Genomic DNA, 140,023 nt, shown 5'->3' with positions numbered 1-140,023 from the left:
GGTGGAGGCCAGCAGCAATATTGCATTAAAGCCCCATCTAGAGGCCTTTTATTGAGGAGAGTTTGGGAGGTGAGGACCAGCTCTGGCATCGTGCTGGATGTCCTCATCCTCCCACCCAAGCTCTTCCAGGTTCAGAAAGGACAATAAAGGACTGCTGGTGGGGGAGAGGACAAGCAAGGTTAAATATGTATCACTGGGAGGCTTTGCCTGAGCATTTCTCTGCTGGAAAACACACTCTGAGAGTCACTCTCCATGTGTGTCCCCAAGAAGCTGGTGTGCCCAGCACGTGGAAGGAAACTCCACTTACGCCAGGCGGCCCCGAGGCAGAGGTCTGGGGCACACGGCCAGGGCTGGGTCATGGAAAGGTAGCAGGACCCTCACCATTAATCATTTCCTCTGCCCCAAGCAAGGTCCCATAGCTGGGGCTATGCTCTGGGGCATGTGTGACTCTTTCCAAAGCAAGACACCAAAAATAGTCACCACTTCTGCTTTCAGCCAGGGAAAAGGGGAAGCCCAAGCAGGCATTGACTGCTCCAGGGCTTTGCTGCCCGAGGAGTCACGCCTGGAGACCTCCGCTTGTCATGCCTATGGACCACGCACTGGTCCTGGATGCAGCATCCTCCTGGGGCAACTTTGTGACTTTCCAAGTCCTTTGGTACTCCCCAGAACAACACAGAAGCTGAGTGGTGGTGGCTTGGGCTGGTGTCCCCACAGCCACCGACAGCAGAGGGCAGTGGCACATAGGCTCAGCGTTAGGCGGTGCAGGGCGGTGTGGTAACACAGCTGAGTGCTTGGCTTTTGAAGGGGATGTCTGTCAGCAGGCTGTTTTATACCCAGGATGGAGAGGACACACCACAGCCAAGCAGTGAAGCAGACAAGTGGCCAAGGAGTTTGGTGTTACAAATTACTATTTCCAAGGGACATAACCACACCATAGAATCATAGAACACATTAGGTTGAAAGGGACCCTTGAAGGTTACCTTGTCCAACCCCCCTGCAGTGAGAGGAGACTTCTTGATGCAAATCAGGCTGCTCAGGGCCCCATCAAGTTTGACCTTGAATGTCTCCAGGGATGGGGCCTCCACCACCTCTCTGGACAACCTGTTCCACTATTTCACCACCCTTGTTGTAAAGAACTTCTTCCTAATGTTCCCACCAGGGAATGATGCCACTGCCAGCAGCATACCATCTTCTGCAGGATCAAGGGAAGATGACAAGGTGCAACTCTAATGCTGGGCAAGGAGTCCCAGAGACGTTGTCACTGAACCTGCCTCTGCTTTGGCATCAGCACAAAGCTTGCATCCTCCTCCTCACACCAACCAGATCATTATGTTTCCACAGAATAACAGAATTATTTTAGTTGGAAGAGACTTTTAAGGTCACCAAGCCCAACCCTTAGCCCAGCACTTCCAGAACACCACTAAACCATGGCCCTCAGCACCACACCTACAGGGCTCTTAAACAGCTCCAGGGATGAGGACTCCACCACTTGCACGTAATGTGCTCCTGCCTGCAAAGCAGTTGTGGGAGTGACCTGTGAGGAGCCCAGCAAAGGGTCTGGTGCCCTGCAAAGGGTCCTGGCATCCTGCACCCACTGCCAAGGTGAACTCTGCCTCCCAGCCCCGTGGGTGACACGGACTCGTGACAGCCAACACGCAGGGCTGACGGGACACCCTCAGACAGCACAGGCTGATGTGGCCACCCTGTCAGGTTCTTCCCAAGTGCATGGGGGATCTGGAAAGTGACTTCAAGTTTTCCTTCTCTCTGACTCAGGTCTCAGAGCTCAGCCTGCCTGCATTGCTCCAGAGGCTTCCCCGCCCAAGAGGAGCCCTCACCACATCTTCATTAGGGCTTTTTGCAGGGAGCCCAGCAGCTCTTTTGCTCCAGATTTCCCTAGATTCCCTGTGGTTGGGTTTTTTTCCTGGTGCTCTTCTCTGCAGCTCAGAGCCAGGCTCCATCTGCCCTCCAAGCAGCTCCTATTAGAGAGGCAAGGACTTAGACTGGCTCACTAAGGTCTCACTGCACAAACCAAACCTCTCCAGGGCAGCAGCTCTAGTTCAGCGGGGTGGTTGAGTCATGGGAGTGAGAGAGGCAAGGGAAATACCTGTGAAATCATCTCCTTCATTCCCCTTTGCCAGTCCTGCATGGATTCCCCAGCAGATACTTGGCACTCTATCCCAGATTTGAGGAACTCAAGCAAAGCAGCAAGAGGTGGGGACCTCACCGGGCTGGGGCTGGGCCGGGTATCCGAGGCTGTGCCTGGGATAGTGGAGAAGCCTTCAGCTGCTTTTCCTCCTGACAGATCGCCTCCGAGACGAGCCACTCACATTTCCCTTCCTCAGTTTCCTTAATTAGCAGAGGGCCTGGCACTTATCTGCCCTCCGGATGCAGGCTGAAATAACAGACAAGGGCCGGGAACGCCGCCTGCCCACGGGGCAGCGCCGATTCCACCCGCTCAGGGATCGTGCCGTGCCTGTCCCCACTCCTGCCACCGCCTTTCATTTCCAGTTGCTCTTTTTTCCACCATCACATGGACTTCCAGGGTGTTTCCTCCCTTCCAGTGATCACATGTGGGCTGGAAGCCAGGTTCTTGCTTCTTTTTCCATCATTCTTGAACGCAGCTAGAGTCACCCCAGGGACAGCTCTGAGCTTCAGGCAGTGTGCTACAGAACCACGCAGTCACAGACTGGTAGAAGTTCTTCACTGTGAGGGTGGTAGAACATTGGAACAGGTTGCCCAGGAAGGTGATGGAAACCCCAGCCCTGGAGACACTCAAGGTCAGGCAGCCCTGTTACATCTGCTCTTGGTCTTTGGGTTGATGTGCAACTGCAGTGGCAACACAGCATCTGCAAGAACTTGCAAGGATCCCAGGTTAAGGCAATCCAATCAAAAGAAGCTCCCCAGGCTCCCTCCAGCATCACAAATATCTCCTATTTATGAGGAAGCTTTCTGGACTCCCAGGCTGGGCTGCAAAGTCTCCATGGTAGTAAAGAATGAGTCAGAGTTCTGCATCCATCCATGAGGTGAAGCTGTGACCAAATTCAGCCCAGGGCCAGGCAGAGCTGCTGATGCACAGGTCCTGGCACCAGGGAGAAGAGTGGCAGGTGACTCAGTGGGACCCTCTCAAATGGCTTTGATGGGCCTGAACCACATGAAAGCACCATCAGTGGTCCCTCCAACCCTCAATGCTTGCTGATATGGGTGTGTAGGTGTGAAGCACAATGTTTCCAAACTGTGATTGCTCTCCAGCATTAAAGAATTGAAATTGGGGACTGTCATGGAAAGCCCAGGAAATGCTTCTCTTCAGATTTCAAATCATTTCTCTCTGACAGCAGAGAACATTTTTTTTCCCAGTGATGTTCCCCAAAACCTGGCAAAATTCTCTTCAAATTGCCTGAAACCAGAGATTTTCCTTTTTGCATCCTGCTTTCCATGCTGAGTTGTGGCCTGACTTTGCAAAGGTTTATCTTCTTAAGCGCATGAGTACTATCAAAAGAGCCCCTCTGAGTAAACCCAGGAAAAGCCAGCTGGCCTTCACATGGAAATCACCTTTCCCCTGCTGATTGCATGGATGATCAGGGGCTTGATAGGCTGTATCAGAATTATTGCTGGTCCACGCCAAGAAGGACACTGAGTTTCTGGAAAGTGTCCAGAGAAGGGCAATGAAGCTTGTGAAAGGTCTGGAGAACAGATCTTGCAAGCAGCAGCTGAGGGAACTGGGGTTGTTTAGTCTGGAGGAAAGGAGGCTGAGGGGAGACCTTATTGCTCTTTACAACTCCCTGAAAGGAGGTTGGAGTGAGGTGGGGCTTGGTCTGTTCTTCCTAGCATGAAGTGATAGAAATGAGAAGAAATGGCCCTCAGATTGCACCAGGGGAGGTTTAGATTGGGTATTAGGAACAATTTTTCCTGCAAGAGTGGTCAGGCATTGGAAAAGGCTGCCCAGAGAGGTGGTGGAGTCACCACCCTGGAGGTGTTCAAGAAATGTGTAGACATGGCACTCTGGGACATGGTTTAATGACCACAGTGGTGCTGGGTTGATGGTTAGCCTCGGTGCTTTCAGAGGTCTCTTCCAAGCAAAACAATTCTGTGCTTCTATGATTCTCCATGATTCTGTAATGCAATTAGCTGCAGTGTAAAAATGAGATCCTCACTGTCATTATGACAACCAGGCATGCCAGGAATGAATGTGTTTTTGTCAGAGCTGCAGGAGGTATTTTTGAGGTCTGAGGGAACAGTGCCAAGGGAGCAGGGACTCTGCTCACATTCTGCCTGAGCCCCTGCTGTCAAACACTGTGATTGCCCATCCATTGTCTGATGGCTTTTGGTGGCAGTTTGCTTCCTTAGGAAAATCAGGTAAAAGAAACCTGAAGTCATGCAGGGTAGATGGAGAGGCTCCTGTGAGGGCTCAGCAGCTCCTTTGAGCTTATTAACAGCATGGTGGCAGCCCTGAAGCATTGCCCTGGGCATGCTGCTCATTGGGTTGCTGTGGAGATACTGGAGATGATTAGAACATCTTGTGAAGAAAGGCTGAGGCACTTGGGGCTTTCTAGCCTGGAGAAGAAAAAACTCTGGGGGATCTTGCCAATGCTTATAAATACTTAAAAGTTGGATGTCAGGAGAATGGGACCAGTCTAGTTTTCAGTGGTGCCCAGAGACAGGTCAAAAGGTAGTGGGCACAAACCTGAACACAGGAAGCTCCATCTAAACATGAGGAAGAACTTCTTTAGCTTGAGGATGGTAGAGCACTGGACCAGGCTGCCCAGAGAGGTGGTGGAGTCTTCATCTCTGGAGTCATTCAAAACCCACCTGGGTGCCATCCTGTGCAACATGTTCTAGGTGAACCTGCTCTGGCAGGCAGGTGGAAGTAGATGATCTCAAGAGGTCCCTTCCAACCCCTATCATTCTGTGATGCTGTGATGTGTGTCCAGGGAGCAACCAGGAAACTGAGGCTGTGCATGTGTGGGGGTAGGCATTTGGGAGGCTGAAGGTGATGCAAGGGTTACTGTGAGGGTAGACACCAGGATGTTGTCTGCAGATCTATAGGAGACCTCATTAGCTCTGCTCCTTTAGGACCTCTTGTTTACCTCATCCTTAAGGTGACAGGTGCCCTGGAGTAACCTATTCCTCTATCTTTAAGGTCACCCACCTTGCCTCTGTATCTTCGGGACTGATGGCAACGACCAGGGATATGCCCAAGTCAAGGGTCTTCGACCTTGAACATATATTAAACTAATTAACTGAAGGACATAACGTGGTCCCTGAGAGGGGAAAGCAGAGATATCATAATTGAGGGGGGGGGAAGGGGGGAGGGGGCTGAAGGGGAGAAGAAAAAAAAGAAAGCAAAAAGGAGGGTGAGAAGCAGACTCTGCCTCTCTTACCCAGGTTTCTGCGTCCCTGGCTGTGATCACTGCCGTCCCCTTGGAGAGAGCTCTACAGAAACCTCTCCAGATCCCCCACAAATTCACTTGTGGTTGATGCTGTGTAACAATTTCTCACCACCCCAGCTGCCTGGCAACGTTGCCATCCACCATGGGGTTTTGTGAAGTTCCTTTCGTTGGCTGTCCTTCCGATAAGGTGGTGGATGGGACTGGGAGGTTCGTCCTGGATCCAGCTCCCTGGGAGTTCCATGATGTTAAGATCAGTTTCTAGCATGGCAAAGACCAAGAACTTGCAATAATAGTGGCTGAAGAGCAGGCCTGGGTAGTGTCTTTTATAGATATATATATATGTTTATACATAGAGTTGTATACTTTTATATATACTTATAAATTCCTCTATCTATATATTTATATATTTTATATATATATATGTATTTATTTATTTTTTTAACATGAATGGTGACTTTTTTTTTTGGAAGTGGAGATTTGGGGAGGGAGAGAAGGCTTTCAGAAATTCCTGTTGAAATTCTGTGAGCTGGAGGGGAAAAAAAAACAGGTGGGAGAAAACTAGTGGAGAAAAAAAGTGAACGTTCTCAAGGCAGGTCCAAAACAGCAACAGATTTCCTTGGGTATTTCAAAACATGACCTTTTTGTTTGATAGTCACAGTCTCTCTTGAAAAACAACAACAACTACAACAAAATATATCCCTATGTGCAAAGGAAAAGCAGTAAAGGGAGGAGTGGAAATGCCCTCAGAAGGAAACAAAACCAGCAGCTGAGCTCAAAGGGTCTGTTCCAAGCTGAGCCCACAGGACATTTGCTGTTCTCCCATTGCATCTATTGCTAAAAAGCCTGGGGAACAAAGAAAAGAGAAACCAAACCAACAAAGCAAAACCAAACCAAACCAAAGCAAAGCATCTTTGAGGTCTCTTCCAACCTTGGTGATTCTGTGCAAAGCAAAACAAAACAAAACCAAAACAAAAATAAAGCAAACCAAAACCAAACCAAAACCAAACCAAGCCAACAAACCAAACCAACAACAAACCAAAACCAAAGCAAAGCAAAACCAAACCAAACACAAACCAAAAACAAAGCAAAGCAAAGCCAAACCAAAGCAAATCCAAACCAAACCAACAAACCCAACCCAATCAACCCAAACCCAACCCAAAACAAAACAAAGCAAAGCTAAACAGAACAAACAAAAACCCCAACCAAAACCAAACTAAACCAAACCAAACCAAACCAAACCTCTTTGGTCTTTCCAATCTACCTGAACTTACTTCTGTCTCCACATTCCAGCCCCCATTTTATGTTGAGTTCATCCCCCCCTTGGGCTGTCCCTCAGGAGATCCACCTCTCTCTTTTCTCCCCTCCCCACCCCACGCTGGAGCCGTGTGGGTTGGCAGAGAAGAACTGACAAGGTTGTCCAAAACCTCTCACTGCCAGTGCTTGGATGGCAAGCTCCTCCTCGGGGAGCTGTCCTCCTGTGCTCCTCCATCCCAGGAGCAGCCACACTTACTTCAACCAGAGAAAGCAAACCGCTGCTCCCTGGGCCCGCTACGCCCTGCTGGAAACACCGCAGCGGGAAGCTGACGTTTGGTTGCATTTTAAGCAGCCCTGGGCAGTTTCTGGGAAGCTGTCGACAGTTGCAGTGGCTCAGAAGCCAATGGGATATTTCTCAGAGGTTTTTCACCAAGGGGGTCATTTCCCTGAGCCCAGCAGCACCACCATCTTCTCAGGCAGTCGGGGTAAGCCATCTCGTTGCAGCCAGGAGATCTGGCAAAGCTGCAGCTGCGAAACAGCCAGAAAGGAACTGAGGGAAGATTTAGTTTTGTAGTCCCAGCATCAAGGCCACCCATCGAACCCAGTGCTGAGCATTTCCCAGCCCTGCTGAAAACTCTCTCTTTGCTTTGATTTTGAGGTGAAGGGAACATTTTGGCCCTGTTATTTCACTTCATTTTTTCATTTTGGCCATGTTCTTTCTTTTTATTATTACTATTCTGGTCATATTATTGCATTTTTATTGATTTTGGTCAGGTTACTTCATTATTTTTTTTTCTTTTGGCCATGTTATTTCATTTTTTTGTTTGTTTGTTTTGGTCTTGTTATTTCAAAGCTTTTTTCTTTTGGTCATGTTATTTCACTTTTGAGGGGTTATTTTGTGATAATAATAACAATAATAAAGTGGTTTATTTCACAGTGAATGGAATGGAATGGAATGGAATGGAATGGAATGGAATGGAATGGAATGGAATGGAATAGAATAGGGTTGAGTTGGGTTGGGTTGAGTTGAGTTGAATTGAATTGAATTGAATTGAATTGAATTGAATTGAATTGAATTGAATTGAATTGAATTGAATTGAAATAACCAGGTTGGAAAAGCCCTTTGAGATCATCCAGTCCAACCTATCACCCAACACCATCTCTTCAACTAAACCATGGCACCAACTACCCCATCCAGTCTCTTCCTAAACACCTCCAGTGATGGTGACTCCACCACCTCCCTGGGCAGCACATTCCAGTGGCCAATCTCTCTTGCTGGGAAGAATTTCTTCCTAACATCAAGCCTAAACCTCCCCTGGCACAGCTTGAGACTGTGTCCTTCATTCCATTCCATTCCATTCCATTCCATTCCATTCCATTCCATTCCATTCCATTCCATTCCCACTGGGTCCTACTCCAGCCCAACAAATCTGTTATGACTATCCCTGGAGGGGTTCAAAAATGGATTGGATGAGGGTCTTTTCCAACCTGAATGTTTCTGTGCAAAAGAAAGGGTGAAGAATGAGGGGCAGCTATTGAGTCTCCCAGGGTTGGATACAGAAGATGGATTCAGGGGAGCTTGGTTTCCAAGGTCAACACAACATGAGTGAAAATATGAGGAGCAGCAGCCTCCGGCACGCGGCCGCTTGCGTGAGAGCCCAAAGGGAGTTCATTGCATCGCAATAGCTGCGCAGGGCTGGCAGCAGCAGCAGCAGCAAGGGGGACAAGTTGGGGTGCTTTCTGTATGGGACCCATTGTTTAGCAAACCCAAAGGCCTTCCTCTTTGGTTAACGGGTCAGCAAACTCTGTTGCTTTAACGGTTAATCATCTACCTCACATTGTTCAACGAGCAAACCCGCGCAGATAGTGCTGCTTGCCGGCGGTGCATGTGACAGGCTGGCTTCCCAGCTGGGAACAGGCAAAGGGCTTGATGCTGGGAGAAGGAAGGAGAGGAGAAATGCCAGGCTGGGAGGCTCTGACTTCAAACTGGTGGCAATAGCTGGAGCGATGACATGCAGAAATGCGTAGATGTGGGCATGCACACAGCGATGTGGGCACACAGGTGCAGCAGTGGGTGTCAACAGACACACACACAGACAATCATGGAATCATGGAATCATAGCATAGTGGAATCATGGAATCATAGCATAGTGCAATCATGGAATCATAGCATAATGGAATCATGGAATCATATCATAATGGAATCATGGAATCACAGAATAGTAAGGGTTGAAAGGGAACCTCCAGTGATCATCAAATGAGGAGAGGCTGAGGGAGCTGGGGTTGCTTAGCCTGGAGAAGAGGAGGCTCAGGGGAGACCTTCTTGCTCTCTACAACTCCCTGAAGGGAGGTTGTAGCCAGGTGGGGGCTGGTCTCTTCTCCCAGGCCACCAGCACCAGAACAAGAGGACACAGTCTCAAGCTGCCTCAGGGAAAGTTTAGGCTGGAGGTGAGGAGAAAGTTCTTCCCAGAAAGAGTAATTTGCCATTGGGATGTGCTGCCCAGGGAGGTGGTTCATGGAAGTGGTCAAAAAAAGGCTTGGATGTGGCACTTGGAGACATGGTTTAGTTGTCAGGAGGTGTTAGGTATTAGGTGATAGGTTGGACTTGATGATCTCTGAGGTCTTTGCCAACCTTTATGATTCTATGAATCCAATCCCCCTGCCCAAGCATGATCACCCAGAGCAGAACACACAAAACCACATCCAGATGGGGCTTGCAAGTCTCTAGAGACAGAGATTTATGAGCTGATAGGAGGAAACTCCTATCACCAATATGCTGGAGACATGTCCTTTATAATTACCTTTGATACATTGCCATTGCTCTAAGCAGGACACAGCAACTTGGCTGCTCTGGGTAAATGGTTGGGCTTAGAGGTCTCTTCCAAATAAAATGCTGCTATGATTCCATGGCTTATTGCCATAGTCTAGCTGATTGGTTAGGGTTAGGTGATCGATTGGACTTGATGACCTTGGAGGTCTCTCCCAGCCTGGCTGATTCTGTGATTCTGAGACTTGCCTCCCTGCTTTCCTACCAGGCAACTCAGCACCAGGAAAAGCACTAGATTAAAAGAGACAGATCTCAGACAATAAGGGCTAACAGACCAGACACAGGACTCCCCACAGAAATCCTGAAGTGCTTGTGACTCAATAGGGTCAACACACTTCAAGTCCACTTAGGAACAGTGACCTTGACTTCCTGTCACCATCTAGGGTGGTAAGAGGTAACAGGAGAATGGTCTACAAACACTTGGAGTGTTTGTTCCTCCCCAACGGATGCTTGTCCCTTGGGAAGTACTTCCAGCCTTCCAGGGCACAGATGGGTAACCTTTGAAGTTAAAGGTCCCACTTCCATCTGGAGAGGCACACCAACACCACAGCCTCACCAGATTTCGTTGTTGTTAAGAAGTGAACACTCTGCCAGCCAGATGATGGATAGAGGTCGTGGCCACCAGGTTAGACAAGGAGGTCAGTAGTTAGCTCCTGTCTCCAGGGGCAAAATGTGCTCAGCTCACAAGCCAGGGGAAATGGCACAGTCAACATTTTCTCTGCAAGGAAGCAGGCTGAGATGAACAGAGGTGGCCTGAGCTGCCATGGATCGTTTTGCCCTGGTGTCAGGAATGAGCTCCCCTGGTACAGGAGGTTTCTGTGCTCCTGGAGGAGCTTGTGGACAGTGCCCATAGCCCAGCCTTGGCTGAAATAGCTGACCCTGCTGTGGCAGAGAGGAATGAAGAAATGGACCTTCATCTGCCCTGGGGCAGAGACTTCCCACCCTGTAGTCCTGAATTTGACCTGTTTCGGTGTCCTACCCTCATCCCAGTGCAGAAATCCACATGCCCTTCCTAGCCAAAGTCTTGCATCCACCCTTGAAGGACAGCAGCCATGATAAAAGTTCTCAAAGAGGAACCTGTGAAGGGCAAAGGGAAGAACAGACTTGTTTGGTGTAGGGGTTGCTTGGGAGGCGATGGAGTCAGCATATCTACTCACACTGCTGGGACAGGGAGGGAACAAATCTAGAGGGAAGGCAACAAGGGGCTCTGAATGCAGTGACACAGGCTGGAGTTAAACATTAGTGTGACCTGTCTGCAGGCCTGGCTGGCTGCAGCATCGACCAGGCTCAAGTGTGAAGGGGTCACTCAGAAAACACCAGCCTGAGCTTCCAGCCCCAGGAACCTGAGGACACACAACAGAATGTGCTTGAGCTAAAACTCCCCTGCTCACCAAGGCAAATCATTTAGGTCAACAAGGAGCATTTTACTCAAGGGAAAAAAGGCAACTCCTACAAGACAGAAAAGCAAAACAACACACACAATATCTCCCCAACACACACAAAAACCCCAACCAACTAATCACCTGTGTACAGTAAGCATGGTTCACACCTGCCTGTTTGTCCCCCCTCTTTTAGCTTTGCTCCTCTCCATCCAGTACAAACACACCCCCAGCCTTTGGGATCTTTTCTGCCTGGAGGACACCAGTGATGAGTGGGTTGCTTTGTCTTTCAAGCCTTGGCTACCAGGCTCGGGGTTTTTAACTGGGAATCCAGTGTAAAATCCTGGAAACAACCTGCCTTTGGAGATCCTTAAGGGCCCATCCTTTCCTGAGTGATGTCTTGGGGTAGAGTAGAGAAATGCCCAGTACCTTTTTCCAGTATAGAATGGAACAGAATGGAATGGAATGGAATGGAATGGAATGGAATGGAATGGAATGGAATGGAATGGAATGGAATGGAATGGAATGGAATGGAATGGAATGGAATGGAATAAAATAGAATAGAATAGAATAGAATAGAATAGAATAGAATAGAATAGAATAGAGCAGAGCAGAGCAGAGCAGAGCAGGTTGGAAAACACTTTTGAGATCATTCAGTCCAACCTATCCCCCAACACCATCTAATCAACTAAACCATGGCCCCAAGCACCCCATCCAGTCTCTTCTTGAACACCTCCAGGGATGGTGACTCCACCACTTCCCTGGGCAGCAGTTACAGCTTTCTGAGAGCCACACCTCTCTTGTCCAAGGCCCTTAACTCCTGAACTGAAGTTCACCTTCACATCCTAATTTATTCTCTACTGATGAGGTCTGCGAGGTACATAAGAAACCTGCAGCTGAGCCAGGCAGAGATCATTTCTGACAGCAGTCCTGCCTGCAGATCACTGCTGCTTCTTGTAGCCAGTCTCTGGTTTCCCCATCTTAGTCTTTCAAAGCTTGTCCCTTATGGACCAAGTGGTTTGTGATACTACAGGACATGGTTTAGCAATAAGAAAGATGAAGCCAGACTTTTTAGCCTGGCCTGTTGTGACAGGACAAGGGCTGGTGGGTTAGAATAAGAGAGTGAGGTTTAGACTAGAGAAAAAGAAGGAGGTTGAGGAGGAGGGTTGGGAGACACTGTTCCAGGTTACCTAGAGAGGTAGTAGATGCCTCATCCTTGGAACCATTCCAGGTCAGGTTGTCTGGGACTCTGAGCAACCTGATCTAGGTGCAGATGTCCCTGCTGACTGCAGGGGCAGGTAGAGTAGATGACCTTTAAGGTCCCTTCCAATCCAAACCATTCTATGATCCTAAGTGTCTCTTTCCAACAGATCCAAGGTTGTTTGCCACACTAATTGTCAGCTAAATTAAAACCTTTGGAGTTTCATTTCCCACTCCTGTGGGATGTGATTGCTCCTCTCAATGTGGTTGCTGTAAAAAACTAGCCTGGGTAAAGCTATTGACATTGGGTTTCGGTGGTTCCCCTTCTGAATGTTCCTGTAGCAAATGGTTTTATGTTATCACGTCCTCAGTTCTCCACATGAGCTCTGGGGCTGTCAGGTCTATGGCCAAAGGCAGAACTGGCAGCAGCCCAAGGCAGCTCACTTGTACCTCACTAGGAGACTGCTGGTGACAGAGCTCAGGGCCAAGAAAATGATGCAGAGGGTGGAGAGCCACCTCCAGACCCAGCTGCCAGCTATTCACCAGCTTGGCTGTTGTCTTCTCACTCACCACTGCCTTTAAAGCTCTGCTGACCATGAGAGGCCTTGGGATTAACCTCCACCTTCAAAGAGCCTTGGAAGTGAGATATAGCTGCACATCAAAGCACCTAAACTGTGGCATCCACATCTAGAATAGAACAGAATAATCTGACAGCACAATTCAGTTGCTTAAAGCAGAGATACCTACTACCACCTAAAATGCTCTGTGGGATGTCCCACCAGTCCCCAGCTGCCATCCCACCTGAATTCAGTCCTCCAAAATGTCCTAGATCCTGAAGGCCAGGTTCATGTGGATGTTTTTGATGCCCCAGGGTGCCTCAAATAGACACCTATGCTGATGCAGCTGACTCAAGCTTTGGGGTCTGCATTTCAGGGGGTATCTAAGCTTCCTTTATAGTCAGTGGAGATCTGATCAATGGGGATCAGGAAAGCCTTTTCCCAGGAGGCTTCTGGGGCCTAGAGGTCCATAAGTGGTAGGTTAACTTGCACATCATCACCTTGTGCCCTCAGCTTTGACCTAGAATGAGAAGCCAAATTTGACCTTGGAGGGAACCACAAAGCAGACTGAGTGCAGCTCTGCATTTGCAGCCTGGTGGTGAGGTTATGGGAACCATCATCACCACTTTCCACTTTACCTCCATGTTACTTTGGCTATCCTTCACCTTCTGGATTTTTTGAATCATTGGTGGGTTCCCAAGGACAAGAAAGTAGGAAGACATTCTGCTGCATGCAGATGTAGATGCTGGATGCTCAGGTCTGCTCCTTTCTGTTGCTCCAACTCACACCACAGCATCATGTGCATGAATCGCAGGTTGGGTGGCTTGCTTGGGATGCTCATTTGTCCAAGATGTTGGTTGTTGCATGGACTGTGTATGCCTGGGGGAAAGGATCAGAGCCTGGCCAGAGTGTGGGGATCTTTGCTGGGCTCTCTTCTGTCCCAGCACAATTCTGGAGAAAGTACAATTTCCTGGAGAAAATAAAGCCTGGAGGCAGCCTGGGGCAGCCACCACATTTGGAGGGGGAACACTGTGCACATGTCTGGATGTGCTTTGTGCTGTGCTGCTCACCCTTAGATGCAGAAAGCATCTTCCAACCTGTTTTCTCTGGTGGCACAGATACTGCCACAGGGTCCTCCGAGCTCAGATCTCAGGGCATGGGGCCAACATGGGCAGCACTGGGGCCAGCATGGCCATCAGGAGTTTCACATGGGTTCCACACAAGTTCAGAATGCAGTGTGGCATTAAACCTGCTGGTGAGCTTCAGAGTTCAGCCCAGGTTCCTCCTGTAGCAGATTCCACATCACCCATCTCCCCTCCTCTGCCTTGTTTTACTTCTTGCTAAACCTCAATACAGAGCAAGAGGAAATGAATCTGTTCTTTCTCCTCACCTTGCACAGCTGGATGGCACTGGACCAGTGGGACAAAACTTGTCCCATGCACCAGGGCAGCCCAGGGGATGGAGGGGGAATGCACACAAGGGCATTTTGGGAGCCGTGAGCATGTTTGTGTGTGGGCATACAAACCACCCCTGGCCTGTAAATCATTGTCAGCATTCACACATATTAGGCCATAGTTCAGGGACTAACCAGTGAAGCATCCACTCTCAAACCTGCCACCATCCCCTTGATTTACCAGCACTTGCAGCACAACACTCCCAAGACGGTTCCTCATGAGTTCAGGAGGGTGTCAGCCTTTGGGGAGCACAGGACACCTTCAGGTGCTTCTGTAGGTTAGAGGAGGTGCAGCTTTGTCACATGCAGAGGTCTCACACATGGAAAATGCTGGTTTCACCAGCAGAGAAGTGCTAGAGCCCACCTGCTGTCAAGAGGGAGCCTACCTGACCATGATCTTGTTCTTGTGAGGTGTGTGGGTAAAGCATGGGCGAAGGGCAGCACACCATGGGCCATCAGCTGCATGCCATGGGTCTCCTGCAGGTTATCTGCCAAGAGAATTGTGTGCTTCTCGAGCACAGTGTTGATTGTTAATGTGGTCTGGACCCAGACAAACAGAAGTGTGGATGGAAAACACAAAGCTTGTTATGGTCAGCTTGCAGAAGCCTCTCTTAATCCCCTTCTTAACCTTTTTATCAATCTTCTTTTCCCTCCATTCCCACATTTTGCTGTCAGGACAGGGCTGTGACAGGGGTTCCATGCAGCCTGATGGTGGCAGGAAGCAGTTGAGGTGGATGTCTTGGTTGAGGTGGATATCTTGGCAAGTGTCTGTGGTCTCACATTCAGAGAAAGGTGCAGCAGGTGGTTTTCCTGCACACAGGAGTCTGTGTCCTTCATTCTCTCCACCATAGAATCATAGAATCAACCAGCTTGGAAAAGACCTCAGAGAGCATCAAGTCCAAGCTATTACCTAATACCTAACACCTCCTGACAACTAAACCATGGCTCCAAGTGCCACATCCAAGCCTTTTTTGAACACCTCCAGGGATGGTGACTCCACCACCTCCCTGGGCAGCACATTCCAATCTCTCTTTCTATGAAGAACTTTTTCCTCACCTCCAGCCTAAACTTCCCCTGGCACAGTTTGAGACTCTGTCCTCTTGTTCTGGTGCTGGCTGCCTCGGAGAAGAGACCAACCCCCACCTGGCTACAATCTCCCTTCAGGGAGTTGGAGAGAGCAAGAAGGTCTCCCCTGAGCCTCTTCTTCTGCAGGCTAAGCAATCCCAGCTCCCTCAGCCTCTCCTCACAGGGCTGTGCTCCAGACCCCTCCCCAGCTTTGTTGCCATTCTCTGGACACAATCAAGAGTCTCAATGTCCTTCTTAAATGGAGGGGCCCAGAACTGGACCCAGGACTCAAGGTGTGTCCTAACCAGCGCAGGTTAAAGCCCCAAGAGCTGTGTGCAGCCTCCAGCTGCATGTTTCTGCTGGTCTGTGCTGTGGGGCAGAGAAAAATAATTCTCCTTTATTCTAACCACTCACTTTAAATCCTCAAAACTATGCATAAGTTAGCCAAGGTTTGTTGGTGCTTTTGGTACAGGCTGGACCTAGTCCATCCTTCCTTCAGGTCCTGTCTTGAAGCAAAGCCATTCTGAGTGTTGTAAATGCAATTGCAAGTTGCAGCAAAGCCTGGGGCTGGCAGATCCAAGCTGTAAAGCACTGAAGTAGCTCTACAGCAGCAGATTCTTTTATAATAAAGGAAGGTTTGGCTGCTGAAGGTGGCCTTGGTGCTGGAAGCTGGTGTCATAAAGTCATAGAATTGTTTCAGTTGGAAAAGATCATCAAGGCTAACCACTGACCTAGCAGCACCAGGCCCTTTAAACCATCTCTCAGTGTGCCATGTCCAGATGTTTCTTGAACACCTCCAGGATGGTGATTCCACCACCTCCCTGGGCAGCCTCTTCCAATACCTGACCACTCTTTCAGGAAAGAAATTGTTCCTAATGTCCAACCTGAATCCCTGTGGCACAGCTTGAGGCCATTTCTTCTTCTTCTATCTTCTGACACTAGGGAGAAGAGACCAATCCCCCAGCTCACTCCAACCTCCTTTCAGTGAGCTGTGGAGAGCAAGGAGGTCTCCCCTCAGCCTCCTCTTCTGCAGACTAAACAGCCCTAGATCCCTCATCTGCTCCTCATAAGACCTGCTCCCCAGGCCCTTCACCAGCTTTGCTGCTCTCCTCTGTTCATCCTCCAGCAACTCCAAGTTCTTATAGTCTTGGCCAGAAGCAAGAGTGGGAAGAGCCTGGGAAGAGGCTTTTGGGTAAATCAGTTTGCCTTGAGAGAAGATGAAACACAGGAGGACTGATGGAAGGGGAGAACTAGGATAATGCAATATTCATGATGCTGCAAAGCTGGGAGCAGGTTGCTCCTTTTTTTGGCAGTCAGGAAGACTCTTATCTGCAGAAGCTGGGATGGATTCTTTGGAGCTTCACCTTTCCTTGCAGTGATAGGCCACAGGCACAGGGTGGGTGTGTATAAAAAGTGCTGCACATCCTGGGCCACCTTGTCCTGCTGAAAGCTTCCTCTCTGAGGGACACCAGTGACATGAACCTGCTGTGACTTCTGAGGAAGCAGCAGAGCATTGTTTCAGCTGGAAAAGGCCTCTGAGACCCTTGAGCCCAGCCCTGGGCCATTAAGCCATGTGCTGAAATTCCATGTCCACGTGTGGGGTTTTTGGGTGGTGCTGTGAAGGGGACACAAGGATGGAAACAGAAATGACTGACCTCATAAAAATATAGGGCTAGCCCCTAGCTGTGCTGCTGGATCGTGGTTGGGTGACTCAGAGATGCCCTAGGCTAAAACTGAAGCTTGCTGAACTATCCTTTAATCTGGGGATTCTCCTATTTGTTGGAGGAATTGGGTTTCTTTTTACCCCTTAGGACATGGGTGATAATTTAAATGTCCAGACAATTAAATCCACACAAAATGGTAGCTTGCAGGCCAAAACAAGTCAGAGCTCTACTTTCTTTAGCTTAGCTGTTTGTTCATGTCTGAGGGTAATTAATCAGCAGGGAAAGTCTTCTGTGGGTGCCTTTAATTCTGCCTTTTTGCACAGAATCACAAAATTGGTTTGGTTGGAAAAGACTTTTAACATCACAGGGTCACAGGATGCCAGGGGTTGAAAAGGACCCAAAGAGATCATCGAGCCCAACCCCCCTGCCAGAGCAGGACCATACAATCTAGCTCAGCTCACACAGGAACACATCCAGATGGGCCTTGAAAGTCTCCAGAGAAGGAGACTCCACAACCTCTCTGGGCAGCCTGTCACCCTCACATTAAAGAGGTTGCCCTTTGTGTTGAGCTGGAACCTCCTGTGCTGCAGCTTGCATCCATTGCTCCTTGTCCTATCCCAGGGAGCAAGTGAGCAGAGCCTGTCCCCTCCCTCCTGACCCCCAGCCCTCAGATATTGATACCTCTAAGTCTAAGATTATTGAGTCCAACCATTCTCCAACTCTACTGAGTCTGGTGCTAAACCATGCCCCTCAGCATCTCATCTCTGTGGCTTTAAGCACCTCCAGGGATGGGGATCCAAGCAGCTCCCTGGGGAGCCTGTCCCAGTAGTTGGTCTTAATGTTGAGGTCTTAATGCAAAAGGTTATGACAATGACTTTTGAAACTGGAATAAAAGAGGAGCTCCTATCTTCCTCTCCAACTAGGGCTCCTCCATCCACCTGCTTGTCCAGGTGAGGGAGAACTGGAGGGGTTCTCTCATTCTGATGGATCCACTGCTGGTCCCAGATTTCAGACTGTGAAACCTGTGATTCATTGGTGAGCATCTGACCTCTTCAGAGTGCCATGAGTCACTCAATTATTAATAGCTGGCTTTCCTCCAGGCACAGAGAAGTCCCCTGTCACCGCAGATGGAAAGCTCAGGAGCAGAGAGGGTGCACTGCTCTTGGCCCTGCTGAGTGTGGAATCACAGAATGATGGGATTTGGAAGACACCTCTGGGGATCATCCAGTCCCACCCCCCTGCTAAAGCAGGGTCACCCACAGCAGCTTGCCCAGGATCACAGTGTCCAGGTGGGTTTGGCATCTCTCCACATGAGGAGACTCCCAAACCTTTCTGGGCAGTCTGCTCCAGTTTGCCCCCTGGAAGGTACTGGGAAAAGATCAGTGCTGTTCTCTGCAGAGGCTTTGGCTGCCTGGGAAAGCCTCCCCCCATGAATCAGTGCTGTCCTCAGGCAGTTTCTCCAGTCTTAGCTGGGAGAACTAGCAGAGTTCTCATAGTGAAGCAACAGAAGATTTACTCCCGCCTGTCAGCTGGCCTTTTGTAAAGGGAAGGAGAATCCAGGCACCGACAGCATTTCCCAACCACAGATGCAGGAAGCCTTCATCCCCTGGGCACGGGAACCCCCTTCCTGCGGACACCAGGAGACCCTGCTTTGGTGGACCTGAAGGTAGTAGGTGTGGAAAGGGCCCCATCTATTGGCCACAAAACTCTGTCCACGGTGAAATCACAGCAAATGACTCCTCTGCCGCTGCATCACAGCTCCCGGTTTCCTGCTCCTCACCACGATCTCTGTAGGCTTCTTCTGATGTCTATCTTCAAGTGGCTGCCACTTAGCTGCCATTGACTTCAAATGGTCCTTGCCAGGCTTCTTACAGGTGCTTTTTCTCCATTAATAAATTAACAAATAAATAAATAGGCAAAGTTTCCTGGTGAGGGAATGAAATATGTAGGAAAGAAAAACCAGAGATGGCTTCTTCATCTATTTCCCTCTGCACGGTCTGTGCTGGTTGTGTAGCAGGAATCATTGAGTGATTTTGGTCAGACACCTTTAAGATCATCAGGTTCACCCTTTCAGGAAGTTGTAGAGAGCCAAAAGGTCTCCCCAGAGCCTCCTTTTACCCAGACTGAACAAATCCAGGTCCCTCATTGCCTCCCCACAGACCCTTCAACAAACTTCACTGCCCTTCTCTGGACCTGCTGCATCACCTCAGTGTCCTCTTTGCAATGAGGGGCCCAAAACTGAACCCAGCATTCTAGGTATAGCCTCACCAGTGCTGAGAAGAGGGAGATGATCACTTTACTCCCTGGCCACACCATTGCTGATCTGGGAGATGCAAATCCCAGGGACTTGGACTCTGCTCCACTGTGAAGAAATCAGCCCTCGTGTTCCTTCTGAGCTGAAAACCTGCAGGATCCTTGGGAAGGAGTCTCTTGGAGAAGGACTTTAACAGACTTGATGATCTTGGAGGTCTCTTCCAACCTGGTTGTTTCTGGGATTCGGAGAAGGTGAGGCGCATCAGCAGCCGGCACGGAGAGGGATGCACCTGTTCCCACACGCTGCTCCATGGAGAACCAGTGCCATCTTCTGGCAAAACAGACCTTTCCCAACCCAGCGCCAGCAAGTCAGGCAGCAGAGCCTGCAGATCTCTGGCCGGCCTGTACCCCTTCGGACAGGGAGATCTCCAGCGCCCCTTTGCAGAGACAGTTCTCCGGTGCCCCTTTGCACAGGGAGATCTCCAGTGCCCCTTTGGACAGAGGGATTTCTAGTGCCCCTTTGCACAGGGAGATCTCCAGCGCCCCTTTGCAGAGACAGTTCTCCTGTGCCCCTTTGCACAGGGAGATCTCTGGTGCCCCTTTGGACAGAGAGATTTCTAGTGCCCCTTTGCACAGGGAGATCTCCAGTGCCCCTTTGCACAGAGAGATCTCCAGTGCCGCTTTGGACAGGGAGATCCCCCATGCCCCTTTGGACAGGGAGTTCTCTGGCACCACTTTGGACTGGGAGATCTCCAGTGCCCCTTTGGACAGGGAAATCTCCAGTGCCCCTTTGCACAGAGAGATCTCCAGTGCCCCTTTGGATGGGGAGACCTCCAGTGCCACTTTGCACAGAGAGATCTCCAGTGCCACTTTGGACTGTACTTCTATTCTATTCTATTCTATTCTATTCTATTCTATTCTATTCTATTCTATTCTATTCTATTCTATTCTATTCTATCCTGTCCTATCCTATCCTATCCTATCCTATCCTATCCTATCCTATCCTATCCTATCCTATCCTATCCTATCCTATCCTATCCTGTCCTATCTAGCTGCACTCCCCCCGGTCAGGGTCACCTTCCACTAGACCAGGTTGCTCAAAGCTCATCAAGAGACGGCAGACTAATGGACAGTGAAGTGCCGTTTCCAGGTGCACCCCCAAATTAACTTCGCGAGTACCCACAAGTATTCTGCGGATCTTTCTCAGCAGCCAGCCGGTCATTTCCTTTCTCAAGCTCCCTTGCGATTGCCGCTCAGGCAGCCAGGAGAGCTTCCCGGAGCGGTGAGCTGCCGCATGGTCACTAGATGGCAGTGACCGTTTACGTTTGGCAGCCCTCGGCAGAGGAGGGGTGAAAAATCGGTGTCAGATTCTCAGCCAAGACCTTTTGGTGGGTTGCAGGGACGGATGCTGGTTGGCAGACCACCAAGCTATGTAGTGAAACAGAGAGGCCCAGTGGTTATGAGCAGTTTTGTATCGATGTGTCACAGCAAGTCAGAGCTAGAGGCTCTGCTCTTCTTCCCATCTCTGGTCATGGATACAGAATACAGAATTAACCAGGTTGGAAATGACCTTCAAGATCATCAAGCCCAACCTATCCCCCAACACCATCTGATCAACTCAGCCATGGCACTAAGTGCTTCATCCAGGCTCTTTTTAAACACCTCCAGGGATGGTGACTCCACCACCTCCCTGGCAGCACATCCCAGTGGCCAATCAGCAAGAGCTACAGACTGTTGTCCACTTCGTGCTATAGTGTTGGATGGCCTTCACTTTGCATCAGCTCAGGACACAGAGACCCTGCCAGTTTCAATCTGTAGCTCCAAGGGCTCTGACAGCAGAAAGAATCACAGAATGGCAGGGGGCAGGGGTTGGAAGGGACCTCTGGAGTTACCTAGTCCAATTCCCCTGACAAAGCAGGGGCACCCACAGCAGCTTGCCCAGGAGCACAATGTCCAGGTGGGTTTGGAATCTTCCCAGAGAAGGAGACTCCATAACCTCTCTGGGCAGCCTGGGCCAGGGTTCCAGCACCCTCACACCAAAGAAGTTTCTCTCCATGTTCAGATGAAACCTCCTGGGTTCCAGTTTATGCCCCCTGCCCCTTGTCCTATCCCTGGGCACCCCTGAAAAGACACTGCTCCCTTCTTCTTGAGGCCCCCCCTAAAACAGAGCGGTCTGAGCTCGTTTATCCTCTCTGTGGCACAAGAGACACAGGGCTTGACCACACCTCCTGAACATCTTATTTCCTGTGGGTTCACACATCCCTCACACAGGTCTGATCTCTTGGCTGGCTTCTTGCCAGTGCAGGAATTGCATGCAGAGCCATGGAGCTGGACTTGATGATCCTGGATCCCACTGCAGGCTCCAGGGCTTAACACTCGCCCTAGCAGGTAAAGGCATTTCCCACACACTGGACCAGTTGACCCCTGGTATGACACCAGCAGGGCAATGGTATATGGGTAACCCAGTGCCCTGTGAAGACCTAAACACTTTCTCTGAGCCAGCAGTGCTCAGGTGGCCAAGAAGGCCAACAGCATCCTGGCCTTTATCAGGAGTAGTGTGGCCAGCAGGAGGAAGGAAGCGATTGTGCCCAGTGCTGGACACTGGTGAGGCCACACCTCAAAAACTGGGTTGAGTTTTGGGGCCTTCACTCCAGGGAGGACATTGAGGTTCTGGAGCATGTCCAGAGAAGAGCAATGCAGCTGGTGAAGCATCTAGAGAACAGGTCTGGTGAGGAGCAGCAGATTTTCCTCCCTTCTTTATTCCACGAAACCAACAGGAATTCTGGCTAGGACCAAAGCCAAGTGGGGCTCTTAGGAGGCAAAGCTCCTCAAGCCCTGTGATTTCCTTGCCATTCCCCTGAAAAAAAAATAAAAATGAAGAAGTCAAAAAAAAAAAAGACAAATGAAAGGGGAGGAGTGGGGTGGAACAAACAACCAACCAACCAACAAGCCAATAATAACAATAATCACTAAAAAACCTACACCACAAAAAAAAATCAAACACTCAAGCAGAGCCCAGCTCTGCTCTCGTGCAGAATCCAGCCAACTCCAACCCACATGAAGGGAGCTGCTCTACATTCATATTGAAAAGTGGGTGCTTGCCAGCCTTGAACTTCTGAAGGTGCCTCAAACTCCTTCTTCTAAAGTCCTGAGCGCTGGCCTGGGGAAAGGATTGTGTTGAGGACTATGTTGACACACAGTGCCTGTCACCGGGAGGCTGCTCTGCCTCAGGTTCTGGCTCCTGCAAGGCATCTGAAGTTTGGTTTCCTTGGGAAATTTGGGTTAGCTGATTATATTTTGATTGTCTCTCACTCTCTCTCCTCTTGTTTCCTCCTTCCAACTTCTGTACTCCTTGGCCCTGCCCAGCCCAGTTTGGCAGGAAGATAAAAGTTGCAGAGAGATGAAGTTGGTTGAAAATAAGCCCAGGTAAGGAAGAAAGATCCTGTTAGTGCATTTCCCTCCTTATCCCCTGGCTGAAAAGGGCTGCAAAGGGAGCTCAACCTTCACTGAGCACCAGAGAGCCTGCACAGGAAGGAGGAAGGTACAGGGGACACCAAGCATCATTAACACCAGTTCCTAATGAGCTTCTTGCTGTTGAAGTCACTTTGTTTCATGACCAGGGCTTGGAAACAACCTTTGAAAGCAGTGTGAAGAATGGGAGGACCTGAGCTTAATTCTGATTCTGCAATAATGAAGATCACAGAATTGTCAGGGTTGGGAGGAACCCCAAGCACCATCTAGTTCCAAATCCCCTGCCAATCCCCTTCCAACCCCTACTAGAGTAGGTTGCCCAGAGCCACATCCAGCCTGGCCTTAAAACCTTCCAGGGATGGGATCTCCACCGCCTCCCTGGGCAGCTTGCTCATGGTGCAGAACTCCCTCCCAATGTCCAATCCAAACCTATCCTCCTCTAACCCAGATCCATTCCCCCTAGTCCTGTCACTACCTGACACCCCAAATTCCTTCACCAGCCCCCTTGTAGGTCCCCCTCAGATACTGGAAGGCCACAATAAGAAGCTGAGAGCAGACCAGAGTGACACAGCCCTTACATCACCATACTCCAAATCCCCTGGTAGAAATCCCTCCCTTAAGGTGTCCTTTGGGTCCACACAGCACCCAACACCCATCCACCAGCCGTCTGGGAGCACAGCCCTTCCTCAAAGCACCCCACGGACCTAGGAGACCCATGCAACCACCTTCACCTCTGCTTAGAGCAGAGCAAAATGGGAGCAAAGGACCTGACTGGTGGCATTTTGCCTTTTTGTTTTTGACACATAGACTTGGATGCTGGGTTGGGAAGAAAAACCCCATCTGCAGGTGGCACTCCTGCACATGGAGTCCGAGCACCAGCAGCAAGTCCCAGGCAGGTGGCCACCCGGCAAGTACATTAAGACATCATAACTTGGAGTAATTTGTAAACAGACTGAAAGAACATCCACCCTCCCTAGAAGGGGGAGAAGTGTCTCTTTAAACCCTGGGGATATGACCTCTTGTCCTCTCTGTTTATAAGAAGGAGAGGAAAGGGAAAGAAGAAAAAAAAAAAAAAAGAAAAGGGGGGGGGGGAGGAAAGAAAGAAAAGGAAAGAAAAGAGGAAGGAGAAAGGGAGAGAAAGTCAAACTTGTTGCCTTGTTCAAACTTCCCCCCCTACCATCATCTTTTGTGATGAAAATGGTGAGGGACACTCTCCAGTGCCTGGTTTTTTTCTCTTTGTCATTCAGGCTTTGCAAGGGAGAGCTCCTTTCTGTTTATTTATCGACTTGAATCCCTTGTCAACACCTCACTTGACTGAGGTTTTAGCACCTTGGAGGGAGGGGAGGGGGGAGATCCTTTGTAGCTTTTTTGGTTTGATTTGGTGTTAACTCTCTCAAGCCAAACCTGCCTGCTCTTTCTTTCCTCCCCCCCACCTTCTGTGTTCAGGCAGCTCTTTTCTTTGCTTCCCAGGACTTCTGCAGCAGTGCTTTGTCTCTCAGCGTGAGAATGTCCTAGAGCAAAACACCAGGCAACCCCCATCCAGCCCTGTCCAGCCCTTGACACTGAGAGTGGGTTTTGGAGTGCATGAGAGACGCCACTGCTTAATGCATTATTTCACACCACAGGGCAAAGCTCTGGCCCAGCTCATTGGCCCCCTCTAAGTTCCCCTCCTGCCTACTGCAGAGGGCTGGTACCCAAAGCAATGCATCAGGACAACTACGAGCGTGGTGGAACACTGGAACAAGTTGCCCAGGGATGTGGTGGAGGTTTCATCCCTGGAGACCTTCAAAGTCATGCTTGATGGGGCTCTGAGCAACCTGATCTAGTTGGGGATGTCCCTGTTTACTGCAGGGGTATTGAACTAGATGGCTTTCAGGAGTCCCTTCCAACCTGATGCATTCTATGTCCCATCAAACAACCAAATAAGTTAGGAAGAAGTTCTTTCCAGCCAGAGAGATTGGCCATTGGAATGTGCTGCCCAGGGAGGTGGTGGAGTCCCCATCCCTGGAGGTGTTTAGGAAGAGAATGGATGAGGCACTTGGTGCCATGGTTGAGTTGATTAGATGGTGCTGGGTGACAGGTTGGACTGGATGATCTCAAAGGTCTTTTCCAACCTGGTCTATTCTATTCTATTCTATTCTATTCTATTCTATTCTATTCTATTCTATTCTATTCTATTCTATTCTATTCTGTTCTGTTCTGTTCTGTTCTGTTCTGTTCTATGTTAGAAAGTCTTCATGTTCTTAAAATACATTCAAGAAGGGTTTGGAGTCTTTGACCGGGGCACTATTGCAATACCAGGCAGTAATGGGAGTGCCAGTCTGGCAGATCATGGAATCCCATCACAATGGGGGTGGGGGTCCAAACCTCCTGCTAAAGCAGAGTCACCCACAGCAGGCTGCCCAGGATCATCATGTGCAGCTGGGTTTGGAATCTCTCCAGAGAAGGAAACTCCACAGCCTCCTTGGGCAGCCTTGCCCAGTCCTCCTAAGCTTTCAAATTTCACCTCGTGTTCCCTGCTTACTGCTTTTAATGTCTCTTAATTAGCTTGTTCTGTGTCTGAAGAGAAGACACTCCAGTCTGGGTAGTTTTTCAGTCCAGTGCTTGTCAGCAGCACTGAATAATCCTCGTTTAAAATGCACATTGATTTGCAAGCACAAGGCTGAACCCCAACAGGCAGCTCCAGCGATGCTATCGCCTGGGTTTCAAAGGGAGGTGTTGGGAGTGAACTCACAAAGGCAGACAATTCTGCTTTCCATTTTAATCTTTGCCTTTTGTTTGCACCTGCAGCAGGAGCGTGGCCAGCCCTTTGAAAAGGGATTTATTTCGTTGTTTATTGTTTATTTTTGAACTGTTTATTAGAACGGGATTAGAATATTCCAACATCAATGCATCGATGGTTTAATAAGTAATTGCTTCTCTTGTTGCTCTGGCTCACAAACACTTGGTTTGTCTTTTTTCTTTTCCCTGTGGCCAGCAGGAGCAGGGAGGTCATTCTGCCCTGTACTCAGCACTGGTTAGGCCACAGCTTGAGTCCTGTGTCCAGCTCTGGGCCCCTTCATTTTAGAAGGATATTGAGACAGTTAAACGTGTCCAGAGAAGAGTGATGAGGCTGGGGAGGGGTCTGGAGCACAGCCCTGGGAGGAGAGGCTGAGGGGAGCTGGGGTTGCTTAGCCTGCAGAAGAGGAGGCTCAGGGGAGACCTTCTTGCTCTCTACAACTCCCTGAAGGGAGGCTGTAGCCAGGTGGGGGTTGGTCTCTTCTCCCAGGCAAGCAGCACCAGAACAAGAGAACACAGTCTCAAGCTGTGCCAGGGGAGGTTTAGGCTGGAAGTGAGGAGAAAGTTCTTCCCAGCAAGAGTAATTGGCCACTGGAATGTGCTGCCCAGGGAGGTGGTGGAGTCACCATCCCTGGAGGTGTTCAAGAGGGGACTGGATGTGGCACTTGAAGCCATGGCTGAGTTAGTCCTGAGGTGTTGGGTGATAGGTTGGACCTGATAATATCTGAGGTCTTTTCTAACCTTATTGATTCTATGATTCTATATATCCCCCCTCCCCTAAACATCACTTCTATAAAGAAAGATTGGACAGAGCAGAGTAAATGCTCCAGCACCCTGGATAATAGTGAGGTTTTGGTTGGTCTCTTCTCCCTAGTACCAGGTGATAGAATGAGAGGAAATGGCCTGAAATTGTGCCATGGGAGGGTTTGGTTGCACATTAGGAATGATTTCTTCCCTGGGACAGGCTGCCCAGGGCAGTGGTGGAGTACCTCTGGAGGTATTTAAAAGCCTTGTAGCTGTTGTGCAGAGGAAATGGTTTAGTGGCAGTGCTGAGTTAATGTTTGGACTTGATGTTCTTGAAGGCCATTTCCATACAAAATGAGTCTATGATTGCAATGGATGGGGGGAGGAGGAGGCAGAAAAGAAGGACCCCCACAGGACATTTCACTCCACCCATGAAGGAACTTTACTCCCAAGGACATGAGCTCCCTTTGAATGTGAATTAAATCATCATCCCCTTTTTAGGTGCTGAGACTTGGCAAGATGGATATCTCCAGAAAAGGATGCAGGATTGGCTCCTAGGGCCTAAAATAGCAGACCCTGAAATGTTTCTGTCCAAGAAAGCAGTTCACTGCTGTGACTCTCTTGGAAAGTTGTCATTGTCCATGGTTATGAACATCAAAGTCTGCATTATCCTGTGAATGGTTAGGGTTGGACCCCTTGGAGACTCTCATCTTCTACTGCTGATTAATAGTTTTTTAGTCTGAATCTGGCCCAGAGACTTCCCACATCAGCAAATACACTCCACACATGTAGGGCTCAGGTTCTCTTCACATTTATTGGATTAAAGAACAGGAGAAGGCTTACACTAAGCAGATTCTTCAGTTCCTGGTTTTGAGTTACGTCCTCCATGGACCTGAAGCTCTCCTTGTACCAGAAAATCAGGACTGCTCTTTAGGTACTCAGAGAGTTAAGCTTGCTTCCAAGTGCTCAGTTACTCAAAACAAGCTGGCTTTCTCCAAATCTCCTCCTGTGAGGAAGATCTCAACTTCATCTTCAGTGTTCCTCTGTCAGAGGATGGTCTTCACAAAGTGAATTTGCAACAACTGCTGGTGGAGACCACCTGGAAAAGGCTTTTTCCCCTCCATCCTCAAATAGACCTACTGAAAAGAACACTGATTCCTCTTGCCACAAACCCAAGGTGCTGTGAGAAGCTCTGGAGAAGAGGGCTGAAGGTGGCCAGCTCAGTGGGTTTGGGGAGCAGGCACAGTGAGAGGAACTGTTTCTCTGGGCACAGACATGACCTTGACTTCTTGTCTGTTGCTGTCTGCTAAAACTGGACAGGCATGTTCAGTTCCTTTCTGTTGGCCTCTGCTGGGACATTTGGGTGAAGCCCACATTAATTCTGCTTGCCTCTCAGATGCTTTGCCTGCCTTTGTACCTCCTCTTCACCAGGGAGAAAGGACAGGGGCAGGGCTGCTGCTGTCCTCACCCACCCTGTGCTGCTGAAAGTGTGAATGACAAGGAGATAGCTTCATGGTAGCACCATCTTAGAGCACTGATCTCTCCTGAGCATGCAGAGAGGAGGTAAGAGAATAGGTAGCACCCATAGTTCATCCTCCCACTGCTCCAAAGCAAGACCTTGCTATTCTTCTGCCTAGCAGGCCTCTCTGATGCCTCTATGCCCCCAGCAGTGACCTACAGACAACCCCCTTCCTCATCTTGGGCCATGCCAGGTCTTCTGTGGTGAGAAAAGGAAAAGAGAGGCCTGAAGCTGCAGATCCCTGGGCACCGGCTGGGTTTTGGTCTCCAGGTTTGTTCTCCTGCTGCACCACTAGGTGGGCCAAAGCTACACCGGTCAGAGTCCTACTTCTCCTGCAGAAGATCGCAAGGCAGGTGCCTGGCCGAGCCCTGCTGGCCAGGGGACAGCCAGCTGAGGGACAGGAGATGGAAGGAAGCAACAGGGAGAGGAGTCAGAGAGCCCCGTGTTTCACCTTGACTATTTCAAGCCCTAGAATGAGAAGTGACCATCTCAGGGCTGCCGTCCCAGCTAGGACGCATCACAAAATCACATCACAGAGCGGCAAAGGCATGAGCAGAGCTGCCACCACCAGATCCAGGCTTGGCCTTACCAGCTACTGCCTTTCTAAAGCAGCTCATGGATGGCCAGGACATGCTCTTCAGAGCCTGCTGTGGAGCAAGCAGTCAGCACCAGTGCCTGCAGGTAGTAACTGATAGCACACGAAATAGGAGAGAAGAACCCTCTCCAAAATCACACTTTTTAATTCACCCGAGGTGAGGTGGCAGGAGATCCTATAGATAGAAATTCAAAGGGAAGGATCATCAAATGCATGTTGCTCCCTTGCAGCTGAGGACATGTCCTTTCAGCCTAAAGAGCTGAGAAACCCACCTGGAATGTGCTCCTGATGTGCTCAATGCTATCAGTGTCTCTTTAGAGCCCTAGGAGGCAATGGCCTGTAGGCATCTCACCTAACTTAAAGTATGTGAAGATTAGGCACCAAGTCTAAACTAGATCACATCAAAGAGAAAAGCAACTCCAGAAGCAATTCACCCCACCTACCATAGACTAGTATCTACAGGGGGCTGAGCTGCTCAGGTCTGCACAGCACCATTGACCACAGAAGCAGCCAACATTATCTAAGCAGGAATGGTGAAACTCATCCTGTTGGGAGATTTGGCATACTTCTGAAAGCCCTCCCTGCCTCCAGCAGTGGCCCAGCCTTCACTTCTGGGCAGCAGTGACCTTTCTCCAGCCAAACCAGCCAGCCACAGAGATCTGTTTGGAAGAGATGACACAAATTCAGCAGCCAAATCCATCTTTTTACTGGTTCTGCCCCTGAATCACACCACGAGCTAGCCATGCCATTACCCATCTCCAGCCTTCTCCTCCACAGCTGCTGAGGTTGTTATTCACCTACCTTGTTGCTATTTGTACTGCTTGTGTCTGCTGGTCAAGATGAATGGATGGCATGGGTAGCAAGGATCTCAACCTTCAGGGACCTTAAAAGGCACAGAGGCAGAGTGAAAGAGGGAAGCAAAATGACATGCCACAAGTCAACAGCTCCACGGCACAGCCAGCCCTCCAGCAACCCAACAGGCAGGCATTTAAGATCTCCAGAAGCTCTATGATGCTTTCTAAGCATCAGTGGAAGGAGTAGGCTTAGTGCTCACAGTATGTTTTGAAGTGTCCAGATCTCTGTAGCAACTCCTAGATGCTACTGGGGTTCCTCACCAGCAATGGCTTTAGGAGGGGTGGGTTACCAAGCTGCCTGGTGGGGATTTGTTGGTGCTTACATTTACATGGCAGGGGCTACTTGGCACAGAAGGAAAAATAAGCCCTGGAGACCACTGTGAGAGAGGGATGTGCAGGGCAGACAGTGAGTAAACTGCAGGTGGGGAAGGAGAACCATCATCCAGCAAGAGCTGTTTCTGGCTGCAATTTGCAGAAGCAGATAATGAATCAGATTTTGCTACAGGGAGTGAAAATATTAAAGAGGGAAGGGGCGGCAGAATGCACTTCTGTCCTCCACCAAAACCAACAAAACCTCCTGCCCCAGAAGGAGCCTTCCCTGGATCTGTGCTTGATCTCACTGCGGGTGATCTTCCCATGCTGCACCACAATGAGTCTTCTCCATGTAGGGCAGAGGAGGAAAGGAGAGCAAGAGAGGTGACACAGAATGTCTGAGCAGTGCAACGGGCTGCATTGTGCCAGTCTGCCCCTCCAAACCTCCTCCCATTGACCCTGATCTCTTTCCATAGACTTCTCAGGGGTGGAAGCACCCTGGACATGCCTTTCTTTGAATGTGAGTGAGCACAGCTGTTCCTTCTTGTGACCGTGAAGCAGTCATGTTTCTAAATCCAGCTCTATTTACACACTCAAGTGGGCCCTGAAGATGCCAGCTGGGCCATCCACATGAGTAAGCAAGACAGGTCCAGACTGCAATGCCTTCATAAGGCATCCTAACCCCGTCACCATGAGGCCTGCTTCATCTCCTCCCATCCCCTTCTCCCCATGCCAGCTTGCTGGTGGAAGTTACCCACCCTTTTCCACACCAGGCTTACGGGGGCTGAGGAACTGGCCCCACAGCGCTCTCAAGGCTTTATTCTACTTCTGGACAGCCAGGGGGATGGACCTTCGTTTCCCAGGGAAGTAATGAACCCAAACTGGTGTTCAGTTTGCTGGTGCAAGGATGTGGAAAAGTATGTACAAGGCAGGTTGGAACTCCAGGGAAGTTTAGGCTGGAGGTGAGGAGAAAGTTCTTCCCAGAGAGAGTTGTTGGCCATTGGAATGTGCTGCCCAGGGAGGTGGTGGAGCCACCATCCCTGGAGGTGTTCAAGAAGGGATTGGATGTGGTACTTGGTGCCATGGTTTAGTTAGTCATGAGGTGTTGGGTGACAGGTTGGACTTGATGATCTTTGAGGTCTTTTCCAACCTTATTGATTCTATGATTCACCAAGCTTGAGGTTTGGTGCCTACCACTGAGGATTCACAATGCTGCAAGCTGGACTTCCCCCAGGGCTTCTCCTTAGACACTGATAAACAATGCCAAGAGCAAAGAAGCCAAATCCATGCTGCTGTCACACCACTGAGGACCAGATCCTTCCCACTACAAAGCACATGTGCCTGTGAAGAAGGCAGAATTTGTGCTTTTCATGACGAGGACTTAAACAATGCTCACAAGCATTGTCTCCGTATGTCTTAGTGGGGGCTGGAGAGCATCAGCTATGATGTTGTGATGCTCCTGCTCTAGCAGGGCAGTTGATCTTCAGAGATCCCTTCCAGCTCCCACCATTCTGGGGTTCTGTATGCCTGAACACACCTCTGGGTATCCGGGAGAAGGATGGAAACCAACAGATCAGCATGGAAGAACTTGGCCAGGGTTTGACACCAAGCCCTAAAACCAGCTGCTGGCTGGAAACACTGCAGATTTGGGCAGCAAATGCCAGCAGTGCCACGTCCATAAAGCCCATGGAAGACTTTTTTGCTGCTTTAATGGACTGCAAAATCTGGTCCTTGAAGGGCTTGGCTTCAAAGGTAAGGTTGATAGCAGATAACTAATCTCCTGTAGTGTTCCCAGTGATGGGAACGGCTGCTGTACCCCTTTTTATCATAAAATTATGAAGGTTGGAAAAAACCTCTAAGATCAAGACCAATCTTCTGCTCAATACCTTTGTGACCACCAGGCCATGTCCCAGAATGCCATAACTGCCCAGTTTTTGAACACCCCCGGGGATGGTCACTCCACCACTTCCCCGGCCAGGAAGTGTCATTGAAAGCAGTTGGTGGCAGAGTAAGCAGCAAGGCTGCCTGCTGCAGCAATCCAGCCTCCCCTGCTTGTGTGTGTGTGAGTGTGTGTGGTGTGTGTGTCTATGACAAAGTGGATTATCTCCATCCTCCCCAAAGAGCAGCTGCAAGAGCAAAGAGGAAAAAGGGAGAGTGGCTGAATTTGTACCTCCAGGTAAAGTTGCCTGGTGCTTCCTGGTGGGAGGGGCAGAAGCTCTGGGAGAATGTTTAAATCTCTCCCCAGGGACAAAAAAGGAAGGGAGATTAGCTCGACCCCTGGAAGGGATGTGTGTCCTTGTCCCTTCCTCCCCCTCCATCCCTGTTTTGCTGAGACCCTCACGCCCAGTGTCTGCAGGTCCCTCTGTGTGTGTGTATGTGTGTGTGTGTGTGTGTGTGTTCCAGTCTGCAGTGTGAGCAATTTCACTTGAAAAGACAGAGAAATCCCCTCCTTTGAAAGTCTCAGTGTTTGGTTCTTCTCCCAGTAATGCTATAATTGGATGGGATTTTCTCTAATACAGAGGGAAAGTCCTTAAGATGATTTTCCACACACCACCAGCCTCCCCCTTTTCCTCATCCTGCCTTATGCAATAAAACTCCCTTTCTGCAACCCCTTTGGCTCCTCCAGGGTGGGGGAAAGCTGCTGAAGAAGATGGGGGGGGGGGAGGATGGAGTGTGGGGGGGGATTTAATACCTCAACATCAATTTGCTGGGAGAGCCAGAGAGATCATCCCATTCCTCCCCTGGAAGCAAGCAAAGAAGCTGCTCAGCTCAACTCCGGCTCGGCTACACAGGGTGATTAGATCTGGGAGCACTTGCCAGAGCTCACATTTGCAATCACTTGTCATCCAACCCCTAAAGAAAATAATCAGGGCCCGACCCCTGCCAAATTCCCAGTGATTTAAATATCCCCGAATGAACTGCACTGCCAGTGTAATTTCACTAGAATGAACATATCTCTCCATCTCCCTAAACACAAACATATCTCTGTGTATTTATATATATATATATGCATCTAAAGCTCCCCCAGTGTGTAAATAGAAATATTCCCTACTCAGGGAAAAATGCATATGCAGGGCTTAATGAGGGAGAAAAAGGCATTTTGGTTTGAGCTCATGTGAGGCTGCAAAGCCTTCCTCCAGCAAAGCCATTAAAAAAATTGTGCCTCTCTCTTTGTTCCCTCTGAGCCACAGAAATTGTCTGATTTCACTGATAAAATAAGGGGGGGGAAGGCAAATAAACAAATCAAATCTCATCCACTCCTTTCTCTCTCCTAAAAAAATAATTATATATATATATATATGTGTGTATAAAATAAAAGGCAACAAAAAAACACAACAAAACAACAGCAACCAAACACAACAGCAACTGAACACAACAACCGCCAAACACAACATCAAAACACAACAACTAAACACAACAAGAACTAAACACAACTAAGCACAAGAACAAAACACAACAACACAACACAAACACAACAACAACCAAACACAACAACAACCAAACACAACAACCACCAAACACAACATCAAAACACAACAACCAAACACAACAAGAACTAAACACAACTAAGCACAACAACAAAACACAACAACACAACACAAACACAACAACAACCAAACACAACAACCACCAAACACATCAAAACACAACAACCAAACACAACAAGAACTAAACACAACTAAGCACAACAACAAAACACAACAACACAACACAAACACAACAACAACCAAACACAACAACAACCAAACACAACATCAAAACACAACAACCAAACACAACAAGAACTAAACACAACTAAGCACAAGAAAACACAACAACAAAACACAAACACAACAACAACCAAACACAAGAACTAAACACAACAACAACCAAACACAACCACAACCAAACACAACCACAACCAAACACAGCCACAACCAAACACAACCACAACCAAACACAACCACAACTACACACAACAACAACAAAACACAACCAGCAACAGGCAGCAGACACAACTCCTCCCCCCCAAATAAACTCTAAATGAAGCAGGTAAAAAAGGACTCCTCGTTGGTGCTCCGGGGAGAAAATCTCTCCCGGTGCCTCTATCCCCTCGTTTTCGCCTCTCCAGCCCCCATTCAAATGACCCAGGGGACAGGCAGAGCCCTGTCAGCTGGGGTGACACTTGCTCGCAGAGCCAGCAAAGCCTTAAACGATCTGTTCCAGGGGAACAACAAACCTCACCACGGACCCAAGCCTCCAGGAGCCACCTCTTGATCGCAGCCCTCCCCACCCCACCTCTCCCCTCTCATCGTGATGATTTGATTTCATTTTTTTTCCCCCTGATTTCCAACCCGGGGTGGGGTGGGGTGGGGGGGAAGGGGGGGAAGAAAAGGAACCTGCAGAGTTTTGGGAACGGCGAGATCCATCCCTGCTCACCCCCCCCCTCCCCACCAGCCTCCACTGAGAGGAGAGGAACCGGTGCACTAGAGGAAGAAATAGGAGCAAGCAAACAAAAAATAATCAATTACTGGTGCCCCGTGGGGTGGATCTGGTGGATGAAGTCGTTTCAGCAGCGTCCTCCTAAAGCCTGCAGCTGGGACTGTCTCCAAGTGGTGATGATCTGGATGAGCCTCATTGAGATTTGCATGGAAGAAGTTGATTTCTTAGCAAGATGTCTTCAGTGGAGCTCTTGGCTGGTTGGACTGGTGGGGAAGGGGTGTGTGGGTTTGGGGGGTGAGGGGTGTGGGGGCTGGGGGGGTTGTGCGTGGCTGGGGGTAAAGCTGCTGCTTTTTTTTTTTTTCTTTATTTTAATTTTTATTGTTTTTAAGGGGAAAAAAAAAAGGAGGACACCCACCTCCCTCCCCCCCACCCCCAAAAAAAAAGAAGCTATTGAAAGTTTCTAGAAAGTCAGGTCAAATGTTTCCTGAGTGTGGACAGGGATTTGAGAAGGGGACAGAATGGAAAGAAGGAGTAAAGAGAGAAAATCATGATTGAAGAAAAAAAAATCTTCACTTTTCCCTCTTTTTTTCTCCTTTCCTCCCCCTCCTTCTTTTATTTTTCTTCTTTTCATTTCCCTTTTTTTTCCTCCTTCCTTTCTCCTTTTCCCCTCCTTTTTTCCCCCTCCCTTCTCCCCCTCCTTTTCCTTTCTGTTTTTATCTCCATTTTAATTTCTCTTTTTTTATTATTTCTCTCCTCTCTTTTTCTCCCTTTCTTCCTCTCTTTTCTTTTTTTAATCTTTTCCTCTTTTTTCCTCCTTTTCCTATTTTTTCCTCCACTTCCCCTCCTTTTTCTTTCTGTTTCTATCTCCTTTTTAATTTTTCTTTTTCTCCTTTTCTTCCACTCCTTCTCTTTCCCCCATATTTTTCCTCTTTTTATCTTTTTATTTTTCCTCTTTTTTCTCTTTTTTTTATTTTTCCTTTTTTTCTCCATATTTTTCCTCTTTTTATCTTTTTTAGTTTTTCTTCTTTACCTTTTTTTCCATGGTTTTCCTTTTTCTCTCTTTTCCCCATATTTTTCCTCTTTTCCCCCCCATATTTTTCCTCTTTTTCCCCACATTTTGCCTCTTTCTCTTTTTTATTTTTCCTTTCTTTTTCTTCCCATATTTTTCCTCTTTGCCACTTTTTTCATTTTTCCTTTTTCTCTTTTTTCCATATCTTGTCTTTTTTCCATATTTTTTCTTTATCCATATTTTTTATCTTTTTTCCGTACTTTTTCTCTCTTTTTTCCATATTTCTCCTCTTTTTTTCCATATTTCTCCTCTTTTTTTCCATATTTCTCCTCTTTTTTCCATATTTCTCCTCTTTTTTTCCATATTTCTCCTCTTTTTTCCATACTCTTCCTCTTTTTTCCATACTCCTCTTCTTTTTTCCACACTTTTCCTCTTTTTTCCCCCCTGTATTTCTCCTCTTTTCCCCTTTTTTCCTTTGTCCCACTTTTTCTCCTTTTCCCCCCTCCTCCTTTTCCTACTTTTCCCTCCTTTTCCTTTCCCTCTCCTCCTTTTTCCTTTTTATTTTCCCTTTCCCCTCTTCTTCTCCTTCTATTTTTTTTTGTTTTTTTTTCCTCCCCTCGCATTTTAGCAGCTTCAACCCAGGGAGTGAAATCCGGGCAGGTTGTTATAGCTACCCAAATCCACAGGGGTCCCCCCTGTCTATTTAAACCCCCTAAATCTTCCTTCCCCCTTCTCTTTTTTTTGTTTTTCCCTTCCCTTTCTTTCTTCCACCCCCCCCCCCCCCCCCTACATTTTATCCCTTTGGCTTGTGGGCCAACGTGCCCCCTAATGAGTATTAAAACACTATCTCCTCGCAATTAGCTCATTCCTGACTTCGCGCTCCTGATTGACAGAACAAGCCAAAGCATCAGAATTCTCCCTTTGGCAATAAGTGCTGATTGGGTCCTTTTTAAGAGAGAGCTACTTCAAACTTACTTCTTTTTTTTTTTTTTTTTTTACCCTACTTATTCACTCGCTCTCTGTTTTTTTTTTTCCCTCCTTCTTCTTCTTCTTCTTCTTCTTCTTTTTTTTTTTTTTTTTAATATTTGCCTTCAGTGTCTTGGCTGAGAGAAGAGGTTTTTTTTTTTTTTTTTAACTTCTCTCTGATTTTTTTGTTGTGTGCTTTTTTTTTTTTTTTTTTTTTTTTCCTTGAGAGTAGTAGAGGAAGCAAGAGAGGATTTTACCTGGTCCGGGCTTGAGTTTTACTTCAGTTCATTTTTATTATTATTATTATTATTTTTTATATATATATTTTTTTTTTTGGTTCTTCTTTTCGGATTTAATTTTATTATTATTATTATTATTATTGCTTTTTTTGTTTGTTGTTTGTTTGTTTGTTTTTAACCTTCAAACTGCTGCTGCTGCTGCTGCTATTCTTCTTCTGATTATTAAACTAATCACCCTGCCGCAGAAGAAAGGAAGGTTTTTTGGCAACTCTGGTGAGAGGAAAAAAAAAAGAAAAGAAGAAAGGAAAAAAAAAAAAAAAAAGAAGAAAGACAACTTTTCATCAATGGCCTCTTTTGGATATTTCCTGTTTCTTTGTGGGTTGAGTCAGGCTCTGTCAAGTTACCCAATCTGGTGGTAAGTTTTTTATTCTTCTTCTTCTCCTCTCTCTCTCTCTTTTTTTTTTTTTTCCCCCCCTCTCTTCTCTCATTTTCATTTAATTTTTTTTTCCCCTCCTCTATTTTCCCCCGCAACCCCTGTGCTTAAGATGACTTGAAATTCTCCTTTCGTTGCCACTCAGCGAAAGAGGTGGGATTGTTCCAGCGCCAGCAAGTTCTTTAGAACCTGCATTTCACCTCTTGTATTTATGCATTCACTCTGTTTATTTTGACTGGGTTATACCTGATCTCTCCCTTCTCCTACTGGAAAAGGGAGAGAGCGAGCGAGAGCGATCGGAAAGTTATTTTCTTCTCCCTTTTTTTTTCTCCCCCCCCCCTCTTCTTCTTTTTATTTTTTTTTAAAGTGCTTTGATCCTCTCCTGTGAAGAACAAAAGGCGCTGCCTGAATTAAAGAGATAATGATACAAGTTGACATGAGCATTTCAAGGTGATTTCGAGCTAGTCAGGTGGAAGGAAGCGGGGAGGGAAAAAGGATGAAAACTTTTCTTACCCCCCTATCCCACCCCACCCTCCCCTTCGCTTTAAGGAATATTTCAGGGAAAAGCCAAAACCAAAATAACCCCAAACCCACCCCACCGAAAACCCAAACAAGGGTGGCGGTGGTGGGAACTGAGGAAAGAGAGAGAAAGGAGGTGAGAGGAGGATGAACAACCTGGCTTAGTTCTGGGAAGGCAAAACTGTGAACAAGGATGGGGCTGGGGGAGACGGACCCGGCGCTTTGCCCGCGGAAGATCCGCGGGAACCTGAGTACCCCGCTTCCCCTGGGATAAGGCGCTTCTGGGGGCCTGGGTAGTGTTTTGGAGGTGGTTTATTTTTCCGCGCTTTGCACCCTACGCCTTTAAGAGGTGTTTTCTTTTTTTCCCTCTCCTGTCTCTCCCCCACAAAAAGCAAATGGTGCAGGGCAAGACATGTAACTGCAAGAGCTGCTCTAATTACCCCGCGGAGGTAATTGGGCTCCGGGAAACGCAGGAAGGCTCCTGGCTCCGCAGGCAACTGGCGTAAGAAGCGCGGAGAGGAGCCGAGCAGCCTTGAGCGGTGCAGGCAGGAGGCAAACGGGTGGGAGCTCCGCGCTTTGCCTCCGGTTGCGCGGGTGCGGAGCTACCCGTGTAGAGAGCTGTGTGAGTGCGGAGCTACTCGAGCAGTGAATTATATGGATAAGGAGCTGCGCGGATGCGGAGCTACTGGAGTAGGGAGTTGTGTGGATGCGGAGCTACCCGAGCAGGGCGTTACGGGGGTGCGTAGCTACCTGGGTAAGCAGTTATACGGATGAGGAGCTGCGCGGGCGCGGAGCTGCCCAGGTAGGGAGTTGTGTGGGTGCGGAGCTGCGCGGATGCGGAGCTACCAGGGTAGGGAGTTGTGTGGGTGCGGAGCTGCGCGGATAAGCGCAGCCCAAGCGCCGAGTTCCGCACTCGCGGCGGTGTGCAAATAACTCAGAAGCTACCCAACCCCTTCCCCCCCCTCCGAAAAAAAGACTTAATGATAATTAATCATGTGAAGTGTGTTTAATGTTCTGCCTCCCCCCCGCACCCGGGTGAGGAGGGGGCCGTAGCGGGGTTCAGGTGCGATCCGTGGGCAAAAGCAATCGGGGCTCCCGCGGGTGCGGTAGCGGCCGCGCTGAGCGGAGGGTTGTTGAAGGCGGCAGCCTCGCCAGCTATGTCAGGTATGCCTGAAAAGAGAGGGAATTCGGTGGGATGGGAGAAAGCCCATAAAATGCAAATGTGTTCTTGGGAAGAGAGAGGCGGCGAGAGCACCTGGACGGCAGTCATTAAAAAACGATCTTTTATTCCCAGCCGCCATCTAACTTATAATTAGAAAACTCCGGCTGCATTCCCGATTGGAGAAGGAAACGCATTCCTCCAATACCAACATAAATATTTCCTTGTCACCCACCCAGGGGAGCGGAGAGCGGAGCCGCGCCGCTGTCCGTCCCCATCCCCGGCCCTTCCCCTATCCCATTTCCCTGCTCCTGGAGCTGCGGGACAAGCAGCTCCCGGGGGTGGGAAAAGGCAGGCAGAGGTGAGAGGAGGAGAGGCAGAAGGGTTCATCCCAAGCTAGAGCATCAGGTGTGTGTAGAGGGGCTGCAACAGCGACTGTCGGGGGAATTTGGAGGCGGCTTCCCTCCCTTTCCATCCTTTCAGGTGCTAACCTGCCAGGTTTTAGAGCTTTTTTTTTTCCCTAGCGTTGAGCAAACCTCCCCTTAGGTCATGGAAATGCAAAGGACGTTCGGATTGGGGTGGGGGTGTCGGAGGAGAGGCTGGATACTGTTACACTGGCTGCCTAAACTGCCCACCCACCCCTTTCCCTCTTTATTTATCCTCCACGGAGGCAGTTGGGGGATAAGCCCTGAAGAAGGGTGGTTTGGGGGCCCCCTGGATGCATCCATGCCCATCCCACCCAATCCAGCTCATTCAGCAACTCCATCACACTTCTTTAGTTTTAGTTGGTTGGTTGGTTGGTTGGCTGTGGGCTTCTCCTTCTGTGTGTGTTTGGATTTGGGGTTGTTTTGGGTGGGTTTTTTTGTTTGGTTGGTTGGTTTGAGTTTGTTGGGGTTGATTTTGTTACTTTTCTTGCTTGAAAGGACTCCTAGAGAGGGCCAGGATTTAGTTTTTTAAGTCTTACAGGCAACTCCTTCCACTATCTGCAGCCCTTCCCATCACCAACATCTCCCCCCATTCATCTCCCCTGTGTCAGCTCAGAGAAACCTGATTGCTCACAGCAGAAAATCTGTCATTCACCATCCCCAAACTGTGCCACCCCCCTCTCCCCATCCCCTCAAATTAATAGTTGCTAATTAAAGCTTAAACTCACCCCAAAGCACACAGAGCTATGGATCCTGCCACTGCTCCCAGCTCCAAGAGGATTTGAGCGAAAGCAGGGAGTGGGAAGCAGCACTTGCCTGGAGGTTTGGGTTAATTATTCTCCCAAAGGAAAGAAATTCAGGGAAACATTGAGTGTGGATTTGTCCAGAGCAGCAACTGGGCATTGGCAGAGGGAGCAAGTGGCCATGTGGCTGTTACTGTAATTTTTACCTCTAAATAGAGTTCCTTGTGTGGCCAAGATGTTTAAATTGCTGTTGCTGCCATGGCATAGAGGCATCTGCTTAAATTCAGGCCATGCAGTGCTGGGGGGGGGCTCTGCATGGTGCTGGGGGAGCTCTGCATGGTGCTGGGGGGGCTCTGCACAGCCCTGGAGAAGTGGCACCCTCAGAAAAAGTTCATCAAAGCAAAAGGGAAAAGATCTCAAGACTGAGGGACCTGGGGGTGTTCAGTCTGGAAAAGAGAAGGCTGAGAGGAGATCTTACTAATGTTTATACATATCTGAAGGGTGGGTGTCAAGGAGAAGGGGCCAGACTCTTTCATTGGTGTCCTGTGATAGGATGAAGGTCAGAGGGTGCAAACTAGAGCACAGGAGGTTCCACCTGAGCATGAGGGAAAACTTCTTTACTGTGAGGGTGCTGAAGCCCTGGAGCAGGCTGCCCAGAGAGGTTGTGGAGTCTCCTCCTCTAGAGACTTTCAAGACCCATCTGGACATGTTTCTGTGTGACCTGCCCTAAGTGCCCTTGCTTTGGCAGGGGGGTTGGACTGGGTGATGTTCAGAGATCCCTTCCAACCCCAACCATTCTGTGATCCCCCTGAGCAGTGATGCTCTTCTGCTGTGCAGTGATCAGGAGAGAAAAGCTATGGGAGCTTCTTAAACCCAGAACCTTCTGCTGTGCAGTGATCAGGAGAGAAAAACTATGGGAGCTTCTTAAACCCAGAAAATCCCTGAACCTTGCACTTGGAGAGGGATGAAGCAGGCTTTAAAAGTAGTGATTCAAAAATAAATGGAAGAAGAAGAGTGCACCTAATCCCACTGGGACTGATGTGGCAAGTTTTTAGGGATGTGCTGGTGTGGTTTATTGTGGCATGGAACCTCCTGCAAAGCAGCATTGGGCTCTTCAACCTCCCTCAAGAAGCTCCTGACAGCAGCAAGGGGCTCTTCTATGCCCAGGGGCCAGATTCAGAGCAAAAATGTGTGAGGGTTTTGTTTGCTTGCTGTTGGCTTCTTTTAGAAACATTAATGCTGCTCTTTTCTTTTTGGAGACTGGAGTGAAGGAAGTCTTGGGAAGTTCAGAAGCAGAGCTGATGGGTGGAGGAGAATCTGATGTCACCTGTCCTCCTGGAGGGGTTGGTTGGGATCACAGCAGCTGCATCAAACCAAATTCAACCTTCTTTGTTAAGTGGAGCCTGACTTGCTGCGAGGACAGCCAGAGCACAGAAATGATTCAGAAGGGACAAAGCTTTGGTTCAGGAGACCAAAGGAAAAAATCACCAAAATTAACACAGCTTCAGTGTTGGGGTTCTTAACCTTCTGTAGCCCAGGAAGCTGCTCTTAGGAGAGGTGATCCCAGGAGAGGAACTTTGGCTGAATTAAAAGTTTAGGCAGATCTCTTCACCGTGGGAGAAACCTGCCAGCTGGCATCTTGGATGTGCCTGCAGGGAGGCTGGAGGAGGATCTCTCATGGAAGTTGGCAGGTGCCAGCTCAGGCCTCTTGTGGTGGCATTGCTTTGGGCCTCTGGACAGTGACCTCTGTCCCTTCCTCTGTCTCACTGATCATGGTGGAGCTTCTGTCTCCTCTGCTGCTCTCTGTAGCACCTGCACCTCACATCCTAAGTGGGGAAAGTGGAGATGCCAGGAAGTGGACAGGAAGGATATATGTCAGGAACATTTCTGTGCCTGTGAGCTGTGTCTGCTCTTGGCTTCTTACTGTTTAATCCACAAGAGTGGTCACAACAGCTCTGTTGCTTTACTCGTCCACGCAGGATGAAGTTGGTCAAAGCCCATGAAGTCCTGCAATAGCCCATGAGGGTTGGTGAAAGGGATCTGACAGATCTATCCATCTCCACTTCTTGTAATTCAGGAACTGTAAGTGCATGGGAGCAGGCTTGGAGGGAGCCCTGCCAGCAGAAAGACAAGGAACCTGGTGGCATTACTCCAGCAACACACAGGTGCAACACCTGAGTGTGTCCCTGTCGGAGCCTGATGGCATCACCTCAGTAAAAGCAACACAAGGATGAAGTCCTGGCTTAGGTCTCCTCTAGGATCTGTCCCTCTCCAGCTGGGTGGGAGAGTCCCTGATTTACAGTGGGGTGAGTGAAAGCTAGGCCACGCTCTGGGATCCATGAGAAAGCTGATTCTCATTTTAGTGGAAATCTTGGAGAACCCAGCTGAGTCTTGGCAGACTCCTCACTTGAGGAAGCACAGCTCGGGTTTGGCAGAGAGCAAGTGTGTTAAGTGAGAGATGATCAAGCCTTGTTAGCCAGGAGGGAGGCAGAGCTCTGGAAGGTCACCCAAGGGACAGCGTGAGCAGTGTGCTGCTGGCACCAGGGCTCCCAAAACAATCTCTGGAGCTTGGAAATAAGACTTGCCTCTATCCACTTCTCCTCTCCATTAGCCAGAGGTGAGGGTTTTGGTATTTCCAAGGTGATGACATTTCTCCTCCTTGCTTCTGCTGCTGCAGCAGGTTAAAGAGCTGTCACGCTCCTCTGCAGAGGTGGCTGCATGTCAGCTCTGCATGGTGCAATCTAGGCACATGCAGCCTTCTCCCACTCTTGCCCCAAGGCTTGGGGATTGTCTTTATGTACATACACCTAAGTTACAACTGTATCTCACATGGTTTTGTTTTGCTAGGCAGTGGATAAGCATGGAGTCATGGTTCAGGCTTTTCTCAGATGCCAACTGATCCACCAGCTGTCTTTTTCTGGTCACAGTATGAGTGCTCTGCACCCAATCCACTGAGGATAGAAAGCATCTAACTGGGTCAAGGGGATCTTGCTGTGTAGATCAAGAAACAGCCCTTGCCTGGCCCCTGGGTAGGGTAGGGTGTGCAAAGGCTAAGGGAACTATTTCTCCATCTCTTATTTTCTCATGGTGGGACTGAAGAAACAAACGCAAATGGTATTTATGCTGCTCCCTGTGTCATCCAGGTGTGGAGGAGCTGTGCTGGTGAGATTAAACAACTGGACCCAGGTCACACACAAAAAAAGACCCCACCAGGTCACACAAAAATCCTTTCTCAGGGCAGGAGCTAAACATTTTGCAAGGTCATAGGAAGAAGCCCCTGATTCAAACATGGGGAGGGCTGGGAGTCTTGCTTGCAGAGAGCACAGTGTGTGCAAGAGAGTCCCCATCCACTCAGATTCTCAGATTTTAGATTCATCTCATTAAATGGTGGTGTCCTGCTGCCAACTCATTGTTTCTTCTCCTTTCAATTGTACAAGGAGTTGTGTTATTGAACCTGCAAATCACAAACCTGGTATTCAAAGCACTGAGTGAAGGCATTGCTTCAACCAAGCAAACCTTACCTCACCGAGGAAAAGTGAATATTTTTGCTCCCCAGCCCTTTTCAGGTAGCCCCAGAGGCAAAAGATGTCCTCTGCAGGCATCTGAACACCTCTAAGACTTCTCACCTGAAAACCTTTGAGCACCTACTAACATGGCTTAAGCTTTGCTATGTGCCTAGGAAGGGAGAGGATGTTCTGTGGCCCTGTCTTACAGGTGGGTCAACAGAGGCAGAAGAATTTAAAAGCCCTGCCCTGGACCCTGCAATGAGCCTGCAGCACTGAAGCTCTCTGGGTTGTCTGGTTCACCAAGGCAAGGCAGGTCTTATCTTCTCTCTGAAGACCTTTCTGCACAGGCTTAATGTCTTTGGGGGTAACCACAGGCAGGGTAACAAAGTGCCTGCTTCAGGGACAGGGGACATTAATGAAATAGGTGGCTCCTGTCCTCCACTCCGAGCTCCAGTGCCACCTGGATGAGCCATTTAGTTGTGCCCATGGCATTTCTTCCTCCAGACTCAGCTCTGCAGCTAGTCACACTACAGAGAGGTTGGAACAGGAGGATGGCCAGAACCCTGCTGCTTTCTGTTGGCCAGAAAAGGCTTTTTGAGTCTTCCTTCTGAAAACACACCAGGAGTTTTGGCTTCTGCTGAGAGTGTGTGATCTCTCTCTTAGGAAACCACAGTCAGGGGGTGCTGAAACAAGGGCAAGAGGAAATGGCCTCAAGTTGTGCCAGGAGAGGTTTAGGTTTAGGTTAGACATTAGGAAAAGCCTCTAGACTGAAAGGGTTCTCAGAGACTGGAACACGCTGCCCAAGGGGGGTGTTGAATCACCATCCCTGGGTGCATTTAAAAGCCGCTTAGATATGGTGCTCAAGGATAGGGTGTAGTAGTGGCCCTAGTAGAGTTAGACTATAACGATCTTAGAGGTCTTTTCCAACCATGGTGACGCTGTGAGGAGGAGGAAACGTGGCTGAGCCACTGGTTTCTCCATCCCAGATCTATAGGATTCCTTTCCTGCTTGCATCCTGCCTCCTGGGATGAGCCGGCTTGACTCCAGCCCTGCAGCCATGCCACAGCTTTTCCAGACAGGGGCTGCCAGTCCCTGCACCTCTTCCTGTGCCATTAGTGCTAAGCACGGGTGAAAAGCATCAGGACAAGGCGGCTGTTCTGTGCCAGACCTCATGAGGAGCAGATGTTTTCGCTCCGTGTGCATGGGAGAGAGCAAGAAAAGCCCAAGGGGCTGATGGACCCGCTTCCTCCTGGCTCAGCATCTGTGCTGCGCTCACGGTTCAAATAGCCCCGGCTGCATTTCAAAAGGCTTTATTGGGCATAATGACAGCACTTAATGAGCATTGCACCACTGTGTCACTGGGGGAGTCCTCCAGGCTCTGAGTCATGGATGCTGTGCTCCATTTGGATAGCTGAGCTGTATGCAGTGCCCTGAACAGGCTCATCCCCAGGGCCTTCTGCGAGCAGGGATGGACCTGTCCTACCCAACACAAACCCCATGAGGAGAGGCTGAGGGAGCTGGGGTTGCTTAGCCTGGAGAAGAGAAGGCTCAGGGGAGACCTTATTGCTCTCTACAACTACCTGAAGGGAGGTTGTAGCCAGGTGGGGGTTGGTCTCTTCTCCCAGGCACCCAGCACCAGAACAAGAGGACACAGTCTCAAGTTGTGCCAGGGGAGGTTCAGGCTGGATATTAGGATGAAGTTCTTCACAGAGAGAGAGATTGGCCATTGGGATGTGCTGCCCAGAGAGGTGGTGGAGTAGCTATCCCTGGAGGTCTTCAAGAAAAGTCTGGATGAGGCACTTGGTGCCATGGGCTGGCTGATTGGACAGGGCTGGGTGATAGGTTGGACTGGATGATCTTGGAGGTCTCTTCCAACCTGGTTGATTCTATGATTCTATACTCCTACCAAAATCCATGTTGAAATCTCCTCCCTGGAGTAGGACTAGACTCCTGATCCTGCTCTGGATCTTAAAGGAAACCAGGCAGGGTCAAAGAATGCAGCTGGGAAGAGGGGAGGTGGAGCATACAAGAAATCTGGAGAACATTGCTGCAATGTGGAAGGTCTTTCCAGCTTCAAAATTGGCACCTGGTCTGTGCTACTTTTTCTTCTGGTGATGTGGAGCCTGTTTCTTTCTACCCAGTCAGGTAGTGGCAGGTGCCAGGGTGATGGTCCCAGTTAAAACCATTGAAATGCAACTTAAAGGAAGTGGAAATGGTAAGGGGAGAAGTAGTGCAAGTAATGTCTTGTTCACCTGCTCAGCTAAGGCTGGATTGGGCACAGCCCCGAGGCTGCAGCAAGAGTTGTTCCCATCCTGTCCCACCAAAGCTGTCTCTGCTTTGGTGACATCACTGAGAGCCAGCTGAAGGCCAAGGGTCTGCAAAAGTCAAGAGAGGTCAGTGAGGCTTAATGCTGGAAGGAGATAAACACTCAAGGAAGTCTGCAAGAGCAGGAGCCCTTTCATGATGGATCCATCAATGCTCTTGCAGAAAAGCCACTCTGTTGATGCCAACTGCTTCCATCTAGCCTGGGCCATTTATAATGCACTCCCCCCCCCCCACACACACACACCTCCTGCCCCTTTAAAAGTGACATGGTTTGATTTAAGGCCTGTTATCATCTTAGCACAACATGTAAAAATTCATCAGTTCCCTCCAAATTCTACCAGTGCTTGCCAAAAACAAGGCAAGGGAGGAAGGACCAATACATTAACTCCCTTGTTCTGAACTCCTAACATAGGGCACTGCTTTCAAAAGCAGCCTGTAAAGCAGGGGAGAGCCTTCTGCATCACAAAGATGCTGTTTGTCCCTTTTCCTTGTTTGTCACCTGCATATTCACAGTCCCCTTCCCACTTGGATGTTGCTGATACCCAGAGAGTGTTTTGCATTTGTAGAGCCTGGGCCATCAAAGGAGTTCAAGGTGCCTTTGGTCTCCTCCTCAGCAGTTTCTGTTCTGGTGTAAATGACAGCCAGTTATGCTTTATTTTGGTGTGCTGATAATTCTTAGCAGGGATGTGGTTACTCTTTCCCCTCACAGGTATTCCCCCACACTATTGGTGTGAAATACTTTCCTCTCGTTGCATCCTTGCACATTCTCCAGCTTCACCAACAAGGTCACATCACAGCATGGGGGCTGCTGCCTTTCTCACTAGGTATCCCAGGTGTTTGGGATGGTCACTTCTTGTCTTTTAGTGTGTGTGTGTGGGCTCTGTAGGTTAAAATGTGTTGAAGGCTTTGCAGGCTGAAAATGTGTTTGGGCTCTCTGTAGGCAAAGAATGAGCTGGAGGCTCTGGAGGCTCAGGGTTGGAGCCCAGAGACCTCAGAAGACATTGCTGTTACTCAGCAGAATTCAGATTGTGGGATGGAGCAGTGATTAAAGACAGAGCCCATCTCTGCTCCAGCCAAGGCTGTGAAGTGAAGCTGATCAGCACTGAGCAGAAGGAACTCCTGTGCCTTCTGCATCCAAAAGGGTCCACCTTGCCTAATAGAGATATTCCCTAAGGGGTAGGAAGGCAGGAGTGAAACTCCTTGAACAGTTGCCAAGCTTACCATTCAGTTTGTCCCTCTGCCCCCAGAAAAGCAACAATAGAGCCTGTTGCTAGACAGTGTTGTGTGGAATGACAGAGAGCAACTCTAAATCCTTTGCAGGCTGAAAGACACACTGAAGGCAGCTTTCCCACTGTTATTTTCATGATCCTCCAGTGGCTGAGAAGAAGTGCAACAGTCTAAAGCATTGCTGGGCAGGTAGGAGCCCATGCAAAGCCCAGTGAAGGCTGACAGAATTTACTGGGAGAGCCATAGGTCCTTTAGAGTCATAAAACTCCTGCTAACACTGGGGTTTGGGAGGGCCAGGCTTGAATCCTCTCTTCTGCAGGGAAAATCATCTTGCAGCTTTAGCAGTCTCCAGTCAAGTTTCCTTCTGAGTTATTGGTGAGAAGTAAGATGCAAGTTGTGTGACACACATCAGACATTTACTTGCAGATTTGATGAATCAGATCCCAGTTGCAGCACTTTTCTCACCATTGCCTGCAAGAAGATCCTGGCTGACTGGGTCAGACAAAGATATCTTCTTCAGACAGCTGCCTTCTCCCCTCCACACCTACCTTTGTGTTGGAAGAGATCTTTCAAGCTCCTCTAGTCCAACCCCCCTGCAGTCAGCAGGGACATCTGCAAATGAGCCCCAAACATGCTGACCTGGAATGGTTCCAGAGATGGGGCATCTTCCTCTCTGGATCCATCACCTTCACTATAATTTTCTTCCGTCTCTCTAGTCCAACTCTCCCTCTTTTTAGTTTAAAGCCATCATCTCCTGTCCTGTCCCAACAGGCCCTTCCAAAAAGTCTGTCCCTGTCTTTATGATCAGCTTCTTTAAGTCCTTAAGGCCACCAGAAGCTCTCCCTGGAGCCTTCTTTTCTCCAGGCTCAACAACCCAAACTCTCTCAGCCTTTCTTCACTGCAGAGATATTGCAGCCCTCTGACCACTTTTGTGGCTGCCTCTGGACCCACTCCAGCAGGTCCATGCCTTTACTCTGCTGAGGAGCCCAGAGCTGGGTGAACTGTGATGAAATGCAAAGCTACTCAGAGACTGAATTCCTGCTTTATGCCTTAGACTTCCTGACTGCATTGCTACAACCTGATCAATTGACTGATTTTCCTGAGCTGCCCCTTTTCAGTGGCTTGCAGTGACTGCTCCATGCAGTGACTGCTCCATGAATACCCTTGGCTCATTCTGAATGTGAGAGAAAGTGAATTAGCTCTGTGGCTTTTACTGGAGTGCTCATTTCTCCTCACAAGCTGCAGAGAGACCAGGAGTTAAGCAGCACAGCCTTAGCTGTCTAACTAGTGGGCACCTGAAGTTAGTTGAGATGCACCCCACTCATGCTATAAGAGCTTTAACAGCTTCTACTTTCATTCAACCCAGAAATCATCTCATCCAGCCTCCTTCAGGCTGCATTAAATATATTTAAATCAGAATTGGGAGGAAGGCATGGATGTAAGAGATAGTCAGCACTGAGTCATTGCTAACAAGACCCATCAGCTGGGCAAGGAAGGAGCTCCTGGATCACCACCTTTTTTTAACAAGACAGGTCATGGATCTTAGTGGATTGATTGCAACACCTAAAAGTCAGGTCAGAAGTCTAAGAGCACAGTGGGAACTAGTTTCTGCCTGAAAGAGTATAAGGTCCAGACAGATGGGGCAAACAACTGAGTTGAAAGAGAGCAGATAAGAAACATTAGCAGAAGATTGGGAATCAGCCAGGGAAATGCTAATTCACTGGCCCTCTGAAATCCTTGGTGCAACTTGCCCACAGGCATATGGGAAGTCTGTGATAGAAACCAGCACTGAGTCTCTCTGTCCTGCTGACTCAATGTGTAGTCTCAGTCTCCTGGTGAGCCAAAGTTCAAGCTCAGGCGTAAGCCCAGGCAGTGTGTGGTCAGTCCAGCTTTCTGACAGCTCCACTTTGAATCACAGGGAAGTTATGTTCACCAGAAAAGCCTCCAAATTACAATGCAGAAATTAATTCAAGAGCTGTTTGGTCCACCATGTATTGACAGCCACAGATAAGAGTTGTGGTGCCTCCCACCAATGGTGATGCTGGTGCTGGCTCCTGCTGGCTCTGACATAGGGACTTCAAGAGAATACATTGAGAAGCTCTCTTCTGCACAGAATCATAGAAGTGTCAGGGTTGGAAGGGACCTCAAGGCTCAGCCAGTTCCAACCTCCCTGCCATGGACAGAGACATCTCACACTACAGCAGGTTGCTCACAGCCACCTCCAGCCTGGCTGCAAACACCTCCAGGGATGAGGCTTCCACCACCTCCCTGGGCAACCTGTGCCAGTCTCTCACCACCCTCATGGGGAACAACTTCTTCCTAACATCCAGTCTCAATCTCCCCATTTCTAGTCTTGCTCCATTCCCCTTGGTCCTATCACTCCCCGACACCCTCAAAAGTCCCTCCCCAGCTTAAGAAAGGGACCCCTTAATCCAAATCATCCTGTGACATGGGACCACTCTTCTTATCATTTCTCTGCCCTTCACAAGCCTAAACAATTAATCTGGGGAGCTGAAGAGGTGGGAAGCAGAAAGCTGGCAAGCAAGGCCACTTCTTACAGCCTCTGCCAGAGGATGTGCCATGTTAACGGATGGTAGGGGTGGCACCGAGCAGCTCCTGAGCTACAGGAAGAAAAGCTGTGCTGGAGTTACCTTTGACTCACTGTTTCAAAAAAAACCAACCCCAAACCCCAACACTGAGGTGAGGCCAACAGCCAGGGCAGCTGGACACACATGAGTCAGTATGACAGAAAGCACGAGGGAAGAGTTCAGGTTTGTTGGTTCTGTTCTCGAGACGTCCGTGATGCTTACGCACCGCCGCTGTGCCCAGCGGGATTCGTCATCCTCCATCTCAGAGCTGCACATCTCATCCCAGGCAGTCTTCTAAGCTCCCTTTCTAGTCAATGAATGAAGGCTGACACTTCCTCTCTGTGATTCATCAGGCCTATCTTTGATGTCAATCTTTGGACGCAATGACTCTCTTTAGCAGCTGAGCTCTCTACGTCGGTGCTCGAGAGAGCCGCAATGACTTAGCTGAACTCCTGACTTCTGCATGAGCAAGGTTAGGTCCAATGCTCTAAGCCCATCATGCCTACATCCATGTGTTCATCCTGCCCACAGCTGTGGGTCAAGCCCCATTGCTGGAGGTGTTTGCAGCCAGGCTGGATGTGGCTGTGAGCAACCTGCTGTAGTGTGAGGTGTCCCTGGCCGTGGCAGGGGGTTGGAACTGGTTGATCACAGAATCACCAAGGTTGGAAGAGACCTCGAAGATCATCGAGTCCACCCTGTCACCACAGACCTCATGACTACTAAACCATGGCACCAAGTGCCACGTCCAATCCCCTCTTGAACCCCTCCAGGGATGGGGACTCCACCACCTCCCTGGGCAGCACATTCCAATGGCCAACAACTCTCCCTGGGAAGAACTTTCTCCTCACCTCCAGCCTAAACTTCCCCTCGAGGTCCCTTCCAACCCTGATAATTCTATGATTCTATGACTCAGGAACAAGGACTTCTGTGGCAGTTTTAGGCTATGCCTTTAAATGTTTCACAGATCTTGAGCAGAAGAGCAGTGAAATGCAAATAAATCACTGTAAAAAGGCTGTACAAAGGAAAATAAAGTTAATTCTAAACAATCCATTGGAAGGGACTAAAATTAGTTGTCCCAAAACACTTTCTCTCTCCTCTCTCTCTTCTTCACTCTGGGAGTGATACTAACTTGCTTCTGCTTGACCTTGGCTGCATTGTTTTGGCTCAGTCTAACTTCTCTGCTCCTTTCTCTTGTCCCTTCTTTTGTACAGAGGGGTAAGGAGGAGGCAGAGAGGGAGAAGCTAGTAGCCCAGTCTGTGGCCAGGGGAGGTTCTTGTGCTGTTTATCAATTGTAAATCCCTGTAAATATTGTAAATCCTAGGTATTTGGTACACATTCATTGCATTTCAGTGCAGATTGTAGTGTTGCTTGTAAATACAGCTTTCATTTGCTTCCAACTGAGCTGGGTCTGGCAAATTTAATGAAGAGGTAGGGTGGAGGGAAGAAATTTCAACCCAGCACAACTCTGTATCTCTGCAGAAGCCTTTCCCTGTGATGCTGGCCTGTGACACCAACCTGCTTCAAGGAAAGTGCTGTTGCAAAAGCATCACTCATCCAAAACACAGTCACCCGGGCAGCTGGCCACAAAAAACAGCCAAGTGGAGGTACCCTGACAGACATCAACCCTCCAGGGCCAATCCTGACTCTGAAATCACTGCAGCAAGTCACCAGCTCGCATTGTCTTCTCCTGAGCTTGAGGTTTTCGTGGTTCTGCTGACCTTGCTGATAAGATCTGTCCAGGTTTATTCATACACTTGTGCTGTCTAGTCCTCAAATTCCCAGACTGTTTCTCTTACCATGAATGAGGAAGAGTTTGGCTTATCTTAAATTTCCTTGATCTTCAAGATGTCAGGAAAGATGCCTGGGAGTTTCTTTGATGCCAGAAGCACGTGGTGGCATCAGTATAATGGAAGGGTGCACAGGTTTTGCTATTGAAACTCGCTGGGTGTTAAGTTAGGCATGAACTTAGCCTTAGGTGCTACCATGCTAAGTTAGACTTTATTACTAACATTAAGAGAGAACAGATGGAGACCCCTTGGGTGTTTTGTGAGAAGGAGGAGAAGGCACTTGGTGCCATGGTTTAGTAGTGGTGAGGTCTTGGGTGGCAGGTCGGACTGGATGATCTTTGAGGTCTTTTCCAGCCTTATTGATTCTCTGACTGTGTGATAGATGCAGAAATGCACCCAGCTGCCTGGTGGAGTGCTCTTTGCAGCTCCCAGTGACACTCCCCAGAAAAATCCCAGGATCCCAGCATGGTGGGGGGTTAGAAAGGACCTCTGGACATCACCTAGTCCAGCTCCCCTGCTAAAGCAGGATCAACCACAGCAGCTTGCCCAGGATCACAATGCCCAGGTGGCTTTGGATTCTCTTCAGAGGAGACTCCACAACCTCTCTGGGCGGTCTGGCCCTGGGCTCCAGCACCTTGACAGCAAAGAGTTTTTTCCTTATGTCTAGGTGGAATCTCCTGTGTTCCAGTTTGTGCCTGTTGCTCCTTGTCCTGTCACTGGGCAAGAGTCTGGCACTACCCTCTTGGCCACTACCCTTTAGCTCTTGCTGAGCATTGAGAAAATCTCCTCTCAGGCTGCTCTTTTCCACTCCAAACAGCCCCAGGTCTCTCAGCCTTTTCTCCTCACAGAGATGCTCCAGGCCCCTCATCATCTTCATAGCCTCTGCTGGGCTTTCTCCAGCAGTTCTTTGATTCTCTTGAGCTGGAGAGCTCAGAACTAGACCTAACACTTCAACTGTGGCCTCACTAGGACACAGTAGATGGGGAGGAGAACCTCCCTCAGCCTCTTTGTCACACTCTTGATGCACCGCAGGAGACCATTGGCCTCCTTGGCCACAAGAGCACAGTGCTGGCTCATGGTGAACTTCTTGTGCCCTGGCACTCCCAGGTCCTCTTCCACAGAGCTGCTTTCCTCACCTCTACCAGTGCAGGATGTTATTCTGTCCCAGGTGCAAGACTCTACACTTGCCCTTGGTGGACTTCAAGAGCTTACCTTTCTCTCAGCTCTCCAGCCTGTCCAGGTCAGTTAAGTCCAGTTAATGACTACTTTGAGCACTCCTTGGACAAGAGAAGTACCTATTATGCAAGAAGTTCATTATATACGTATGGCTCTGTATATGTATGAATATGGACAGACAAGTACATGCACAGATCCCTCTCCTCAGCTTTAACTCCTACTCCAAACACAGGCTGAACTCAAGGACAATCTTCCCTGGGCTTTAGTAACCTTTAGAGCAACCTCTTTGCCTCCTGTCTCGGACTCAGAGCTCCTTTAGGTCTTGATCCTCCAAGCTGCTTCGTACTTTGGTTCTGGGCCAGGAAAGTGCTGCTTAGCCTCATGTTCATCCTAAACATCTGGGCAGTTCTCTACATTTTCTGTGTGCAGGCACCAAGCTGGTGGGATCTCACCATGGTTGAGACCAAGCCTGAGAGCAGGGAAGGTCTTTCCTGTGTGGGGCTGATGCACACAGTGCATGCATTATTTTACATGCTATCAGGGACATCCAGCAATAATGTATGTAAATTGCAGGCATATCTCTCAGTCCCATCTCCTATCCCATCGCAGGAGGGAGAGGGAACCCAGTTAAGGCTTGTATATATCTGACAAGATGCAGCAAAACTTGGCTGGGGGCTGGATGGGGTTTGGAGGCATGCAAAGGCAGAACTGCAGAAGTTTTGTGTGTCTCATGCTGGGCTCCAGAGTTTGCAACACCCATTCATACACTACCTCTAGCACCCAGGTCTCAAATGCTGAGGGTGTTAAACCGAGAGCTTCTGCCCTGAGCTCCAGAGGTTCCTGGCTGAATCCCCAGTGCTGGCCAAGACTCAATCAATGTGAACAATTGATTTGGTAGCTCTGTGGAACTGCATCATCTGTTGGCAAGGCTGTGCTGCTGAGATTGGAGAAACTGGGGGGGTGGGGGTGTTAAAACTCTGCTTCAAACCAAGCAGAGGCAACTTTCTGAAGCTCATTTTCTCATCCCATGGGTAAGTGCCCTAACCACTGAGCTGCTGACTCTTGAGTATAAAGGGGACATTGCGTCCTCTCGCTTGACTTTGGGAATGGCACCTCAGGGCATGGGCACATGAACAAATTACCAGGAGGTAGGTTAGGGTGTGAACTAATAAGATGCCAGTTTTTCTGTGGTAACTGCCCGTGTGAATGCCTGTACCCTGCAATAAATGCAGATGGTTCATATACACCAGGGGGTAAGAACGCTCACATGGGTGTTCACACCCTGGTTTGACTCCCAGTCACTTGGGCCTGTGCCCCTAACCTCAATATCCTTGAGAATCCATTCTGAAATAAGAAAAAAGGCTAACTCAAAAGCCCCTTCCAAACCTGCTCTTCCTACAGTTCCAGGTATTTCAGTGCTGCTTCTTTCTTCTTGTTGTTTGCTAGAAGCTTCCCCCCTGTACCTGGCACTGGTGAGGCCACATCTTGAGTAGAAGAGAATACAATTAACCAGGTTGGGAAAGACCTTTGAGATCATCAAGTCCAACCTATCACCCAGTACTATCTACTGCATTCAGGGCTCACAGTGATAGGACAAGAGGCAATGAATTGAAGACTGGGTATAGGAAGGAATTCTTTCCAGTGAGGGTGGTGAGACCCTGGAACAGGCTGCCCAGAGGGGTTGTGGATGCCTCCTCCCTGGATGTGTTCCAGGTCAGGCTGGATGAAGACCTGAGCAACCTGGGCTGGTGGGAGGTGTCTCTGCCCATGGCAGGGAGGTTGGAACTGGTTGATCTTTAAGATGACTCTTCCAGCCCAAACCATTCTGTGATTCTATGAACTTTGCCTAGGAACAGGCTGAGCCTTATTGTGCATGAGCCCAAGTGACTGAACCTTACACAAGGACTTCAAGATGTTCCAGGAACTAGACTTTAAGATGTTCCAGTCCAAAAAAACCTCAGCACTTGCTTGTGTGGTGGGACCTGGTCTCATGATGATCCCAGAGGCTGCTTGGCTCAAGCTATCTTGAAGCACCTCCTTTTAAGTTAGATTGGGAAGATTCAGTTCATCCTTGAGGAAGTGTTCCACACCAACTGAGGGCACCTTTGCTTTGAAAACAGGACTGTCTCATAAAGTTTCCAAGCACACAAGGAGCTGTATCTGTACCCTCTTGGGTGAGACCACACTGCCCTAACAGACCTCTGGATGGAATTCACTCCATTTTGGCCACACAGTGCTTAACTCTCTGAGCTAATCATCTTACCTCCCTCTAGAAAGATGGGCATCTTCTGAAGGAGATTCATCCTTCCTGAGATGGGTATCTTTTCAGTGGATGTGATGAGTCACTGTCTGGAGCTGCCTCTCTTTCTCCATCCACTCTAGAAACAACCTAAACACCTACCTTTTAGACAGCTAAAACTGGGAGGTAGGGCTGAGCGCCTGAACACCCAACCAGTGTCACTGACGTGATGCCAGCTGGTGTCTGGAAGGTTTTCACCCCTGTTTTAAGGGTGGCTGATGAGAAGCATGAAGTGTGTGTCAGGTCCTTGACCTCCTTGGGTGATTTTGCCTGGAGATAAGAGGCAAAAGACCTAAATCCTCGCTGGTGCAAACAGCACAACTCTTCCAGATGAAGCACAGAAACAAGCTGAAGCAGGCATTAATTTGAAGAGTCCTTTCAGGAGACAGAAAAAGCTTCTCATGAAGTTATGAAAGCTGAATGGGGAGGCAGGTCTACTCCAAAGGCCAAAAAGTCCTCAGAAAGAGCACTTTCCATCCCATGGAAAGTGAGTTTGATACTTCACCCTGAGCTGGAAGCAGAACCTGTCAGTCTTTAACTTGAAGGTGGACAACAGGTTGCTAATTAGGGCAAGAACTTAAGGTTCAAGAGGATTTTCTCAGTAGACTTCTTCAAGGCAATATCTGCAGAGGCATTAGAAAGACTTAGGATTGTTACAGTTAATGACAAAAAGTTATTTGGGGGGGATTGTATTTCTGGGCTATGGAAGCCCAGCATAAAAATTCATGCAAGGAAATCTTGTTCCACCAATGTCCTCTGCAGGGCACTTGCATTTTCTTCTGGAGCAGCTGGTGCTGGCCACTCTAGGGCAGGGTTACAGGCCTCAGGTTTGCTGGTTGCCTTTTTCTATAGGGCTGGAGCATTGCTACCATCTCGGTGTGCAAAGTGCTAACCCACTCATGGCTGCAATGGGGACACCAAGACCTCTGCAGAGAGCACAGAAGCAGTTTTTCATCTCTGCCCTTCAGAGGGCAGTGGATGGTTTGTGACTGGCCAGCAGCACAGCTCCTTTGGCAGTGTTTTGGAGAAGCATTAAGCTGAGTTGCCAGCAATGTGTCCTAACCATGCTGAAAGGTGGTTTGAGAACCTTTCCCTCTGAACTTGCTGTTGAGTTTTGGGGGGTGTGCATACAGCTCAAGAGAAGTGTAGGATCTATCTTAGCAAGCTTCTGGCATCTAGAACCTCAGCACCTAGTTAATGGCTTTCAGGTAGGCTCCTTTTTTAGGGACTAACTTCCCAAGAAGGCAATTCAGCCCACCTACCACAGTGTCACAGAGTGGTGGGGGTTGGAAGAGACCTCTGCAGAACATTTAGTCCAACCTCCCTGCTAAAGCAGGGTCACCTAGACACCTGTATTAGTACAGAGCAACTTGCTCTTCTGAGGCTCTGATCCCTCTGTAATGAGGACAAAGAGGACCTTGGTGGTATCACTACCTACTTTCCTAGCTTTTAGAATACAGAATTAACCAGGTTGGAAAAGACCTCAGAGATCATCGAGTCCAACCTATCACCCAACACCATCTAATCAACTAAACCATGGCACCAAGTGCCTCATTCAGGCCCTTTTTAAACACTTCCAGGGATGGTGACTCCACCACCTCCCTGGGCAGCACATTCCAATGGCCAGTCTCTCTTTTGGGGAAGAATTTCTTGCTCCACTTCAGCCTAAACCTCCCCTGGCACAGCTTGAGACTGTGTCCTCCTGTTCTGGTGCTGGGTGCCTGGCAGAACAGACCACCCCCCACCTGGCCACAACCTCCCTTCAGGGAGTTGTAGAGAGCAAGAAGGTCTCCCCTGAGCCTCCTCTTCTGCAGGCTAAGCAACCCCAGCTCCCTCAGCCTCTCCTCACAGGGCTGTGCTCCAAACCCCTCCCCAGCTTTGCTGCCCTTCTCTGGACATGTTTGAGCAACATTTAGGTGGCTACAGGAAGGTGAGATGAACTCTGTTCCAGGTGACCACATTCGATTTCTGCCCTGAGCACGTGAGAGATTTCAGTCCTGGCGAACTGAGTCGTCTCTGCAAATCTATTGAGGTCCTGCAGCCTTGAGAACCTGTTTCAGGCTGGAATGGTGTGAACTGGCACAGCTCTATAGCCTAGAGGATGGGGACTGCAGCTGACAAATATCACACCAGGAGTATTACAGTGCAGAGATGAAACATGAGGTCATTGTGGCTGAGGAACCTACGGAAGCTGCTTGCACAGTGTTATGGCTTGAGAAGTTTACTAGTACCTACACGTCTCCCCAGAGCTTAATTGTGCTAATGCTAGAGCAACCCTGACTCCAGGGAAGTTTTTAACCAAGCTATGAGTCTCTGGAAGGTTCTCTCCTGCTTTGCTTCAGCCCTCTCCAGTGAGAAAGTCTCTGTCTCCGATCTGATTTCATAAGCATAAACCTCAGCATTTCATTAGGGTTTTGTGGCTGTGTGGTCAGATGAGGCAACCTGGAAACGGGGAGCTTTCCTCAGAGCATCCTCAGATGCCACTGCAGCTGCTGAGGCTTTGTGGGGTATGGCTCTGGTCAGCACCCACCTGCAAAATCCCACAGCTTTTCTCTTCTTTTCAATGCTGATTATCCTGTTCCTGCCCCCATCCTCATGCCAAAAGCGACAACAGATTTCTCAGGTAGTACAAAGCTTCAGCCTTGCTAAATTTAACCCAAGTGAAGCACATTCCTCTCTAACTGAAATGTTCAGCTGCTCTCCTGGAGCTCCATGATAGCTGAACACCTTGCCCTTCACTTCCCTGCTCTCTGCATGACTTTCACCTGGCTTGTAAGAAACTCATTTGTCTGTCCAGCACAACCCACTTCCACTGTTTAGGACCTCTCAGAGGGAAACTCAGCTCTTCAGCATAACACTGGGCCATGTTCCCAGGATTTCCTTGAGAGCTTGGCCCCAGAGCTGGCTGGGGACCTCTGCAGTCCTGGATGAACAAGATTTACACTCTGTGTGGTGGGTTCAGTAAAGCCAGAATTAGCCCTGTTGGACATTTTGGTATGCAGACATTTACTCATCTAGGCCTCTGTGAACTGAGTGGCACCCTGAGAAACTTCAGTGTTAGGTGATTGATGGTTTGATCCATTTCAAAGTGGGTCTGGGATGTAAAGATCTGCTGGTTTGCTTCTTAAGAGGACAATGAGGATTCCACCACATTTGCCCCCACTCATGCAAACAGCTTGTACTGCACTGGGATGTATTTTGGCAGAGCTCTCAGTTGAGAGCCAGAAGTGGTGAGGAGGGAGGGACAATCCCTCTTTCAGTGAACTTGAGCTCTCTTTTAATGAACTTGAGGATTCACCACCTTCACACATCTAAGTGCCAGGTTCTACACACTGGCCACAGCAACCCCATGCAGTGCTACAGGCTGGGGTGAGAGTGGCTGAGAGCAGCCAGGTGGAAAGGGATCTGGGGGGGTGCTGGTTGATAGTAGGCTGAACATGAGCCAGCAGTGTGCCCAGGTGGCCAAGAAGGCAAACGGCATCCTGGCCTGTATCAGGAAGAGTGTGGCCAGCAGGAGCAGGGAAGTCATTGTGCCCTGTGCTCAGCACTGCTGAGGCCACACCTTGAGTCCTGTGTCCAGTTCTGGGCTCCTCAGTTTAGGAAAGATGTTGAGATGCTGGAAGGTGTCCAGAGATGGGCAACAAAGCTGGGGAGGGGTCTGGAGCACAGCCCTGGGAGGAGAGGCTGAGGGAGCTGGGGTTGCTTAGCCTGGAGAAGAGAAGGCTCAGAAGAGATCTTCTTGCTGTCTATCTGAAGGGAGGCTGTAGCCAAGTGAGGGTTGGTCTCTTCTGCCAGGCAACCAGCACCAGAACGAGAGGACACAGTCTCAAGCTGTGCCAGGGGAGGTTTAGGCTGGATGTGAGGAAGAAGTTCTTCATAGAAAGAGAGATTGGCCATTGGGATGTGCTGCCCAGGGAGGTGGTGGAGTCCCCATCACTGGAGGTGCTTAGGAAGAGCCTGGATGATGCCCTTGGTGCCATGGTTTAGTTGATGAGATGGTGTTGGGTGATAGGTTGGACTGGATGAAACAGATTTGTTGCTGTTTGCCACAAGCAGCTCTTCATGCTTTAAGATGGATAAAAGATCCAGGCACTTAGGGCTTTTCCTCCCCCCTCTCATTACCACTGGCAGATACTCCACAGAATGGAAGCTTTTGGAGGAATGGGGATTGATACCCACCACGTTGTAGCACCTCCCAGCAGAGAGGGGGGGATTGGTGTGACCTCTCCCTCTCCTTAAAACAGCATTCAGTCAATTTTGTACTGCCTGAGGCTCGAGGAGAAATTAGGAGCCAGGTCTGAGGGGGCTGCCAGTGCGTGGAAGCTATAGCAAATCAAACTCCTGATCAAGTTTCTGCGGTGGCAACAAGTTACCACACATCAGCTGACCCTTGGTAGCTGTCTGGGTGCTCACTGCTAGCCTGCAGCAAGGCAGCTAATTAGACTTTGCTTACCCACAATAAAAAAGGGGTTAATTTAAATCCCATTCGCTCACCTTGGCTCTAGGCTAGGAATCCACAGGGGCAGCATTGCTGTGGGTCAAGCAGCACACCGGTAACCTGAGCTCCGCTGGCTTGACCATGGGGTTGAGCCTGAAGTGGAGGTTTGGAGTTGCTGAGCAATGATGTCTGTGTGCTGATTCCTTCAGGATGTGCTTGAGGACATCCCTGTCCAGGCAGCTGCGACAGCTTTCTCCCTCTCCTTTATTGGCGATAGCAATTGCTCTCTACGGCTGCTTGAAAGGAGGCTGTGGTGAGATGGGGATTGCTCTCTTCTCCCTGCTATTAGGATGAGAGGAAATAGCCTGAAATTGCAGGAAAGATCTGGAGGTGCTGGAAGGTGTCCAGAGAATGGCCACAAGGATGAGCAGAGGGCTGGAGCTGCTCTGCTATGGGGACAGACTGAGGGAGTTGGGGTTGTGCAGTCTGGAGAAGAGAAGGCTCTGAGGAGACCTCATTGTGGCCTTCCAGTATCTGAAGGGGGCTACAAGAAAGCTGGGGAGGGACTTTTGAGGGTGTCAGGGAGTGATAGGACTTGGAGGAATGGTGCTAAAATAGAAATGTGTAGATTGAGATTGGATGTTAGGAAGAAGTTGTTCCCCATGAGGGTGGTGAGAGCCTGGCACAGGTTGCCCAGGGAGGTGATGGAAGCCTCCTGCCTGGAGGTTTTTCAGGCCCATGTAGGTAAATCATTAGTGATTTCTATGCATGTTCTAGAGGTGGATGGGATGAGTCAGAGAACTGGAGATATTCTGCAGCATGTAATTCCTACCTTCATGTGAGCCAAAAGAGTAGAATTGGTCAAATTCCAAGGCAGTTGGGTAACTGAGTCCACAGGAGATGAATGGAGAGGCTGAAAGTTGTCCAAAAAGTTGTCTAGCGTGAGGTGTCCCTGCCCATGGTGTGTGGGGGTGGAACTAGATGATCCTTGAGGTCCCTTCCAACCCTAACAGTTCCATGATGACCTGACCAAGCAGTTTTTGTTTTTAAAGCAGTATCTTTCAGCAGCCTGTGCAATTTCTGGTACAATGCTGAGCAAAGAGAAGAAGCAAGGCTTTAGTTGTATGGAGTGAATTATCACACTGAGCAGCATGAGCCCCACTGAGAGCCTGGAACATTTAGTTAAACACAGGTGTTTAAAGCCAGTTGAGACTTAATCATAGAATCATATCTGTCAACACACAGAAGACCTCATTTTCAACATAAGGTAGCTTCTCATCCAAAATCCATTGGTTCATCCTAGCTTCCAGGTTGTGTTTAGATTTCTAAGTACAGGAAAAGAAAAATATGCCCTTAGAGATGATGACTTGGTCTAGAGGAAGGTGTCTCTGCCCATGGCAAGGGGGTTGGAAGTAGGTCACAGAGCCATAGAATCACCAGAGTTAGAAGCAGCCTCTAAAGGTCATCTAGTTTAACTCCCCTGCCTCCCCCACCACCAGCTTTCCTCTTCCCAAACAACTCCTGCTCCCTCTACAGTATCCCCCACCCTGCCCAAACAGCTCCTGCTCCATCACCACCATCACTGCACCCACCCCAGAGCTAGGGGCAAGACCCACACCAGCCAAGATACCACCCAGAGGAGCTCAGCCCCAGCAGGGAGGCTCAGCCAGCACCCGTGGAGGATATTGGAGCAGTCATCAATCAGAGCCCTAACAACCGGGGGGCCACCAGGCCCCCCGGCCTTTGTTGTCACCACCACCAACACCCAGTGTGCACCAGGGGCACTCACCAGTGATGAGAGGAGGATCCTCCAGCCCAGAAGGGCTCAGCTTAGGGCTTCTGCCTTTCCTGGGGGGGATTAAATAGGGGAGTGGGTGGGAAGGGCCAAGTGGTCACACCTGGGGTGGGAGGAGGCTCCACCAGAGCCCAGGTGCTTTGAGGGGAAAAAGGGGGGAAGTGGGGTGGACAAGGGGCAGATCTGGTGGGAAAAGGGAGGTGGTGAAAGAAGGGGATTTTAAAATCATCTTCCATGATGCACAACTGCAGCTCCTGGTTGGCTTTGCTTCCATGCAAAAAGAACAAACCCAGCAGCCACAGAGTCATAGAATTGTCAGGGTTGGAAGGGACCTCAAGGCTCAGCCAGTTCCAACCCCCCTGCCATGGCCAGGGACCCCTCACACTACAGCAGGTTGCTCACAGCCACATCCAGCCTGGCCTTCAAAACCCTCCAGGCATGAGGCTTCCACCACCTCCCTGGGCAACCTGTGCCTGTCTCTTGCCACCCTCATGGGGAAGAACTTCTTCCTAACATCCAAGCTGAATCTACCCAGGGAGCTCTAGAATGATATAGGTCTCCCATGGGGCTCACATCTTACCTGCATGCCTTGTGTAGGTGTCTCATATAGGGTCTTTCATGTGGAAATATTTAGGCAGTTGAATTGGTTCCTGAGCTTCAAGCTGAGAGACTTTCTCCTGGGTTTCACTGAGATGGACATCAATATCCAGATAGTTTCCCACTACAGTTAGTGGAGACCTAAGATTCCATATAGTTATGGGCACAGAAGTCTTTAGAGCCATTTGGGATGTTTTATGTCATCTGGGGTATCCACATGCTTCAGAAAGGCAGCCTGGAGCCAGGTGGGTATTGTGAAGCACCTCAGATGGTACTCGACACAGCTCTGCTGAAGCAATTGAATTCCACCCTGACACTTCAATGTGATAAACTAAGGGAGGAAAACAAAAGAAAACTTCAAGCAGGCACAAAAAAAATTCTCCCCAAAAGCAGCTGTTAGCAGGCTTGTTTCAGAGCTTGTTTCCCACCTGAAAGTGGCATGATGTGAAATATTGTTATAGAAATGAGGTGCAGCAATGGATATTTGTGCCAGGAATGGTGGCTGAAAGGTCTCTTAGCCTGGCCATGCAGCTCCTGACTATAACAGGAGTTGTGGGGAGTTCATGGAGTCAGTGAGCTGAAATAGAAGAGAAAGGAAGGAAGCATCTGCATCTGGTCTGGTTAGTTTGGAGCTGTTTTAGCCTGTTCTGAGAGATCATAGAATCAACCAGGTTGGAAGAGACCTCCAAGATCATCCAGTCCAACCTATCACCCAGCCCTATCTAATCAACCAGACCATGGCACCAAGTGCCTCATAGAATCATAGAATCAATGAGGTTGGAAAAGACTTGAAAGATCATCAAGTCCAACCTGTCACCCAACACCTCATGACTAGACCATGGCTCCAAGTGCCACATCCAATCCCCTCTTGAACACCTCCAGGGATGGTGACTCCACCACCTCCCTGGGCAGCACATTCCAATGGCTAACAATTCTCTCTGTGAAGAACTTTCTCCTCACCTCCAGCCTAAACCTCCCCTGGCACAGCTTGAGACTGTGTCCTCTTGTTCTGGTGCTGGTTGCCTGAGAGAAGAGACCAACCCCCACCTGGCTGCAACCTCCTTTCAGGGAGTTGGAGAGAGCAAGAAGGTCTCCCCTGAGCCTCCTCTTCTCCAGGCTAAGCAACCCCAGGGAAGTGGAAGTTCACTTTGCCAGTGGATGTGTGGGGAGGAAGGAAAACCTCTTTCCAGAAACTGGTAGTGTAGCAGCAGTTAGTGGTAACCAGTAGTCACCAGTTCCAAACTGGCTGGAAGTACTTCTCACTTTCTGGAATAATCCAGCTTTACTGATTTAGATCTTTGCTTAGTGGGGGAGAAGAAAATTAAGATGTTAGTCTTACCTAGAAGGGTAAGTTGTGGTATTTGGGTTGGACTAGAGGATCTTCAGAAGTCCCTTCCAACCCTCACCATTCTGGGCTTCTGTGTGTTGCACAGGAAATCTGGAGATATCCAAGAGACTCTGGAGATATCCTAGAGAATCTGGAGATATCCTAGAGAATCTGGAGATATCCAAGAGAATCTGGAGATATCCTAGAGAATCTGGAGATATCCAAGAGAATCTGGAGATATCCTAGAGAATCTGGAGATATCCAAGAGAATCTGGAGATATCCAAGAGCTCTGGAGATATCCTAGAGAATCTGGAGATATCCAAGAGCTCTGGAGATATCCAAGAGAATCTGGAGATATCTAAGAGCTCTGGAAACATCCAAGAGAATCTGGAGATATTCAAGACCTGTCTGGATGAGTTCCTGTGTGACCTGCTCTAGGTGATCCTGCTCTGGCAGGGGGGTTGGACTGGATGATCTCTCGAGGTCCCTTCCAGCCCCTGACATTCTGTGGTGCTGTGAATGTGCTGCCACAGCAGCTGCACTAAGGTTGAAGACAGATGGGTTATCAAGGCATTTAGCTTCTCCTGGGGTTAAAACAAGATACATCCTCTTCAGATAACCAAAGGCAATATAGTTGCTGTGGCTCCACGTGCCACCAGCAGGACAACACCTATAGGTGACCTCAACTTCATCTAATGCCAAGGGGAAAGAAGGAGGCTGAAGCTGGTCCATCTCCCAGTTGGTGTAGGGTAGGAGCACTCACATGAACCGTAGCTGCAGCTCTGCTGGCAGGCAGGAACTTGTCAATTACTTGATCTCATTCACTGTGTGCCAATACTTTGCTTCTCATCACCTTGGTGAGTAAACAGAGGGAGGCAGAGCCCCCAGCCTGCAGGTTTATGAAGGGTGTTGCCATGCCAACGTGCACAACTTCACCTGGACAACACGTGAGCGGCACAGCTAGGCACAGGCACGCATCCTTCAGCCTCAGTGGCAAATGCAAGGTGATGGAAAAGAAGGACTGAGCCCTGGAATCCAGTTGATGTGATGATATGGCTCCAGAGTGCACCTGGACTACTGTGTTTCATCCCAGGCTCGTGCCAGGAACATGTTGACAAACTGGAGGGTATTCAAGGAGCCAGAGGGCTGGAAGGACTGATGCTGATGAGCACAGACCAGCAAGTATCATCTGGGCCAAATAATGATATGGTAATAGGTAATAGGTTTGTCAGGTGTACCACGGCAGCACAGTACATTAGAGGTTGGAAGGGGCCTCAAGAGATCATTGAGTCCACCCCCCTTGCCAAAGCAGGATCACTTAGGGCAGTCCACACAGGAATGCATCCTGGTGGGTTTGGGAAGTCTCCAGAGAAGGAGACTTCACAACCTCTCTGGGCAGCCTGCTCCAGGGCTCTGTCACCCTCACTGTAAATAATAGAGGAAGGCAAAGATCAATCATTCCTGTGTCCTCTTGTTCTGGTGCTGGGTGCCTGGCAGAAGAGACCAACCCCCACCTGGCTACAACCTCCCTTCAGGGAGTTGGAGAGAGCAATGAGGTCTCCCCTGAGCCTCCTCTTCTCCAGGCTAAGCAACCCCAGCTCCCTCAGCCTCTCCTCACAGGGCTGTGCTCCAGACCCCTCCCCAGCTTTGTTGCCCTTCTCTGGACACCTTCCAGCAACTCAACATCTTTCCTGAACTGAGGAGCCCAGAACTGGACACCGGGCTCAAAGTGTGGCCTAACCAGTGGTTAGACATGTAGACTTTAGAGGGCTAATGTTAGGTGAGATGAATCCTACCTGAGCTGCAAATGTGCATTTGAGAAACTGCAGAATGCATGGGAAAAGTAACAATTTGCCAGAGACCCTAAGCCAAGGTCAGTGCTTTACTTCAGATTTTCACAGGATGAAAGGAAGGAGGGATCTGCCTCTTGCTAGAGTAGGACCTAGCTATTCACCTCTCTTGGACACACCCTTAGGGTGAAAAAGGAATTTTCTCAACTTCCCAGTCTCACAGAGTGTGAAAGAGCTGTAACTGTGGCAGATGTTACAGGACTCAGGATCAACGGTCTTTAGGAACTCTGCTACCTCTGTCTTTAGCACCCTGCTGAAAAGTTGGGCAACCAGGATGCTCATGCAATCAAGGAGCTGGTGTTAAAGAGGCCCCTCACAGGACAGCTGAAATGGTGTAAGGAATGCATATAGCCTGGAGAAGAGGAGGCTCAGGGGAGACCTTCTTGCTCTCTACAACTCCCTGAAGGGAGGTTGCAGCCAAGTGGGGGTTGGTCTGTTCTCCCAGTCACCCAGCACCAGAACAAGAGGACACAGTCTCAAGCTGTGCCAGGGGAGGTTTAGGCTGGAAGTGAGGAGAAAGTTCTTCCCAGAAAGAGAGATTGGCCATTGGGATGTGCTGCCCAGGGAGGTGGTGGAATCACCATCACTGGAGGTGTTTAAAACCAGCCTGGGTGAGGCACTTGGTACCATGGTTTAGTTGATTAGGTGGTGTTGACTGATAGGTTGGACTGGATAATCTCAAAGGTCTTTTCCAACCTGGTCTATTCTATTCTATTCTATTCTATTCTATTCTATTCTATTCTATTCTATTCTATTCCATTCCATTCCATTCCATTCCATTCCATTCCATTCCATTCCTTTCCATTCCATTCCATTCCATTCCATTCCATTCCATTCCATTCCATTCCATTCCATTCCATTCCATATGGGGCAAGGAGTCAGAGTTTGCTGAATGACTTGACAAGATACAGATAGATGCAGGGGATATGCAACTTGCAGACTCATCCCTGGGGTCCCCAAGCCTGTGCTGAAGTTTCAGTGTGCTGTTAGCTGTGGAGTTGCTTGGATCATTCTTTAAATACAAAAGCATGAAGCTGGTAGGAAGGAGAAAGGGGTTTGGCATCACAGTCAAAGGAGGGTTGGTATCTTCAGAGACAAATGGGCTGCTAAGTGCCTTTAAGGACCCAAGTCCTGGTTTTGTGAGGGCCCAGGAGTGCTGCTGTTTGACACCACCTGAGGATCTGTCTTCCCTCAGCCACGCTAGAGATCCCTGGATTTCAACAGCGTTGTCATGTTACATTATGTGCTGCTCCAAAATGCCTTGGGATGAGATTTACACCAAAAGCTCCAGAGGACAGACTCTGGGTGAATTATGTCTGCAGTGAGCTCCTTCCAGCTGAGACAAGCTCAGGAGCAGCGTCTCGCTCTTCCCGTCCCAGCTGGCGGACAAAGGTACAAAGAGATCCTCCCCACCCCTTCTGCCAGCGTTGGCTTGGCCTGCCTGGCTCATCTGCACGTTGCACAGCGACCCTCACGGTCCTTAGGCAGTAGCTTTATTGGGTGAGTCAAAACCGGAGCCTCCACCCCCTTGGCCGAGCCGTGCTGAACTTGTCTCAGCTGGAAGTGACTGTTTGCACATTTTACCATAGCTACTGAAATATGATTGATTCCAGGCTGAGGCGTGACAGGCAGGTTCCTACCTCATGGAAGCACATTTGCCTGGTGAATTTGGATTGTCTCCCAGCTGGTGAATTAGCCAAGAGAGATGTTTGCTTTGGGTTTTTTCCTTCACGTTCAGGGTGGTGTATTCCAGGACCTGGGGTGCAGCAGAAGCTGAGATGTCAGACACCCAGCATTTCCCAGAATCACACAGATGCCAGGTTGGAAGGGACCCCAAGGATCCTCTGGGCCAACCTTTCCATGTGACAGTGTAGCTTAAATGATAGGGCTCCTCAGCACCCTGTCAAGCTGAGTCTTAACACTGACCAGTGCAGGGCAATCCACTACTACTCTTGTGAGATTCCTCTGAACACTGGGGACTGAAACAGTCCTTTTGCTCAGTATTGGCCAACTGATCCAATGGAACTGCTCAGTTCCATTGAGTCTTCAAACTGAGCAGTGTAGGGCAATCCCTTGCTTCTCTGGTGAGAATCCTCTGAACACTGGGGTCTGAAACAGTCCTTTTGCTCAGTATTGGCCAACTGATCCAGTGGAACTGACCTAATGTCTCTTTCTCACAGCCCAAGGTAGAGATTGTGTTAGGCACATGTCAGGAGTTCTGCCATGCAAGAGCATTCTCCAGATTCCTGGGTCATTAAAGAGCTCTGGGAAGCTCCAAGTTTATTACCAATTATGCTACTATCTCGATTAGTCCCTCCTCTGTCACCTTATCAGGAGCAGAGCCATAAAGGTGGCCTTTGTAATTCTTATCTCCTCCCTTTGATGGAATCCCTGAATCATGACTGTGTGTTAAGTTGATCTTGTCTGCACTGTATGGGTATCCAAAAGCAGTCAGCTGGCAGAAGCTATGCATGGGACTCAGGGTGCAAAAAAGAGATGACCAAGACCCTGCTTTGTATTACTTAAAGCCTTGGTGAAGCTCTGAAGCCACCTCTTGCCAGGAAACACTGCCTTCACTCAGAACAGGTAGAAGTGATGCACATACAGCAAAGGGAGTATGCTAAATGCCTTTCATTCAACCATTCTTCAGCAGCTGAGCTCCTGGGTCAGATGAGGACAACCTATTCTGGACTTGTTTCTTCTGGGACAGTGTATGTGTTAGTCATGGCCACTGAAATCCAGGCTTTTTCTCTACCTGTCTCTGTAGAGAGAAAAATAGATAGGAAGGGGAAAGGGGAAGAGGAAAGGGGAAAAGGGAAGGGGGAAGGGGGAAGGGGGAAGGGGGAAGGGGAAGGGGAAGGGGAAGGGGAAGGGGAAGGAGAAGGAGAAGGAGAAGGAGAAGGAGAAGGAGAAGGAGAAGGAGAAGGAGAAGGAGAAGGAGAAGGAGAAGGAGAAGGAGAAGGAGAAGGAGAAGGAGAAGGAGAAGGAGAAGGAGAAGGAGAAGGAGAAGGAGAAGGAGAAGGAGAAGGAGAAGGAGAAGGAGAAGGAGAAGGAGAGAAAAGAATTAGTGCAAAAGCAAGATGAAGGGTGACATTCTCAAGACTCAGGGTGCTTGGCACGACTGCTTCAGTGCTTTCTTCTCATGTAACTTCTCAAATAAATGGAAAGAGAAGCTCCCAGCTGGTTTTGAAGGGCAGATGATACAAGAGTAGGCACTAAGTGTGTGTGTGGTTAAGGAAGTTAAAGTGAATGTGAGAGCTCAGGACTCTCATTTGCACTGTATTTGTGTGATTGCCCAGGTCAGTGCCTGGTCAGGATCGCTGCCTTCATCTCAGTGAGTATCAGATCTTAGAGAGCCCAGGGCTGTTTCTTTGGGTTCATCTGAGCTTCTTACACACTTGTGCTTTGCAGGCTGAACCTGGCCTGCTGAGCATCACTCAAGGAGATACTGTAATGGAAAGAACTGGTGAAAACCTTGTGCAAAGACACCAATGTGCCACCTTGTTGCTTTCATTTCACAGAATCACAGGGGTTGGAAGGGACCCAAAGAGGTCATCTAGTCCAACCCTCCTGCCAGAGCAGGACCATACAATCTAGCTCAGGTCACACAGGAACACATCCAGATGGGCCTTGAAAGTCTCCAGAGGAGACTCCACAACCTCTCTGGGCAGCCTGCTCCAGTGCTCTGTGACCCTCGCAGTAAAGAAGTTCCCCCTTGTGTTGAGCTGGAACCTCCTGTGCTGCAGCTTACATCCATTGCTCCTTGTCCTCTCTCAGGGAGCAGGTGAGCAGAGCCTGTCCCCTCCCTCCTGACCCCCAGCCCTCAGAGATTTATAAACATTTATTAATCCCCTCTCAGTCTTCTCTTCTCCAGACTAAGGCTTCCTAACTCAGGCTACTGTAGCTTGCTTGTCTTTGGGCTCCCCTTTAAGCCAGGTGTAACCAGCTGCAGAGACACAGGTTTCCTGGAGCTCTCTTTGTTGGGGATCTTTACTCAGCAGAAGTCTTTGGGCTGTGTGGTTCAGGCTATGGTTCAAGCTTTCCATCTGATACAACTTCATGATGTGCTCACTATTTTTTTTGCTCTATGACTTCTAAAGTATCCTGATGGGACTTTGCTGGCTTGTGAAGACAGAATACCTTAAAGTAAACAAATTTTGACTTAAATCCACAAAGAGATGATTGTGGTCAGTAAAGTAAAGCTGAATATACATTTATTGGAAGCTTTACCTGAAAGTGCTTTCTGTGGTTTGGTGGCTTGGTGGTTTGGTTTGGCTTTGGTTCCTGGTTTTGTTTTCAGTTCTCTGGGTTTTTATGCTTTTAAGTTCTGAAAGTCTTACTTTCAAACACAGCAGCAGTTTCTTCAGGGTAAAGTGCAAGGTTCCAGCACCTATCACAGCAAAACCTGGGCCATGCATGGGATTACTCACATTTATTGCATTAAATCTAATCCTTACGAGAAGTGTGGCTCAGCCAAAGCCTTAGCCACATGTTTCAGCACCTGGGACATCCTGTCCTCACATTCTTGCTTTAATGTCATTGATCCATAGCTTGGCTGGGGCATTGGGTAAGTCAGGAACAAATGTAGCTGACCTAGGAGTGAGAGAAGGAAACTTCCAGCTTCTCACCATCTGCCTTGCCTACTCAAGTGGGTTGAACACAAAAATCCACCAGTGGTCAGGAGTGGGTTTATCAGAGCCACAGAAAACAACTGTGTTTGGTGTTGCTCCCAAGACAGAAAGGAGAACATTTAATGGAGGGATTCCTACACAGAAATAGGGGTGGACATAGTGCTGCAGTGCTTGGAAGTGAAGTTTACACACTCCATCACACTGCTAAACAGCTGATTACACAAGAGACGTGATGTGTGCCTCCTACAAGATGATACACCCAGAGAGCCAGCAGCACCTCCTGCTCCTGCGTTCCTGTGGCTGGCAGGAGCCTCAGTTTACCACTGCAATATGGGTCATCACTAATCATCCATCAGCTGAGTGTCAATGGCCTTTAATTCCTTAAACACATGGCTGTTTTCATGGATGGCTCTGGTAATGGTGTTCCCACTTCACAGAGGGGGAAACTGAGGCAAAGCAAACGGCCTGGTTTGCTTCGAGTCCACAGGGGAGCTTTTGTGCAGTGAGGTATTGAAGCCATAGTCCTCCATCCATGGCTTAATAACGTTGTCATCTTATCTGAAGGGGGCCTACAAGAAAGCTGGGGAGGGACTTCTTAGGATGTCAGGGAGTGGAATGGAAAAAACATAGAAATGGGCAGATTCAGATTGGATGTGAGGAAGAGGTTTCTCGCCATGAGGGTGGTGAGAGACTGGCACAGGTTGCCCAGGGAGGTGGTGGAAGCCTCATGCCTGGAGGTTTTTAAGGCCAGGCTGGATGTGGCTGTGAGCAACTTGATCCAGTGTGAAGTGTCCTTGCCCGTGGCAGGGGGGTTGGAACTGGCTGATCCTTGAGGTCCCTTCCAACCCTAACAACTCCATGATTCTCTTCTAATTAAAGTTAGTCACTGCTATAATTGATCCATGTGCATGCTGGAAGGATTATTATCTCAAATCTAATGTCAGCCCCATGAAGGACAGGCTCATAAATCACTTAATCTTGTTGTTGAAAGTTCTTCATCTCCAGCAAGAGGGTTGTGAGGTTCTGTTAGTCAGGGTAGATCCTACCTGTGCTTAATGCAGAGCTCTGAGTCCTGAAATTCTCATTCTCAGGGTAAAATGAAAAAAAAAACAACCCAAAGCAAAACAAAACAGAAAAAAATGGGGCAAATCTGCCACAGTTCTGATTGGCAGTGTTTGATGATTAAAAACATGATTCACTCAAACCCAGCCCACGCCTTGCAGTCTGTTCCCAGAGCTCTGGCGCCAACCAAACTCTGGGTACCGAAAAGACATTTCTGTCCTGTCACAGCAAGCAGCATTGGAATTGCAGCAAGGCAATTCCTTTCCTTCTGCTAGCACAGGCTGTCTTTCACAATGATGACCCAAGCTGGGCAGGCAGGTAGAGTATCACTTACAGGAAGAGCCCAGGGTGCAAGCCCCTTTCTTGATCAGGACGCTGGGGGACAATGGAATGAAAGGGCCGCGACTGAGATGTTTCCAAAGGACCTTTTCAGTTGAAGACCTTTGCTGATAAAATGATTAGATGCTCTGAGCAACAACAACAACAACAAAAAAAGGTGGTGCTAAAAGGATCAGCAAGGAAAGTCTGTGATGAGTGGGAGCAATTTGCTGGTGAGAATCAACATCCTTATTCCTGTAAGGCTGAAGAGGGTTGGTGATTCCAAGGCACAAATCCCTTTGAGGCTTGCCACATCCTAGTTTCAGCCAACGCTGGGATGGGTTAAAAGCAGGAGGGGCAGCATTGTAAAGCCATGATCTTATCCAGCTCTCATCCAACTAGCTATTCATATGGTTGTAGATATTACATCCCATTGTCTAAGGCAGATCTTGGTACTCAACTCTTTGAAGGCTCGTGGTGAATGTTCCTCTGATCAGAGAATTTTATAGCACTTGGTGATAGGGGACTTCATGGCCTGAAGCCACAGACCATCTTGGGCTTGATCATGTCAGCTTCCTTACCTAAAACAATAAAGAGGTTGAGTCACTACTTGGGTGGGAAGCCTTCAAGGAAATCTTAGTGTGACTCTGTATCTTCAGGACCATTATGACCATGACATCTGAGAGCTGCATCTGGTCACTCCTTTGTCAGGTCTACTAAGTTATGTTTCAGCTAGAGCCATTAGAAAGCTGTTCAAGGTGGCACTTCCTAAAACTCCTGTCTCTTGCATTCAGACCACTATTCTTAGACCCTGGAGGACCCTCTTGGTGCATGCTGTAGCATCAGAGAGCAAGAAAATCAAAACTCTATCTCTCTGAGTCACCAGAAAGAAGCTTGGGTAATGCTCAAAGCCTCTCCTGCACATGATTGGCCTCAATCCTGTGTCCACTCTCTTCACTGACTGTAAAGGGAGGGATGATGTAGCAGCTGTGGACTGCAGATGGTATGAATCAGTCATTCCTGTCATACAACATAAAATCATGGAATTGTTTTGGTTGGAAAAAGACCTTTAAGATCAAGTCCAACCATTATCTAACTCTACCGAGTCTGGTGCTAAACCATGTACCTCAGGACCACATCTCTGCCTCTCTGAAACACCTTCAGGGATTGGTGTTTCAGCCACCTACCCAGGGAGACTCTTCCAGGGTTTGGGAGTCTTTCTGCTTCTCCAGGCCTTCTCCAGCTTTTCAGTACATCTGGATGTGGTGTTTCAGTAGTGTCCCTCCCAGTGCCGTGTGCTGTCCTCTGTGTTCACTCCCCTGCTGTGCTCAGCATTCACATCAGAGAGATCAGCCCTCAGATTCCTGCAGCCTCTTGGAGCCTTGACACAGTCTATGTCACTTCTGCCACCCTAGCTTGGCATCTGGGGCATGGCAGTGGCTTTAGGTGGACACATAGTGATGCCTCACTATGCAGCTGCCCTGTCTATCCTCTCACTTCCTTGGTGCTTCAATCTCTTACAGATATTTTCAGTAATGATATGATGGAGTTTGTTTTGGACTGTTGGCATGAAAGTCAAATAGCTCTGAGATGATCTGGGAGAGCTTCAGTTAGAAACAACCTCACTCATCTTGATGCATCCTGGGGTTCTCCTTCCACTCCACTCTGACCTGCTGAGACCTCCTCTGGAGGACTGTGTCTAGTTCTGGGCTCCCCAGTTCAAGAAGGACAGGCAACTGCTTGAGAGAATGCAGGGAAGGGCTACAAAGGTGATGAAGGGACAGGAACACCTCTCTTATGAAGAAAGATTGAGAGAAAGGGGGCTGGAGGAGATCAGCCTGAGGGGGGATCTCATCAATGCTGATCAGTACTTCAAGGGTGGGTATCAGAAGGATGGGATCAGCCTTTTTCAGTGGAGCCCACTGACAGGACAAGGGGTAACAAACTTAAACACAAGAAGTTCCATCTAAACAGGAGAAGGAAATCTATACATTGAGGGTGGTGGAGCACTGGAGCAGGCTGCCCGGACAGGTGGTGGAGTCTCCCTCTCTGGAGCCATCAAAACCTACCTGGAAGCTATCCTGTGCAAACTGCTCTGGGTGAACCTGCTCTGGTGTGGGGAGGGTTGGCCTTGATGATCTCCAGAGGTCCTTTCCAGCCCCTATCATTCTGTGATGCTGTGATCTGATGAAGGTTGTCTTGCAGAAGGACACTGCAGAGGTGGCAGCTGTGCACCTACTTACTTCGGGCTATACCAATCCTACCTATTCCCACTCCTGAATTCTTTATGCCCTCTTTGCTCTCCCAGCACTTTCATCAGCTGTCTTTAACGATCTCATTTTAAAAATGGCATGAAATTAATTTTCCATTTAAGTGTGATTACTCCCACTAATTATATTCCAACTCTTTCATTCTCTGTGGGTTGAGTTGTGCATCATCCACTTCCCATTTGGGCCAGATAACAGATTTACAGTTACCCATCTGCTCTTGAGCTGCAGAGTAGATCCTTAACCTATTTGGCATTCCCTCATTTTCCATCATCACTTTGAGATTTATTGCAAATGTTAACAGCAGTTCCAGAAATATCCTGGATTCCCTTCATTCTTTATCTCCTTGGTTATCTCCTTATGGTTACTATGTTATTCAGGACTACAGATGGATGTTTGTGGATGAATGTGTGTGGAGACCTCTGCATGTTCTCCAACAAGACATGAAACAGTTACTTCATGGCCATTCTCATGTCCTTAGCATTATTCACTGGTGGCTTGAGCTTCCCTTATCTCTTATCTGCCTTAGTTACTCCTGATTTGTATTAATGATGCTCATCATTTCACAGAACCATAGCATCCCAGCTTGGTGGGAGTTGGAAACATCTCACTGAGTGGCTCTGGTGACCTAAAAGGCATGGGATAAACATCACCGTGCCTAGGTCCTGCCCTTGCTGCATGGCTTGAACTGATGCTGAGAGCTGGCACAAACGGAGCACCCTAAGAGCTGGGTATTTGGTTGGGGGTTTTATCCAGTAAAAACATTACTGGGTAGAAAGGAGTGACTGGTGCCAGTGGAGGGTTGAATCCTGTGTTCCCAGCCTCTGCTGCCCAGGTCAGACTGTGGTTAGCCCAGAGTTTGCTCTGATTCAGGGTTGCACCCATGTAATTACAGTGGCTTAGCCAGGAGAGTAAGTTGTAGACCCCTGACAAACACATTAACTTTAGAGAAGAGGTGAGAGAGGGAAAGGACCTCTAGAGATCATCCAGGCCAACCCCCTTGATAAAGCAGGGTCACCCACAGCAGGTTGCCCAGGATCACAATGTCCAGGCAGGTTTGGAATCTCTGCAGAGAAGGAGACTCCACAATCTCTCTGGGCAGCCTGTTTCAGTGCTCCAGCACTCTCAAAGCAGTTTCTTCTTCAGCTCAAATGAGACCTCCTGTGTTAGAATTAGAATTAACCAGGTTGGGAAAGCCCTTTGAGATCAACCAGTCCAACCTATCACCCAACACCATCTAATCAACTAAACCATGGCACCAAGCACCCCATCCAGGCTCTTCCTAAACACCTCCAGGGATGGTGACTCTACCACCTCCCTGGGCAGCACATTCCCAATAGCCAATCTCTCTTGCTGGGAAGAACTTCTTCCCAACATCCAGCCTAAACCTCCCCGGTACAGCTTGAGACTGTGTCCTCTTGTTCTGGTGCTGGGTGCCTGGGAGAAGAGACCAACCCCCACCTGGCTACAACCTCCCTTCAGGGAGTTGTAGACAGCACTTGATCTACATTCCCCCTACCTAATCTTCTCATGCCACTCTGCCTGGACAGACTTTTCTTTTACCCTCTCTGACCTGTAGGTCACCTGTAGGGAGATTCAGGCTGGAGGTGAGGAGGAAGTTCTTCACCATGAGAGTAGTGAAGCCTTGGAATGGGTTGTCCAGGGAGGTGGTTGGGGCACCATCCCTGGAGGTGTTTAAGCCCAGGCTGGCCAGCCTGATCTAGGGTGAGGTGTCCCTGCCCATGGCAGGGGGGTTGGAACTAGATGATCCTAGAGGTCCCTTCCAACCCTGACTGATTCTATAATTCTGTTCCATGATTGTATAATAAGGTTGGGCAAGACCTCAGATTAGGGTGTTGGGTTGGGCTTTTTTCTAAACACAGGGAAATCTGTGCAATCTTTAAACCATTTCCCAAAGCAAACAGGTCCAAAAAAAGTAATAATGATAATAAACATTAGAACCCTCTCTGCCCCTCTCATCCAGGCTGTTTGCCATTTCTCCTCTCACCTTCCAGCTCTTCCCAGCTATTTATTAATTGCAATACATGAGGAGTTGCCAGTTCCAAGCAGCAAGAGACAGTCCCTGCCCTGGAGCCCTTCGAATCTAAGTCTAAAGAGACAGGGGAGGGGGGAAAAGAAGGTGGGTGAAATGAAGAATTATTAGTATGGCATGATGTTAGCAGCTCGTTACCCTAGATGCCTGGCAGCCTGCCAGCTCCCCAAAGGGACATGACTGCAGAGATCTCTTCTGGAGCTGAGAGCAGTGCAGGGCTTTTGTGGTGGAAAGTTCTCCATTTGCCACAGAAGAAGTAGTTTTGGTGGTGGGTTTTTTCCCCCCTGTGGTTTGGCCATACGCGGCGCAGAGCCCTCGCAGCGGGCAGAGCCCTCGCAGCGGGCAGAACCCTCGCAGCGGGCAGAGCCCTCGCAGCGGGCACAGCTCTCGCAGCGGGCAGAGCCCTCGCAGCGGGCACAGCTCTCGCAGCGGGCAGAGCTCTCGCAGCGGGCACAGCTCTCGCAGCGGGCAGAGCCCTCGCAGCGGGCAGAGCCCTCGCAGCGGGCACAGCTCTCGCAGCGGGCAGAGCCCTCGCAGCGGGCACAGCTCTCGCAGCGGGCAGAGCTCTCGCAGCGGGCAGAGCCCTCGCAGCGGGCAGAGCTCTCGCAGCGGGCACAGCCCTCGCAGCGGGCACAGCTCTCGCAGCGGGCAGAGCTCTCGCAGCGGGCACAGCTCTCGCAGCGGGCAGAGCTCTCGCAGCGGGCACAGCTCTCGCAGCGGGCAGAGCCCTCGCAGCGGGCAGAGCCCTCGCAGCGGGCACAGCTCTCGCAGCGGGCAGAGCCCTCGCAGCGGGCAGAGCTCTCGCAGCGGGCAGAACCCTCGCAGCGGGCACAGCTCTCGCAGCGGGCACAGCTCTCGCAGCGGGCAGAGCCCTCGCAGCGGGCACAGCTCTCGCAGCGGGCAGAGCCCTCGCAGCGGGCACAGCTCTCGCAGCGGGCAGAGCCCTCGCAGCGGGCACAGCCCTCGCAGCGGGCACAGCTCTCGCAGCGGGCAGAGCCCTCGCAGCGGGCAGAGCTCTCGCAGCGGGCAGAACCCTCGCAGCGGGCACAGCTCTCGCAGCGGGCAGAGCCCTCGCAGCGGGCAGAGCCCTCGCAGCGGGCACAGCTCTCGCAGCGGGCAGAGCCCTCGCAGCGGGCAGAGCTCTCGCAGCGGGCAGAACCCTCGCAGCGGGCAGAGCCCTCGCAGCGGGCAGAGCTCTCGCAGCGGGCAGAGCCCTCGCAGCGGGCACAGCTCTCGCAGCGGGCAGAGCCCTCGCAGCGGGCACAGCTCTCGCAGCGGGCAGAGCCCTCGCAGCGGGCAGAGCTGCGTGCAGCTGCTCAGGGCTCTCCCACCGCTCTCTCAGGGAAATAAATAAATAAATTCCACATTGCTGCAGCTGAGCAATTCAAGGGAGGGTTCCTTCCCCTTCTCCCTGCCGAGATTTGACATGTGTGGACACAGACAAGGAGTGGGGTTTGCTTAGGCAAGGCACCAGTGCTGACTCCTGCTATTCTGCTCCCTGCTCTTCATTCCCTCCTCGCTGCTGCCTCTCATCCCACCTCATTCCTGGCCCCTCTTCTCTGTTTCATTCCACCCCTTCATGTCCTGCTTGAATGCCAACAATGAGCTGCCTTTTTTAACCATCAGGAATGGGCTCCTTGACATCTCTCTATCAAGTCCTTAACACAATGGGAGCCCTAATCTTGGACTCAGGGCATAATAATAATAATTACTGCTCTTATCATTAAAATAACAACGATGGAAAGATTTGGAGAAAGCAGGGGGGGGGGGAAAAGTGTTGCTGACAGCAAGGGAAGGTTATCCTGATCCTGGAAAGAGGTGTGGATCAGCAACTTTTAGGCACCAGATAGCCTTCCTTTGCCAGTGTGGGGAGATACAAGAGCCTGGGAGCTCCAGTTGTGCTCTGTGATGCAGCATGTGCTAGGAGCTGTGTGAGTCAGAGAGTGGTTTGGGTTGGAAGGGACCTTTAAAGCTCATCTATTCCAACCCTCTTGCAGTAAGCAGGGACATGGAATGATAGACTGGTTTGGGTTGGAAAGAACCTTTAAAGGTCCTTCTAGTCCAACCTTCCTGCAGCCAGCAAGGACATCTTCAACTGGAGCAGGTTGCTCAGAGCCCCATCCAACCTGACCTTGAACAGCAATGGTCAGTGAATCCCCAGAGATGCAAGGTGCCCATTTCCTAGCCACAGGTGCTGGGAACAGATTGGGGATGGACTGGAGGCATCTCTCCAGGTTGATCAGCAAAGAGCAGGCCAGAGCTCATGCAGAGGAAGGTCAACGTTTGGCCATTTTGGGGGGATGTAGGATGGGGTTAACAGCCAACATGGGCACGTAGGGGGGTTTTCCCCCCTCTCTCTCCTTTCTTCGGAGCACAGCAGATAAATAGCTGGAGGTGAAGGCCTGCACATTCTTTATGAAGCAAAACGTGCTGTCGGTGTAAGGAGGCGAATGTGTGGCCCGGGGCACCGAGTGCAGTGTAATGTGTCTCGAGTCCCTTGCACAGGCTTGTTCGAAATATGTGTCAATAACACCAGCAGCAGCTTGCTGCTGGGAGAGTAAAAGAAGGTTAGCATGGTGGGGAGCTGAGGGGAGAGCAGCATGGGGTGGAGGGGAGGCAAGGTCCCTGGCCTCCCCAGGGAGTCTCCTTAAACAGCGCAAACCTTCCCTTCCTCCCCACCACGAGCTCCCTCTTCAGCTGGGGAGATCACCCTCGTTAAACTGGGCACCACCAGCAGAAGCCCTGCCAGGAGAGGTCCAACATCTTTGCTTCCAAACTTGCTTTTCAGCATAAGGAATGAATGATATCCTGTAGGGAATGGGTGAAGCTTTCAATTCCCTAATAATTAGATCAAAATCAGACTAAAAATGGTAAGGGACTGAGTGTTTTCTTCTTCTTGCTTCCTGCTCTAGACAGGATTCAGGTCTCACTTATTTTAGTGGTGTTAAGATTCACAGAGTCATAGAATGGCTGGAGGTGGAAGGGACCTTAAAGATCATCTAGTCCCAACCCTATTGTCATTGACAGGGACACCTCCTGCTAGACCAGGGTGCTCCAAGCCTCATCCAGCCTGGTCTCAAACAGTTCCAGGGATGAGGTGTCCACAAGCTCTCTGGCCAATCCATTCCAGTATCTCACCACCCTCCTAGTGAAAAGTTTGCTAATCTAAACCCACCCTGCTCTAGTTTAAAACCATTGCCTTTTGTCCTGTCACAACAGGATCTCAGAAATAGTCCTTCCTCATCTCTTCTGTCAGCTCCTTTCAGGTACTGGAAGGCTGCTGTAAGGTCTCCTGGAAGCCTCTGCTTTTCCAGGGGAAACAGAGACTTGCTCAGCCTGCCCTTATAGGAGAGGTACTCCAGCACTCTGATCATCTTTGTGGTCTCCCCTGGACCCCCTCCAGCAGATCCAAATTAACATCTGCAAGGCCCACATCTGGAAAGCTATATTCTGTTTGCACAAGCCTCTGGAGTGTGGTCTGTGGTTGCAAGCACAGGATCACAGGATGTTAGGGGTTGGAAGGGACCTCTGAAGATCATCTAGCCCAAGCCCCCTGCCAGAGCAGGGCCATAGAATCCAGTTCAGGTCACACAGGAAGGCATCCAGAGGAGTCTTGAAAGTCTCCAGAGAAGGAGACTCCACAACCTCTCTGGGCAGCCTGCTCCAGTGCTCTGGGATCTTTACAGCAAAGAAGTTGCTCCTCATGTTGAGGTGGAGCTTCCTGTGCTGTAGGTCCACATCCATAACTCAAACTATTCTGCCCCAGATTATCAGTCTCCAAGCTGTGCAGGAAGTGTGGATAAAATGTTTGAAGTAAAAAGGGAGCAGCTGGGGCTCTACAAGGAGACTTGTGACCGAAAGCCTCAGCTGTCACTGTAAGGAGATGTTAGAATCCAAACCCCAACCCTTCCACCTGGGTGCAAACTCACTGCAGCTGCAGAGAGGCTTGACACACAAACTTGTGGGGGTAGAATGTTTCTTATTCTATCACAATGCATATTTTGACCTCACTGAGAAGAGCTGCTAAAAAAAGAATTAAGTAATTGTCTTTTTTTCCACACATTGACCTTTATTTCTTACAGAGGCACAGCAGAATTCCAGCAAGTTGTTCATTTACTAAGGCAGTTACCATTCTTCTAGCTCAGAAGCCAGACTTGAGTTTTGAGGTACTATGAAGGCTTGTAGAGGAAACCTGTTTAAAATATGAGACTCAAAGTGAGGAGGTTAGTTGCTGAAATAATCACCTTTAAATCAACATGTTTCTGGGGGCTGAAATTCCTCTCAGTAGAGACAAGTGTACTGATTTCCATAGAGAGTAGAATTAACCAGGTTGGAAGAGACCTTTGAGATCATCTAGTCCAACCTGTCACCCAACACCATCTAATCAATTAAACCATGGCACCAAGCACCCCATCCAGGCTCCTCCTAAACACCTCCAGGGATGGTGACTCCACCACCTCCCTGGGCAGCACATTCCAATGGCCAATCTCTCTTTCTATGAAGAACTTCTTCCTAACATCCAGCCTAAACCTCCCCTGGCACAGCTTGAGACTGTGTCCTCTTGTTCTGGTGCTGGTTGCTTGGGAGAAGAGACCAACCCCCACCTGGCCACAACCTTCAGGTAGTTGTAGAGAGCAAGAAGGTCTCCCCTGAGCCTCCTCTTCTCCAGGCTAAGCAACCCCAGCTGCCTTACACTTCAGTGTGTTTGGAAGCAAAGCTGGCTATTGACAAATGCCTGCCACAGAACCAGGGAGTGGTGGGGGTTGGAAAGGACCTCTGAAGATCACCTAGCCCAACTCTCCTGGAGTATCCTTCCTACCTTTTTCCTGAACCAGAATTAAGTGAGTCAGGCTACAAAATGAGGCATGGATTATGGCATTTTCTTGTTAGAAGGACATAATTTACTGCATCCATAAGACAACTTGTCTTGGAGCTATGAATTCACTTCAGTGTTTCCACTGCCTGCACCTCAGACAAAGCCTAACTCCTGCTGAGCAACAGCACTGAAACTTGCCACAGAGTCAGGGGGCTTTTAAGTGGTTCTTATGGCAGCCATTTTTAGTCACTCTTGAATTCCATGGAATCATTTTATTTCTCATCTTAAAATACAGGAGACCTCATATTCAACATAAGGTAGATTCAAGCCCAAAATCCATTGGTTCACCCTAGCTGCCAGGTTGTGTTTTGATTTCTAGGCATGGGAAAAGAAAAACATGCCTTAAAGGTGCTCACTTGGTCTGCTGGAAGGTGTCCCTGCCCATGGCAAGGGGGTTGGAACTGGATCATAGCAACATAGAGCCAGTGGAGTTGGAAGTGGCCAGCACCCGTGGAGGATATTGGAGCAGTCACCAATCAGAGCCCTAACAACCGGGGGGCCACCAGGCCCCCCGGCCTTTGTTGTCACCACCACCAACACCCAGTGTGCACCAGGGGCACTCACCAGGGATGAGAGGAGGATCCTCCAGCCCAGAAGGGCTCAGCTTAGGGCTTCAGCCTACCCTGGGGGGGATTAAATAGGGGAGTGGGTGGGAAGGGCCAAGTGGCCACAGCTGGGGTGGGAGGAGACTCCACCAGAGCCCAGGTGCTCTGGGTTTGAGGGCAAAAAGGGGGGAAATGGGGTAGGTGGGGTGGGAAAGGGGAGGTGATGGTAATGAAAGAAGGGGATTTAAACATAACTTTATTTTCCATAAATCTTCCATGATGCACAACTGCAGCTCCTGGTTGGCTTTGCCTCCATGCAAAAAGGACAAACCTATCAACACTTCATCAAGCAAAGCAACCTGCTGGCTCCTGTTGAGCTTCTCATCCCCCCAGCACCCCCAGATCCTGCTCCCCAGCCAGTCCCTGCCCAGCCTATAGCAGTGCCTGGGATCGCCCTGACCCAGCTGCAGGACCTTGCCCTTGGTCCTGTTGAACCTCGTGATCCTGGCATAGGCTCACCTCTCCAGCTTGCCAAGGTCCCTCTGAATGGCACACTTCATCCAACAGAGCACAATGGTGGCTGTTACAATGAAGTTTTTCCATCATTGTCATTTTGCTTGGTGGGAAGATCAGGGCTTTTCAGATCAAAATGCAGATTTCCTTCTGCCTTGGTTTTTTCCATGCTTGGGTTAGTAACTGTCATGGGCAGGAAGTTTGTCCTCTCAGTCTCTTCTGAGATGGATGTAGTTCTCTGAGAGCAAAATTGCACTGCAGGGGAGCAGTGGCTGCAGGAAAGGAATCCCAGGAAGGATTGCTAAGAGCAGCTGATCCTTGGGATTATGGGACAGTCACTTCACTCTTCCCTGTGGTACCCAAGACACCCAAATGGGGCTGGCAGCTACCACACAGATCCTACAGAAGAAGACCTTCTCTTGGTGTGACAGCTAGAAGCCAGGTGAGATCCTCAGTCACAGCTGGAAGGGAGAGAGATGCTCCTGCAGAGTCATCCAAACTGTTCCTCCCGTGTCTCAGAAGACCTCCCCGGGGTTTGGAAGCTAATGATGGAAAGACTTCATTGTAACAGCCACCATTGTGCTCTGTTGGATGAAGTGTGCCATTCAGAGGGACCTTGACAGGCTGCAGAGCTGGGCCCATGCCAGCATCATGAGGTTCAACAGGACCAAGGGCAAGGTCCTGCAGCTGGGTCAGGGCGATCCCAGGCACTGCTATAGGCTGGGCAGGGACTGGCTGGGGAGCAGGATCTGGGGGTGCTGGGGGATGAGAAGCTCAACAGGAGCCAGCAGGTTGCTTTGCTTGATGAAGTGTTGATAGGTTTGTCCTTTTTGCATGGAGGCAAAGCCAACCAGGAGCTGCAGTTGTGCATCATGGAAGATTTATGGAAAATAAAGTTATGTTTAAATCCCCTTCTTTCATTACCATCACCTCCCCTTTCCCACCCCACCTACCCCATTTCCCCCCTTTTTGCCCTCAAACCCAGAGCACCTGGGCTCTGGTGGAGTCTCCTCCCACCCCAGCTGTGGCCACTTGGCCCTTCCCACCCACTGCCCTATTTAATCCCCCCCAGGGTAGGCTGAAGCCCTAAGCTGAGCCCTTCTGGGCTGGAGGATCCTCCTCTCATCACTGGTGAGTGCCCCTGGTGCACACTGGGTGTTGGTGGTGGTGACTACAAAGGCCGGGGGGCCTGGTGGCCCCCCGGTTGTTAGGGCTCTGATTGGTGACTGCTCCAATATCCTCCACTGGTGCTGGCTGAGCCTCCCTGCTGGGGCTGAGCTCCTCTGGGTGGTATCTTGGCTGGTGTGGGTCTTGCCCCTAGCTCTGGGATGGGTGCAGTGGTCGTGGTGGGGGAGCAGGAGCTGTTTGGGCAGGGTGGAGGATGCTGTAGAGGGAGCAGAAAGCATCTGGGGGTGGCATGAAGGGTTTAGGTGTTCCTTTTCTATTCATGCTTTGGTTCCCCTGGATGTTTTCAGCCTTGCAGTTAAGGAATAGACTTTTCCTTCCAAAGAAAACTTTCTCTTTGCCCTCCTAGCTGGTTGTAAAGGGGCTAACATCCTGCAGGTGAAGTGTTCAGAGCCTCTGGTGTCTTTGTGCTGTTGGTTTCTGGGTGTCCCTGCTTAGTGTGGAACAGCTGATCCCTTCTTCTTCCTGCTGAGCTCCTGACTTTGGTGGTAGCTTGTGAAGGGGAGCTCCCTGAATTAATCAGTTGAGCACAGTGCAGGTCCTTCAACTACAGTAATTTTAACATCTTTGTACCACTTGATAGGCTGAAAACTGAACCTTTTTCTCTTCCAGACAATATGGACAGCTGGAAACTTCTCATTAAGGGAAGGAAAGAAAAAAGAATAAGCTGAAGCTGTGTGATTTGTTCAATTAAATTCTACTGATGATCTTTGAGGTCTTTTCCAACCTTATTGATTCTGTGATTAGCAAAAGCATCTTCTTTAGACTTCTCCTTTTCAGTGCCCTAAGGCAGGCAGAATCTTTGGTAGGAGTTGGAAGGGACCTCTGGGGATCAGAGTCCACTCCTGGGGTGGGTCACACAGGAACACATCCAGATGGGTCCTGAAAATCTCTAGAGAAGAGGCTCCCCAGCCTCTCTGAGCAGCCTGCTCAAGGGCTCCATCATCCTTACAGTAAAGAAGTTTCCCTTCATGTGGAGGTGGAACCTCCTGTGTGAAAAGGAAAACCTGAGTAGGTTAAGCCCACCACTGGCCCAGCTTTGCTGTTCTGTACACTGCCTGTTCCTCAGGGAAGAAAATCTTTGTGGGGCTGTTGGGGATTTCAGCCTGGTCACATCTGGAATTTGAGGTTTCTGTGAGAAAATAAATGCAAGAGACTACTCCTGCAGACTTCTGTCTCAGTCCCTGCTATCATAGGCACTGCTAGATAAATCCATAAGCATGGGAAGGATCTAGTAGGATCTACTATCATGGGAAAGCCAAAATCTGGAGGTGAGCAATTTGGCTGAGTGCTCCTCAGGCTCTTTGGTGAGACAAAGCTACTTCTGTTGCATGAATGAGAGCAGTAAGCTTCCTGCTGCAAGGGTCTCCGTGGTCCCTGTGGCTCCTCAGGCTTTTAGACCCCTGGTGAGACCTCATCTTGAGTACTGCATTCACTTTGGGGGTCCCTAATTTAAGAGGGACAGGGATCTGCTGGAGAGGGTCCAGCAGAGGGCTATGAGGATGATGAGGGGACTGCAGCACTGCCTGGGGAGGAGAGGCTGAGGGACCTGGGGCTTTTTAGTCTGGAGAAGAGAAGACAGAGGGGATGGAATAAATGTTTATAAATCTCTGAGGGCTGGGGGTCAGGAGGGAGGGGACAGGGACAGGCTCTGCTCACTTGCTCCCTGTGGTAGGACAAGGAGCAATGGATGCAAGCTGCAGCACAAGAGGTTCCACCTCAACCCAAGGAGGAACTTTACTGTGAGGGTCTCAGAGCACTGGAAGAGGCTGCCCAGAGAGGCTGTGGAGTCTCCTTCTCTGGAGACTTTCAAGGCCTGTCTGGATGTGTTCCTCTGACCTGTACTAGATTGTATGGCCCTGCTCTGGCAGGGGGGTTGGACTTGATGATCCCTTTGGGTCCCTTCCAACCCCTGACACCCTGTGATCCCAACAAAATCCCCAGGAGATCCATGGGTCAAGTTGATTTTTCTCTGATGGAGCATCCTTCCCACAGCCTCCCATTGTCACACTGATCAGATCTGCTGTGAAACCTAATTATTAACCTTGCCTAATCCCCCCCAGATAGCTCAGGTCCGCAGGTAAACGAGGAGAAACCCAAGCTGGAAGGAATCCATCTGCTAAACTGAATGACCCTGCAGCTTCATTATTATGATGATGAAGAGGAGGGCTGTCTCTGGTTTCTAAAGTAAACACAGGAGGTGTCTTGGCAGAGGAAGGTGCATCAGAAAGCTGGGATTGCTTTCCCAAATTCTTGGCTGCTTCCCTAGCTGCATGTCAAAGCTGGTATCTTTGCCTAATAGTGATCACCCCTCCACGAGCTGATCACTATCTGGCAGCCTGTCTGCATTTCCCCAGCCACTTTCAGAAAGAAATCATTAAGGCTCAGATGCTGCACAGAGAGGTCTGCAGGTGCTGCCACCCTCTCAGAGGCTTTCTGGAGGAGGTTCCTTGCCTGGAGCGCCGAGGGCTGTTTACCCTCCCCAGCCAGGGAAAACAAGCCTGCTGCTATGGATATCTGCTCTTCACCCAGCATCTTTGCTTCATCCTCCAAGTCAGAGGCTTACAGTTATGTTCTCCTCCTCCAAGGACAACTCCCTACCCACTTTCTTTCCTCCAAATCCTACCCCTCCTACATGCTTCCTCTCCCTCACCTGAACTTCTCCCCCATTCATCAGCCTGACCACTGCCAGCCTGGCACTGAGTCACCAATCACACTGAGAAGGTTCCAGGCTGGAGAACAGTTATGTTTTCCTTTCTGAGGAACATCAAAGTACCACTTGGAGAAGAAAGACTTTGAGCCCCAGTGCCTGGTGTGCAAACATCAAACTCCAGCAAGTTTAGAGGGAGGACCCTGCAGAAGAGTGCCTGGACCTTCTTTGCAGGGTCTGGTGATGCATGCATGGTGCCATAAACCTCCAGCCATGGTGCAGGAAGCCAGTCTGAGTCTGTTGCTTGGTTGCTCAAATGACTAGAAGAGCTTTTCACACAAATCACCTTCTCTTTGACCATGAGTTCTGGAGATCCTGAATCTCCAGCATCTGGAGTGGGTGGCCTGTTCCTTAAGATGCCACAGAAAATGGCTATGAAAAGCCAGCTGGTTGTGAACTGATCCACATGACACACATGCAGGGCTTTCTGGCAGCCTCTTCCAGTGCCTCACCACTCTTGCAGGACAGAATAGAATAAACCAGGTTGGAAGAGACCTTTGAGATCATCAAGTCCAACCTATCACCCAACACTATCTAATCAACTAAACCATGGCACCAAGCACCCTATCAAGTCTCCTCTGAACACCTCCAGTGATGGTGACTCCACCACCTCCCTGGGCAGCCCGTTCCAATGGGCAATCACTCTCTCTGTGTAGAATTTCTTCTAAACCTCCTGACATTTTTCCTGCTATCCAAGCTAGACCTCTCCTGGTGCAATTTCAGGCCCTTTCCTCTCATTCTATCACCTGACAGCAGGGAAAGGAGACTGACCCCCACCTCACTCCAACCTCCTTCCAGGGAATTGTAGAGAGCAATGAGGGTTCCCCTCAGCCTCCCCTTTGCCAGGCTAAACAACCCCAGATCCCTCAGCTGCTCCTCACAGGACTTGTGCCCTGAACCCTTCAGCAGCTTCTTTGCCCTTTTCTGGACACACTCCAGCAACTCCTGCTCTGTGTGGAGATCACTGCTGTTGTTTTCCTGTCTATTGTGAGGGATGAGCTTCGAGAGAGAGAGTTTTTTTCCTCTCCCTCTCAAGGTCTAGGCAAATGCCAGGACACACACTGGCATCTTTCCTGTACCTCTGAGCGACTCATCAGTCTGTACCTCCTTAATTTCACTGAGATCTAGCTGAAACATGTCAAGGAGCCATGAGGATACTTTATTATTTTTTTTCCCATGCAAAGCAGTTTTTTTGGAGAGAGGGGGGGAAAAAAATCATTAATAAATCCAGCTGTTCTGTTGCAGCAGGAATTGCTGTTTCATTGAGGAAAAAAGAAGAGGGGTTTTTTTTAAGCAGCAAAATAGTTTTATGTTCAGTGGTTGTCTCCTTGCAGGAGTTCAGCTCCAAAGAAGAGTTGACTTCGTTTGGGGTTGGAGTGTTCCTCGTGGCCTACTTCCATAGGCATTGCCCTCTTTAGCTGCAACAAAAGAAAGGGAAGGAGAGGTTAAGGAGGTTTCTGACCTTTCCTGCTTTGTGACTTCTTTTTTTTGGGGGGTGTGGGTTTTTATCTGGCTCTCTGGGGTTGGTTTGGTGGGGTTTTCTTGAGGTCTTGGAGTAGTAGTTGGGGTTTTGGTGGTGGTTTGGGGGGGGTTCTTTGGTGTTGGGTGGTGGTGGTTGTTATGGTTTAGTTTGGTTTGGTTTAGAATAGAATAAACCAGGTTGGAAAAGATCTTCGAGATCATCAAGTCCAACCTATCACCCAACAGCATCTAATCAACTCAACCATGGCACCAAGCACCCCATCCAGGCTCTTCCTAAATACCTCCAGTGATGGTGACTCCACCACCTCCCTGGGCAGCACATTCCAATGGCAAATCTCTCTTTCTGGGAAGAACTTCTTCCTCACATCCAGCCTAAAGCTCCCCTGGCACAGCTTGAGACTGTGTCCTCTTGTTCTGGTGCTGGTTGCCTGGCAGAAGAGACCAACCCCCACCTGGCTACAACCTCCTTTCATGTAGGTGTAGACAGCAAGAAGGTCTCCCCTGAGCCTCCCCTTCTTCAGGCTAAGCAACCCCAGCTCCCTCAGTCTCTCCTATAGGGCTGTGCTCCAGACCCCTCCCCAGCTTTATTGCCCTTCTCTGGACATGTTCCAGAAGGACTGAATGAGATGAGCCTGGTGACACTTCAGACCAAAGCAGAAGCAGATCCTGTGATGAATGGGGGATATGAAAGGAAGCACAACTGTAATTTATGGCAAAGTAGTTAAATGGGAATTTGATGGATGGTGCAATGAGATGAAAAGCTCTTTCAGGTTGGGGATCTCTCCTTTTTGTGTGTGTGTGTCAGTTCAGTAGTTCAAAATGAAACAGCTTCTCTATGCAATCAAGCATTTGATCAGAAATCCTTTTTCCACAGAAATCAAAGTGCTCCACTTCAATTTTGAGCTGCTGAGTGTATTAAGATAACCACTGGAGATGTTTACATGCAGGAAAGCTGAACAACCCCTCTTGAAACTGTAGTTTGACAGTGGTCAGAGAAAGTGCACTTAGGTTCTGAGTACTTGGCAAAGGTGCAAAGCACATAGGCGTGGGGGGGGGGGGAAGAAGGAAGATTTCAGGGTGGACTTTTATACTTTTATACATCTTTAGCACAAGCCCTAAGAGGAGAGGCTGAGGGAGCTGGGGTTGCTTAGCCTGGAGAAGAGGAGGCTCAGGGGAGACCTTCTTGCTCTCTATGACTACCCGAAGGGAGGTTGTAGCCAGGTGGGGCTTGGTCTCTTCTCCCAGGCAACCAGCACCAGAACAAGAGGACACAGTCTCAAGCTGCACTGGGAAGTTTAGGCTGGAGGTGAGGAGAAAGTTCTTCACAGAGAGATTTCTTAGCCACTGGAATGTGCTGCCCAGGGAGGTAGTGGAGTCTCCATCCCTGGAGGTGTTCAAGAGGGGATTGGATGTGGCACTTGGTGCCATGATCTAGTCATGAGGTCTGTGGTGACAGGTTGGACTTGATCTTTGAGGTCTCTTCCAACCTTGGTGATTCTGTGATCTTCAAGGTCCCCTTCCAAGCCATTTTATGATTTTTATGGGGAATTCATTCATTAAACCAAAACAACAACAAAAATATTACCCAGTGCTCATTGGTCCTTTCAGTGGAGTAGATCACAGAATCACCAAGGTCGGAAGAGACCTCAAAGATCATCAAGTCCAACCTGGTGCAGGAGGTTTTTTCCACTTCCTTAAGTGATCAGTGTTTGGACACAGCAACAAGGAGAAATGCCAAAAGGCTTCCTGCAACTAGAGCTGTGCTTAAAAAATACAACCCCAAAGAAGCAGTGCCTGAGATTGCTGAATGCAAACTGCTAATTTGGTACTGTTAATTAAAAAAGACCATTCAGATCAATAAATAAAAGGCACACACAGCTGTAACAGAAAGTTCCTTAGTGACTCTCCTGGCACAATAACCCTCCCTAAACATATGCTCAGTTAAATGTGTGCTGAAGAGCTATTAATTGCAGAGTTAATTCGAAGCACAGGCTGATGTGCTTGCCTAAACCAAGGCTTCCTGCATTCTCCTTAACAGTATTCTATGGCCAGAATGAGAAGTAGGATTCAGTAGAGGAAAGGAGAGGGGGGGAAAAAAGAGCAGAGAGAGAGAGAGTGTGCAAAAGGAAGGAAAAACAAAGAGGAGGAAACTTTATGGCTTGGTAAACAGCTGTAAGCAATGTCTCTGGTCGGGTCAGACCGGTCTGAGTTGACAAGGCAGTGTCTCCAATTATACAGCATGCTGTAGCCTGTAAAAATGAAATCAATTTGTTATTTTTCTGGGAGAACATTATAGCGTGAGTTCACACATTTGGGGAGCCTGATGACTCAGTGAAAGCCCAAGGAGGAACTCGCCAACCTCTGTGTGTGTGCGCGCCACGGAGCGAGGGGATCTGCCTGTGTGTGTGTGGTGTTCAGTGTGACCAAACACACTCAAAATGCCCTTCCTTGGAGGCAAAGGTGAGAAAGAGTAGTGACTTGCTGCACTAGGAGGGTGGGAAGTGAAAAATCACCCTGCTCTTGCAGGGTTACCCAAACACCACCCTGATGGAGCTCTTCCATCCGTGGCTCTCGCTTCGGAATTGGCCTCAGCGCTGAGGAGTTTCAGGATAAAATTCCCCCAAGCACTTAAACACTTAAGCAATTTAGAAGCCCAAATCCAATCTCTGCAAGGATCTGAGGTCTTGGAGCCCAGTCCTCCCAGGTATTTAGCACTGACATAGCCCAGAACACAGCTGGGTTCAGGGGGATGAGCATTAATGAGAGGTTGTGAAACCACATTTATGTATTTTATATTGCTGATCATTTAAGAAAGGTTCAGGCTGGAATGCTTTGGGGGTTGGGGGGTGGAAGCTAAGAGGGTTAAGACTAGCCACACTCCTAATTATTATTGAAATTCAGAGTAGGAGCCTAAATGTCTTTAAGTACTGCAGGCATTTTTCATTGCCTAATGCGTCGCCTTCTCCCTTCCCTCCGTTCCCCTCGTTGACCCAGAAAGCCTTCAGTGTTTTCATCCCTAGCTCGATTCCAACGTGCAAGTGAGAGAAGCATTACAGTGGGTAGAAAGAGGCAGGTCCTCTTGCAGGGCCAATCTGCTGTTGCATCACAAAGGCACACAGAGGCATATTTTCCACTTGTCATGAAACCCTGGTAGGGGTTAGGCTGGGAGAAGTCAGAAGGAAGGCAGCAAAGGTGTTTACACGAAACTTCAAATTACTCTTCTTTCATTTGCAAGTAACTGTTGTTCCTCATCCCAGGTAAATTTATCCATCAGCAATATCATTAGATGAGTTCATTATAACCACGAGATTTACAGCACTCATAAACTGCAGTGTAGGTGGCAGATTAAAATGTTAAGGCTTATACATCTCTAATACCCTGTCCTGAGAGCCTGGCAAATCTGATGGGAGAAAGGGAGCTGGATGGAGGCATATCCCAGCAGGGAGCCCTCCAAGGAGGAGCCCCAGATGTAGGATGTGGCATGGAAAGCGTGGCAGGGTCGCTGTGTCCCGGAGCCAGGCTCGAAAGCGTGGTTTCAGGGGCCGTGAATCTGCTGGCTGGGTTGTTTTTCAGATGATATGTGTAACAGAGGTGTTAATTGCCTCTGGGTAATTAAAGAGTTCCTGAGACTTTTTGCAAGGAACCAGGTTGTTAGTGCTCATCCTCTCTCCTCTTCTCCGCTGCTCTGTAGATCCTAAGGGAAGACAAAGTCAAAGCAACATCTTGTGCTTAGAGTGGAAGGTGCTGAGTGTTGTGGTGTGTCTTAGTTCCTGTGGGAATTCACTGTCCTGGCCAAGCCTCAACTCAGATAATTACAGTCTGCTTTCCTAGCATCCACTCAAAGTTGCCATGGAGCGTGTTATTTGCCAAATCCAGACCCAAACTGCTGTTGGGTGTCGCAAACACTCTGCTCTGGTCCCTGCTGGAGAGAGATGCCTTCTATCTATCAGCAAAGACTTTCCTTGGTGCCCCCTTGCCAGCCCTGCAGGGTTGTCTGAGATTAAACACAAGGCTGAAATTCCTGGTCCCTACCTTTAAGCTTGCTGAAAACAAGGTGCCTAGCCTATGCTCATCCCTTTTCCAAGACCAGTGCTGCCTCCTGGGCATCTCCAGTGATTCAACCCACCTATCTGAGGCATCTGTCTCAGGATAGGCTGATTTGCCCTCTGGAGATGCTGATCTTGCTCCATGGACTCCAGTAGACAGCTAAGCTAGCTGAGATGTCTCATTTTCCAGTGGTCAAAGTCAGGTGAGATGAGTCCCACGCTGAGAGATCCTCTGATGAAAGGTGCCAAATACAATGCTGCATCATCAGCACCAGCAGCATTATTAATGCAGGACAAGGGTGAGGGAATTATTCATGGGAGAAAAGTTCCCTCCATGCCCTGTGTGATTGCAGGATCAGGCCCAGCTGCACAATTATGTGCATACTTTCTGGGCTAGAAGGGTGAAAGGATTTAAATGCAGCTCTTGTGCTGTACCTGAGGATGGAAAGGGAGATACCTAAGGGGAGGAATGGAATGAAGAGTTGATCTGGTAGGCTTCAGCCGGATTTGGTGGGGGTTTTTTTCAGATTAGAAGGGGGAAAAACTGAGCTTGGAAGAGACCTCTAAGATCATCAAGTCCAGCCCCTCACTCAGAGCTCACAATGCCACCTCTACTGCTGGGCTAAATGACAACAGGTTTAGATCTCTTAGTTCTCTTTGTGAACCTCACCAGCTAGATGCTCAGAGATGCTGAAGACCCCACTGCAATCAGTGTTACAGACACTCACAGTGCCCCACTGCAGCTCATGGTTGGCTTTGCCTCCATGCAAAAAGAACAAACCCATCAATCATAGAGTTGGTAGGGGTGGAAGGGACTTCAAGGGTCATCTAGTTCCAACCCCCCCACCATGGGGAGGGACACCTCACATTACAGCAGGTGGTTCAGAGCCACATCCAGCCTGGCTGAGGGAGTTGGGGCTGTACAGTCTGGAGAAGAGAAGGCTCTGAGGAGACCTAATTGTGGCCTTCCAGGATCTGCAGGGGGCTACAAGAAAGCTGGGGAGGGACTTTTGAGGGTGTCAGGGAGGGATAGGACTTGGGGGGATGCAGCAAAACTAGAAATGGGTTGATTCAGATTGGATGTTAGGAAGAATTTCTTCCCCATGTGGGTGGTGAGAGCCTGGCACAGGTTGCCCAGGGAGGTGGTGGAAGCCTCATGCCTGGAAGTGTTTGCAGCCAGGCTGGAGGTGGCTGTGAGCAACCTGCTGCAGTGTGAGGTGTCCCTTCCCATGGCAGGGGGTTGGAACTGGCTGATCCTTGAGGTCCCTTCCAACCCTGACAAGTCCATGGGCTAGAATATTGCCCTTTTTGTGTGTGTGAAAATGTAATTAAATGAATGTAGATTAATTACTTTGCCTCTCCACCTACCTGGCCTCTAGGATGGTGGTTCAGAACTCTGGGAAAGCTTCATGAAGTTTGAGAATTGATGTAGGCTATAGGAGGGTAAAAGAAGACAAGTGGCTCAGCTAAACCTCCTAGGCTGAGTCCCTAGCTCTGGTTTAGACATTCTGGATCATCCTTCTCTGATTCCAGTTGTCCATGCTGAGGGAGTACCTCACCCATGTGGTGAGGGTCTGTGGGAAGTGAATCAGGGCTGACTTACAGATCTTGTTCCATGAGCCTCTTGAGCATTCAGGTGCCTTTGACCATTCATGGTAGTTTTATGGTTCTGCAGCCTGCTAGAAGCTCAGTTCTCCCCAAATGTGTTTTCAGGCATCCTTGGTTGCATGAGGTTGATGCTACTCTGGGCCCCTCAATTTAAGAAGGATGTTGAGACACATGAATGTGTCCAGAGAAGGGCAATGAGGCTGGGGAGGGGTCTGGAGCACAGCCCTGTGAGGAGGGGCTGAGGGAGCTGGGGTTGCTTAGCCTGGAGAAGAGGAGGCTCAGGGGAGACCTCATTGCTCTCTACAACTCCCAGAAGGGAGGTTGTAGCCAGGTGGGGGTTGGTCTCTTCTGCCAGGCACCCAGCACCAGAACAAGAGGACACAGTCTCAAGCTGTGGCAGCAACTCATCTTTCCTAAACTGAGGGGCCCAGAAAGGGAGTAAAGTCACAGTAGTTAGTGAGGACTGAAATGGTCTCTGGGCCTTATCCTGGGCCATTGGGGAAGTTACACTCTGGCTGTACAAGATCAATGATTGCACTTATTTCACCTGTGTTGAGGACTCCAGAAGGACATCTGCTGAGGAATTTCTCAGCCACACTTGGAGCCAGCAAAGGGCCTCTCCAAGAGAAATAGCACAAGAGAGCTCCTACAGAGTTCATGATCAGCTGAGTTCAGGAAGAAGAAAGTAGGTGCATGTGCAAATACATGCTGATGGTGTGTCAAGGCTATTTGACTCCCATCCTGAGTAGGTAGGGGCCTTGAGAAGTCAGTGGAGTGATGCTGGAGAGAAAGGTCATCCACAACTGAAGCCTTCTCTCTTTCAGAGCAAGCTGTGAGCACACACTGCTTGCATATTTCTTCCTCATCAACTGGCTCTGGTGTCCTTTCCAAGAGGGAGGGCAGATGTAATGTATTCAGAAGGTGGCCAGGTACTTAGCTACAACGGCTCTGCTGAAGGAGCAGATAGATTGAGATAAGGGAAATGAAGAGCACTCTAGGTGTGTTGGCAGAGAAAAATGCTCACTGAAGGCTGAATTAAACACTTCAGGGCATGCAAAGCTTACAGATAAGCCAAGAACTTTGGCTGTGGACATACAGAACAGTGTTTTCATGGCTCCTCCTGAGCTAAGGGGAAGAAAAGGCTAATTGGTTTGAAAAGCAGCAGCTCTTTGACCCTTCCCCTTGGTTCAAACTTGAGCAGAACCTGTTCTGGGCATGAGTGTGTTTGTAAACCTGAGTGCCTCATGAATTGTGCAGTGGAAAAGAGGGTGGTATCACTGCATGCAGGAAGTGTTGGTGCTGAAGAAATTGGAAGGTGATGCTCGGTTAGACCACAGTAGGTGAAACTTGGCTCACTTCTCTTACACCACATTCTCAAAATCACCCACGTGCAGGAGACAGCTGAGAAGCAGATGGCAGGGAAGGGGAAGGTGCCCAAGACAGGTTTAAGCATTGGAAACAGTGAGGAAAAGATGAATGATGGGAGCTCCTGGGGAGTTGAGCAACGCTGGAGTGAGATTCTGATCTTTATAGACTTTGACAGAGTTTTCTAAGTGTTTTGGTTGTCAGTTTGTTGTGGTTTCTTGGGGTTAGGGAAGAGTTGGAAGGTTCTTGAATAGAATAGAATTAAGCAGGCTGGAAAAGACCTTTGAGATCATCCAGTCCAACCTATCACCCAACACCATCTGATCAACTAAACCATGGCACCAAGCACCCCATCCAGGCTCTTCCTAAACACCTCCAGTGATGGTGACTCCACCACCCCCCTGGGCAGCACATTCCAATGGCCAATCTCTCTTTCTATGAAGAACTTCTTCCTCACATCTAGCCTAAACCTCCCCTGGCACAGCTTGAGACTGTGTCCTCTTGTTCTGGTGCTGGTTGTCTGGCAGAAGAGACCAACCCTAACCCTAACCCCCTCCCTTCAGGGAGCTGTAGAGAGCAAGAAGGTCTCCCCTCACCCTCCTCTTCTGCAGGCTAAGCAACCCCAGCTCCCTCAGCCTCTCCTCCCAGGGCTGTGCTCCAGACCCCTCCCCAGCCTTGTTGCCCTTCTCTGGACACCTTCCAGCAACTCAACATCTTTCCTAAACTGAGGAGCCCAGAACTGGACACAGGACTCAAGGTGTGGCCTAAGCAGTGCTGAGCACAGGGCAGAATGACTTCCCTGCTCCTGCTGGCCACACTGTTCCTGATATAGGCCAGGATGCCCTTGGCCTTCTTTGCCACTTGGGCACACTGCTGGCTCATGTTCAGCCTACTATCCACCCTTGCCCCCCAGGTCCCTTTCTGCCTGGCTGTTCTCCAACCACTCTGACCCCAGCCTATAGCACTGCCTGGGGTTGCTGTGGCAAAAACTAAAGTAAATCCAGTTCATATGATCAATAAAATGGACAGAGAGCTGAAAGGACTTGGTTCTCCTAAAGGTAAATTGACTTTAGAGAGAGGCAGAAAGTGTTTACAACTGGAAGCAGAGACCAGAAAGGAGTGAGCTGATAGATGTTACCAGAGGATGTCAGGGGTTGGAAAGGACCTCTGAAGACTCAGGAGTCTGGGAGTGGGCTAGGAAAAGGACTTTGCACAGCAAAGGCCCTGTTCTTGGAGAGGTATTTTGAGATTGCACCCTGGATCTGGAGCTGGAAGTCGAGTGGCTCCAGACTCCTCCATGAATGCCCCATTTGCATCACGCTGTCTCGGTGCCTGATGACGCCTTGAGAACAAGACTGCTGCTGGAGATTGTCTTTTGCAGATTAAACTTTCCAGACTGTAGCATAGATCAAAGCAAGGTGTGACTGTTTCCCTCCTGTATTGGGAAGGGAGCAGTGTGAAAAGCAATTAAAAGTATTCCTACATGGTTTTATTAAGTGTTTTTTGGTTGTTTGTTTAAATCTTAGATGATCTTCTCAGCAATGGGAACGAAAGGTTGAGGGCACCAAGCTATAAACTCTTCTTCCTAGGACTGGGATTTTCATCCCACCTCCAAAATAAGAGAGGCATGAGCAAATTCAAGTCTTTAAGACTGGAATCTTCAAGTTTCATCCAAGGTTCTATTGAAAGAGCCCAAGAAAGTCCTCCTGGTTTCACAGCAGGGTGGATGGAGCCTACAGCAGGTTGTTTCTGTCTCAGAGGGTGCTTTGTCTCTGGTGGCAACTGAAGAGGTCACTTTGGAAAGGTTTGAGGAGAACATTGGTGACTCTACTGATGTGGGAACAACCTCCACAGGTGTTTGCATCAAAGTTAACCTTACATACTGCAAGCAACCATCCTGAGGCTGAGGGAGCTGGGGTTGCTTAGCCTGGAGAAGAGGCTCAGGGGAGATCTCATTGCTCTCTACAACTCCCTGAAGGGAGGTTGTAGCCAGGAGCGGGTTGGTCTCTTCTCCCAGGCAACCAGCACCAGAACAAGAAGACACAGTCTCAAGCTGTGCCAGGGGAAGTTTAGGCTGGAGGTGAGGAGAAAGTTCTTCCCAGAGAGAGTTGTTAGCCATTGGAATGTGCTGCCCAGGGAGGTGGTGGAGTCCCCATCCCTGGAGGTCTTCATGGAGGTTGGACTTGATGATCTTTGAGGTCATTTCCAGCCTTATTGGTTCTATGATTCTAGAGTGACTGAACTATTCCCTGAGAGCTCACAGAATGGTGAGGGGTTGGAAGGAGCCCTTGGAGGTCATCTAGTCCAACCACCCCTGCTAAAGGAGAGTCACCTAGAGCAGGTTCACAGGACCATGTCCAGGTGGATTTGGAATCTCTTCAGGGAAGGAGGCTCCACAACCTCTCTGGGCAACTTGTCCCAGTGTTCTGTCATCCTCAAAGGGAAGAAGCTTTTCCTCAGGTTCATATGAGTCACAGCAAGCGGCTTAATGCTCTTCTCTGGAAGCTTCAGCCAAGCCATTTATTTCTACCCACAGATTACAGACCTAGGGACCACCTGGCTCCTGAACCTGAGGTTAAGCATCAGTGAATACCTCCCAGTCCTCAAGGGGTTGGGTGGGTTGAGTTGTGGAGTCTTAGGGTGCCACATCTCCATTCTCAACAAGACTGCAGGGGCAACACACTCAGCAAGCACTCTGAAGGCTGAAACAGTGTTTGTAAAGGGTGTCTCCTGTCCAGAAACTGATGCAGTGTTGTGTATGCAATTTAATAACACCACCAAACTGTCCACAGTGCAACCCAAGTGAAAACACCCTTTGGCTTGGCATGGGCCCCAGTTCACAGGTGCTTTTCTGCCTGTAGTTGTTCCCTGAATTAATCTAAAGCTCAAGGAAAGCCACATCAAGCTGCTTAGATAGGGTAAACAAGTTAACTGTGTCCTCTCCTCGGTCTTCTCCTGTGGGTTGCTGCAGGCTCCTGCAGGAACTTGCCTCCTTCCTACAGCTGAGCTTTTTGCATGGGCTCCAGCACAGTGCTTAGCTTTCCTGGGTGGGACTATTTCAAGGAACTCAGCCATCCCAATTGTTAGGTATCATGGCATGATTCACCTGAAGACTTTTACAGTGCAGCTATATCCCACTCAACCAGTCACCCAGGCTGCCTTGGTAGTCTGGCCAAGGCAGTGAATGGAGGCAAGGCCATGATTCACCTCGTCCCACAGCAGACATCTAAAATAGGGCAGATGAATCCTGCCCTAGAAGTGCCTCTTTCTCTCCACTGAGGGACTACAAAAGCAGGCTGGGGGGAGGAGATCAGCTGGAGATGTCTCTGTTGTAGACATCAGAAGGTGGGTGAGATGAACACAGCTCCTGGTCAGTCTCAGCTGCCTGCCTTCCTCTTTTAATTCAATGGAAAGAGAGGCACTCCTGGAGAGCAGTTCATGCTTTCTGCCTCACCTTGCCCCTCTGGTGTAGAGTGAGTTGTCCTCTAAAGTTAAGGGAGATTAATCTTCTCCCAGAAGTCCCCCTGAGGTTGGAGGAAGCTTCTAAGTTTGGAAAATGAGATGAAAATTCTTTGCTTTCCCACCTCCTACTTTGTCCACCTGAAGTTGTTTTGCTGGAGAACAAATTCTTGGCTGAGTTCGTTATCTTGGTTCTAGACTCCTACTTGGAGTCATTTGGGATCCACAAGTGGATGTCTCTGTCTCCCTTGTCTGGAAGGGACTGAGATGAGTCTGGAAAGCTGCTGAGACATGGCACCTGACCATCTCCTTTTCACTCTGTTCCCTCTCTGCTCACATTCCCTGGATGTGAGTAGAAAATTAAGTCTTTGGCATGAAGGCTCTGGTGCCCTGTAGCAGGCTACCCAGAGAGGGTGTAGAGTCTCCTTCTCTGGAGAGATTCCAAACCCTCCTGCACATTGTGATCCTGGGCAAGCTGCTGTAGGTGATCCTGTTTTAGCAGAGAGATTGGAATAGATGGTCTCCAGAGGTCACTTCCAACCTCCAACATGCTGGGATTCTGTGATTCTCTGTGACCCTCTGGGTGCAGAAGCAGCTACCTGTATGAGCTGAGCATTAGTCCATCATAGTGATGGACTAAAGCTTTGAGAGCATGAAGGGAAGTGAAGGAGGCTATTAAAGGTAGAACTTCAGAAGAGAGAGGATATTGTGTTGGGGAGGGAAGACGGTGGGGGAAGGAAATACAAATGTTGCTTTTCTGTCCCCATTCTTGTGAACCAAGGTGAAAGCCAGCCTGACAGCAGCTCTTTTCCCTTGTCCTTTTCTTTCTTCCAGGTCCCTGGCAATTGGTCACCAATATTCCTCCCTGGGGACTCAACCCATCCTCTGCGGGAGCATCCCGGGGCTGGTACCCAAGCAGCTACGCTTCTGTAGGAACTATGTGGAGATCATGCCCAGCGTGGCAGAAGGGGTGAAGATTGGGATCCAGGAATGCCAACACCAGTTTCGAGGCAGGAGGTGGAACTGCACAACAGTCAATGACAGCTTAGCCATCTTTGGGCCTGTGCTGGATAAAGGTGAGTGCGGGGCCCGGGGGGCGGTGGCAGCCACCTCCGTGGTGGAGCAGCATCGGAGAGCTTGAGAAACCTGTCGTGAAGTCGTTTGCTTCTGACAAGGTATCACCTCAAATGGGCTGCTGGGGATGGGGATTGAGCTTGTGTGGCACAGGTAGGGAAAATCTTGCTCACCAGGGCGTGACCTGAGCAGTTCCAACCCGGCCCAGAAGGCCTTGCATAGAGATAGGAAGATCATTAAACTTTCTCATAAGGACAGCAAGTGCATCTGTGTCTGATCAATGTAAGTGGGTGGTTACCCAACCCCTCCCTTGTACAGCCAACATCCAGCCACAGGTAATCATTTTTTCCTGTAAGGGTGGTGGAACACTGGAACAGCTTGCCCAAGGAGGTGGTTGAAACCCCTTCCCAGCAGATATTCAAGGTGAGGCTGATCTAGTTGAGGATGCCCCTGCTGACTGAGGGGAGGGATTGGATGGCCCTCGGAGGTCCCTTCCAGCCTGGATGATTCCATGACTCCATCTACCTCAAACCTCTACCAGAGAATTGGGAAGTTCTCCATTTGACCACACACCAGGGTCATCTCTGACCATGCTTGGAGCAGAAGCTTGGACTAGAGCCCTCCCAGGGTCACTTTCAACATGAATTCTCCTATGATCTTGTGTGCCTTGGAAGGAACACAAAGGACTCCTGTGTTGTCAGTGGTCAGGCTGGATGCTGGGCTGCTTTGCTGACCCCATGGCATTTCATGCTGCATTTTCATCTCTCTCAATGATTGCAGAGGGCAAATGATGGGCTGCTGGGGATGATTTCTAGGGGCTGGACTTACCAGATAGCATTGGTTTTGATACCCTAATGAGATACAATGAAGATCAAAGGTCTGAGGAAACCACCATTGGTTCTGCTGCAAGTGGGAGATCTTAGACATGGTTTGCCCTAACTTGTTGAATGCAGAGAGATTTAAGCACTTGGATAACAATAAGTACCTGGTGTTGTTTTCCCTCTGTAAGTTGACAGGAGGCTATTTGAATGAAATCATAGAATGGTTTGAGTTGGAAGGGACCTTACAGATCATCATTCCATGCCACTCTGCCATGGGCAGGGACACCTTCCACTAGCCCACCTTGCTCAAGGCCCTGTCCAGCCTGGCCTTGAGCACTTCCAGGGATGAGGTGTCCACAGTTTTCCTGGGCAGCCTGTTCCAGTGTCTCATTACCCTCATTGTAAAGAATTTCTTCCTAATCTCTACTCTAAATTTTCCCTCTTCCAGCTTAAAGCCATTGCCCATGATCCTGTCACTACAAGCCCTTGCAAACAGTCCCTCCCCACATTATATCATAGCATTTTAGCCCCTAAGAACCGGGGTTTGACTTTTTTAAGGTCTTTGTCTCATCAAGTGTAGCTCCTCATGCTCCCAAATGCCCTTAAATTAGGTGATCCAAAACTCCTGTAGCAATTTCCCCCCCTGCATGAGGAAAGTGACCCTCACCTCCTTGCTGACCGAAGGAACCCTGATCCTACAAGCTGCCAAACACTCTTATCTCACAGCAGTGTCGACACAAAGGGTCAGCCCTGCTTGAGACTGCAGCTTCCAGTAGCCTGGCTCAGGGAGGGAAGGGAGGCTGGGACGATTTCATAGCTGAAGAATGTTGTTCCTTGAGGGAGAATCAAACCACCCTTCAGTTTTGCTTCACCTACAGCAGGAGGGGGGAGAACAAAAAAGAAACAGCTCAGTTGCATTCTTGTGCGGCAGATCCCCCAGGGTAGGAACATATTTGAGCTCCTACCCAGAAAGAGAGGAGGTGAAAAGGAGAGAAAAGCAAGCAAGAAAAACTCTATTTTCAAGTCACCCAAGATCTAAGTGGGGCTTCTCATCTGAGTCAGTAAGGACCCCATCATTCCTCAGCCCAACTCCCTTTGTCCTGACATGACTATCTGCAATTCTTGCATTGATAAGAAGAATGATTTTAATGCCTTCAGGAGATACTTTCTAGGTCCAGATCTCACTGAGGCTGCCCCACTGTCTGGGCTTCCCCCTGCTTTGGTATCTATTGCTAATTCAGGGCTAAGCTCAAGCTGTGATTCAGTGGTGCCGAATTGTCCCCAGACTCTGGTCCTGCTAGGAGCCAAATTCTGATGTCTCATCTAGAGTTAGACTCTTCTAACTCAAACCATTCAGTGATGCCATATTCTGATGTCTCACCTAAAGCCAGACTCTTCCAGCTCAAACCATGCTGTGATTCCATCTTTCAGCTGCAGCTGTATTTATGGTTCATTTATTCTAACATTTCCATATCCAGAACTAACAAACCAGATATTAAACAGCAATATTATTGATGACCCTGGTGACAAGGGAGTGGTGATGTTCAGGGGGTTCAGACATGATGTTTTTTGAAGGCATTACTTGACAGACTTGGTTCTCTGTCCCTCTAGCTCATCATATGTCACTCTGGACATACAGCATCATAGAATCTTTTTGGTTGGGAGAGATCTCCAGGACTGTCAAGTCCAACCAGCACTAAAGGGCAAGGAAGAGCAGAAAGCCCTCCTTCCATCCACCTATTACTTTATTTTGCAAGTTCTTAGCTGTGGAATAAATAGAATAGAATTAACCAGGTGGGAAAAGACCTTTGAGATCATCCAGTCCAACCTATCCCCCAACACCATCCAATCAGCTAAACCATGGCACCAAGTGCCTCATTCAGGCTGGTTTTAAACACCTCCAGGGATGGTGACTCCACCACCTCCCTGGGCAGCACATTCCAATGGCCAATCTCTCTTGCTGGGAAGAACTTCTTCCTAACATCCAGCCTAAACCTGCCCTGGCACAGCTTGAGACTGAATCTCAGAATAGATTGGAAAAGACCTTTAAGATCATCAAGCCAAATCATTAACCTAACACTGACAAGTCCTTGACTAAGCCACACCAAAGACTGGAACAGGCTGCCCAGGGAAGTGGTTGAATCACCATTCCTGGATGTATTTTAAAGTCTTCTAGGGTTCAAGGATGTGGTGTAGCAGTATCCCTGCCAGAGTTAGGTAATGGTTGGGCCTGATGGTCTTTACTGCAAGAGCGGTCAGGCGTTGGCACAGACTGCCCAGGGAGTTGGTGGAGTCTCCATCCCTGAAGGTGTTCAAGAAACCTGTGGATGAGGCACTCTGGGACATGGTTTAGTGGCCATGGCGGCCTTGGGTTGACAGTTGGACTCGATCTTAGAGGTCTTTTCCAACTGAAACAAGTCTATGATCTTAGATGACTTTTCCAACCATGGTGACTCTGTGAGGGGAAAAAAAACCCCAACAAACACAAAACAAAACACAACAAACCTTTATCACAGCCCTGTCTCTTTAAAGGACCCTCAGCACATAATGAAGTCAAAATCCCTCCCCCCCCCCCCCCCTTTCAATAAAAGTAAATTACCTCAAACTATGTAAGCCCCCCCAGTTCGTTTAAATTTAAAAAGGGAGCCCTTGTCTACCCTATTTCTTTCACTCACTCCCACCTCCTCCTGCCAAAGACTGGCTGGGGCTTTAAACCTGCCAGCTGGGCTGAGAAATGGTTAATAGTTATTGTGGAGGAGCAGCTTTTAATGAACTATTGAAGAATGATACATTGATGGAGTAATGGGAGTTTAAGTCGCTCTGTAATGAAACAGGTTCTCAGCGCGGCCCCATTGTGGTGTAAATACAGCAGGTCGCTCCCACTGTTTGGTCAGGACTAAATAGCAGAGGCCAGAGGGGGGTCAGCTTATGGGGTCTCCTCTTTAGTTAATCAATCTGATTGGATTAGGGTCACTGGGATCCCTAATAATGTCAAAGGTTACGCCAAACTGGATTAAATGCTTTGTAAGGCAGGGCTCGGATTCTTTCAGCTTTCGCCGATGGGGCTTGTTGATTAGAGTTTAGCACTCAGGCAGCCTTTGGAAGCTTCACCAGCCCTTTTTCTTTCTTTCCCCCCCCCCCACCCCTTCTTTTTCATTTGGGGTGGGGGTGTTTTGGGGATGTTCACCAGGACGTGAAGAGGAGAGGGGGATTGGAAGCAGCCGGGGCAGGCGCGCGTCCTGTTGCTTTGTGGAGCGCCGGCGCCCGTCGGATGTGCCCTCTGAGGACATACATCAAACTCCCCACCCCGGACAAATGAGAGGCTAATGGCTGATGTGGAGGCTTGGAGGCATAAATTCATTCAGGAAATAACTATGGGCCACCGCCCCTGCTAGAGGGAGAATGATGAGAGCCACAAAAGCAGGTGGGGAGACCCAGGGTCCAGTGCTGGGCCCCTCAGTTTAGGAAAGATGTTGAGCTGCTGGAAGGTGTCCAGAGAAGGGCAACGAAGCTGGGGAGGGGTCTGGAGCACAGCCCTGTGAGGAGAGGCTGAGGGAGCTGGGGTTGCTTAGCCTGCAGAAGAGGAGGCTTGGGGAGACCTTCTTGCTCTCTCCAGCTCCCTGAAGGGAGATTGTAGCCAGGTGGGGGTTGGTCTCTTCTCCCAGGCAAGCAGCACCAGAACAGGAGGACACAGTCTCAAGCTGTGCCAGGGGAGGTTTAGGCTGGATGTTAGGCAGAAGTTCTTCCCAGCAAGAGAGACTGGCCATTGGAATGTGCTGCCCAGGGAGGTGGTGGAGTCACCATCCCTGGAGGTGTTCAGGAATCATGTGGACATAGCACTTTGAGAACTGGCTTAATGGCCATGGTGGTGTTGGGTTGATGCTTGGACCCAATGACCTCAGAGGCCTTTTCCAACTAAAACAATTCTGAAGTCTGTGAAATACAGAGTGTTCAAGACCACTTGATTTCTTAAACTGGGTAGGTGTGTTCCCTTCCAGCACTTTTGACTCAAATCAGGATGGGATGGGGTGGAATGGGATTGAATAGGATGAGGTAGTAACTCCTTGTCATCTTATCTAGAGAGATCACAAAGCCTAAAGTATTTCCTTCACTCATGATGCTCCTGAAGATGACACTGTCTTACAGATATGGCACTGCCCTTCAGAAAATGATACCAAGCACTCTCTTTGAAGGCTGCTTGGCAATGGAAAAGGGCAGCAATAACAGTGTGTTACTGGCAGAGATATGAGATCTCTGGGTCTCAAATCCTCCTTTCCTTCTGGCACACTGCGTGTTTATAGCCTGTCATGACCATCACATTATCCAAGCAGCCTTCTTGGATGATGCAGGCTGGAGAATTTCACCACAAAACTTCTGGATTTAAACCAAAACCTGGATTTGATTATGACATCTACTCCCAAAGGAGGTCTTGCCTTGGCAAACCACCAAGAGATAGACAATAGAATAGAATAGACCAGGTTAGAAAAGACCTTTGAGATCATCCAGTCCAACCTATCAGCCAACACCATCCAACCAACTAAACCATGGTACCAAGCACCCCCTCCAGCCTCTTCCTAAGCACCTCCAGTGATGGTGACTCCACCACCTCCCTAGGCAGCACATTCCAATGGCCAATCTCTCCATCTGTCTACCTTCCCTTTTAAAAGTCTCATTTCCAGTGTGACATGGCTCTGGTGTTGACAAACAGCCCATATATTTTTAGCTTGCTAGACTCAGAGTGACTCCTCCAGAACAGAGCTTTTTCTCTGCCAATTACATTTCATAATAAGTAAAAATTGAGGCCTGCAGAAGAGCAGTAGGTCAGCAAACCTTTGGGTCCTTTATGTCAGAGAGTGAGACAGCTCACAGGAATTCCATTTGATGCTGGGGTCCTCTTTAGGCATCATTCATCAGAAATATTCTAGACAGGATTAAAAGATTTGCACCTGAAGTTCCTGCATCTCTCCATCAATTGCTGAGGGAATCCAGCTCTTGATGAGAAGCATCCTGCTCCAAGGATCACATGAATCATGGAATTGTTTTGGTTAGAAAGGACCTCCAAGCTCACTGAGAGTCCAACCACCAATCTCAGACCACCGTGGCCATGAAACCAAGCCCCAAAGTGCCACTGCCACACAGTTCTTGAATACCTCCCTGAGTGACTCCCCCACCTCCCTGTGCAACCTATTCCAATGCCAGGCCAATGAAGGGCAGAGCAGGTATTGGTCCAATTCATGAGAGATGTGGAATGTAAGTCACGTTCAGACTCCTAGAGGGTGCTGGGCCCTGTTGCCTGTGCATTTAGGCTTAGTTTGAACTAGGATTAGTGTATGCCTAGGCTTACCTTGGACTGTAGACCTTTTGGGTGCAAGCCCCATGTCTTGTCTCTCTCAAGAGAGCCATAACATGACTGTGTTCATGGGCTGACCTTTTTGTCCCTGGGAGGTGGTGGAGTCACCATCACTGGAGGTGTTTAGGAAGAGCCTGGATGGGGTGCTTGGTGCCATGGTTGAGTTGATTAGATGGTGTTGGGTGATAGGTTGGACTAGATCATCTCAAAGTTCTTTTCCAACCTGCTTTATTCTATTCTTTTCTATTACTGTTCATGTTGTGTCCAGCAACATCCATGTGACGTTTTCTCCCCAGATCCAGCAAGGCCAGAAGGAGGGTTTGAAGTTCAGTTATGATAGCTTGGAGACACAAGTCTCCTGTGTGTTATTTTCTTGCTGTGTCGTAACAATATCACTCCACAGGCTCTCTGATAGGCCTGATCTCATCTACCTGAGTTAGATGTCAAAGTCTCAGCTAGTCACCCCAGGCTCCCTTTGTAGGCAGTGGAGAGCAATCGGCATCTCCAGAGAGCAATTCATCTGACCTATCTTAGACACCTATCTCAGGGTAACATGAATCATACCAAGATGTTTATTTCTCTCCATTGACTATAGAGGGAGCCTAGGGCTACAGGATCAGACTTCCATCTGTAGCTCTCAGAGGCCCACTTTGGGGGCAGATAGCTCCCACCCACCCATCTTTCTCCTGCTAGAAAGCAGCCCTGACATCCAGCCTCTCCTGGAGAGGCCATTTGACTAGTGCAAGAGCATGACACTGACAGAGGTCTTCTGGACCACTGATAGAGGCAGTTCCTGGCTGTTTCAGGTGACACACCACCTCATAAGGCCTTGCATGATTTAAAATCCATACACTTAGCAGACCTCATCACATTTTCCTGAGGTTATTCTGGCATCTCAGCTGCCTCTGTGCCAAGCACTTTCCCCCTGCTTTCCTCACTCCAGATCAGCCTTCTCCACTCCTGCAATAAAGTAAGGCATGAGCAGAAAGCCACAAGATACTGATCCATCCAGGAGGTTAGTTACATGTAGGAGGTACTCTCTGCTCTCTCATGAAACTCTTCCCAAGAGGATCTGATTTCCAGCCACACCCTGTCTACCTCTCTGCTAATGGCAATTTGGGCAGCTGCCCTGGTATCAACAACGGAGATCTACAAACTCTGCCCTGTAACTATGGGGAAGGAAACTGGAAGGATCAGGATTTGAAAATGGGACTGTGTGAGCTGCACTCAGCAGTCAAGATGCATAAACACTGTAGGGCAGAGCTTTTGCCAGTGCTGCTGAGGAGCAGCCTGGCAGATCCTGGCTCGAGACGGAAGCATCAGTTGCGTTCGGTGGCAGTGTGAACGGAACTCTGAGCTGGGGATTACCACAGGGGGTGAGACAGGTGGGAGTGCCACCCTACCTCTGTACTGCCTCAGTCCACATTCCACCCCAGAGGCACAGGGCAGCCCATGTTCATGGCTTTTGTGTGGATGCCTCAATGCAGGCAGCAGCATCGCAGGGGAAATGCTGTCTGGGGAGATCTAGATGAGCTGTAGCCACATCTCTGGTTTGTAGCCCACAACAGCACCAGGAGATTAGCAGCTTCCACTGAGCTTTGGCAAGGGCTGCAGGCTGTAACATCAGCAAACAGAGAAGCTGAGGCGGTGTGCCAGCTTGTTAGTCCCTCAGCCTTTAGGAGCAGGAATCCAATGAGGTTATAGAGGAGCAACTTCCCTTGCTGCTGGAGCTGCTGGTAGGACAGGTCACGATCAGAAGGGGGTCACTTCAGTCTCTTGTGACTTCAGAGGTGTTCAAGGGCAAGCTGGGACAGTAAGATGGCACCCAGAAGATTATGGTTGGCATCACATCTGGCTGCATTTGCCCTTCCATCCCCAGTGCAGCTGGAGGCTGTGCATGGCCTGGGTTTGGTGTGCTCAAGTGTTTTCTGAGCAAGAGGCTTTGGACCTCATCAGCTCTTCACCTGCAAAGTGATCCTGGGATAAAGATCTGGCTCTTGTGCATATGTATGGCTGTCAGGAGAGGAGACAGCCTATGTAAACAGCTGCAGTTAGCTGTAAACAGCCAACCCCCAGATGTGGGCTGCAAAGCCAGGAGAGCAGCGATGGCAACAAGAAAATGGCAACAATCAGAGAACAGAGAATAGTTTTGGTTGGAAAAGATCTTAAAGATCATCAGGTCCAGATGGAGAGAGACTGCTTGTAAGGGTCTGTGCTGACAGGATAGGAAAGAGGCAATGGTCTGAAACTAGAGTGGGATAGATTTATATTGGACATTAGGAAGCAGGTCTTTACTATGAGGGTGGTGAGACCCCTGGAACTGGTTGCCCAAAGAAGTTGTGGCTGATTCATCCCTGGAAGTGTTTAAAACCAAGCTGGATGAGGCTTGGAGCAACCTGGTCTAGTGGGAGGTGACCCTGCCATTGGCAAGGTGGGGGGGGAGTTTGGAACTAGATGATCTTTAAGGTCCCTTCCACCTCAGCCATTCTATGACTCTATGAAATGTCAACCCAACCCCACTCAACCACGTCTCAAAGTGCCATGTCTGTGCATTTTTGGGACACTTCCAGGGGCTGTGCCTCCAACCCCTCCCTGGGCAGGCTGTTCTGATGCCTGACCACTCTTCCAGTAAAGAAACAGTTCCCAACATCCAATGCCAGGAGCTGCTCCGCTTTGCTTTCCACACTCGCTCTGCCTCCCACTGCACCAAGCCTCATCTGTCAGCCCCGACATGGAGATTTTTGTCTGGCAACTAAGACATGCCAGTGGGGTGGAGGGGGGGAGCTGGGGAGGGGAGAAGGAACAAGACAACCCGTGGCTACAAAACCAGTGGCGTCTCTCCCGGCGGCGGGAGGCACTGGAAGCTTCTGCCTGGGGCAGCGTGCACAATGCGTCAGGAGTTATGGATTTATTTCCTTCCCCCCCTCCTCCCCTCTCCCCATTCCTCCCCTTTCCCTGCTGGGTTACATTGCATTCCCCAACTGGGCTCGGACTGGTTGCAACAAGGAGCTCCCTCTGCCGCATCCCAAAGTGCCAAGTCCAAGCGTGGGAGCTAGTCCTAGACAAAAGGGAACAGTAGAGGGAGCTGATTAGCATCCCTTTGTCCTGGGAGAATCCCAACCCCAAATGGGCCCTTGGAGCACCACGGGAGGCACAAACACACACACACACACATGGACGGCAGCCAGGGACGGCAGAAGTTTGGTCGCCTTCATCCAAGCACTGGGCGGGGGAGGGGGGGGAAGTGGGACGCGGTGGGTTTCATCCCCAAAGCCCTCCTATGGGATGGGTCCTGAAGTGGGGTGCAGCATCCACAGATCCCACAAGGGTGGCTTTCTCTTGTTCAGGAGGTAAACATGTGTCTGCTACATACCAAACAGCCAAAACAGGCGAAGTCTCCTGACAAAGAGGGATCCAAGCCCATGAATGTGGCTTTTCTTCCCTGTGGGATGTGCTATGAGCTGGCAGAGCTGAATAGATGCAAGGATTTTAAGGCCAGAAGGGGCTGTGGGATCATCTGGTTGGATTCCTGTATAACAAGCAGAGAATTTCCTCCTGTTCCTGCCTGAGCAGATATGACAGGGCAGCAAGAGGGAAAACAGGGTCTATAAAGACACCCTGCATGCTTCCTTCTGTGCTATGGGCTTGCTTGGCAAGGAACAAGGCTGTCTCCTGCAGAGCAGACAGTGAGCCACTTCTTGGCAGAAGATAGGTCACCACACCCCCTGCTAATGTCTGTTGAAGGAGGATGTGTGCACCTTGATGGATCAACCTCTCCTATCCCTCACCCACTCAGCCCCATCTTTCAGGGAACGCTTCCTTCAAAGGAAGGACTCGTCATAGCCCTGGGAGGAGAGGCTGAGGGAGCTGGGGGTTGCTTAGCCTGGAGAAGAGGAGGCTCAGGGGAGACCTTCTTGCTCTCTGCAACTCCCTGAAGGGAGGTTGTAGCCAGGTGGGGGTTGGTCTCTTCTCCCAGGCAACCAGCACCAGAACAAGAGGACACAGTCTCAAGCTGTGCCAGGGGAGGTTTAGGCTGGAGGTTTGGAAGAAATTCTTCCCAGCAAGAGAGATTGGCCATTGGGAGGTGCTGCCCAGGGAGGTGGTGGAGTCACCATCATTGGAGGTATTAAGGAAGAGACTGGATGGGGTGCTTGGTGCCATGGTTTAGTTGATTAGGTGGTGTTGGGTGATTGGCTGGACTCGATGATCTCAAAGGGCTTTTCCAATCTGGTTAATTCTATTCTATTTTATTCTATTCTATTCATCCAGAAGATCCATAGGATTAAGAGAGAGAAACATCAGCCACCAAGAGAGGGAACAGTTCAGAAGTCTGGTTGGGGCAGTGGCTGGGTTTCTGTTGTGCACAAGAATGATTGGGGCACAGCTGACTTCAGACTGAGCAGTGAGGAGAAAGCAGCAGTAAGAGGAAATCAGCCTTTTGGGTGTTCCAAAGTCTCGGGAAATGCAAGGTCAGCATCATCAGAGAGCTTTCTGGGAGGCAGAACTCAGCTGAAGTAAGGACTTCCACCTCCCCAGGCTAGACAGAGGTGCTGCACAGAAGTGGTAACATTTGGAAAACCAACGTGAGCTGGGTAAAGCTGAGCTAGCTGAGGACTGCGTGAAGTAGACCCCAGGACACTGAGCAGAGAAATGCTCAGCACACTGCCTCAGGATCACCTTCATCTTGCTTCCATGGGTCACTGAGATGATCCTGGAGACTGTTGCCTCCAGAAAATCACTGTAATGTGAGGCTATAAAAGAGGGCTGCAGAGATGTCAGGGGTTGGATGTGCTTTAGGGAAGGACTTGAAGGAAACTGCTGTGGTTTGGTTTGGGGTTTGGAATGGCTTTTTTTAGGAAGGGAAAGGCAGTATGCTGGACCTCATGAGGCTCTGGAGCTTTGGCTGTAGGTGACCCTAAAACCTGATGACAAAGCACAGCCTGAGAGCCCCTTAGATCATGGGAAACACAGAACTGTCCAAACGGCTCGAGGTGGAACTCAAGAGTGGGTATAAGCCATGGGTGAAGGAATAGAAAGCATCTTCCACTTTTCATCTTGCTTATCTCACCCTTCCCAGAGGAGAAAAACCAGTTAAAAAAGCATACCTGTTATCTGACTGGCTTCTTCAGACCCAGCCAGGGACAGTGATGGGGAGAAAAGCAAGATCCTGTTTCTGGTGTTGGCTTTGCTTTTGGCTGTGGTGAGGACGACGGAGCAGGTCCTCCTTCCTCTGCATCTCCATTTCCTGTGGAGTGCACCACAGCAATGACTGGATGCTTCAAAATGAGTGGTACCAAAGTAGGTCATGTGTAGGGCCCTAAAGGCCTTGCAACATGATTTAGGTCGCTTTATTGTCCTCCTTGTGAGTGTTGCTCTCAGGTTTGATGGACAGGGCAGTAACGCTCCGTGGAGCACATCCTGGTAGGCTGCAGTCTGTTGACTAAGCAGAATGTCCTCTCCTTTATTTCCAGGTGCTAAATCACATTAAGTGATAGCTAATAATTATGGCTTATCCTTTCCTAGTAATGCTGCTTTCCCAGGGAAGCTGTTGCCACAGGGACGTTGTGGGAGTGCGAACGAACGGGGAGGGCACCCGGGAGATGTTTCTGTACACCCCGAGCCATAAAAAGCTTGGAGACCCCTCAGGCTAGGCACACTGGATCCAGCCTAGGAGATATTATATCATGTCCAAAAACATGGATTTATTCGTTTTCTGGGCCAGTTTTCCTAAAGGAGGGAAACAAGCAACAAACTCAATCAGAACTCAAAGGCAGCTGTATCAAGAGGGAGAGGTTCTGTAGGTCCCCATCAATTTCAAGGCAAAAATCTCTACAAGTCCCTGAAAGGAGGATGGGGTGGGGGGCTGGGGGGGTGGGGTGGTCTCTTCTGCCTAGTATCAAGTGATAGAGGAAATGAGAACAGACTGAGGGAGTTGGGGCTGTTCAGTCTGGAGGAGAGAAGGCTCTGAGGACACCTAATTATGGCCTTCCAGGATCTGAAGGGGGCTACAAGAAAGCTGGGGAGGGACTTCTGAAGGTGTCAGGGAATGATAGGACTGGGGGGGATGGAGCAAAACTAGAAACAGGTAGATTGAGATTGGCTGTGAGGAAGAAGTTGTTCCCCATGAGGGTGGTGAGAGCCTGGCACAGGCTGCCCAGGGAGGTGGTGGAAGCCTCATCCCTGGAGGTGTTTGCAGCCAGGCTGGAGGTGGCTGTGAGCAACCTGCTGTAGTGTGAAGTGTCCCTGCCAAAGGCAGGGGGGTTGGAACTGGCTGAGCCTTGAGGTCCCTTCCAACCCTGACAATTCTATGATTCTATGAAACTGTGCCAGGAGAGGTTTAGGTTGGAGATTAGGAAAAAAATTCTTTCCTGAAAGAGTGGCCAGGCCCTGGAACAGGTCACCCAGGGGGGTGGTGGGGTCACCATCCCAGGAGATGTTCCAATAAATGGGTGGACATGGCACTTTGAGACATGGTTTAGTGGCCACAGTGGCATTACATTGATGGTTGAACCTGATGATTTTAGAGCTCTTTTCCAACTGAAACAATTCCCTGATTGTATGGGGGGTAAAAAAAAAGAAAGAGAACAGAAGGTGGCTTAGGTTTGGGTTTTTTTGGGGTTGTTTTGGTTGGGTTTGGGTTTTTTTGGGGTTTTTTGGGTTGGGTTTGGGTTTTTTTTGGTGTGTTTGGGGTTGGGTTGGGTTTTTTTGGTGTGTTTTGGGTTGGGTTTGGGTTTTTTTGGTGTGTTTTGCGTTGGGTTTGGGTTTTTTTGGTGTGTTTTGCGTTGGGTTTGGGATTTTTTGGTGTGTTTTGGGTTGGGTTTGGGTTTTTTGGTGTGTTTTGGGTTGGGTTTGGGGGTTTTTTGGTGTGTTTTGGGTTGGGTTTGGGTTTTTTGGTGTGTTTTGGTTTGGGTTTGGATTTTTTTTGGTGTGTTTTGGGTTGGGTTTGGATTTTTTTTGGTGTGTTTTGGGTTGGGTTTGGGTTTTTTTTGGTGTGTTTTGGTTTGGGTTTGGGTTTTTTTTGGTGTGTTTTGGGTTGGGTTTGGATTTTTTTTGGTGTGTTTTGGGTTGGGTTTGGGTTTGTTGGTTTTTTTTTTAAGGAATCCGAACATTTCTCTGTGTTTAACCTGACTTTTGATGGAGACACTTCCTAAATGCACAGCAGGCTGCTCAAACAGCCAGAGTCACCATAAGAGCTCTGCCACAAGCATCCCACAGTGGTGCTGGCTATGGAACAATACTTACTCGAAACCTGCAGAGGTAGAAAGATGCAATTTAAAACTCTATGTATCAGCATTATAGCTCCCCTGGAAAAGAGGCTGTAATCACCAGTGTTGCAACTCAGTGAGGTCACTGCGTCACTCTGAACTATTAACTGCATGTATTTGCCTATTTTATGGGGTTGACCACTAATGGGGTTGACCAAAAGTTGGAAGTGTGTGAGGCTTGGCTAGCTGAGGCTGGGCGTTGTGATATCTGGGAGGCGTGAGGCTGACTTCTAGTTGCTTAATCCAGGGCTGCACCTTCCTTTTGAGCACAAGCCCTGTGAGGAGGGGCTGAGGGAGCTGGGGGTGTTTAGCCTGGAGAAGAGGAGGCTCAGGGGAGACCTTCTTGTGGTCTACAACTCCCTGAAGGGAGGTTGTAGCCAGGTGGGGGTTGGTCTCTTCTCCCAGAGAACCAGCACCAGAACAAGAGGACACAGTCTCAAGCTGTGCCAGGGAAAGTTTAGGCTGGAGGTGAGGAGAAAGTTCTTCCCAGAAAGAGTAATTGGCCATTGGAATGTGCTGCCCAGGGAGGTGGTGGAGTGTTCAAAAAGGGATTGGACATGGCTTGAAGCCATGGTTTAGTTAGTCAGGAGGTGTTGGGTGATAGGTTGGACTGGATGATCTCTGAGGTCTTTTCCAGCCTTATTGATCTCAAAGGTCTCTTCCAACCTGGTCTGGTCTATCCTATCCTATCCTATCCTATCCTATCCTATCCTATCCTATCCTATCCTATCCTATCCTATCCTATGAGTTTTGTGCCTCCTGAAGTTTTAGACTTTTTGTTGGTTCCATTCACCCTGCCAGAAGAAGAAGTGTGTTCTAAATTCAGACTGGGAAGCCAGTTAGCCTGTCTTAAAACAGCAAAAGAGCTAAGGTTGGTAGGGACTGGGATCAGATAGCTTGGGACAGACCTCGGTGTGGGGTGGTGGCTCTTCTTCGCTCCGTGAACCCCATGTGATGTACATCAGAAAGTCCAGGGCAGAGGTGTACCAAGACTACCTTGGAAGATAATGCTGGATCCTCTGGCTTTTAGCCTCCACACAGCACAGCCCTGCTACTAACCAAGCACACACCATAGCTGAGGCAAAGAACCATATACAAAACATTGGAGAGCCACCTGTGATTGAGTTTCTGCTGGGGAGCCACTCCTGACCTAACACTGTGAACTTAATCTGCCCACCTAAGCTAGTACCCAAACATGCCTTGAACTTCAGCTGCTCACCTGAACCAATACACACAGTGCCTTGCCTTGAAAACCATTTTAACCCAACTTAGCCAACTGAGGTTAACCATCCTGGATGAAGTATGTGTCTTCTTTGTGTGGGGCTTGCCAGCTAGGAGCTCTTTGTTGCTGGTCTTGATCTCTGAGCAGCTCTGTGGGAATCTGCAGACTGTGGGCACTTTGCTTGTTAAATTAAACTGCCTTTGGGCTTTGTGGACCAGCATGTTGCACCCAGCATTAAGATAAGGGCAAATGCAGGTCTTTAAGTTCTAGGAATCCCTGCAGTTCCTCATCAAAATCTCTCCTCTTTAAATGAGATGACTTCTCCAGGGTGAAGTGGAAGCTTCTTCCCAGCTCTGTTTTCATAGAATCAATAAGGTTGGAAAAGATATCAAATATCATCAGGTCCAACCTGTCACCCAACACCTCCTGACTACTAAACCATGGCACCAAATGCCACATCCAATCCCCTCTTGAACACCTGCTTTGCTCAGCTCTGCTCTCAACTCCTGAAATCTCTGCAGGCTTCCACCCACAGAACTTGCAGGTCCCCCAGACTGGCACCAGACTTGATGGTGATGCCCATAGCACCTGCACTTAGCCAGAATAGAAGACCAACCATGCAGATTAGAAGAAAAGCATGCCAAAGTCTTCACCACAGCCAAGGGGCAGAGCAGGGAAATTGCACACATTCAAGAAGGCCAAGAGGGTGGTGAGACCTGGGAGTTATTTGTGGGCAGAAGATAAGATTTCTTACCAGCACTGGCATTGCTGCACTGCAGGGTCAGATTGGGCATTGTGTGGGTGACTCAACTTCAACAGCTCAAACTGGCTGACTACCTTCCACACCAGGAGGTCCAGCAGCATGGACAACACCTGGCCTATTGCTGGTCACAGGTGACAAACTCAGCACGGGAGCCATGGCTGACTTTCTGAAGAGTAATGCTCTGCTCAGGAGCAACAGTGTGGTCTCCGGGAATAAACCAGGCTCCAAACCTCATTTCCTATAGCCCACTGACAGCTCTCCACCCTCCCCAGCTTATATCCATTGTCAGCACATGCAAAGGCTCCAATATCCCCTTGCCAGTTGCTTAATCCATTCCTTCCCGCCCCACTGTCAATACAATAATACCCCACTGAGGAGACCCACCCACCAGGAAATCCCCCTTTAACACCCTGCAAAGGAGCAACCAGCTTTATCTCTGCTGCTGTTCTGCAAAACTAAATGAGGACTCATCTGCTCTAATCCCCTCTTAAGATTTCCAGATGAGGGCCTGGTGTTCTCATATTAGCATATCTAACAGCTCCTACGTGTGCACTGCGAGGCTGCTGCTCCATGGAGGTCAATCACGTCCCAGCTCACGCTTCAGGTGCACTGCTAGCTCACCCTGATGACTGAAGTGACTGACCCTCATAAAAATACCTGAAGTGAAGGCTTGGGTTAAATGGGTTTGGAGATCTGCCTGGCCAGACATTGGAACAGGCTGCCCAGGAATGTGGTTGGAGTCACCATCCCAGGAGGTTTCCAAGAAACGTGGGGATGTGGCACTTGGGGACATAGTTTAATGGCCATGGTGGTCTTAGGCTGATTGCTGGACTCTAGGATCTTAGAGGTCTTTTCCAACCTAAACAATTCCATGATCTTGCTGAAGAATGACTCTCATGACTAACTCAACCTTCTGCAAGAGAGAGTTTGGGGACTTCTCCTTGCGTGTGTTGCACAGCATTTCCTCTGGCATGGGTTTGGCATGGCAGCTGTGAGTTTCTTGCTTTAAGCAGGAAACAGCCACTCCAGTTTGAGGCTGGAGAGGGGTCTTGAACACAAGTCCTATGAGGAGTGGCTGAGGCAGCTGCAGTTGTTCATCCTGGAGAAGAGGAGGCTGAGGGGCAACTCTCTACAACTCCCTGAAAGGAGGTTATAGTGGGGTGGGGGCCAGCCTCTTCTCCCAGGTAACAAGTGAGGAGAGGAAATGCTCTCAAGTTGCACCAGAGGAGGTTCAGATTGGCCAGCAGGAAAAGAATCCTTCACTGGAAGAGGCTGTCCAGGGAAGTGGTGGAGTCACCATCCCTGGAGGGATTTAAAACACATTTGGATGAGGAGCTCAGGGACATGGTCTAACAGTTATGTAGAGGGAGATGTTAGGTTATGGCTGGGCTCAGCAATCTTAAGGTCTTTTCCAGCTTGGTGATTCTGTGTGATATTCTGACATCCCTGCAGCTGCTTTGCACTCCAGCTGTGGTGATGCCTTTCAAGACTTCCACAAGTCTTGAAAAGGTCTCAGAGGCCTGTAGGCAGATGTCAGCTGGGGAGCAGCTGAAGTTTTGGAGTGAAGGTGTCTGCTTAGGAATTTGGCTTACTGCTGCTCTTGAGGCTTCACTGTTTCATGCTGAAGTTTGTTAGGCAGGCCTGGGAGTCTTAGGGAGAAGAAGTTTTGATGGCTTGTGGTGGGCAATGGAAGGTTGACAAGAAGTAGGGACAGCCCTAACTGGTGTGGCACCCTGATATGAGCCATGCAAGACTTCTGTGTCCTCACCGTTACAGCACACAGCCAGCAGCCTGGTTGGGGAGAGCTGTCCTGGGCAGAATTTTGAAGGCAATTGCTGGAGACCAGACTTTCTGACCAAGGTTGTGCATTGAATCTGGGTGATGATCACTGTGATTTGGTCTCAGCCTTTTCCCAAGACCCAGGCCAGGCTGGGTACACATATTCAGATGTTTGCTGTGGATTTTTGGGTCATGGTTCCCATCTAACTCCTTCACTCTTGCAGAACCACAGAACCATAGAATGGCTTGGGTTGGAAGGCCATCTTTAAACCCTGCTGCCATCAGCAGGGACATCCCCAACTAGATCAGGTTGCTCAGAGCCTGACCTCGAACCTGCCAACCTTCTGCATGACGTTGTCCACTAAAGAGTCTTGCTAGGCCACGAAACATGCAAGCCCAAGAGTTTTCACTCCTCCCAGCTAACTGAGGAGAGGCATCTATTTGGAGGGGTGGATTTTCAAGCCCATAACTGTCAGAAAGTTTGTTGTGCCAGCACAAATCCCAGCTCCCCTTGCCGCACTCGGTCCTGCAAGCCTTTTGCTGGCAAGTCTGGAGCTGCACTGAAGACGTGAGCCATTTGCATGATTAAAGGTTGCAGGACCAAGCTGATTAGAAAGATTCAGCAAATCCTCCAATAAGAGCTTTAGCACAGATCCACTAGGTGAGCAGCTGGCTCTTGCTATGCAGTTGGCTTCTCCTCAGAGTAACTTCCACTGCTTTCCACCAAGAGCTGGAAGTTCTCAGCTTCTCCCAGGATTGATCTTTGCACCTGCAGAGCGAACTCCTGTAAATAATGTTGTGGGTTTGGTGGCTTTTTCTTTATAATATCCAAACCTGCTGCTTTGATTAGAGATTTAGTGGGGGGGGGTGTGAATCTGACAGCGTTTTCTGGCATTTAATCCCTAATTGAAATATCCCCTCTGGGTATTCCAGTAAAAAGGAAAAGAAAAAGAAAGAAAAAATTAAACTGGCCCAGATTTTTTAATTTTTATTTTTTTTTTTAATGAATAAGACTTTAATTAAGTTTTGCCATATGAAATGTACATCAATGGCAATAGCTAGCCAAATAGCAGGAGTGTTAGTCACACACGAGCACAGGGATGAATCAGTCGAAGGCTGCGCATGCAGCAACCGCCTCTCCCTTCTGAGGGCTCCTGTGAGATGCTGAGAGGCAAGAGACATTAGCATGAGAGATGGAAGAGAGCAAGGAGAAGGGGGAGAGGAAAAGGGCCAGGAGAAAGGCGAGGTGCCCAGAGGGATCAATAAGGAGAGGGCTCCCTCGCTTACGCAGCTACAAGTCATGGAGTCAAGGGACCCGAGCTCTATTCCCAGCTCTGCCACCCGCCTGCTACACACAGCCTCCCAGCACCATTTTCATAGAATCATAGCATCAATAATGTTGGAAAAAGGCCTCAGAGATCATCAAGTCCAACCTGTCACCCAACACCTCCTGACTAACTAAACCATGCCTCCAAGTGCTACGTCTAATCCTTTTTTGAACACCATTTTGGTTTGTCCTCTTCCACCCCTTCCTTCGGTTTGGTGTGGTTCACAGGATCACAGGATGTCAGGGGGTGGAAAGGACCCAAAAGAGATCATCAAATCCAACCCTCCTGCCAGAGCAGGACCATACAATCCAGCTCAGGTCACACAGGAACACATCCAGATGGGTCTTGAAAGTCTCCAGAGAAGGAGACTCCACAACCTCTCTGGGCAGCCTCTTCCAGTACTCTGTGAGCCTCACAGTAAAGAAGTTCCTCCTTGTGTTGAGCTGGAACCTCCTGTGCTGCAGCTTACATCCATTGCTCCTTGTCCTCTCCCAGGGAGCAAGTGAGCAGAGCCTGTCCCCTCCCTCCTGACCCCCAGCCCTCAGAGATCTATAAACATTTATTCAATCCCCTCTCAGTCTTCTCTTCTCCAGACTAAAAAGCCCCAGGTCCCTCAGCCTCTCCTCCCCAGGCAGTGCTGCAGTCCCCTCATCATCCTCATAGACCTCTCCAGCAGATCCCTGTCCCTCTAGAACTGGGGAGCCCAGAACTGAAGGCAGCACTCAAGATGAGGTCTCCCCAGGGCAGAGTAGAGGGGGAGGAGAACCTCCCTGTTTCTGCTGGACACACTCTTCTTAATACACCCCAGGACCCCATTGGCCTTCTTGGCCAGCAGGGCACATTGCTGCCCCATGGATAACTTGTGATCCACCAGCGCTCCCAGGTCCCTCTCCACAGGGCTGCTCTCCAGCAGATCAGCTCTCAGCCTGTACTGCTGCAGTTCATGTGACAAGTTCCCCTCCACATCCACTTCAGGGACAGGCAGGGGACTTGGGACTCTGCTTTGTGAAGAGAAGGCTAACAGTAAGGGCAGTGAAGTGTGAGAAGATTGCCTGGGGAAGGGTTGGGAGCTCTGGCCTGGGAGGTTTGGAGAACAGGTTAGACAAACATCTGTCAGGGATAGCTTGGGCAGAGTGGATGCTGCCTTTAGGCAGAAGGGTGCAAGGTCCAAGTCTGATAGCTAAGATGTTAAGGTTTCCTGAACCTGTCGGTGCAACCTGGTATCAGCTGCATGCAAAAGAGCAAGAAGTGAGGTGTCTGGTTAGAAAAACTGCTGCAGGCTGGGGACAGAGTAGCTGGAGAGCAGCCAGGCAGAAAGGGACCTGGGGGTAGTGGTTGATAGGAGGCTGAACATGAGCCAGCAGTGTGCCCAGCTGGCCAAGAAGGCCACTTCTTGCTCTCTCCAACTCCCTGAACGGAGGTTGTAGCCAGGTGGGGGTTGGTTTCTTCTCCCAGGCCACCAGCACAAGAGGACACAGTCTTAAGCTGTGCCAGGGGAAGTTTAAACTTGATCTTATAAAGAAGTTCTTCCCAGAAAGCATAATTGGCCCTTGGGATGTGCTGCCCAGGGAGGTGGTGGAGTCAGCATCCCTGGAGGTGTTCAGGAGGGGATTGGATGTGGCACTTGGAGCCATGGTTTAGTAGTCATGAGGTGTTGGGTGACAGGTTGGACTTGATGATCTTTGAGGTCTTTTTCAACCTTATTGATTCTATTCTATTCTATTCTACTCTACTCTTTTTCTATTAAAAAGCTAACTCCCAGGGAAGTGGTGGAGTCGCCATCCCTGGAGGTGTTCAAGGACCGTACAGATGTGGCACTTTGGGACATGGTTTAATGGCCATAGTGGTCTTAGGTTGAAAGTTGGACTCGATGATCTTCCAATCAAAACCATTCTGTGATTCTATACAAGATGCTCCCCTAATTACTGTGGCTTCAATCTTGTGCCACTTCCCCTGAACTGGGTCATGATTATTCTGATTTACAGCAGGCCAAGAGGAGAATCAGGCCCCATGTTCTGCTCCTGATGGCCAAAACATCCATTTTGTACTTCACCTGATGTATTCAGTAACTGATTTTCAAAGGCATTTCCTAAGGGCTTGTGGTGGTTGTTCTTTTTTCTTCCATCCCTGCACGTCACTTAATCATCTCTCCTCACTCATTACACAGGGCAGCAGCAGTGATGCCACCAAGGGAGCTTACATTTAAACAGCAAGAGAGAAATCTTTAGCAGCTCTCATCCCAAGAGACCAGAGGATGTGTAGCTTTGATTTCCTTTGCTGTAAGATAGGCAGGGATGAAAGCAATGCACACTCCCTGTAAGCCCTTAAGGTTCCTCCAGCAGTTTGGCAAATGCCTTCCACTCCCACTAAAGACAGTGTAGGCAGAGCAGGTCATCACCCTTCCTCCTCCAAAGTTAATGTGCTGAATGCCCCATCCCTGGAAACATTCCAGGTCAGATTGTCTGGGGATCTGAGCAACCTGCTCTAGTTGAAGATGTCCCTGCTGACTGCAGAGGGGTTGGCCTGGATGACCTTGAAAGGTCTCTGGCAACCCCAACCATTCTGTGATTCAGTGATTCTGTGATCCCCAGGCCACAGGCTCAGTCATGTTTTCATGATGTATGGAAGGATATCTGCATTCCCCCCACACTTTTTCTGTTGTGATTGTTCTGGTTCCATCCCTTTAGCTCTGGAAGCTTTAAGGGAGCACCACTTAGAACATGACTTGATTCTAAGAGTGCCTGCAGATGCTTGGCCATACTAGATGTATGCATTAAAACATATTGGGGTCTGAACCCCCCTTGGCCAGCAGATGTGTTTATGGAGGCTATTGCTGTTTCCTTCAGAAACTGCAGTTGAGTTCTTGAGGTGAGAGATTTGGTTGGGTGAATAGATGGATTTGTTAGCTTGCCCACCCTTAGAAGGTGCTGTCCTCACATGCACTCCTTTCCAGGATGGACAAGCACAGAGCTGAACACACCTTTAGACAAATGTTCAACTATATTTAGCTCCCTTTTCCACTTGCAAATTATGCAAGAGCCTCAGCCCTAACCAGAATCTCTGTCATCCAGAGCTTACCTGCCGGCTTCTAATTGCTTGTAAATCATCTGGTTTCTGTCCAGGGCTTGGCAACTTTCTTATTCCTCTCTGTCTAAAGAGATCTGGAGGACTGGGTCCAGTTCTGGGCTCCCTGATTCAAGAAGGACAGGGAACTGCTTGAGAGGGTGCAGCAAAGGGCTGCAGAGATGCTTAGGGGACTAGAACATCTGTCACATGAAGAAAGGCTAAGGAACTTGGGGCTTTTTAGCCTGGAGAAGAGAAGACTGAGGGGGAAATCTTATCAATGCTTATCAATATTTGAAAGGTGAGCATGACAAAGATGGGGACAGTGTTTTGTCAGAGATGCCCAGTGACAGGACAAGAGGTAATGAGCACAGACTTGAACATAAGTCCACCTAAACATGAAGAGAGCATCTTTACTTTGAGGGTGATGAAGCCCTGGAACAGGCTGCCCAGAAAGGTGGTGGAGTCTCATTCAAAGCTCACCTGGATGCTATCCTCTGCAGCCTGCTCTGGGTGACCCTGCTCTGGCAGAGGGGGTTGGACTAAATGCTCTCCAGAGGTCCTTTCCAACCCCTGCCATTCAGTGATGCTGTGGTTCTGTGATCCCCCATTGCTTTGGCAGCTGGCTCTGTCTTCAAGTGTTTGAGACTAGAAAGCAGGAGGCTAATAATTGCTCTTCATTTCATAGGTGGGCAGCTGAGGCAGAGGCAGGGCAGGTGAGCTTCTCCAAAGCCATGTTGATTAAGACTGAGCTCCTTCTCCCTTAGGAACCACAGATCCAGCCTCCAAACCATGCTTCCTCTCAGGAGCTATTAATAAAAAGTGGCTTTTGTGCTTCGAGAGCTGCATAAAACTTCTCTGCCTGCCCAGCTGGGTGAAACTAAAACCCACAGCAAAATGAGGTTACCAAAGCCTGCTGCAGGGGGATGAGCAGCTCCCTGCAGCTCCCCCAGCATCCCCAACCCCCTCCCTTCTCCAAATTGAGCCTGCAAAGCAATAAAAAAACTTCTGCAAGCCGAAAAATTGCTTAATTGCCTCAAATTGATTCCATGGTTTTATTAAGATATTTTCCCAGCTCCATTATGGTTAATTATTTGTATTACAGTAGACTCAGAGGCCCCAAGCAGAGATCAGGGCCCCATTGTGCTAAACACTGTTAGAAGCACATAATAAAATCACTCCTTGCCCCAGATAGCTTGGAGTGACTTGGGGAGCTGTGGTAGAAACACACCACAACTGTGAACACCTTTGAGGAGAGGCTGAAGTGGAGGTTGAGAGCCCAAAGGGTCCCTGGTGAAAACTTGGACTGTTTTCAAAGTGTGTGCTCCCTGCAGCCCTGTCCTTGCTGAGCTTTGCTGGGAGAAAAATCAAGGGGGGACACTGACACAGGATCACCAGAGGAACCTCCAGCCTGGCCCAAGGCTGCACACAATCATTTTGGTTGGAAGAGGCTGTTCAGATTACTTTGTCCATCCATTAACCATCTACACAGCTTTGAATCCCCTCCATGGATGGGGACTCCTGCACTGCCCTGGGCAGCCTGGTCCAGGGCTTGACAACTCTTCTGGGGAAGAAATTGTTCCTCATTTTTGACCAAAACCTCTCCTGGTGCAGCTTGAGTCTGTTTCCTCTTGCTCTCTCTCTAGGATAAGATGTCCTATGGGTATTGCTCTCTCAGTAGGATAGGGCAAGATGGGAATAGGGGAAAATAGAGGAAGGTGGGGGAAACAAAACTGATTCCTGTGCTACTTTTTCCCTTCACCTTCTGTTTGTGCTTGGAGGCTCGGCTGCAGGAGGTTCATGAGGGAGCTTGTTTTCCCTGGGGATTTCCAGGCTCATTTTGCAGAGCCAAGGAGTTCCTCTCTCTAGGTAAACATTGGGGTGAGCACTCAGCTTTTAGCTGGCCTTTGGAGACCCCACAACTGCCACTGCTGCCTTCCTCTGCTTCCCAGCCTGGGCAAGGAAGTGGAGCAAAAATGTGAAAGGTGAACCTTACGCTTCTCTTCTGCCTCCTCCCACCCAACTCCACAGCCAGATCTCTGCAGCTGCATCTTGCCCATGTGTGGGAGAGCTTTCTTATGGAGGGGTCAGCACTAGGAGAGTTTTCCACACTTGCAAGAGAGTGAGGAGAGACCCTGAAACCTCACTGGAAGTGATGCTCCATGCTGGGAGCATGACAAGCTTAGAATGAAGGGCCAGTTGCTGATTCAACTGAGGGTGGTGCTGAGCTCCGGGTGACCTTCTGGAAGTGCTCAGGAGGTGCCTTGCAGAGTGGTCACACACCTCTTCATTGCCTACCTCTGTCTTGAGCCTTCCCAAGAGTTGACAGCATATGAAAGGCAGCCTGGATGTCCTTCTGGAGGTGCTCAGGAGGTGCCTTGCAGAGAGATCACACAGCTCTCTGTTGATCTGATCATTACTGTCTCCCTACCTCTTCATTGCCCACCTCTGTCTTGAGCCTTCCCAAGAGCTGAGAGGAAATGAAAGGCAGAAAACTGTAGCCCAAACCCAGGGGAGAATCTGATTGTTTCCAACCACTAAACTCAGACCTCAAGCGGAGCAGGAACCTCTGGAGATAACGCAGTGTCTGCGTGTCTGTGTGTGTGTAAAACGGCCTTGCAGAACCCCCCAGCTTTAGAAGGGGCCTTTGAAAAAGATCTGGGTGGTGATTCAAAATCCAGGTTACGACCTGTGACCTCTGGATGAGAAATTGTTGCCATTTAGGATGTGTTAGGAGGTCCATCCTTTTCATCAGCTGCGTGTTTCTTCTTGCTGCGGGAGGCAATCACACCGGTATATCATTAACTCACAGAAAAGGAGGCTGTAAAAGAAGTTGATGGGGGACCTTAGCCCACACCCTGCTGGGGTCTGCTCGGAGCACAATATCCCAGCGACCATGAGATTAAGCTAAAGAGAAAAGTGAAAATGCTTTTCACGATTCACACGCCCTTTAGATTGTTTTATTAAACCATTTGAATAGGGATTTCCCTTTCGGCCGACAACGGGGCCCGGCCAATGCATAGTTCTAGGTTGCTATGACTTAGTTGGTGCTGGCTAATCACAAGTGAGGGCAAATTTCATATAAAATATCTGGGGCCATTGTCAACCTAATGCAGCGTGACAGTGGCAGCACAAAGGGGGATTCATTCACCCCAGCAGGTAATAAGGACGATTTGCCATACCAACCGGGCAGTCTCGAGGGGGGCTGTCAAATGCGATCAGAGCGGCGAAATGGAGCCTCGCATTCCATTCTCAGGTGGGCGAAGGCAATCCTTTTGTCTGCCCATGTTGCTCCTGATAAGAGACAGCAATGATTTTATTTTTAATAAGTGCATTTAAAAACTATTCTTTTTAATGATATTAATGATTTTATCCCCCATGCCATCTTGGCCGCTGGAGCTGCTTCCTGTAGCGGCGAAATGGAGCCTGGCTTTCCATCCTCAGGTGGGAGAAGGCAATCCTTTTGCCTGCCCATGTTGCTCCTGAGAATGAAATGATTTTATTTTTAATAAATACATTTAAAAACAATTATTTTTAATAATATCATTACTTTATCCCCCATATCCTGTTGATCACTGGAGCTGCTTTCCATAGCGCTGTTTCAGAACGGCAAAACGGAGCCTCACATTCCATCCTCAGGTGGGCGAAGGCAATCCTTTTGCCTGCCCATGCTGCTCCTGAGAAGGGAATGCAATGATTTTATTTTTAATAAATGTATTTAAAAATCATTATTTTTTAATAATATCATTATTTTTATCCCCATACCCTGTTGATCACTGGAGCTGATTTCCATAGCGCTGTTTCAGAGCAGCGAAACGGAGCCTGGCGTTCCATCCTCAGGTGGGCAGAGGCAATCCTTTTGCCTGTCCATGTTGCTCCTGAGAAGGGAATGCAATGATTTTATTTTTAATAAATATATTTAAAAGCAATTATTTTTAATAAGATAATTATTTTATCCCCCATACCCTGTTGGCCACTGGAGCTGATTTCCATAGCGCTGTTTCAGAGCGGCGAAACGGAGCCTCGCGTTCCATCCTCAGGTAGGCGAAGGCAATCCTTTTGCCTGCCCATGCTGCTCCTGAGAAGGGAATGCAATGATTTTATTTTTAATAAATGTATTTAAAAATCATTATTTTTTAATAGTATTATTATTTTTATCCCCATACCCTGTTGGCCACTGGAGCTGTTTTCCATAGCGCTGCTTCAGAGCAGCGAAACAGAGCCTGGCGTTCCATCCTCAGGTGAGCAAAGGCAATCCCTTTGCCTGCCCATGCTGCTCCTGAGAAGGGAATGCAATGATTTTATTTTTAATAAATATATCTTAAAAGACTTTATTTTTAATAAGATCATTGTTTTTATCCCCATGCCCTGTTGGCCACTGGAGCTGTTTTCCATAGAGCTGTTTGGGCTCTCTTGCCTGGAGTTTGTTTTTCTTTTTTGGCCTCCCCTATTTTTGTTTCTCCAGGAAAGACCCTTGGTGATTCTTTAACCTGGAACACACCCCTGAGATTTTCACCCCCAGTCCTGCCCCACTCCTTTTCCTCCTTCCCCTGTCATTAAGGACTGGGTCCTGCCACAATGAGCTTGCTGTATCTCTGCTAATAACCCACAATTGGCACACAGCTTCCTTTTGTCTAGAGCCTCCCGGGGACGCCCGTCGTGTGGTTGAGGGAGATGAGGGGTTGGGGCAGTTTGGGGTGGTTTGAAGGGCTGAGAGGGTGGTGCTGTTTCAGAACTTGAAATATCCAGAAGGCATTTTTCACAGGGTGGTGGAAATGGGGGGATCAGACTCCCACAGTGTTTCACACATGACCAAGCCAACAGAAAGACAGATAAAATGTGCCTGCATTGGAGCAGGGAAGGTAGGGAGACAGTAATGATTAGATGGACAGAGAGATAGGGTGATGGAGAAAGAGATAGAGGGATGTTTGCTTTGCAGGTATCAGCCCTGGGTTACTGATACCAGACCATCCTGCTGATTTGCCTATCTTGGGGGTCTGGTTACCTGTGATCACCTGGGGTTATTTTGACAGTAGCTAATTAGCCAGAGCATTCCAGCCCTCAGCCCACCCTCAGCTCACATGAGGGCTTGGAGGGCAGCAGGGAGCACCAGCCCTGCTCCCAGCACCTTGTGTGCAGCTCCTGGGCTGCTCCAGTGTCTGACAATCTGGATCTGCCTGTTTCAGGTAGAGCCTGAAAGGTCTGGAAGCTGAAGTACCACGCTGGAGGTTGGAGCTTCATTGTGCTGGGTGCAGTGATAACCACAAGCAACCAGGAGAGGAAAAAAAGAGGGGGGAGGAGGGGGAAAGGGAAAAAAAAATCATTCAGATGTTTTAGGGGAACTTGGCCTACAGGATTTTACAAGCTGTGTTAATCCAACCTCCTTCAATCCAACACTCCCTCTTACCTGTATCACCTTCATGTTCCCTGGCAGGAGCTGCCCACTTAATAATTTCCCTCCAATGATCTGAATCATGGCTAATCTGATCAAATGTCTTTTTTAGGGCCTTTCATCTTCCCAGGGATGTGTTGACACTAGCACACTGGTTCAGAGGAAACAAGAACTCAATCAGAACTTCTTTCACAACACAGATGGGACCCAAACCTAACCTTTCCTTTAAGATATGCAAAAGTGTGGTTAGCTGCTTGTTATTAATGCCTGGCATTTGCATAAGTCTTTGCATTTAGGGGCCTGAGTTTTAAAAGGATAAAAAAGTCAAACAAGCCCTGGAGCTGGATTTTGATGAGAAACCGTGCAGAATCAGCTGGGCATGGAGTTGGCACAGCTCCCTGTGAAGAAGGGCAGAGGCTGGGGCATCATGCAGAGCCTGGCATGGATCTGCAGGGCAGCTCCTGGATGGCATCGCTTACTGCGGTGTGGCTGCCCCAAAGCTGTGTTTCTCCCACTGCTGCGTCTGCTCTTGGAGCCAACTTCGTCCCGTTGCAGGGTTAGGTCTGAAAGCCTTGATGATCTGCAGTCCCTGAGGACTGCTGCAGAGCAGCCTTCTCCAGACTTCTGTGTCCAGTTCTGGAGCCCCTGGCACAGGAAGGATCTGGAGGTGCTGGAAGGTGTCCAGAGAAGGGCCATGAGGAGGAGCAGAGGGCTGGAGCTGCTCTGCTGTGAGGACAGACTGAGGGGGTTGGGGTTGTGCAGTCTGGAGAAGAGAAGGCTCCCAGAAGACCTAATTGTGGCCTTCCAGGATCCGAAGGGGACTACAAGAAAGCTGGGGAGGGAATTTTGAGGGTGCCAGGGAGTGATAGGACTGGGGGGGATGGAAAAAAAACTAGAAATGGGTAGATTCAGATTGGATGTTAGGAAGAAGTTGTTCCCCATGAGGGTGGTGAGAGACTGGCACAGGCTGCCCAGGGTGGTGGTGGAAGCCTCATCCCTGGAGGCTTTAAAGGCCAGGCTAGACGTGGCTGTGAGCAACCTGCTGTAGTGTGAGGTGTCCCTGGCCATGGCAGGGGGGTTGGAACTGGCTGATCCTTGAGGTCCCTTCCAACCCTGATAATCCTCTGATTCTATGATTCTATAAACCCACCCAGGAAATGCTGCTAAAAACTAGGAGACCTGAGACAAGTCTACACCCCAGACAATGGCAGCAGACAGCTGTGTTTCACTGGTGTGGCTCCAAATCATCCAGACCAGCCTGTCAATCTCTATCAAGACTGTATCTATAGTCTTGCAAACAGATCTTTGAGGAATGGTCTTGGTGATCCTTCTGCATCCAAGGGATCCCAGGCAATCATTTAGGCTCTGCTCTTGTCCAGAGAATCCCATGCAATCTCTTCTGGGCAAGATTGGAGGTCTGTGTAGCTCTGGATGTGTCTTCTTTGTGCACCACAGAGCTCTGGAAAGTCCTGGAGCTAGGGGCAAGACCTGTAATGGCTCTAAGTCCAGAGGAGGTGATGGCAAGAAAGTAGTTGTGTCCACACAGCTCAGGACAAAGGCAGCTTGAGGTTCTCATAGAAGGCCTTATGGAAGAAGGCTGATCCAAGCATAGGTACTACTCCTAGGTAGTGAGGAGGAAAGTCCTTCTTTTTGCCTCTCCTCTGGAACGTTGTAGGCTGAAAGGGTGCTCACAGCTCAGGCTATTGAATCATAGACTATCAGGTCAGAAGGAACCTCAAGAACCATCTGGTCTAACCTTTTTTGCCAAGATCATGGTCTAGAGTGTCCAACACTGGGTACTTCCCCACTTTGCTGGGGAGATTTATTCCAAATGTTGATTGCTTGCCTTGTGAAATCTTTTTGTTCTTGTGAAATCTTTTTGTTCTTGTGTCTAATTTGAAGTTGAGCTTTCTGCCTCTGTCCTGCATGGACAGCATGCCAAACATGATCTGCAATGCCAGTTAGCAGACAGCACCATCTCAATGAATTTCTGAGTGGCTTTTTAGGTCCCTTGATAGATGGATTTGTGCAGATGTATGGATTTCTGTAGACAGGAAACTGAGGCAGAGTGTCACAGTCACTTGTGTCCAGAAAAGGACTTTGTGCAGAGTTTGTGGCCCACTGGGTAAGGCAGTCACCTGGCTGTTATCTTCCTGAAGTGTCCAGACTCTTCTCAGAGTACCAGCAAGGACTTCCTGGCTGATGCTGCTGTGACTGAGCAGAAGAGCAGGGCCATGGCACTTGGCTGCTTGGTGTTCAGACTTGAGAGTGACACCAAGGAAAGAATGAAAGCTTTAAAGAAGCTCAGGACCTCTTCCTAAAGCTTTGACTTTGGAAAGCATTTTCCAACATCCCTAGGATGAATACAGCATGTGCTGTCCAGCTGGGGATTTGTGGGATGAAGCCTGACTTCTCCTATCCTTTTATAATCCTTGTGTTGACCATATCCAAGGCCCAGATTTGCTCTTCTCCATCTTTCCTAATGGGCAGAAGATGCATCTTGGACACTGTGACACACCACTACAGACACCAAACAGCAAGCATGGTACAAAGATCCTCTTTAAGAAGGGTTAAGAGGGTAATTGAAGAGCCTTCAGTGCCAGGCCAGGGCTGTTGCAGGCGACCCACATGCTGGGGATGCTGAGGATGGGTCAAGGGAAAGAGGAACAGCAAAAACAGGAACTTTTCTGCAGAGGAGCTGAAGGAAGCTTGAGGCTGAGCCAGATGGCTTATGTAAAACCTTCACAGGTAGTTTATCTGAGATGGGATCCTCTATTGCTACAGTCAAGAGGAATGTGGTGAAACTGAAGCTCGCCTGCCTCCGAGGCGGTGAGAGCCAATATTTTGTTTCCAACGTTCCCAGTATTTTCCCCACAAGCAATGTCAGGCTCACAGCAGCCATGACACCACTGTGAGCCTCCTCCTCCTCCTCCTAATCTGTGATGGGAACAACACTTGTTCCCCTCCAGCACTTGGGCACTGTCTCTAGTGTGGATGGATCTGTCAGTTGGCTTGTGCCAAGGGGTTCCCTGTTCTCTGTCTTCACCTGGTGCTGTGCCAATATTTAATAGTTATGATTGGCAAACCATTTCCTTCTCTGGGATCATCAAACATACCCAGTGCCTTTTAACATGATTTTTTTTTCCCCCCTATCTTTTTTCCTCCTTCCCCTGGGGAGGAATATGTTCTGGGCTCTGAGTTGTGACCCTTTGTTTCTTATAACCACAGAAATATGGAATGGTTTCAGTTGGAAGGGACCTTGAAAGCTCATCTAGTCCTACCCTGCTGCACTCAGCAGGGACACCAGCAGCTGGAGCAGGTTTCTCAGAGCTCCAAACAGCCTGGAGTGGTTCCAGAGATGGGGCTTCTACCACTTCTTTGGCCAACCTGGGACAGTGTCTCACCATCCTCATTGTTAAGAGTTTCTTCCTTCTATCTAGTCCAAATGTCCCTCTTTTAGTTTAAAACCATCACCTCTTGTCATGTCACTACAGACCCTGCTAAAAAGACTGTCCCCAGCTTTCTTGTAGTGCAAAGAGCACTGTCAGCTGGGGGACATCATCCCCATGTCCTAAACCTTGAGTTCTTTGTTCTGAGGGATCTGTGCTGCGGCCAGCTGGGGCTGAGGGACAGAAGTATCATCTGCTGGAATCTGGGGCAGGCAAGGCTGCTCTGCTGCAGGCAGTCCCCTGCACACAGGTTTCAGGGCCAGCAGGCAATGCTGTTCAGGGTGGTATAAGCCAGCACTGATGTCTGTGTACGTTTGTGCAGCTCCTGTGAGCTCTGACTCATCGGTCCCGTTGGATTTCACTTCTGCTCTTCAGAAAGCAGCTGTGCCTGCAAGGCTGTCAGTGTGATCCTAAAGAAACCCACTCCTGCTGGGGGCCATCATCTCCTTAACCACTGATGAGACTTTGGCTCAGAGTTGAGGTTCTCCTCCAGCCTGGGCTTCAGTGTAGTTGCCAATAAGGAGCAGGCATTAGCTTTTCCATCATGAGTGCTTCAGCTCTTGCATCCATGGTGAGGAGAATTTGGGGTTACTCTTTTCTACCATCCTCCTTTTTCATCCAAAGTGAGACAACCTGACTTTTCATTCAGGTCCTTCTGGTTAAGCTTTGACCATGGAGGTGCTTATGGGTGACCCTGCCCACAAGAAAACAGCACAGTTCTCCACCCACATCTAGATAAAGGAAACCACAGGGTGCTGATAGCCGCTGGGTAGTCCTCTTTATACTGCAATTGAAAACACAGTTCACCTCATCTGAGTCAAAGATTGGGCTTCCAAAGCTCTCAAACCTCACTTCAGAAACTCCTCACCACCTTCCTCCTCTGGACAACGCCTTCCTCCCCATGATGTCTAACCTGCAAGACCACAGGTTGCCCAGAGAAGCTGTGGATGCCTCATGCCTGGGAGTGTTTAATGCCAGGCTGGATGAGGCTTGGAGCAATCTGGTCTAATGGAAGGTGTCCCTGCCTGTGGCAGGGGGTTGGAATTAGATACTCTTTAAGGTCCCTTCCAACTCAAGCCATTCCATGAATTTCAAGAAGTAGACAACGACTTGGAGATTTCTGCATTAGAAGGCAGCTACAGAGCATCCCTGAAGGCCCTCTGTAAGTCTCAGCACCTTTTCCAATGATAGCCAACCCCCCTGAAAAGAAGGGTCCATGCCAGCCATCCAAGTCTCTAAGCCCTGCAGGGAAACTCAGGAGCTGGCAGGAATTACACAAGCTGAAGCCAGAGCTTTGGTGACCTTGTGCCACACTGAAAGCAAAGTGGTTAAAATGCTGTTAAGTCAACATCCCCATGCAGGATTAGTCCCTATTAACCTTCTCTTGCCAGATGACTTTCCAGAAGCTCTCATCAAGTCCTAACGAGCTGCTTGTCTCTTGCTACCAGAACCACCCAGAGAGGAATGAGTCGACCTGACAAATACACTGCACTTTCCTGTTATCTGTGCCGAGTCTCCTGCATTTTTATATGGCACCTTAATAACCCCTCATTTCCATTACAAGTGCATGCTTTCCTTCTGCTTATCTCTGCCTCCATCCACTCCTTCTCCATTCCTGCAGCCACACTGCCTCCGGCTACGACCTGGGGAAGCTCTTCAGAGCTCAGCAGGGTCAGGTCATAGAAATACAGAATGGTTTCTGTTAGAAAAAACCTCTGAGCTCACCGAGTCCAACCATCAGCTTAACACCACCATGCCCTCTAAGCCAAAGAGCCGTGTCCACATGCTTCTAGAACACCTTCCAGGGATGATGATTCCTCCACCTTCCCTGGGCAGCCTCTTGCAACGCCTGGCCACCCTTTCAGTAAAGAAATTTTCCCTAATATCCAACCTAAACCTCCCCTGGCACAATTTCACACCCTTTCCTCTCATTAGCAATCAAAGGACAGTCCTACAAGTTAGAAGGTGACGGGAAATGATTCACCCGATGGCTCTTCTCCATCTGCGTCAATACTGAACTCGGTGCCTGGAGTTAGGGGTAGGAGATGTAAACCCAGTGCCCTAATTTCATGGAGTCATTATAAGAGATCAGTTACAACTTTCTCAAGAGACAACCTCCTAACCTCTGTGCCTCCGGGCCAGATCTCAGCTTCTTTGCTCTGCCTGCCTACATTCCCCAGGTAGTTACCATCAGATACAATGCTGCTTGCTTCCTGTTGTGTGCTGTTAAGTGGTGGCTGCACTCCACCCCAGGGGTGGCTGCATTTCAAAAGCAGGGGAGTGATTATGGCATCTATGGGCTGTAAAAGGCATTGGGCTCTTTCTGGGAAGAGGAGAGCTGAGTAGAGTTGGTGCATCTTAAGGTAAATCCTATTAAACCCCTCTTGCAGCTACAGGCGTTCAACAGTGGAGAGCTGGGAGTTAGGATTTGGTATCCACAACAAAGCTGTCCTCTTGTAACTTCTTGTTCAGTTGTGGTCAAGCCAAGGAATCACAGAATCACAGCGTGGTAGGGGTTGGAAGTGACCTCTGGAGATAATCCAGTCCAAGCCCCTGCTAAAGCAACAGCAGATTGCCCAGGATCACAATGCCCAGGCAGGTTTGAAAGATCCAGAGTAGACTCCACAACCTCTCTGGGCAGTCTGGAACAGGATTCCACCACCCTCACAGCTCAAAGGCAGCTGTGACTGCAGTGACCATGAAATGCTGGAGTTTCACAGTATCACAAAGGTTGGAAGAGACCTCGAGGATCATCGAGTCCAACCTGTCACCACAGACCTCATGACTAGACCATGGCACCAAGTGCCACGTCCAGTCTCCTCTTCAACACCTAAGATCCTTAGGGCAGTGAGGAGAGTGCACAGGAAGCTCAGCACCCTGGACTTCAGGAGAGCAGACTTTGGCCAGAATAATGGCTTTAAACTGAAAGAGGGGAGATTGAGATGAGATGTTAGGGAGAAATTCTTTACAGTGGGGTGGAGAGACACTGGAACGGGTTGCCCAGCGAAATTATGGATGCCCTATCCCTGGAAGTGCTCAAGGCTTGGCTGGATAGGACTCTGATCAGTCTGGCTAGTAGAAGATGTCCCATGGCAGGGGTGTTGGAACTCAATGATCTTTAAGATCTTTTCCAACCTAAGCCACTCTATGATTCTGTGAAAAGGTTCCAAGCTTAGTAAGGCCACCGGAGGAGGTGAAAGGTGTGTGTCAGCTCTTTTCTGGTCATTATACTCTCTACCTCCCCACCAGAAAGTACTGGCATTCATCCCATCAACTCATCTTGCCTTTTGCAAGAAGCCTTTGCCTTTCACAGACCTCAGAACTGGTCATCAGTGTCCTTGGAGACGTCATGAAAGTTCTCCACCCCTAAGGGCTGGGGCTCAGGCAAGTGCAAGGTGACGAATCAACCATCCTGTTAGAACTGGACTCCTCTGTTCACGCTCAGAAGCTGAGCTTTCACACAGCTCAGGAACTTCATAGTCACCATTTGCAGGAAGCTGGGATCCTCCAGGCTGGGCAGATGCTGAACAAGGGCTTTTGAAGATCGTGTTGGGGAGCTGAGGGTTTCTGCCTTTTCCTTTCGCAGTTCTAGCCCTCGGTGGCTTACTAACCTCACAATGCACATTGACAACATGCTCCAGGACATTGCTCATGCCTTCTGCTTGTAAGTTCATGCACATCACTTGATTTGCATGTTGTATTTGGTAGGCTTCCCGAAGCCAAGTGGTGCTTAAGCCTTCCATCCAGACAGGACTGCTCTGCAAGCATGCAATTTTGAATTCTCCCCGAGAACATGTTGGCTTCTTTTTGCTTGGCATGTGAAACTCTCTTTGCCTTAGTAAAGCCTGGAAGCATCTAGAAGGTAAAGATTGGGCCAAAATGCCCAGGGAAAGCTCAGATCAGCAAAATGCAGTGCAGAGAAGGTTTGAGTGGTTTTGAGTAGGTACCTTGTCAGCTGATGGAAAGCTCAGTAGAAGCTGGTGAAGTTGCATCTACTGACAACCTGGCATTCAGCCTTCGTGGTTCCATTCATATTTCAGCACTGTCCCAGCCTAAACATCTGAAAGGTGTCAGGGACAACAAGCTTTCTTGGCTAACTTTCTTGGTCTATGAGTGAGCTCGTGTGGGGAAGGGTGTAGGAGGTTAAGAGAGGCCAGTTAGCAGTTGTGTCCTCCTAGAGGTGCCTTGAGGGCTGGAGAACAGCTGTGCTCGTGACAAAAAGGCCATTTTGCTGAAGCCAAAAATCATTGCAGTGGTGCCTCCTGAGGCGTGGTGCTGAAATCCAGGGGCATTTCTAGTGAGTGAAGAAACACAGTAAGACCAAAACTTGGTATTTTGGTATATTCCTCATTTGTAAAGCAGTCTGAAATGTTTGGGGTTTGCTACAGGGTAGGAAAAAGCATCTAGGAAAACCAGGCTGAGCTGCTCTTCTCCACCCAGCTCCAGCTTGGATGAAATGTTCTGAAGCAAGGTCTACACAGAGACTAAGGCTCCTTCAGTCCTTAGCCATGCCATCTTTTGGTTGATCCTACCCACCATCCTGAGGCAAGGGGCAGAAACTCACTTCCAGCCCCCTTGGCAGGAGGCTTAATTCAACAAGTGAGCAAAACCTAAACTAGAAGCAACATGTCATATATTGAACGTTGTCTCTAAGTGAGCTAGATAGCCTAGGAAAGAGAAAGTGGCCTCAGGAAGGAGTGTGAGGACAATGTTCAGGTTACACAGTGAGGACTGGGGAGTATCTGGCTGTCCTGGCATTTTCCTACCTTCCAGCCATCAGCAGGTCACCCAGACTGAGGAGAAGGAGATGCTTTGCTTGGTGCTGGTCCCACCACTAAGGGTGGAGGCTGTCATTAAGTGTAAACCTGCAGTTTCCACATTATGGGAACACAGCCCAGATTCCTTGCACCTGAAGCCAAGCGCAGAGCTCAGGGTATGTCTCCGTGGTGCAGTGCCTGCAACGTGCCGTACGGTGCACTCTACGTGTTCCCTGACACTCAGCTTTGCACTGCTTTTGGTTTTGCCATGGCCCTATCCTAAGACCTTAGGATGACCTTAGTCTAAACGTCTCGGCTGACCTCAGTGGCCTTGAATCAAGCCCGGTCCTGTCTATGCAGAAGCTTATTTCGTAGTAAAAGAAAACCTCTTTGGAGCAGATCCAAACTGGACCACAGGGAAGAGGAGAGTTTCCTGGCCTGCTGCCATGCCCTCAAGAGAAGGTGTTCACAAGGCTGATCAAAGCCATGCACGTTCCCTTCACTGGCCGCTGCTTATTGCTCGCTTGCTTGCTTTCTTTGACAGCTACCAGGGAATCAGCCTTCGTCCACGCCATCGCCTCTGCCGGAGTGGCTTTCGCCGTGACCAGGTCCTGCGCCGAAGGCTCGGCCACCATCTGCGGCTGCGACACTCGCCACAAGGGCTCTCCTGGGGAGGGCTGGAAGTGGGGGGGCTGCAGTGAGGACGTGGAGTTTGGGAGCATGGTGTCTCGGGAGTTTGCAGACGCGAGAGAGAACAGACCAGATGCTCGCTCAGCCATGAACAGGCACAACAACGAAGCCGGAAGGACCGTAAGGACATTTCCATTTCACCTTGTTTGAGCTCTCCTGAGTCTTTTCTTACCGGCCATAATGAGCAGCGGGAGGGGACTGAGGGGAGTAGCCAGATGTAAACCTGGGCAGCTTGCATCATGAAACAATGAGACCTGCCCTATGACAGTTGTCAGGGAGATGGTCAGTGGATGCCATTGGCGATAGCCAGAAGGAAATTCATCCGCTCCATACTCAAGTGTTGCCCAGCTGGCCAAGAAGGCCAGTGGCATCCTGGCCTGCATCAGGAATAGTGTGGCCAGCAGGAGCAGGGAAGTCATTCTGCCCCTGTACGCTGCACTGGTTAGGACACACCTTGAGTCCTGTGTCCAGTTCTGGGGCCCTCAGTTTAAGAAGGACATTGAGACACTTGAACGTGTCCAGAGAAGGGCAACACAGCTGGGGAGAGGTCTCAAGGACAAACCCTACAAGGAGAGGCTGAGGGAGCTGGGGTTGCTTAGCCTAGAGAAGAGGAGGCTCAGGGGAGACCTTCTTGCTCTCTACAACTACCTGAAGGGAGGTTGTAGCCAGGTGGGGGTTGGTCTCTTCTCCCAGGCAACGAGCACCAGAACAAGAGGACACAGTCTCAAGCTGTGCCAGGGGAAGTTTAGGCTGGAGGTGAGAAGAAAGTTCTTCACAGAAAGAGTTGTTAGCCATTGGAATGTGCTGCCCAGGGAGGTGGTGGAGTCACCATCCCTGGAGGTGTTCAAAAAGGGGTTCTATGTGGCACTTGAAGCCATGATTTAGTTAGCCATGAGGTGTTGGGTGACAGGTTGGACTTGATGATCTCTGAGGTCTTTTCCAAGCTTATTGATTCTCTGATTCTAAACCTGAGCCATGGGCAGTGTTTCGTGTGAGTTCCCCTATGAACTCAAACCCTTCCGCTCTGCCAGGAGCTTTGATTAATTTCAGCCTGATTACATGAACCAAAGCTCTTGTGGTTCTCTCTCCTCACTAATTACAAGCTGCTCTGCGGCGGGTGATACTCCGTAAATAACACAGGAAAGCACCTGGTGAACATCAAGGTGCTGATTCATGGCATATCTCTTGGACTCAGGCTGGCACTAGTCTGTTCACGTACCCAGAAATTTGCTGATCAGTCTGAAAAGGCAGATTATCAAGTCAGTTGCATAAGGCTTGTCTCCCACCTCCAAGGACTGGAGGGCAACACCTCATAGAAACCTCGGGACCAAATTCATGAGAGCTAAAAGCAAATAGCAAGCCTCTGGGATCAATAATCACCTTCCCATTTATTCCAGGCCAGTGCTTTATGTTGAAGTCTGAGGTTTTTGTTAGGCCACACCTTGAGTCCTATGTCCGGTTCTGGGCCCCTCAGTTTAGGAAGGATGTTGACTTGCTGGAAGGTGTCCAGAGAAGGGCAACAAAGCTGGGGAGGGGTCTGGAGCACAGCCCTGGGAGGAGAGGCTGAGGGAGCTGAGGTTGCTTAGCCTGCAGAAGAGGAGGCTCAGGGGAGACCTTCTTGCTCTCTACCACTACCTGGAGGGAGGTTGTAGCCAGGTAGGGGTTGGTCTCTTCTCCCAGGCACCCAGCACCAGAACAAGAGGACACAGTCTCAAGCTGTGCCAGGGGAGGTTTAGGCTGAAGGTTAGGAAGAAATTCTACACAGAGAGAGTGATTGCCCATTGGAATGTGCTGCCCAGGGAGGTGGTGGAGTCACCATCACTGGAGGTGTTTAGGAGGAGACTTGATAGGGTGCTGGGTTGCATGGTTTAGTTGATTAGGTGGTGTTGGGTGATAGGTTGGATTTGATGATCTCAAAGGTCTTTTCCAACCTGGTTAATTCTATTCTATTCTATTCTATTCTATTCTATTCTATCCATTCCATCCCATCCCATCCCATCCCATCCCATCCCATCCCATCCCATCCCATTCCAAATACATCCCTGAAAATACCAGAGGTCTGTAGGAAGTCCTGGCTGGAGAGCAGAATGAAATGTGTGTTTCACTTGCAGGCTATTAACATCTTCCTTCTTCTTGGCCCTTCCTCTCCTCTTTTTCTTCAGTCCATCATTGAGCTGATGCACCTGAAGTGCAAGTGCCACGGCCTCTCCGGCAGCTGTGAAGTGAAGACCTGCTGGTGGTCCCAGCCAGACTTCAGGGTCATCGGCGACTACCTCAAGGACAAGTACGACAGCGCTTCCGAAATGGTGGTGGAAAAACACCGAGAGTCCCGCGGCTGGGTCGAGACCCTCAGGCCCAAATACAACTTCTTCAAGGCCCCCACCGAGAAGGACCTGGTGTACTACGAGAACTCGCCGAACTTTTGCGAGCCCAACCCCGAGACCGGCTCCTTCGGCACCCGCGACAGGGTCTGCAACGTCACCTCGCACGGGATCGACGGCTGCGACCTGCTGTGCTGCGGCCGGGGCCACAACACCAGGACTGAGAAACGGAAGGAGAAGTGCCACTGCATCTTCCACTGGTGCTGCTACGTCCGCTGCCAGGAGTGCATACGAGTCTACGACGTCCACACGTGCAAGTAAGACGAGGCGCAGCCCCGCGCCGGGCTCCGAGGGGAGAAACCCATTCCAGCCTGCTTCCGCTGAGGTTCCTCTGACTTCTCTCAGCCATGAGAGCAGTCTTACTCTTTGTTGGTTTATATATATATATATATATATATATATATATATAAAGGATAAAAACCTTTTTTTTAAAAAAAAAAAAAATTAAAAAAAAATATTAAAAAGAGAAAAAACCTAAAAGAAAAGACAAGAAAGGCTAAAAGTGGTTGGATAGAATAGGGTCTAACGACTTCTGGGCTCTGCTGAGGGACAGCCGGCACGCACGCACGTTCCACCCCAGCGAGGCCTCCCCTAGGGCACAGAGGGTTTTCATCCCACCAGCCAGGCAGAGCTGGAAAGAAGAGCAGCAGCAAAAGGATGGATTTGCTCTGCTCTCAGCCTCCTGAAGTGACTCGTGTGGTTAAGTGCCCTTGGAAAGACTTGCATCTCCTTGCATAGGTCCTTTGCCCTCAGCCAGGCAGAGGCTGTGCTGGACGGCAGCACTAAAGCTTCCTGACTGTCTGCCTGCGTGCCCTAAATGGCCAGACTCTGTAGAATATGAGCAACAACAACAGCAGCAAAAGAAATAAAAGCAGAATAAATTAATGATTTTTTTAATTATTGTTATTATTATTATTTTTTGAATAAGGCAAATACTGCTTGGTTTTACCCTGGAACCACACAAGTCTGCAAATCCAGAACAGACTGCTCCCTACAGTGGGCAGTCTTTGAGTGAATCTTCTGAGTAGCTTCTGACAGACTTGACACAGGATTTGGTGACTCCTGTAGAGAGGGAGGAGGAGAAGGAGGGAAAGAGAGAGAATTGCTGATGGTTTCCTGCAAACGCCCTGTGGGCACGCAGGTGGTGTTCACGGGATGGCAAAGCTCAGTGCCTGAGATGTGAAGTGAAGAGGACTTGGTCTGTGTGTTGAGGAGCAAACAGTCCCATGAACAGAGATGTTGCTCCAGCTGTGGCCTAGTACATGGCTCAGCCAATGAGTCTTCCTTGGAAACATGTGGTGCAGAGCAAGTGTCCTGGGGCTGGACACTGGTTGCTGGGCACAGGACGTCCAGCTCCTCATCACCCCAGCTTGCTCTTGCAGAGGAGGAAAGGGGAAGAGTTTACTCCTCCCATCTCTTTAGAGAAAGTCAGCAGCAGCAGTGGAAAGTGCACTTAGTCCATCTGCTCTCTGCACCTCATGTACCATCTGGGCACTTAGCAAAAGCCTTAGACCACAACTCTGTGAGGAACATGACTCTGAAGGACTGCTCCTCACCCATTAATCGACGTGATGGTGAACCAACCCACCCTCGTCACCCCCCACAGCCTGGAACACTTTCAGACTCGAGCCAAATTTTGTTCCACACCCAATTTCTACAGCCATTCTCTACAAGTGGCACAGGCTAAAATGCACAAAAGCCAGACTCTGAACCTGAACTTAGGCAAGTTTGGACAGAGAGGCCAATCTCAGTTTTGCAGAGCTGGCCCACCTCTGCTGTTCCCCTCTGACTTCCCATTTTTGCATGCTGCTCTACTTCTGATTTCAGATCAGGATTGCTAGTTTACAGAAATGGCTCTCACCTCCTTCATGGATATCAAGGCTTACATCAGCCACGTGGGCATCAGGTGTGAGCTTCAGACCATCATCTTGGTATTTACAACACTGCTAGAGTTACTCGTGTTAGATACTGGTATAAATGAGTGATGAACCAAACATGAACCTCAGCTGCACCTGTCCCCTCCCCTCCTTGCCTTCCTCATGTGTTTGGGTTCCTATCTTGGGAAAAGGACAGTGGATTGGCATTTTTTTCCTTCTCTTCAGTACAGGAAGGGAAATTGGGCATCTCAGTCCCAGTGTCCCAGAAGAGGTTTTTCATGGCAGTAAAATAATGAGTGTTGGCTACTTCAAACCTGGGTGTCTACATAGAGATATCTGAGTTCTCTTCTTTCCCTGCATGTCAGCTTACTCCTGGGAACCAAAGGAGGCAGTATGCAGAAGAGGCAGGGAATAAACAGAGCTTAATCCCTTCAGAGAGAAAACAGGAAGAAATGATGCCTCCAAGGGTTGACTCTGAGTCATGGCGTCGCCTGGGACTACTCCTAGGCTGGTGCACTTTATGCATCACCCATATGCCTCAGGGCTGTGCCCAAGGGCACAAGCAAGCTCTGCTCATTGATGGAGGCACTTCTGTCAATGCTCTGCAAAGAGAAGCTGCAATGAAAATGAGAGCGCAGAGACAGAGAGGAAGGAAGGAGAGAAGAAGTGATCAAAGACAAAAATGGAGAGAAGACCAATCAGTTGTATCTGTACCTGCAAAATTGCACCCAAGGGGTGGCCACACACCAGCTGGTAGGGAGCCAGAGGTCACTAAAAGCTGGGAGAAAGATACACCAATGAACTGAGGTAGGACTGATCTTTGTACTGCAGTCTGGGGACAAAGAAAGGCAAACCTGATCATCACAGCAAAGAGGAGGAAGCTACTGCAAGGGGAAATTGCCACAATGACCAACACTCAAACACAAGCTGGCAAGAAAGCAAAGGCTGAAGAAAACCACAGATGTGGTGGAAGATATTGATGAACTGGAAAAGATGGGAGAAGGGAAGACCTCAATCCATTGAATTCGGCAGGCTCACCCCCACAACTCTCTTCACTCTGACATTTTTAAGCAAGGTGGTTTCAAACTGCTTTCTTTCATACCATATCAGTGAAGAAATGGGTTGAAAGACTTGTCTTCCATGCATGGAAGCTGGACTGCCCCCAACCCATCCAAAGCAGGCCAACACCCCCCGTTTCTGCTTCTGCATCAGATCCAAGACCAACATCACTATCAGGTGAAGCACTTTGGGAAGCACGGCAGGAGGGGTGGGAAACAAGCTAGGCATTTGCTGAGCAATTGCCTCTTAAGGTGAACAGATTTTGACTGCAGCAGTGGAATTTGTTTCTTCTGGCCATGGCACCTACTCTAAGCTGTTTCTCTAGTTTTCTGCTAGGATCAATGGCAAGAAAGGAACAAGTCCAGAAGGTGATTCATTATAGCCTAGGATGGTATCTAAGCTATGCTTGGTAAATTGCCCTCTGGGTGTACATCTGTCTTTCCTCTGACTTTAGCTGATGAGCTCATAAAAGATGATGATGAGCTCTTAGATGGGTACAGTCTGATGATGTGAAGTCCACCATGAGTCAAGGAGGTGAAGATGCAATCTGATCATCAGCTGAGATGGGCTGGAAGTTGTATTCCTTCATTCAAAGCTGGGGTCAGGCTTGAAACAGCTCAGTGGTGGGGGACTTCCACCCTAGTCAAGGGATTTTGAACAAAGCCTATGCATATTTCTTTGGGTTTGTTATGTAATTAGTTATCCATCATGATGCTGTGATGTAAGGGATTGAGTAGCTGCTACTAAAGTCACTGAAAAATGTCTGCGTGAACTCTGTTTATCTCCCCAAGTGCATCTGAGGGTCCTAGTCCTGGATCTGTCCTGCCCATCCATGAGGATGGAAGAGAAAGAGCCTGCTAGAGGTCTGGGAGCATGCTGAGTGCATGGGCTGGGCCTGTGTTTGACCCCAGGACTTTAGAGAAGGGGCCTGGGCCATCGCTACCTAATACACATGAATCCAGCAAGTGTCTCTGGAAAACTGAGTCCCACACCACTGCCTGCCCCAGGTGTCTGAGGGCAGGCCTGCCACTCCACTGCTACCAAAGGTTGAGTCAGTGGTGGGTGAGGTGTCATCCCTTCCTACACACTATCATGTCTACACTGGGCCTCATTTGGGAGGTGGTGCAAATACAACCCGGAGCCACCTTCTGCCTCGGGTTCTGCCGTTCTGTGAAAACAGAGCCTTCCTTACCCAGGGGGCCTAGGGTTTAACTCAGCACTACAAGCATCTGGTGACATTTCTGATGCCCTGCAACATCCCATTGGGATCCAGCTGTTGCTTTAATGGCACGAGATTCCCAAGTCTGGAATCTGGGAAGATGTGTCACGGATTATGGGGTGTCCAAAATGCCACAAGACATCCATGTGTAGGCAACTGAGTAGCTCACCTGTGTTCCATCAGAACTCTGCTTCCATCTCAGCTGAGCTGGGTCATGCACCAGCCCAGAGTCAAAAGGGAAAGAACATTTCCCACAAACTGGAGGTGGCCA

At 49.3% G+C, this 140,023-nt stretch overlaps 1 protein-coding gene across 1 annotated transcript; it reads left to right on the top strand.

Annotated features, from left to right (window-relative positions):
• Positions 1 to 36,292: 36,292 nt before the first annotated feature.
• On the top strand, positions 36,293 to 135,858 carry WNT3A (Wnt family member 3A). The gene is made up of 4 exons (XM_009898140.2): positions 36,293 to 36,363; positions 97,098 to 97,339; positions 133,071 to 133,336; positions 135,379 to 135,858. The coding sequence occupies exons 1-4, from the start codon at positions 36,293 to 36,295 to the stop codon at positions 135,856 to 135,858; spliced, it is 1,059 nt and encodes a 352-aa protein (XP_009896442.2).
• Positions 135,859 to 140,023: the final 4,165 nt, after the last annotated feature.

The sequence above is a fragment of the Dryobates pubescens genome, chromosome 21 (genome assembly GCF_014839835.1).
Source record: "Dryobates pubescens isolate bDryPub1 chromosome 21, bDryPub1.pri, whole genome shotgun sequence".
Classification (NCBI taxonomy): domain Eukaryota; kingdom Metazoa; phylum Chordata; class Aves; order Piciformes; family Picidae; genus Dryobates; species Dryobates pubescens.
Note: the sequence above shows the minus strand (reverse complement) of the source record. Positions and strands in the feature narration are given on the sequence as shown.

What these genes read in the sequence shown, in the direction of transcription:
- WNT3A (XM_009898140.2), top strand. Translation starts at nt 36,293, where the DNA reads ATGGCCTCTTTTGGATATTTCCTGTTTCTTTGTGGGTTGAGTCAGGCT. An exon ending in TGGGCCTGTGCTGGATAAAG is followed by an intron (nt 97,340 to 133,070) that starts GTGAGTGCGGGG and finishes TTTCTTTGACAG; the next exon opens with CTACCAGGGAATCAGCCTTC. An exon ending in ACAACGAAGCCGGAAGGACC is followed by an intron (nt 133,337 to 135,378) that starts GTAAGGACATTT and finishes CTTTTTCTTCAG; the next exon opens with TCCATCATTGAGCTGATGCA.